Source organism: Trachemys scripta, chromosome 1 (assembly GCF_013100865.1).
Source record: "Trachemys scripta elegans isolate TJP31775 chromosome 1, CAS_Tse_1.0, whole genome shotgun sequence".
Taxonomy (NCBI): domain Eukaryota; kingdom Metazoa; phylum Chordata; order Testudines; family Emydidae; genus Trachemys; species Trachemys scripta.
The window spans coordinates 124398501-124509583 of NC_048298.1; the positions used below are offsets into that span (position 1 = coordinate 124398501).

Sequence of the window (111083 nt, forward strand, 5' to 3'; positions counted from 1 at the left end):
CCCCCCCGTTTCTTGACTGCCCCCTCCAGAACCTCCCTGCCCCTTCTCCTGCCCCCTGGCCCCCTTACCCTGCTGTTCAGAACAGGGTGTTGGGCTCTGTGCCAGCCGGACACGTCGCTGCGCTCCCCAGCACAACAAAACCCGGTCCCTGGCCCTGCATAGTGCTGCCGGACCGGGCTGCAGGGGAGAGCTGCCCTTGTATCAGCACAAAGCATTCTCGCTCCTGTTTTGCTACGCTGCATGGCAGAAACCGCTCCCAGTTGCAAAAGGGGAGGGCTGCACTTTGTGCTGATACACTTGCTCAGAATGCAGGGCGGAGCTCCTCTACAGCTGCTCCGGAGTCCAGCCCGGGACTTTCCTGCAGCCCTCCCAGCTGCTCGCTCTGCTCTGCCGGGGAGGGGGGAAATCCCGGACATTGTGAGTGCTTTACAAATTCCCCCCGGACGCTATTTTTAGCACAAAAAGGAGGACATGTCCGGGTAAATCCGGACGAATGGTAACCCTAACACTGTGCTCAGCCATCTGGCCTCAACCCAGCCAAGCACCAAGCACGTACTTAACCTTAAGTCCCATTCACTTGGATGGACTCAATGGATTTACTCATGTTCTTGAAGTTAAGCACGTGGGTAAGTGGTTTGCTGGAGAGCTTGGCATTTGGCAAGATTGAACTCTGACTGCACAGTTGTTGGGCCATGCTGTACCTTCCTGTTCTAGCAGAGATCTGTCTAATTCAGGCAAATACACTTCTAAAGATCTTATATATTATATGGAAAACTATTTAAACCACCCTACAAAATGTGGTTTACCACATGCATTTAACCCAGGCATTAATTAAGGCACCAATTAGTTGATATACAGGGCATTTTGTGCAATATTGCATCATTCCCCAGTGTGAGATTTCTAAAATCCAAATACGTTCAACGAGCGCTACCACAGAAGAGATTGTACTTACACAACAGAATGAGTGTTTGGGGGTTTCTGCCCATAATAGCTGTATGGGGCTGTTAGCCCACATAGTTGGCATTCAAAGTCTCCTTTCGGCTGGGCTTCTTTGCGGGAATCCATCTATAAAGCTACATACATGAAAACACATCCTTTTAGATTCAAAATGCAGTATTGGGAGCACCTATGAAAGGTAATTAAACTGAACTACTCCAGTAGTCCTATCTAGCCTCACCAATATCAGAGGAAGAATTTTGGATGGCAGCGCAAAGGGTCTGAAGAGTAAACATCAAAGGGAGATCCTGTTTTTACCTCTTCTCTTCTCACATTGAAAACTAATACCCTCTACCCCCTAAAATAATTTAAAAAAAACAATAAGTGCTTACAGCTAGGGTCCTCAAGCTGTATTTAGACTCCTATACAAGTGGCCTGATTTTTAAGTGCTGTGTCCCCCAGCAGCTCCCATTAAAGTAAGCAAGCTGCTCACTTAGGGCTTAGATTTCTCAAAACTCCCTGAGGATTTGAACAGCCTAGGTGTCTAAATCCCCCAGACAGCTTGGAAAATTTCAGCCAACATGCCTAAAAAGGGCTTTAGGGGCCTAACTTTATGCACGTGTTTTTCAAAATCTTGACTAATCAACAATAAGAACTGTGTTCTCTCTAGTTTCCGTTCACTTTCAACCCAGGCCACATCTTTCTGAGTTTTCAAAAAGCTTGGTTTGATGCATATTACAGATTGCATTGTGATATAATCAGACACATGCAACCAATTTTAACACAGGCACTGTATGTGTGTATGCACAAAATTAACACACATCCACACCTGGCTACTTGGTTGCACACCAGGTTGCCTGATTTGCATGTACAAATGCACAATTCCATGGGCACAACTATTGTGCTATATTTGAAAGTTATCAAAAATTAGTTCTATTTTTCCAGTTTTCTACTGCTAACCCCTAACCCTTTCAGGTCTAACAGCAGTACCATCTTGTACTGTGACCCTGAGAGATCTGGGCTGGGTCAGCACTGAACAAGACCCTGTCAAAGGGTAGCTGGTCTCTGTGGATAGACTTAGCCCAGCATCCCTGGACTGGAGCAGGTGAGCCTAGTCCAGCTAATTAAAGAGGGTTGGGCTCCATCTGGTCCTATAAAGGGCTGCTAGCCCCAGCTGTGTGGGGGAATAAATCACAGTGGAGTGGTATTAGCACCCGTGGTGGGTCCCCCAGTGCTAGGGGTTCAGGGAAGTAGCCCTGTAGATGCAGTCCTAGGGAGGAAGCAGAGCTGACTGAGGCTTAGGGTTACCATGTCTGGTTTTCAACCAAAAATTCTGGTCAAAAGGGGACATGTACCGTGTCTAATCAGAAGTACTGACTGGACACCAAATGTCTAGGTACTGCCTGCAGGAGTGCTGGAATAGGGGGTTACTTAGGGTGACCAGACACCAAATGTGAAAAATTGGGACAGGGGGTGGGCATAATAGGAGCCTACATAAGAAAAAGACCCAAAAATCAGGACATCTGGTCACCCTAGGGTTACTGCCTGTAAATACTACTGCCAACCTGTTCCCTGCTAGCTGGGTGTGGGGACTGGGAGGGGCCAGTGTGAGGTGCAGAACAGTGAGGGGGGTACTAGTTAATAAACCTGTATCAGTCCCTTCTCAGTCAGGGCTGCCTCCAACCTGCATCTCCTGGGCAGGTAGGCTCCATGTCTGCTCCCAGCCTGGCTCTGCAGGCAGCAGGTGAGTCCTGGGGGAGGGGGAGTGAGTAAGTGGGGAAGGGGCCTGTAGCATCTGGTTTTAAGAAATTGGAAAGTTGTTAAACCTACTGAGGCCAGGAGGCTGCTAGGAACTGGAGTGCAAGAGACCCCTGGAAGGCGTGGCCCTGAAACCTGAGCCAAGAATGAAGTTAGGACTGTGTTCTGGTCTTTTTTTGTTTTTCTTTTCCCCCCAACCTCTGTTTAAAGCACAAACCTCCTTGACTGAGACTGTGTGTTGCAGCATATGCTTTGGCTCCAGGGAAAAGTGGTGGCCCTGGTGACAGATTACTCCCTCACCCCCGGCACTCACCTTGGTGCTAGTGATTTGGACCCTTTTTTGGGGGTCAGTACTGTAGAAGTGTCCCAGCAAAGTGTGAGGGAGCTGTGGGCTGCTGGAGGTTCTATTTTTCAGATGAATTCAGAAGGGAATCCTGCCCACTTGTCATTAAATAGTGTGTGACACTTTCCAAAGGAGGAAGGGGGCTGAATCCTGTACTTGCAAGGATCACAATGGACTGAGGTCAAAGAGACTCCACACAGGTTCAGCACTCTTCCCACACAGATCACAATGCAAGCTTGGGGATTTAGGTGTGTTAATCTCAGTTTCCCAAACAGAGTTCACTTCAGGAGCAGACTCGTATTCCTCTGTAACTAAAATTCCTCAGCAGTATCAATTGTACAGCCTATTCCTCACTTCATACTCTAATGATGCTACTACCTGAGGTGACTTCATCTCTGTGAGAGCCCTCTACATCTTTTAGCTTCCTCATAGGGGCAGTGAGACACTTTAAATGCTTTGAGATTTTTGGATTAGATCTGGGCTGTGTATGGGCAATATATTGTTTCAAGCAGAGGTTCTTAAAGTCAGCTATGTACAAAATGCACTTCAAGGATCTGTTGTGAGGCCTTCATTTTAGATGACCAAAAAACTCCTCCATGTGTAATTAGTAGCAAAACAAATACCTTCCTGTATCCAAATGAGATTCTATGACCTCATTTGGAGTACTGTATGCAATCTGGGTCACCAAATTAAACAATCATTCAAATAGTGGTAAAGAATGCACAGTGGGACAATGAGGATCGTTTGAAGTAAGGCATTAAATAAAATCAAATTACAGTATCTATGGGGGGGGTCTCAGATTGTGGAGTGTGTGAGTTCAGATTAAAAGACAAGATAACTCAGGGTTCTGAATTGAAAAAGATTAGATACCGAAAGGAGTTGCTGGCATCTAGAATAGACATGGCTCAGGGACTACTAAAGAAGAAGGAATGATGTATATGTAGAAACATTTCTGGCTACGGCAATTGAAAAATCATGTGATCCTGCCTGTGAGGCAGTGACTGGATTAGTTGAACCTATACTGCTTCCATTGGAGTCAAAGCAATGAGCCACTTACATGAAACTTGATGTAGCTGGTGCAACTGGAACTGCATTTTTCCTGAGCCTCATACCCTGACCAAACGTCCTCCAGTATTTTCTCAGTGAGACGGACTGTAAAATGGCCATGCTAACAAATTCACTATCAGGGAATAGTATCTTCTCTCCACACAACACATGACGAATCAACCAGAAACTGCTCCTTTGCTGGGCAGGACACAGTGTCTCGACACTGCAGAGAGTTCCCAAGGAGGAACAACATTTTAAAAATAAACCCTCAGTAATCATTACAGCTGAAGCAGTGGCCTAAAGTGACTCAAAACCTTTCCAGGTGTTGGTATCTGTTTCCTCCTTTAAAATGCCCACATCATCTCAGACAATAGGGAATTTCTGAAGAAGCACCGTGTTCCAGTGATGTGTAATACTATCTGGCAAGCTTGTGGTTAATGGAAAACTTGTTAATATTGGTCATTTACAGCTTGATTCTGCAAGGCACGGAGCGTTTTGGTCCTAAGGTAAAGGACTTAAGCACCTACTAACTTTAGGCATGTGAGTACATACATTGAAATGAATGCAACTACTCATGTGCTTAATGTTCAACAGATGTTTATTTAAATGCTTTACTGGATTGGGGTCAGAGTGCCCAGCACCTTGTAGCATCAAGCTACAAGTGCAGTTAGAAACCTGGTGGGGGGAGGTGTCCCAATGCTGTTGTGGTGCAATATATATTTTAATTCAATTCCAAGAAAACACTTATAATTAAGACACAGTTTAGTCTAGTGGAGGGATAAGGGAATGTTTTCTTGACTGATGTATTGTGTGGATTTGGATGGATCTAAATGCAGTTCCCTCAGGGCTCCTAAAAACTTCTGAGCTGCTCTGCTTGGAGCGTTGTGCTGGTAAGATTGTAAAGCATGCCAGAAATAATAAATCACCATTAAATGGTCAGGGTCAGTGACCGTAAGGAATCTGACTTTCTAGACTTCTGCTCTCATTAGCACAGGTCTTTACAGTGTGTATTTTAAGCACTGACTCTTGATCCTTCAGAGGAGCCCTGAGTGACTGAAGAGCTAGAGAAACTATACGATACATATATTGTTCCCACACAGATAAACAATTTGATAGGGTGTCAAGAAAAACTTTGCACTGACACACCTTTATCCTTTCAAATTAAGTCTGTTTTGGGGACTTGGTTTTCCACGCAGGGTGTTCCCATATTATTTACAGATAGTGCTGACCTACCAGAAGAACATTCAGGGCCTAATCCTGCAAGGTGCTCAGTGTCCTCAATTCAAGAGTGCAGGAGCTGCTCAGTACCTTGTGGGAGCTGGTCCCCTGTCCCTAGCCCAGCTAATGAAGAATTACTCTGGAGTACTTTGTCTAACCCAGAAATCAGCACTGGGGATGCAATCACCTCCCTTAGACAGCTAATCTGTTGTTTAATAAATCTTATTATTAAAAGCCTTTTTCTCTTCCATCCATTATTTCTAGTTAATTCACTCAGAACAATTCCCTCCCTTCCTGCCCAGCTCCTTCCTGTTGATGCCATTCAGGTATTTGTAGGTCATTTCTTTGCTGTCTCCCTACTTCTCCTATATGAATACAGACCTTCCTTTCCCCTGCCCTACCTTGATTTAGGGTAACTAGTCAGGATTTGAGAATAATGGCCAACTGGAGTATAGCCATCATATGACTTTCAGTTATCCTTTCATTCCAGGAGATCATTTCACGGAATTAAATCCTCCTGTCTCCCTCTATCTGCAGTGTCTGACTCCCTGAGGACAGGAGGCTATTTCAGTGTTGCTATCCATTATTCACTTGCAATGCACAGCCTCCCTCTAGCTGTTGAGTGTATTACCACAGCATGCCCTAGCCCCACTACTTAGAGAGCCTGGGGCTAGCCTTACTATGTCTCCCAAGTGGCAACATGACATGCAATCCAGAACGCCATCAGACTAGCCCTGAAGACAGTTTTAAACATGAAAGCAAGCGAAGTAACTGAAAGGTCCTAAGAATCTTTGAATATGCAAAGCGAGTCAAGGGGGTTGGTAAAATATGCTATCAAATCCTTTCCTTGAGTAAAGAACTTTTAAAACACAAGCTACAGCTCAAAAATGTGTCTCCTTAGATGCTGCAGAGTCAATGTATATATTTCTTTAAGATTTAACAAGGGAAAGAGAACGTCAACATTTAAAAAGAAAATTGGATAAGGCAGGCATCTCCGAGTATATATACTGAGAAGAATTTCAGTGCATTGTGAGGAGGATTCCATGATGAGGCTAAATGCGGCAGCATACTGTAATTAAGTGGTGAGTGTGTATACAGTACACCTCTACCCCGATACAACGCTGTCCTTGGGAGCCAAAAAATCTTACCACATTATAGGTGAAACAGCGTTATATCGAACTTGCTTTGATCCGCCGGAGCGCGCAGCCCCGCCCCGCCGGAGCACTGCTTTACCGCGTTATATCGGAATTCGTGTTACATCGGGTTGCGTTATATCGGGGTAGAGGTGTATATGTACCTATGTCCTCTAGTGGTTAGAATCAGAATTGCTCAACTGTGTGTTATTGGCTCTATACTGTTAATAGGGATTCTCTGCTAGCTCAAGTGTTTGTCCCCTCCTCATTCCCTTCAAGGGTGAAAATTTTAGGGGAGGCACGTGGTAGGAATAAGAGATAGACTAAGCCCCTTAACTAAACCAGCTCAGAAGATTCTCAGCATGTTAGGGTGGTACAGCATCAGGCCACCTCCTTGCTTGAACTGATTTTGTCCCTATTGAAGTTAATTTATGACAGCTTTGTTAAAGCAATTTCCCTGGTGGAAAATAAGGTAGGAATGCTCTATCACAGTGCTTGTTCTCGCCTTCCTCCAGGTTACCATTTAAGAATAGCTACAGTGGGCCACACAAATGCAGATGAAAGTACCACTGGTCTTAAACACAATCTAAACTTAACACTTTCCAAACTGCAAAAATCATGGTGTGATTTTTTTAAAGCAGAAATATGCAACAAAAGAGAACCTAATGTGCTGAGAAATAAGATACTGGCATTGTTAAAATAATCTTGGCAAGCATAAATCATCGCTCCAGTGATGTAAAAGAGAACATGTGTGTGTATGTTATTAGGCGGTTGCTAAAAAATGCCAGAACTCCTCTGTAGCTAGAGAGAAGTTCAGAGTTACAATGCAGAAGAGATTGGCCCTTTCCACTAAAATCTAAATGAGATGTTCTCTGGTTTGCTTAACACCATCCACTAAGTAGCAAGGACTTAGGCCTGGTCCACACTAACCCCCCACTTCGAACTAAGGGCTTGTCTATACTTACACGCTGGTTCGGCGGCAGGCAATCGAACTTCTGGGTTCGATTTATTGCGTCTTGTCTGGACGCGATAAATCGAACCCAGAAGTGCTCCCCGTCGACTCCGGTAATCCTGCTCGGCGCGAGGAGTACGCGGAGTCGACGGGGGAACCTGCCTGCCGCGTCTGGACCGCAGTAAGTTCGAACTAAGGTACGTCGACTTCAGCTACGTTATTCACGTAGCTGAAGTTGCGTACCTTAGTTCGAATTGGGGGGTTAGTGTAGACCAGGCCTAAGATACGCAACTTCAGCTACGTGAATAACGTAGCTGAAGTCGAAGTACCTTAGTTCGAACTTACCGCAGGTCCAGACGCGGCAGGCAGGCTCCCCCGTCGACTCCGTGTACTCCTCTCGCGGAGCAGGAGTACTGGCGTCGATGGCGAGCACTTCCAGGATCGATCTGGGATCGATTTATTACATCTAGACAGGATGCGATAAATCGAACCCAGAAGATCGATTGCTTACCGCCGGACCCGGCGGTAAGTATAGACGTACCCTGAGTTACAGCTGAAAAGCTGCCTGGTTGGTTAAATACACATAAGTGTATATATAAAAAAAAAAAACTATGAAAAGTATTTAAGGGGCAATAGTGCCAAACTCAAAACACTGAAAGCCAGGAAATACATAGTGAAGTTATATCCCTACATATATAATTTTCCACATACACCCACCCTGACTAATATATTCCATCCATTTCCCTAGTAAATGAACCCTATTCTAGTATAGCCAAGCACTCTAGCATGTGAGCTAGAGAACATACTCATTCTAGCTGGGTCTCAAATAGCAGTGAACAATCCCATCAAGATAGGAATCTGGCCAAGTATGTTTGAGGAGAACACGGATGTTCTCTCCACTCTAACTTTTGAGTTTTAATTAATTAATGGAGCTATCCTATCTCCTAGAACTGGAAGGGACCTTGAAAGGTCATCAAGTCCAGCCCCCTGCTTTCACTAGCAGGACCAAGTACTGATTTTGCCCCAGATCCCTAAGTGGCCCCCTCAAGGATTGAACTCACAACCCTGGGTTTAGCAGGCCAATGCTCAAACCACTGGGCTATCCCTCTCCCTCCGTTTCCTGAAGAGACGTCTGGAAGTTTGGGGTTCTTGAACAAGCAGCTCAAAGCCTTCGTGGAAGAAGTCTACCAGAAGGATTTGTAAATAGGGTGAAAAAAGTTTGCAGCAAAACTTCAGTCATTCTTTCAGTATGGCTTACAAATGGAGTACTGTACATCCTTCAGTCATGGACTAGTTACTTCAACACCTGCTGAGCTAGGATATGTCTAGACTGCAGTCACTAGGTGTGATTGCAGCTTGAGCTACCCATGCTAGTCTTTATCCAGCTAGCTCAGGCCCTGGGACAGTAAAGCCAGGGCAGTGTGAGTTTCAGCATGGGTTAGCCCCAAGGGGCATTACCAAGGGTTCTGGGTTGGTTTGTACAACCCATGCTGAAGCTCATGCTGCCATGGCTTCACTGTACCAGTACCTGAGCTCACAAGATTGAGTGCCAATAGCACCCAGTAATGTAAGACAAATCTCTGTTTTCTGTAGCCACCCACATAATCCATATATGAATTAGTCTCACCCCGTAAATAAGCCCCCCATGTTGTGAATTTTTAAGGTGCTCTGGAGAAAGCACTTGAATGCCCTTATTCAGCCCTCTGTCAGTGTGCTTAGCCAGTCTGCTCATCTAGGGGAGGTTCTTCTCCCCAGCCCTCATTTTAGGGATCCTTTGAGCTGTTTGGCCTGGGACAGTACACCGGCATTAAGGTCCAACTGCTTGTTTCAACAACAGTTTCTTGGGTATTGCTGTCAAAAAAAGAACCAGGTCTGACAATTGTTTATTTCCATATTTTACTAGATATGGTGACCTAGATAAGATGTGACCTTAGTATAGGTTATCACCACTGTCTGAGGCAGAACACCTTTTACTGTAAACCTTAGGGATGTTTCACTCACCATTAGATCAGCACAACCTATTTTCTGAAGTAGAGGTGTCCAAATTCTTCCCTCTACCCTGTCCAAAAGTTATTTTGGCCCAATCCTCAGCTCTGCTTCATCTCCCTTGGTCACAGCCGAGGAGGAGGAGAGCAGATGGGGCCTTTTTATGGCTCTACATAGATGAAAATGTCACCTTTTGGCTTAAAACTGATTGTTGAGGCCCCTAATGGGCCAAGTACCACTAATGCTGCATGGCTGGAATGTTCCCATCTGCTAATGTATTGGAGAGGTGCTGAGCTAGCTCTGGTTAGCCTCCAGCAGGCTTGAGACCCAAGAGTGATAATTCTGCAATAATCTCAAAGAATCAGAGTTACAAGACAAGTAATTTTCCTTTCGCCTCAATTTCTCCCATCTGTAAAGTAAGTAAGGCTAAGGTTACACAGTGAATCAATGGCAAAGGTTACCATATAGAATCCATGTCTCCGGATTCTCACACTGTCTCCATTAATTAGTGCTTTTTTTTTTTTTCAGCAAAACCCTCTTCCACTTCCTAAAAAACACAAGACTGATGTGATGTGCCCCTATATAGTGGGGCATCCAGGGTCCTGCTTCATTGCATTGGTTTGAGGGAAGGAGCATTACAATTCTTCTCACTTTCGCACTTCAGTTCCTAGGCTGTGAAATGACAATGCTCAATGTGCCAACTGCTGGGGCTATCCTGGGAAACCACATCACATCCTCAGCCAGAGCAAAGGGAGAGCACCATTTTTCACTGCACTGTAGGATTGGGGACCCCGAGTGCAGATAAAAGCTTGTCTTAACTTAAAAATTGTACTGCTTTAATTATACCAGTATAGTTATGCTAGTATAATCCCCTAACATGGATGCAGTTATATCGGTATAAAGAAGCTTAGTGCAGTATAATTTATTCCCATTCAGGAGGAGGAATAAACTATACTGATATAAAGGACCTTTTTACTGGTATAACTGCGTCCGAGCTAGGGGTGTACCAGTATAATTATATCCATTTAAAAAACAAAATCACACTCCTAACTGAAATAGTTATACCACTGTCAATGCAAAACCTAGCAGCAGACCACACATAGTTTGCTGGCATTTTGTAATACATGTGTAAAGACTCCCCTACCAGCTTAATATGAACTGTTCCAATTCTTTCCATGGAGACAATTTCACAGAAATAAACTTGGTAAATAATGGGTCTCCATGGCCAGAAGAGAGAGAACTAAATAAATCAATAAAAATAACCAGAACTGTTCCCAGGACCAAGAGTTGGGAAAAGAGGGAGATATGTTGGGGCCCTTGTTTAGAAAATCCTGACATCTCTGTGGCCTTCTCCTATTCAAAGGTACCTTTTCATCACTTACAACAGCCTCCCATACTGACAGAGATCTACATCCTTCATAATGTTACCCACATCAGTATCTCTTACTAAAGGCACTGGAATGAGCATCAATGCCTAACTGTTGTCTAATTGCCCATTCACTTAGGAGACATGGATTCTAACTCCATTAGGCAGTGCCAGCTGCCTGTGCGTAAACTGTGAATGACACAAACAATATACGCAGTGTGTCAGAATCTACTTAGCATTAGGAACCCAAGGTGCTGCTGTGTATTCAGGCTGTAGCACTACAAGTTAAAAGGGATATTGTCCATATTGATAATGTTTTAAAAATAAAACTTACCTTTGTTACTAATAACCCAATGGAAACTTAACACTGAAATACGCCTGCAAAGTCAATAGACCGTCTTACAGGGATGCAACTTGCTGCTGTCGCGTTGCTGGCTGCAGCCAGTATCTGAGCTGCACACTTCCTGGTTCACGTGCATTACCCATGATGACATCATAGGCTTTTTAAAGGAGCAGTGTTCAGTCAACATCAACAGGGCGGATCAAACTGCTGCTGTGCCAAGCATAGCTAGGGCTTTGTAGCAGAGCAAGAGTCCTAAATTATATATGGAGATACCTGTCCAGGGCTTCAGGTTAGAATCCAAATAATCTGCATGGTGGTGTATTTTCAGTTCAAAGATTTAGAGAACTTTGGATCAGGTATGTGTGTGTTTAGAGGATACCAATCTGAATTAAACACGGGAGACAAAAGTACAAGATATAAGTCATTGGTTTCTGCCAGTTTTCTAGTATCATAGATCTTTTGCACAGACAAATGACTGAAATATCTGCCAGTCTGGTAAACTTCCAACATCCCAAACTTCTTAGTCACTTTGTGAATTAAATTCAACAGAAGTTTATATCCCCATGCTGCACTCAGCTGCTTTGGAATACACTGAGGAGCCAAACCTTTATTTATTCTGTAATATTTGGTGTTACATTGGCGAAATAACCAGCCTTTCCCTTACACAGGACCAGAATGCACCAGAACCACTATGACCCCTCCCTTCCCCTCCCCCCCATCATCAACGTTGCCAACAGCCCCATATTACAAGGGATGTCCCTTATTAAAATAGAAAATTACCTGTCCCGTGCTTCACCTCCGTACAACAAGATTGGGAGTTGCAAAAAGCAGCAAGAAATTCCCCTGGCAAATGTAGGTGAGTACTGCTTATTAATAATAATAATAATAATGATAGAGGTGCAGTCCCTTCATTTTTGAAGTACAACGTTGGAATCCCGCACGTGCACACACTCATACCGCCAACGCTGTCACGGCCACCGCCCCTGCACAGACAGGGGAACCAGCATATGCAGAACCCCATTGGGGTCTGTGCCGCCCCCAGCAGGCTGTAGAGCCCAGTGAGGGCTCCCTGTTCTTAATATGCTGGGGAGTGGATTTGGGATAGAGTGATTTGGAGCCCATGTATCTATGACTGCAGATTCATTGGACGTAGCAGCCCCTTTCCTCTCCATGTACATAGAGCAGCTGTGAAGTCTGCTACAGACCTGATGTTCCAGTAGCAGCTGCAGAGCTACACTGAAGCTGCTCTGTAGCCTGGAGGGAGGAATTTGAACTCTCCAAAGCGTATGGCCTCCTTAGCATGCAGCCCATTTACTCTGGGTGTGGGTATTGGTGGGATCAGGGTATGACCCATTATATTTGTAAAGTGCTCTCATGCTAGTGATCTTACAATAATCTTTCTACACTGTAATATGGAAAATATGAGATCATAATGCAAATGATTTCACTCCTAAAATGACTTATTAATCAAGATTTATGGGCACTATTTAAGGGTTAACTGTTAATAGTGTTAATGTGGAAAAAAATTATCTCCAGGAAATTATTGTTGAGTATTGAAAGAGATCATTCTTATCATAAACAACATTAATTGTCTAAAAGGAATAGCTGTGATTTCTGAAACGACTGCAGATCATAAGTGTACTAATATAACTGCCAATGAATATCCCATTTCAAATTGCAAATATTGAGGTCAAGAGATTTTTTTATGAATAAATATCAACGGATTAGGCTAGAAAAGTTAAACAAGGTTGTACATTTTAACCAAACAAGATCCCAAGAAGTAAAAGGTCACAATTTCAGCCTGAAATATGTTACAGTTTGAAGTTATTAAAAAGATCCTGGTCACTGAATTTTGTCAAATCATCAACAAATGATGAAATAATTATGGATGAAATCTCAGCAGACGGCATCTCTTATCCCTGGGCTATCATGTTTGAAGTTGGGATATGCAGCCCCAGCCACATCCCCGAGGCACAGAAACAGGCTGATGTAATATTCAACTCGAAGACAAAGTTGGGTATGCCATACATATTTATGAAAAAGTACTTTATTTCCAGAGCTCCGTAGGCCTAGTAGAAACATATCAGCTAACAGATTACCTAAAACGTCATATAATGATTACAGATGTGACTGATGTGCTGAATGATGTGCATGTGTCCCCAAAGGAGGGGAGGGGTGAATCACAGATGCAAGAGGCAACTCCTTGCTTGAGGAGGTTGTGAAGGCTAGGACTATAACAGGGTTTAAAAGAGAACTAGATAAATTCATGGTGGTTAAGTCCATTAATGGCTATTAGCCAGGATGGGTAAGGAATGGTGTCCCTAGCCTCTGTTTGTCAGAGAGTGGAGATGGATGGCAGCAGAGAGATCACTTGATCATTACCTGTTAGGTTCACTCCCTCTGGGGTACCTGGCATTGGCCACTGTCAGCGGACAGGATACTGGGCTAGATGGACCTTTGGTCTGACCCACTATGGCCATTCTTATGTTCTTTTAATTGACCAAAGACTTCTCTGTGATAGTTATTACTCTATTCATTATATTCCCTCAGTACTGATAGACTCTCTTATATTGTCAGAAATTTCCCAGTAATTTGTGACTTTGTGTTGTTATTTTGAACTTGAAGTACTGAAAGCAGAGTTCCTAATTTGAATACCAGGGCTTCATTCTGTTTCAGTTACAATGGTGTAACTCATGCTATACTCCAGAATAATGCAGCAGATTTTGGTCTCCAATGTCATAAGAGCTATACTGTTTGCAATTGTTAACCAAGTAAACCAAGTTAAAAAAATTCAATAAAACAAATAATCTCCCCTAGTTTTTAAGCTTGTGTGGTCATTGAGTCCTACTAACTAGAAAAACTGTACACGGGTGGAGAGAAACAGCCATGTATTAAATTGTACATTGTAGGGGCTTGCCCACACACAGAAGTTGTGCTGGTTTAACTTAAATCTATTAAAAAAAAAAAGAGTTAAACAAGTGCAAATCTCTGTGTGGACACACATATCCATTTAAAACTGGTTATATCAGCTTGGCTTGCACCTGTAAATTTACAGATACTCATTTATTAAGGGATTCTATAGGTATTTTACCCACCACTGACACACAGCCACCTCTGGGACAGAATGAAGCAGCTGTTTAACATTTCACAGGCAATACTACACAACAATTTAGGACAGCAAGGTTAGGACTCTCTGCTTTCCTGTATAATTATGGAGCTGCGTTTCCCTCTTCCATTACATCTGCCAGTCCCCACGAATCGGAACAGTTTAAATTAGCCTCTGTCTTAACCTCTAGAACACTGCTCCTTTTCAAAGTGCCCATACTTCTGTTACAGAAGGGAGTGGCAGGGAAACCCAGAGGAAATGATTTAGAGACTTAAAATGCAAGTATGAACTACATAACCTCCCTGGAACAGTACTATAGATTCAAATCCCAATAAGATTTACTCAGCTCTTTGTCTGTTTGAGGGAGATTACATTGACTACAAAGCAGTGCATAGTGTGGGATCTTTCAGACGAGACCTTGAACAACCAGGAGCCTTTTGCGCTACATGGACATGTAATGATCCCATGGCACTTTTCCTAAGAGAAACTGAGCAAGGTAAGCACCACCATGGAGGGAATAATGTGTGTCAGTGCTTTGCACAAGAGGCAAGAGATGATTATCCTGTGACAAGAATCTATTTCACTGGCATTCTCCTAATTAAAACCAGAGGCTAAAATAAAAACAAAACACAAGTAATAAAAGGAAAGAAAAATGGTTCACACTGAACATTTGGTACATGGACACTGAACAAACAGAACTGGAGCAAAGCTGAGGATGTCAACAATGGGAACGGGGAGTGACCACGTGGTATAAAAGATTTCCACAAATAAGAATAATAACCAAGTTGTTGGTCTTACTGATTCACCTCTGCCTCTCATGATCTTACAGGTAAACTCCTTAGCCGTGGTCTACTGGGGGAGGGATCGATTTAAGTTACGCAACTTCAGCTACATGAATAACGTAGCTGAAGTCAATGTACTTAGATCGACTTACCATGGTGTCTCACCACGGTGAGTCGACTGCTGCCACTCCCCCGTCGACTCTGCTTGCACCTCTTGCGGCGCTGGAGTACAGGAGTCGACGGGAGAGCGCTCAGGGGTCGATTTATCGCGTCTAAACTAGACGCGATAAATCGATCCCCGCTGGATCGATCACTACCCATGCCGATATGTCATCATGTGCCAGCAATGCCCCTCTGCCATGTACACTGGCCAAACCGGACAGTCTCTATGTAAAAGAATAAATGGACACAAATCGGACATCAGGAATGGTAACATACAAAAGCCAGTAGGAGAACACTTCAGCCTTCCTGGACATGCTATAACAGATTTAAAAGTAGCCATACTTAAACAAAAAACTTCAGAAACAGACTTCAAAGAGAAACTGCAGAACTAAAATTCATTTGCAAATTTAACATCATTAACTTGGGCTTGAGTAGGGACTGGGAGTGGCTGGTTCACTACAAAAGCAGCTTTGCCTTTCCTGGAATTGACACCTCCTCATCAATTTTTGGGAGTGGACTACATCCACCTGATCGAATTGGCCCTGTCAACACTGGTTCTCCACTTGTGAGGTAACTCCCTTCTCTTCATGTGTCCGTATATAATGCCTGTATCTGTAATTTTCACTCCATGCATCTGAAGAAGTGTTTTTTTTACCCACGAAAGCTTATGCCCAAATAAATCTGTTAGTCTTTAAGGTGCCACCAGACTTCTTGTTGTTTTTATGGATACAGACTAACATGGCTACCTACTGATATGTGAGTCCCATTTCAATATAACTCATGAAGGCAAGCAACTGAATATTTACAAAATGTACAAGTGCTATATACACATGCTAGAAATCTAAATACTAAGATGGGTGAACTAGAGTGCTTGGCATTTGTCAAGGCTCCTTTCCCACTTTGAACTTTAGGGTACAGATGTGGGGACCTGCATGAAAACTTCTAAGCTTAACTACCAGCTTAGATCTGGTCCGCTGCCACCACTCCCAATGTGCTAATTCCCTTCCCTGGGTAGCCTTGAGAGACTCTTCACCAATTCCCTGGTGAATACAGATCCAAACCCCTTGGATCTTAAAACAAGGAGAAATTAACCATCCCCCCTCCTTTCTCCCACCAACTCCTGGTGGATCAAGATCCAACCCCCTTGGATCTAAAAAACAAGGAAAATCAATCAGGTTCTTAAAAATTAAATTAAATTGAATTAAATTTTCTTTTTAATGACAGAAAAAGGTAAAAAATCATCTCTGTAAAATCAGGATGGAAAATAACTTTACAGGGTAATCAGATTCAAAGAGCCCAGAGGAACCCCCTCTAGCCTTAGGTTCAAAGTTACAGCAAACAGAGGTAAACACCTTAGTAAAAGGTACATTTACAAGTTGAGAAAACAAAGATAAAACTAACATGCCTTGCCTGGCTGTACTTACAAGTTTGAAATATGAGAGACTTGTTCAGAAAGATTTGGAGAGCATGGATTGATGTCTGGTTCCTCTTAGTCCCAAGAGCGAACAACCTCCAAAACAAAGAGCACAAACAAAAGCCCCCCCTTCCCCCCACCAAGATTTGAAAGTATCTTGTCCCCTTATTGGTCCATTGGGTCAGGTGTCAGCCAGGTTATCTGAGCTTCTTAACCCTTTACAGGTAAAAGGATTTTGGTGTCTCTGGCCGGGAGGGATTATAGTATGGTACACAGGAGGGCTGTTACCCTTCCCTTTATAGTTATGACAGCATTAAATGAGGATATTGATATAATAGGCATCACAGAAATTTGGTGAAATGAGGATAATCAAGGGGACATGGTACTACCAGGGTACAAAATATATAAGAATGACAGAGTAGGTCATGCCCATGGGGGAGCAGTACTATATGTGAAAGAAAGGATAGGGTCAAAGTGAAAAATCTTAAATGAATTAATTGTACCATGGAATCTCTATGGATAGAAATGCTTGAATAGTAAGAGTATAGCAGTAGGAATATACTTCTGACCACCTGACCAGGTGGTGATTGTGAAATGCTCAGGAAGATTAGACAGGCTACAAAGGCAGAGAACACAATAATAATTTCAACTATTCTCATATTAAACAGGTATATGTTACCTCAGAAAATGCTGCAGTGATAAAACTTCTAGACACCATAAATGACTGCTTCTTGAAGCAGCTTGTCCTGGAACCCACAAGGAGACAGGCAATTCTTGATTTAGTCCTAAGTGAAGCACAGGATCTGGTCCAAGAGGTGAATATAGCTGCACCGCTTGGTAATAGTAACCATAATATAATTAAATTTAGCATACTCATGGGAGGGGAATGCCAAAGAAACCCACAATGGTAGCATTTGACTTCAAAAAGGGGATTTCACAAAAATGAGGAAGCTAGTTAAATAGAAATTAAAAGGGACAGTCACAAGGGTGAAATGCCTGCAAACTGTGTGGAGACTATATTAAAACATGCATCAAAGGGGCTCAAACTAAATGTATATCCCAATTAAAAAAACAGTAAGAGGACCACAAATGCCACCATGGCTCAACAGCTGAGTAAAAGAGGTAAAGGCAAAAATACATCCTTTAAAAACTGAAAGCCAAATCCTAGTGACAAAAATAGAAAGGAGCAAAAACTCTGGTAAGTCAAATGTAAAAGCATAAGGCAGGCCAAGAAAGAATTTGAAGAGCAACTAGCTAAGGACACAAAAACCACCAAAAAAAGGTATTAAATACATCAAAAGCAGAAAGCCTACCAAACAGTCAATGGGGCCACAGGACGATTGAGGTGCTAAAGGACTACTTAAGGAAGACAAGGCTATTGTGGAGAAGCTAAATGAATTCTCTGCATCTGTCTTCATTGCCCTACCAAATTCACAGCCCATGTTGGTCAATTTCATGATTATACGATTTTTAAAATCGTAAAATTCATTATTTCAGCTATTTAATTCTGAAATTTCATGGTGTTGTAATTGTAGGGGTCCTGACCCAAAAAGGAGTTGTGGGGGGTTGCAAGGTTATTGTACGGAGGGTTGCAATAGTGCTGCTGGGTAGAGCCGGACAGCTGGATAGTGGTGGCTGCTGGCTGGGAGCCCAGCTCTGAAGGCAGAGCCCCCGTCAGCAGCACTGCAGAAATAAGGATGACATGGTATGGTATTGCCACACTTACTTCTGCGATGCTGCTGGCGGCGCTACCTTCAGAGCTGGGCAACTGGCCAACAGCCTCCACTCTCCATCCACCCAGCTCTGAAGGCAGTGTTGCCACCTGCAGCAGTGCAGAAGTAAGGGTGGCAATACCGCAACCCCCCTAAAATAACCTTGAGACCCCCCTGCACATTCCTTTTGGGTCAGGATCCCCAATTTGAGAAACGTTGGTCTCCTGTGTGAAATCTGTTTAGTATAGGGTAAAAGCACACACAAGACCAGATTTCCCAGTCCGTGAATTTCATAGCCGTGAATTTGGTAGGGCCCTAGATATGGGGGAAATTCTCACACCCAAGCCATTCTTTTTAGGTTACAGATCTGAGGCACTGTACAGATTGAAGTGTCAATAAGGGGGTTTTGGAACAAATTGATAAATTAAACAGTAATAAGTCACCAAGACCAGATGGTATTCACCCAGGAGTTCTGAAGGAACTCAAATGTGAAATTGTAGCCCTACAAACTGTGGTATGTAAACTAGCGCTTAAATCACTCACTGTACCACATGACTGGAAGGTAGCTGATGTGATGCCTATTTTTTAAAAAGGTTCCAGCCCGGCAATTACAGGCTGGTAAGCCTAACTTCAGAATCAGGCAAGTTGGTTGAAACTATAGTAAAGAACAAAATTATGAGACACATAGATAAACTAGATATGTTGGGGAAGAGTCAACACAGTTTTTCTAAAGTAAATGCATGCGTCTCCAATCCATTCAGATTCTTTGAGGGTGTCTACAAGCATGTGGACAAAGATGATCCAGTTGAGATAGTGGTGATGGGATCCCCTGGGTGCAGCCTGGGACTGTGGGACCGCTGTGCCCCCTTAACTCTCCAGCCTGGGCTGTCTCTCTCAATGCTTTGCCAGTGACAAGGAGCAAACCCCTCCAGGCACTGTTATCACTCAACACAACCGCATGTGGAGCCCCAGACCCAGCTAGATTGCATGAATGCTCCCAGAGCAACTCATGAAACCACACAGAGAGAGGCACCAGCCAAATCTCCCCAGCTCCCAGCCTTGTACCTCAGAAAAATACCATCTTGCACTGTTCAAGACCCTTTCTTGAGCAATGCAAGTTTATTAATTGGTTCACACTTCATCAATGGAAAGTGGATATACACCAGCCTTTGTAAACCTGAGCAGATTTACCAAGCACTTCAGGCAAACTCACTGGTAAAGGTAAACAGTAAAACAAGATTATTGATTACAAAAGATAGATTCATAGATTCTAGGACTGGAAGGGACCATGAGAGGTCATCGAGTCCAGTCCCCTGCCCTCATGGCAGGACCAAATACTGTCTAGACCATCCCTGACAGACATTTATCTAACCTACTCTTAAATATCTCCAGAGATGGAGATTCCACAACCTCCCTAGGCAATTTATTCCAGTGTTTAACCACCATGACAGTTAGGAACTTTTTCCTAATGTCCAACCTAAACCTCCCTTGCTACAGTTTAAGCCCATTGCTTCTTGTTCTATCCTTAGAGGCTAAGGTGGACAAGTTTTCTCCCTCCTCCTTATGACACCCTTTTAGATACCTGAAAACTGCTATCATGTCCTCTCTCAGTCTTCTCTTTTCCAAACTAAACAAACCCAATTCTTTCAGCCTTCCTTCATAGGTCATGTTCTCAAGACCGTTAATCATTCTTGTTGCTCTTCTCTGGACCCTCTCCAATTTCTCCACATCTTTCTTGAAATGCGGTGCCCAGAACTGGATACAATACTCCAGTTGAGGCCTAACCAGCACAGAGTAGAGCGGAAGAATGACTTCTCGTGTCTTGCTCACAATGCACCTGTTAATGCATCCCAGAATCATGTTTGCTTTTTTTGCAACAGCATCACACTGTTGACTCATATTTAGCTTGTGGTCCACTATAACCCCGAGATCCCTTTCTGCCGTACTCCTTCCTAGACAGTCTCTTCCCATTCTGTATGTGTGAAATTGATTGTTCCTTCCCAAGTGGAGCACTTTGCATTTGTCTTTGTTAAACTTCATCCTGTTTACCTCAGACCATTTCTCCAATTTGTCCAGATCATTTTGAATTATGACTCTATCCTCCAAAGCAGTTGCAATCCCTCCCAGTTTGGTATCATCTGCAAATTTAATAAGTGTACTTTCTATGCCAATATCTAAGTCTTTGATGAAGATATTGAACAAAGCCGGTCCCAAAACAGATCCCTGCGGAACCCCACTCGTTATGCCTTTCCAGCAGGATTGGGAACCATTAATAACAACTCTCTGAGTATGGTTATCCAGCCAGTTATGCACCCACCTTATAGTAGCCCCTCTAAGTTGTACTTGCCTAGTTTATTGATAAGAATAAACTTTTTAATTTTTTCATTTAAAGATTTTAAGTGATTATAAGTGACAGGCAAAAAGTCAGGGTGGTTACCAAAAGAAAAGAAAATATAAGCATGTAGTCTAAACCTTAACCCTTATCACACTAGACAGTATTTAGATCAAGTAATGTTCTCACCCCATTGGCACTTAAAGTCCTTAATATACAGGTTTGTCTCTTAAACCTGGGTCAGTCTCTTCTGTTGGAGTCTTCAGTTTTCTGAGCATTCTTGTTGCTTGCAATGTAGGTGGGGGGAGGAGAAAAGACCAGGCATGAGACCACTGTGTTCTGTTTTAAAAAAAAAAAATCTATGGAGATATACCTATCTCATAGAAATGGAAGGGACCCCAAAGTGTCATTGAGTCCAACCCCCTGCCTTCACTAGCAAGACCAAGTACTGATTTTGCCCCAGATCCCTAAGTGGCCCCTCAAGAATTGAGCTCTCAATCCTGGATTTAGCAGGCCAATGCTCAAACCACTGAGCTATCCCTCCCCCCTACCCCTATTATATTTTATACCCTTAGTCCATGTGCTTGGAGAAAATAAGTCTAGGCATGTCTGGTGGGCATTGCTGAGTCACCAGACAAGGTTGAGCAATTCCCCTGGTGTGGCCTTGTACAAGTGAGTCACTGAATTGTAACTCCCTTGCTACACAATGGCTGTTGATGGTTGTTCGACACCTGCCCAGATGTTGGTTAGCTCCCTTGTCCTTGTCTTTGGGGATCTAATATCTGGGCAATTCCCCAACTCACAGCATATTTTAGTGACAACCATACAACACAGTCTCATAACTTCATATGCACTAATGATATACATATTAGATAGAACAAAGGCTTTCCGCAGATCATATCCTTTCCCCTAATACCTCACGTGGCATGCTTTATGTGAAATATCACAATTATATATAAATGATGAATATGGGGGTTACAGGACACTCCCCCGAGGTATAGAGTGTCACAATAGTATACTTGGACCTTCAGAAAACCTTTGACAAGTTTCCTCACCAAAGGCTTTTAAGCAAACTAAGCATGGGAGAAGGAGGAAGGGCCTCTCATTAATCAGTAACTGTTGAAAGACAGGAAACAAAGGGTCAGTTTTCACAGTGGAGAGAGGTAAACAGTGGGGTCATCCAAGAATGTGTATTTGGATTTGTGCTGTCCAACGTATTTATAAATGATCTGGAAAAGGGGGTGAATAATGTCAAAATTTGCAGACAAAACAAAATTATTCAAGATGGTTGAGTCCAAAGCTGACTGCAAAGAGTTACAAAGGGATCTCGCTAAATTGGGTGATTGGGCGACAAAATGGCAGATGAAATTTAATGTTGAGTCCAAAACAATGCATACTGGAAAAAATAATCTCAACTATACATACAGAATGATGGAGTCTAAATTAGCTGTTGTCACGCAAGAAAGAGATCGGAGAGTCATTGTGGATAGTTCTCTAAAACATTCATTCAATGTGCAGTGGCAGTCAAAAAAGCCACTATATAAATCCATGGTATGCCCACACCTTGAATACTGTTCTGCATGCAGTTCTGGTTGCCCCATCTCAAAAAAGATATATTAGAGTTGGAAAAGGTGCAGAGAAGGACAACAAAAATGATGAGGAATATGGAACAGTTTCCATACGAGCAGAGATTAAAAAACTGGGACTGTTCAGTTTAGAAAAGAGATGAGTAAGGGGGGGGGTATGATAGATGAGTAAGGGGGGGGGTATGATAGAGAGTTTATAAAATCATGAATGATCTGGAGCACATAAATAAGGAAGTGTTATTTACCTCTTTACATAACACCAGACCTAAGGTGTCACCCAATAAAATTAATAGGCAGCAGGTTTGAAACAAACACACTGTCAACGTGGGATTTTGTTAAGGCCAAAAAATTATAACTGGGTTCAAAAAAGAATTAGATAAATACACAGAGGATAGGTCCATCAATGGCTATTAGCCAACATGGTCAGGGATGCAACCTCATGCTCTGGATGTTCCTAACCTTCCAACTGCTAGAAGCTGGGATTGGATGGCGGGGAATAGATCACTGCAAATTGCCCTGTTCTGTTCATTAGCCCTGAAATATCAACCACTGGCCACTGTCAGAGGCACAATACTGTGCTAGATGGACCATTGGTCTGACCGAGTATGGCTGTTCTTATGCTCTGATATGGCCAATGACATGATTTTATGTGACTTACATGCTGATATGCCATGATTTGACATGTCCCTAAAGTCAGCAACATTTAAAAATATTCTGATCAGAAAATGCAGCTTCCAATGTTTGAAAAATTTACTGATACCAAATGTCCTGGTTTTGAAATACAGCTACAGTCAAAGGTAATTTTTTCCAAATCTGAAAATCTAAATATGCAACTTTCATTCATATATTTTATGTCCAGCTCTCTGAGGGCTTGTACACACTACCACTTATGTCGGTATAACTTATGTTGCTCAGAGGTGTGAATAAGGCACCCCCTGATTGACGTAACTCCAACCTAAGTGCCTGTGTGGCCAGTACTCTGTTGGCATTAGAGCTTCTCCTGCCAATATAGCTACCCATCGCTTGCGTACATGGTTTTATTATGGTGATGTGAGAGCTCTCTTCCGTCATCATAGAGCGTCTTCACCTGACATGCTATAGCGTCACAACTGCATCAGCGCAGCTGCACTGCTGTATCGCTTCTAGTGTAGACTAGTCCATGGATATAGAAATCTCTAATTTTCAGGTAAAGGGTCTGATTTTCATTTACTCTAAGGCCACTGCTCAGACAGCATAAAGGGATCAGAAACTAGGCATAAATTACACTGCTCTACAGCCAAAATGCTTCTGAAATAAATGTAGTCAAACTTTACTAATTCTGGGTCACTGAGAACGAAAATGATGCTTAAAAGTGTTGATTGGCTCTAGTTTTCAAGATATGCTATTGGGTCAACATATATGACCCTTGACTTGGGAATGGCGGAGGCTAAGTGAGTTATAAAGGGAAGGGATCTCAATTTAAACCAGAAATGACTAAAATACATCTTTGACTGGATCTATGAATAAATTTATGACTGGGTTTGGACAATACTTGCTTTTTAGGCAAAACAATGAATGAATGATGCAATCTGAAGATGGTATTGCGTCATACATGATATGAATTGCATCATGTTATTCCTAGAAGTCATGGATGATGCAATCATAACGAAGCTTACATCACTCTGCTGAATAAATTGCCCTAGATCAGCTCTAGAAATCATACAGTGTCGTGCTCTCTTATTTGTCAGTGTTTGATTTTGCAAAGGGACACATTTCAGTTTAGCGAAAGTGAGCAGAGATGCCTCGTACTTGTGTGAACAGTGCAGATAACTTCTGCTATGTTTGTGGTGAAGTGACTTTTGCATCACAAAAGCGCAGTATAACCACTATGGTTAAGAAAGCCTATCACCTTTATTTTGGCTGCAAAATTGGAGATCAGGACAAGAGGTGGGCCCCACACATATGCTGCAACACTTGTGCAAAAAATCTTTGCCAGTGGTTGAACAGGAAAAGGAAAGCTATGCCTTTTGTAGTGCCAATGATTTGGAGAGAGCCAACAGATCATACCAGCAATTGTTACTTCTGCATGGTGCCTCCAGTTGGGAAAGGTGTGTCAAAGAAGAAAAAGTGGACTGTGCATTATCCAAACATTCCATCAGCTATACGCCCAGTACCCCACGGAGGAGGACTGCCGGTTCCTGATGCACCAGAATCATTCTCACTTGAGTCAGACGAGGAAGAGGATGAAACTTCTGGTCCTGAACCATCAATGTCACAGGACTCACATTTTCTCCAATCCTCCTCCTCTGAACCACACCTCATAACACAAGGTGAACTGAATAACCTTGTCAGGGATTTGGAACTACCCAAGAGTAAGGCAGAGCTGTTGGGCTCCAGACTACAGCAGTGGAATCTCCTGGCAGGTGATGTTAGGGTTTCCATGTTCCGTGACCATCAAAAGGATCTTGTCCCATTCTTCTTCATGGAAGGTGATCTTGTAGCCTGCAACAACATCGATGGTGTGATGGGAGCCCTCAACATCGTTCACGATCCAGATGAGTGGAGACTGTTCATTGATTCATCAAAGATGAGTCTTAAAGATGTTTTACTGCATAATGGCAATGTTTTGCCATCAATTCCAGTTGGTCATGCATCCATATGAAGGAAACCTATGACAACATGAAACAACTTTTGAGGTGCATAAACTATAACCAACATCAGTGGCAGCTCTGTGGCGATTTGAAGGTTGTTGCTCTCTTGCTTGGTCTGCAGACTGGATACACAAAGTACTGCTGTTTTCTCTGCAAATGGGATAGTCGTGCAAGAGATTCCCACTACATCAAGAAAGATTGGCCACTCCGACAGTCATTGGAGCCTGGGAGGAAAAAAGTGTTCAGCATCCACCACTTGTTGAATCAAGGAAGATTTTGTTACCACCCTTACACATCAAGCTGGGTCTGATGAAGAACTTTGTCAAGGCCATTGCCAAAACACAAGCAGCTTTCAAATACCTCCGTGGAAAATTTCCAAGGTTAAGTGAAGCTAAGATAAAGGAAGGTGTCTTTGTTGGTCCTGAGATTCGTGAACTTCTTCGAGATGATGCATTTGACCATGCACTGCGTGGCAAGGAAAAGACGGCATGGAAAGCCTTCCAGTTAGTGGCAATAAATTTTCTCGGAAACAACAAGGAAGACAACTACAGGTTGTTGGTGGAAAACCTCCTCAAGGTATACAAAAGCCTTGGTTGCAAAATGTCACTAAAGATACATTTTTTGCACTCTCATCTAGATTTTTTTCCACCAAATTGCGAAGCAGTGAGCGACGAGCACGGCGAGCGATTTCACCAGGACATTGCAACAATGGAGAAACGCTATCAGGGCAAATGGAGCCCATCAATGCTTGCAGACTATTGCTGGACAATGACAAGAGATGCTCCATTTAATGAATACAAGAGACAAGCCAAGAAGCGCCGAGTAGACAATGAATAGGACTAAACTATGTACATAATAGTTTTTTGCCTTTTGTTTCATAATAAATTTTATTTATATAAGCCTTTTGCTGATTTTTAAAGTGTTACATAAACAGGACAGGAGAAATATTATCATGTAAAGCAACCATAAACACATGAAAAGACCTAGGTTTACAATTTATGATTAAAACTCTACTATCTATACATAGACATAAAATGTAAAAACTTAAATATCTTAGAAACAGTAGCCAATCAGTTGTTTTAATTGTCATATTTGAATTCAGCACATCAAAATACATAATAAATAGCACATTTTATCTCTGAAGCAGACGACTTCTCAAAAATTGTAGACCAGTTATTTCCCTTACTGTGCTTCTCATCAGCACCCCAGCTCATCCCTTTTGGTATCGCTGATGTCCAGTGATGTATTCTGTGTAGAGGTCCCGTGACCATTTAATGGCATCCGACACCATGAGTTGCTGCATCAATATTAAAGCCTAATAAAGTCCAAAGAGGTGTTTGACTCAAAATTCAGAAATCAGGAAGATATTTTTAGGGATTTCATATGTATTAATGTCATAACAATTGGCCCATAGTTGAAAAGTGGAAGGAACACATAGTAGTAAAAACATGTAACCCCTTTGGAGGGGGTTGTGACAGGTTGGGTCACAGAAACTCCCTCAAGACTGTCATTAGATGTGCTGGGATACCACTGAGAACAAACCCCCCTGTCAGAGAAGGCATCACTCCACTCCCGTCTTGCTGAGTTAGACACTTCAGTCAGCTTCAGCACAGACCAAGGGGTTTGGCCATGCCCCCCTGCAGTTCACTGAAACTGAGATCCACTCAGCTCAGGGGCTTCCTAGTTAACAGAGACTTTCCCAGCTCCCAGTATTCAGTCTTTCTGGGAGCCTAAACCCCAAATAAATCAGTTTTAGTCTGTATAAAGCTTATACAGGGTAAACTCATAAATTGTCCGCCCTCTATAACACTGATAGAGAGATATGCACAGCTGTTTGCTCCCCTAGGTATTAATTGCTTACTCTGGGTTAATTAATAAGCAAAAGTGATTTTATTAAGTATAAAAAGTAGGATTTAAGTGGTTCCAAGTAATAACAGACAGAACAAAGTAAGATACCAAGCAAAATAAAACAAAACACGCAAGTCTAAGCCTAATACAGTAGGAAACTGAATCCAGGTAACTCTTGCGCTCAAAGATGTCCCAATAAGCTTCTTTCACAGACTAGACTTCTTCCTAGTCTGCGCCCAATCCTTTTTCAGACCAACGTTGTGGTTTATGGCCTGGGTCCAGCAATCACTCACACTGCCGTAGTTACAGTCCTTTGTCCCAGTTTCCTTCAGGCATCTCTTTGGGGTGGAAAGGCCATCTCTTGAGCCAGATGAAGACAAAATGGAGAGGCTTCCAGGGCCTTTTATCTTCTCAGCGGAAACCCCTTTGTTGTTCTGTGCAATATTACTGCAACAAGATGGAGTTTGTAGCCACCTAGGCAAGTCACATGTCCATGAATGGTTCAGCTTTTTACCGGTAGAGCAGCCATTGCTCACATGCTACCTTGAACGTTCCCAGGAAGGTTCCTCATATGTGGACTGGAGTCTCCTCAGGTCCATTGTCCATTTAGAAAATACAATCTTGATTGGGCACTTAATCTGAAGAGTCCCTTCACAATAAGCTGGCCAAATGCTTCACTGGTACTACTTAGAATCAAACACATTGAGATACAAGTACGTAGCCAATATTCATAACTTTAAATATAAAAATGGTACATACATACAAATAGGATGAATATATTCAGTAGATCATAACCTTTGCAAAGATATGGTACATGGCATATCTAGCATAAAACATATTCCAGTTATGTCATATTTAAACTCATAAGCATATTTCTATGAAGCATAATGGAGTGCCACAGGGGTGATCTGAAATACTACACCAAACCTCCAAGGGACTCACGCCAGAACTACAGCAGTAATGGTGGCAGAGGCCAAGGACTCTGTTTCCCAATTTGCCTCGGTCCAGGCCAGAGATAGAACTGACAGCTACTGGGAGCAATCATGAGCCGGGACTCAGAATAAAGGGTCTGACTTTACTTTCAGTGTGCTGTGTTTGGAGTGTAGCAGGGAAAGGAGTTATTCAGCTGGGGAGGACCCTTCTATCCTCTACATTCCTACCCAAGGGGAGACTTTGAGCTCTTATAGGATTTCTGGGACATTGAACAGGGTCATTGCAGCAGAGACCAGAAACCCATGAGACTGAGGAGAAAGTCATAGTGAGGCTACCAAGAGCTAGTCTAATTCATTTGAATCCAAAGAGTCAAATCCAAAGAGTCAAGGATGATCTGATCAACCTTGGTATGGATACGCTGTAAGAACACCCTTGTTTATTTAGTGATATTGTGTTTTAAACTGGCCCCTGATTTCAGCGTTTCTCCACCCATCACAGACTGTGTCTAAACTCATCATATGAGTAGATAAGTGCTGGGAGGGAGCAGTGTGGCTGTAAATGTTGGGGGTGGGTTAGAGTTTATGTATTGTTAATTTTGTCTTTTATTATCCTAATCTTTTTTTCCATTGTTCCCTATCCTGAGTTTCCCATACATAATAAATCCCCTGTTACTGTTTTATCACTCTAAGAATTGTGGTAGGTGTTTTATTTTTTGTGCTCTGACTGACACTCCTATGTACAAGATTGGATGATGAATATTTTCCTAAGGTTCAGGGCCTCTGTGTTCACTGAACTAGGGGGCGTTTCCTTGGGTGGAGGCACTGGATGCCCTTATAGCCAAACCCAGGACTCATATCCCTGAGGAGAAAAGGGAGAGGCTGCAGCCATGCCTCAGGATGGGGTTACAAAATGGAGGCACTGCTGGGATTCTAACTACAACAGGATTTTGATTGATAAGAAGAGTAGGGCTTGTCTACACGTACAGCGCTGTACCACTTAATGAAGATACTACCTATGCTGATGGGAGAGCTTCTTCTGTTGGCATAGAAAAGGTGGTATTTTGTATCAGGTGATCTTATCACCTGACGTAGGGCTTGTCTACACTGGCAATTTACAGCTCTGCAACTTTCTCGCTCAGGGGTGTGAAAAAAAACAAACCCTGAGTACAGCAAGTTTCAGCACTGTAAAGTGCCAGTGTAGACAGTGCACCAGCGCTGGCAGCCGCGCTCCCAGCGCTGGGAGCTATTCCCCTTGTGGAGGTGGTTTGCCGTAACTACACATGCCACGTTAAAACTGCCACGGCAGTGCTTTAATGTTGCCAGTGAAGACGTGCCCTTAGTAGTATCACAGCTACGTCCCAGGATGCCTCTCAGGAAGGAGAGAGATTAGTATCTTCACAGTGTTATTGTTTCTTCTTAAATGGCTCATTCAGGATGATTGCTTACTGTCTGGTGGGCGTTTTCCCAAGTACACACACAGTTGTAATTGTTACATAGTCAATATTCCTAACTTCAAATACAGAAATGATACATGCATACAGATTGGATAATCACATTCAATAAATCATAACCTTTCCAATGATAACTTACATGAGCCATCTTGCATAAAGTATATCTTAGTTATGCCATATTCATATCATAACCATATTTCTATGAAGAATATGGGGTGTAACGCCACAGACTTGTTAACATCAGCTAAGTTTGATGCTACAGGGCACGGATGGTTTTCAGCCTTGTCTGCTTAGGACTTCAGTCCTGACCCAATTTGAACACCACTGATGTAGATGCTCTGGCTCAGAACAGGACACACTAGATTCTTGCCCCTGGGGTAAAGGCTGTGTGACTAACTGGGAGCCTGTCCAGAAGTTATCCCTATCACTTATGCCCATTTCACCCATCTGGTCATGACTTCTTTACTGCAGCTAAGCACGTCCACCCTGAGAAAAGCTCAAAAAACAGACCACAGTTTAAGAGACTTTATTTATGCTCTAGAGAAGGGAAAACCAGAGATGTCAGTAATCTTCTCACCAAGATGCACCCTTTCTTTTAAGATAATGGAGTAGGCTTACCCCCATAAATGGGCTGTTACATTGCACAAGTCAATGTTCAACAGCCCTGAAGAAATAACTAGTGCTTCTGGTTAAGTTTAGGAGGCTTGTCCTACATTCGCTCCATGAAGAAATGGGACAGCTGGGAGTGGACAAGACACTTGATTTAGTGAAATCCCAGTTCTGTTGGGGTCATGTATAGCTAATTATGAGGGAAAGCATTGCAAGGCTTGTTTTAGATGTCTACAGAGGATGACATTGCCAAAGAAATCTGCCCCTTTGGTTAACGTCACCAGCAGTGAACCCCTAGATCTTTTATACATGGACTGTTTAAGTGTGGAAAGTGATACTAAGAACAAGGAAACATACTTGTGGTAATGGATCATTTCACCTGATACATGCAGGCTTTCACCACCAGGCACCAGAAATCCACTACTATTGCTAAGGTGTGGTGGGAAAAGTTGTTTGTACACTATAGATTACCTTGTAGAATCCATTCAGATCAAGGAACAGACTTCAAGAGTAGGTTTATTAAAGAACTATTGCAAATGGCAGCTGTGAGGAAATCCAGAACCACGCCATATCATCACCAAGCAGACCCTCAACTGGAGAGATTTAACAGAACACCATTAAACATGTTTGGGCACATTAAGACCTAATCAAAAACCCAAATGGAGTCAGCAAATCAGCTTTCTGGTGCATGCCTATAACTGTACAAAAATGAGTCTACAGGATATTGTCTGTTACTTAATATTTGGAAGAGAAGCCAGACTTCTGGTTGATTTGTGCTTCAAGGTGTCAGCTGAAGGAGTTTACTTTTAGACATGTCTTCAGTATGTCAATTGAATAAGAGTCGTTGAAGGAGGCCTATAAAACAGCGACAGATGCCATAAGAAAATGCAGAGAATCTAACAAGGCCTGCCATGATTCCCAAATAAGAGATCATGCCCTGCAACCAGGGAATCAGATCTTAATAAGGAATTTTGGACTCCTAGGAAAACATAAAATTGCAGATTGATGGAAGGCTGACACCTCTTTCATTGTACAAAAGTTACTGGACCTACCTGTTTATAAAGTTTGCTCTGAGGATGGGAGAGAATCTATCAAGACTCTGCACAGGAACCATCTGCTACCTGTTAGACAACTTACCCCAAGCAGTAACCCTGTACCAAAAACATCTGTCAAAAGAATTCCTGTCATTAGGAGAAGAAATAAAGACAAGAGAGTGTTACTGTATCATCTCCTGATATAGTGTATTCAGCTACAGCTGAAGAATCAGTTGTTTCATATACTGATAGTGGGTATCGTTTCCTGTGTGGGGAAATGGTTTATGAGCATATCAGCCTGATGATGTTCATAAGGGCCAAGTTTTATGATGAAACTAAAGTCCCAGTTTCAACAAAATCTCCATATCTGATCGGTCTAATCCTGCTACAACTATAGATTAGTTAAACCCTTTGGAAGAATTGTTCTTTCCACCACAAAATCCAGAAGATATGACTATGGTTATAGAGGAAGAGCCCCACTGAGGGAGAAGTTGCAGACCCATACATGGAACCTGAGATGAGGAATGCATGACTTACTGCTGCTGAAAATCCAGCTGTATCCAGACACTCTGGATGAAAGGTGAAACCTACTGTAAAGTTAACCTAGGATTCTGCTAGTGTCTCCTCCAAAGCGCTTCTTCAGATACTTCGTAAGTGGGTATCAAGAATGGACTGTCCAGTATTGGAAAGACCTCTATGTTGTCCTTGGGTTTTAGTAAGACATTGTGTTTGTCTGTATTGATGTTTTATTATGTATTATTTTAAATGTTTTTAATTAAGTTCTTGATGGGGACCTCAAGGGTACATCTTCACTACCCACGGTATCAGCGGGTAGCAATCGATTTATCCGGGATCGATATATCGCATCTCGTTAAGACGCAATATATCGATCCCCGAACGCGCTCACTGTCGACTCTGGAACTCCACCAGAGCAAGCGGCGGTAGTGCAGTCGACGGGGGAGCCGTGGCCGTCGATCCCGCGCCGTGTGGACCCCAGGTAATTCGATCCAAGATACTTCGACTTCAGCTACGCTATTCGCGTAGCTGAAGTTGCGTATCTTGGATCGATCCCCCCCGCCCCCCCAGTGTAGACCAGTCCCAAGTTTTCTGATGTAGGGGAGCGTATACTGTCTTTTGAGGGGTTGCTCCTGAAATACCACACTCAGCCTCTAAGGGACTCACCCCTGAACTACAGCAGTAATGATGGCAGAGGCTAAGGACTCTGTTTTCCAGATTGCCTCGGTCCAGAGCGGAACCAGAACACAGTTGGCAACACTACTGGGAGCAATCATGAGCCAGGACTCAGAATAAAGGGTCTGACTTCACTTTCAGTGCACTGTGTTTGGAGTAAGAAGCAACAGAGGGTCCTGTGGCACCTTTAAGATTAACATAAGTATTGGAGCATAAGCTTGCATCTGATGAAGTGGGCATTCACCCACGAAAGCTTATGCTCCAATACTTCTGTTACTCTTAAAGGTGCCACAGGACCCTCTGTTGCTTTTTACAGATTCAGACTAACACAGCTACCCCTTTGTTACTTGTGTTTGGAGTGTAGCAAGAAAAGGAGCTATTCACCTGGGGAGGACCCTTCTATCCTCCACATTCCTACCGAAGGGGAAACTCTGAGCTCTTATGGAATTTCTGGGACATTGAACAGTGTCATTGTAGCAGCGACCAGAAACCCAGGAGACTGAGGAGTCACAGTGAGGCTACCAAGAGCCAGCCTAACTGCACTTTTGAATCCGGAGAGTCACAAGGATGATCCAACCATCCTTGGTGTGGATACTTATAAGAACACCCTTGTTTATTTAGTTTGATATTGTCTTTTAAGATGGTTACTGATTTCAGTGCTACACCACCCAATCACAGACTGCGCCTAAAATCACTATTTGCCTAGGCACGTGCTGGGAGGGAGCAGTATAATATATATTGGCTGTAAATGTTGGATGGGGGGTAGAATTTATGTATTATTAATTTTGTCTTTTATTATCCCATTCTGTTTTTTCCATTGTCCCCTATCCTGAATTTCCAATACCTAATAAAGTCCCTGTTACTGTTTTATCACTCTGGGAATTGATAGGGGTTTTTTTGGTGCTCTAACACTCCTGTTTATGAGATTGGGTGATGAATATTTTACAAGGGGCAGGCCTTCTATGTTCTCTGCAATAGAAGGAGTTTCCTTTGGTGGAGGCACCAGGCGGCCTGATAGGTGAACCCAGAACCCACACTCCTGAGGAGGAAAGAGAGAATGCTGCAGTCATGCCTCTAAATTGAGTTATGTATATATGCATTTGCTGTAGATGCATCCAGAAGATCTATCAAACTATCAATTCAAAGGAAGACATTTGAAACTGTATTCAATGCCAATTACTGACAGAATTTGGTATATGTATGCAGTTATATTGGTAAGAAATAGCCACGTGTTCTAAGGAGGTGTTTAAAGGTTGGTTTATTCCTGAATGTTTATGATAAGATACACATTTAAAACACAAACTTGTATAAAATGTGTTCCCACAATACTGTATAATTGACTCTCATCAAAAATAGACTACGAATATACAATAATGTCAGAAGCTTAGTATAGTAAAACGCCACTTTTCTGAACAGAAGGGGGAACCTGGAGTTTATTAGCTAAACAGGGACTCAACTAAGGAGAATGTTTCCATGCAAAAGTTGAACATATAATGAAAACACATACAATTAGAATTGAGGGAGAGGAGATCTGTTGTACATCAGTTTTGTACAGCAAACAAGTTACAGGGATAGAAAATATATTTTTTCTAACAAAGGTCTATGTATTTAATAATGCTTGATGTGAGAAAACAAGTAATTTCTTCTCGCCTGTACCCATTTATCTGACATTCATTACTTAGTAAAACTTAACATATTGGCCAACATGCAAACAAAGTAGCAAAATATATCAGAATTCCACTAAATGCACAGTCTGAATACACAGCAAATTGTATAGGTCAAAGGTATTTGCTGATTCTTTTAAGACCCTTATAGTATTGTATTTAAATTGTCTTTGTTAGGGAAATGTAGTTTTGAAACAGTTTTTTTGCTTGCCAAATCAAATTATTATAAATTGTCCTCTTTTCTTTCAATGTAACATTTCTCATCCTTTAGGTTATGATTCATGAAGAAGATTTACCGGCAGTTTCTGGGCAGGGGTATACATGCCATGAACCTGCTCCCTGTCCATTTCTAGTTTTCCATTATAGTGGATTTATTCAGCCATTTTCAGGTGGCTTGTTGTCCGAGGCAAGGGTGACCCCATAAACTACTGAGTCCTGACCTGCTGCCTATGAAATGTTATAGGAACTGATGCCTAATTTAAAATACTATGGAAACTGTCTCAAAGGATTCTGAGGTAAATCTGAGGAGGACCAATAGTGAGTGGCTGTATGTTGAGAATTCCCTAATGTCACAAGTTAACTCAGAGTATTTATGAGCACTGATTTGGGAAATATTAGAGGATAAATTATTATTGTTATTATTATACTGTTTTTTAAAAAATCGTTCTTATTGCACATAAAAACCTGCATTACTCATATGACAAGATAAACCATTTTCTTGCCATTTATTTTTTTGGTCTTTAGCCCTAAGTGTCGGTGGCTATACCTCTGAGCTTGCCCATACAGTACACTATTTAAAAGATCTGGATCACTTGCTGATGGTGTCCTACAGGTGATAAAATACCATATCCTTCTGATCTTATGAACTAGAAAAGTAATCACCTCTGCTTCATCAGATGGTTCTTCATATACAGGTTGTTTCATATCCTCATAGGCAGACATAATCACAGCTTGAAATAAATTGATCAAGACACAGATCATCACCAGCATAAAGGAGGCTAGGAAAAGACCACCCAGCAACCGGTTGGATGTAAAAGCAGTGTCCTTAAAAGCTGAAACACAATAGGAGAAAACAGTCTGAGCTGAATGAATCATATTATTATAATTCCATTCATGTTGGCCAAACACTAGGTAGCCAAAAGCCATGTATACAAAAAAGTACACTGCCACCACAAGTGCCATAGAACAGATTCCAGGAAGAGCTGCCAAGATGGATCTTTGTGCCAGGCGCACATCGTAAAAGAATCTGGAATACCTGAGAGTTTTCAAAACTATGAGAAATGCCAAAAAGCCCATAATTATCCTCAAGGTCTGATCTACATGAGAAACTGTATGGAAAGGAATGAAATCATTTGGATTAAGTAAGTAAAACTTTACTATATCAGCCCCCATCTTAAATTTGATGACTTGCAGAAAAACAAAAAAGAAAAACACTGACTTTAGACCAAAATTGATTAAGTTGGAAACATTTTTAATATACTTTGTCCTTTCTTGGCGTATGATGTGAATTTCATCCATGATATAAATGAGGAGAAAAGCAAGAACAGTTATAAACACAAAAATTTGTGTTCTGCTTTGCTGCTGGAAAATTGGGAGCGTGAAAGAATGTACTGACAAGCTTGTGTTTATGAGCCCAAAATGAGAAACTTCAAATATGACCGAGATGCTGCAAAATAAATGTACATCTGGATTAAATGTAGTTAGTTCAATAATCACAGCCCATGTCTCTTCATCAAACCAATTGCTATTTTGTAAAACATCCAGCCTTTTTGTTGAATTAGGCCGCTGTTCCGCAGGGAAGAAGTAAAAAGTGTATCCCCCTGGTCCATATGTATATAATTCTCCATATGAGTAATACACCCACTGATTTCTGTTTGACTGGTATGTAAACCCTACATAGTTGCTGGTGTCACTAGTAACAGATCTGTTGGCAACCTTTGTCCAGGACCCAACATAGTCTCCTCTCTCTTCAGGGTCACTGCCATATTTATGAAGACAATGGCTTTTACTGATCACAAATTTATTTACAAAGCTGTGAGGATGGAAACATTTTTTCTCAGTACTTTTTGCCCTTACTTGCCTCATCCTTGGCAAACCTAGGATTTTGGACCAGCTGTCAGAAAGAAAAGTTGGTTGGTGATTATTGTGGATCAAAGGCAAAAAGACATTATTCACCCACAAGTAAATGTGTTCTAGTTTGTCCACGTTGGAGAGCTTGAGAGAAAATTGTTTATGAATAACTTGATTGTAGTAAAAGCTGTTGGTGTTTTCTGTGGAATAGGCAATATTTAATACTAGGGTTAAAAAGACAAAGTGACTGACAATGTCCTTTAGGAAGATGAAAACTTTGCTTTTAATTTTCTCTCTTTTCCTCATGATTGTCATTTCATCCTCTTCTAAGGGCTGATACTGCTTGGTGCCTCTGAGTCTGATAATTTCATAGTGCATCTCTCTCATCTCATCTGCATCCATAGTAACTTCATCCAACCTAATCTCAAGGAAATTTTCCCTTGTTGACCAAGGGATGTTTTCACAGTACTTTGGATAAATTGTACTCAGGGCTGAGAAAAGAATGATTTTTAGGGTTTGAAGAAGAAACACACTCTCAAAAAATGAGGTTGTTGATGCTAAAAGCCACTCTAATGAAGTTTTGTAGCCATAGGACAGACCATATAATACGATGAAAAATGATGACACCCCTGCTACAACTATGACCAATATCCAAGAGACATAGACACACCACCAACAAAAAGTTATCTGTGGCCTTTTGCGAAAGAGCATGAAGGGGATGTTTAGTGGTTTTCTTTCTTTCTGAATGCTGGCATCCTTTTCTTCTGCATAATTATTACTGAAATTGGAGTTTGGCGGTTGGGTCTGTTGCGTTTTAGCCTCTGCAGCTGAAGTATCAGCTGCATTTTCCTCCTCTGCTGCAATTGCATTTGCAGCACCCTCAGAGATTATGCAATTACTCCACATTTTTGGTGTTCTTTGTTTTCTTTTCTTACCAAAATATTGCAAACTATATGAATCATTAGCATTGGAACAGTTCTCTAGAGAATTGCTACTCACAGATTGTGTAGAAGCTTCTGCAAGGTACCATTTTTGCAGACGTTCCTTCCAGTTCCTAAGGTTTCCAGACATGAAGGGTGAACTTTCCTTTGGGTGATTCTGAGCTGCACTACGTGGAGAAGGCTCCTTCTGTGAATACTTAAACAAGGCAGTTATAATCATTTGCACAGGGATGGTAACCAAAGCACTTTCAATTCCTATTATTACTGATATCAAATATCGTAAGTGTATTGAAACAACTTCTTTATTCTTATCGGCATTAAAGAACATAATGTTAACAAGCAGGGTACACAATAGTACTGCTAAACAGCAAGATAATCTTTGGAGTCTGTTGAAAGAGCCAGTGACAACCTGAGCAAAAACAGATAACCATATGTGACTATCTACAAGGTCATTGGCAATATTTATAAAAAAATAGTCCATTTTGGCCAAAGGTACTCTTGGGTGTGTAACAACAAATGACCTTTCTAGTAAGCGATCGTCCTTATCGAGAGCAAGCCATTTCCTGCAAATAAACAGCCAGAATTCTTTAGTATACATATTTTCAACTTTTACTCTACTTAAGAACCAGTCAGGAGAAGAACCTCCGTTATTGTGCCAGACCCTAAGGGAATAAATGTCTCCTAAATCATTCTTGGTAGTTAGCAGAAAAGTATCAATGCCTCCTCGAATGAATGACGGATAATTCAGGTGCAGTAAGTGATGCACGTCACTGGTGCCATTTTGGCCTATGAGTTGGAGAAAAACATCTGCTGTGGTTCCAGCTCCCAAGCGACTGCCTGTGTATAAAGTGACCAAGTAGCACACTTTATCAAAGGGGTCATTGTCTTGCAGGACTATAACTTTGTCCCTGCTAACTCTATCAGTCCGGTCTTTTCTCAGGGCCCAGAGAGCCAGGAGAAAATAGACTAAAAAAATGAAAAGCACTGTTAAGAGGGTCACTGCGTTTTTGTGTATTTTTGCTAAAAGGGATTTTTCCAGATCCACTGGGTTGGGGATCACAAATACTTTGGAGGCCAAGAACTTGATATTGAATTTGGGGGAACTGGGTATGGTGCGGCTTGCTGTTCTCTTGGTGCGCTGCTTCACCTTGCAGATGCAATGTATCCTTTGCCAGCTAGTAAGAGGGCCAAGAACACATGTACCTTCTTTCCACTGACTCTGCACTCCATCTAGGTCTAAGCAGGCAGCATTAAAAAGGGATATGCTCACCAATCTGTTGTTTCTGTACCTTACAATAGATTGTGATTGCAAGATAATGGAGATGTTCCATTTATCTGTCCCGCTGCCTGGGGCTGTGGCCCTCAGCAGTGACTGTGGGAGACAGATAACATAAGGAGCCTTAATCGCACAATCTATGTTATTTGACTTATTCCCACTTGCAACTGCAGGCTCATTGTGAGAAGCAAAAAAAGAAACTATAGGAGAGGTGTGGGTGACATTAACACCTACGTATATAAATACCTTGAAAGAAACTTTTAATTTAGTCAAAATCTGGATAAATACATCCTTGGAGTTTCTGTCCACTGCAAAACTAAATCCTCCAGTTGTTTTTGGGAGGGTTTTATCAGGCCCTATTGTCAATTTAAAAGTGGCAGACTTCTTGTCTTTTCTAGCAATAATCACTTCTGCTATTGCAGGCATGATCCCTATTATGTCACCATTCACCTTGGTTCCTGTCATTTTGAACCCAGTGACTGTTGTTACAATATCTGACCTATATGCCAACCAAGGGAAGGGGTTCTCTTCAAACTCATAAAATACAGTAGAAATCACAGCATCTATTGGCAATTCCGAATGATCCCCCTGCTTCAGTGTTGGATAAAAGCAATTCTTGCAGTCTTTTTTGGCGGAGAAAGTATTTGTGACATCCCACTTTTCGTCTTTCTTTAAATTAATGTTCCAGCTTTTGGCCTCCATTACAGTTTCATTTTCTCCAGGGACTTTGCCTTGTAAAACTATTTCTGCTAAAGTCTCCATGACGGAGAAGGTTTGTTTAACTGCATGCACATTGACATTGCTGAGGTCTAAAAGAGAAGCTTTTAGGACATTGGACAGGCCTGTTAGTATACCAGTGCTCAGAAGCTCTGCTTGTTCAGACCCAAGGCTTTTATCCCTGAACACTTTTAGTGCTTCACTCACTTCTTTCAATTTTTGAATGGCAAGCTGTTGTGACGCTCTATTTACTTCAGTGACTTCCTGTGTTAATTCCGAAATACAAGCAACTACTTGATTTACTTCCATTACATTGGCAGTAGGAATACTCAAAGACTGATTAAGAAGGCTTTCCCTAAATTCAGCCTTAGACACCTGGATAGTTGGTGCAATTTTAATATCATTTAAAATTGAGGCAACCATATAAACCAAATATCCTACATTTAAATAATCTCTAATTTGAAGCAACGCTGTCATTGGTGCACTTGATCCACTGGTTAAAGCAAGCAGTTCGTTAAGCATAATATCTGTCGGTCTACTTTTGGCTGGATCCTGCACTGTTGTGTGTAAAGTTACTTGGGAAAATGCCCCAAGGGAATCATACACTTGAACATAGATTGTCAAAGTATACTTCTTAGATGGTACACCAATGGGGAGAAAAGATGGAGGAGTTTTAGGCTGATAGCCAAAATACACTATTGTCCCCAATGTATTCTCCTCTAAAGAAGTTATTCTACTGCTTTTCAATAAATCTGAGGCTGCTATTACTTTATATGTAAGAGGTAAATTTTTATCTGAAAATCCACTACACTGAACAATGAATTTTGTCAGGAATGCAACACCGCTGGTTGGACTGACAGTACACTTTCCAATCCTAGGTGGAGAATTTACATAAAATGAGTGCCTGGAGGTTGATGACCTACCACCCCAAGTGGTTATTTTTAGGAGAAGAGTGTATGACCGGTCTGCAATATTCATAAAAGTTAAAGCATGTATAGACAGGTATGCACTAGACTTCCCTGTTGAAGTTTTGGAAGCCCAATCAAATTTAACTTCAGTGAAACTTGCTGAAAAAAGTGACCAGTGATAGACTGGTCGACTAGTCATTCTACAGTTTAGGCATTTTCCAGACAATGTAAATCTATCTGTTGGAATTAGAATTTTACCACAATTTTCAATGCATATAACATTCAGAACAGGTGGAGATCCAGGCCTCACGCTTACGGTTTGGTCAGCATAACTCTTTCTGTTATCCTTTTGAATGACCAAACGAAAATGGTACACAGTATTTCCTTGAAGGGTTTCTGGCAAAACAGTCTGAGTAGGACCAGAAAACTTTATCCATTTCAAATCTACCTGGTTTGGATGACAGGTCCCATTTGTACTCACTGTCATGTTTGCATAATCTGATACACGTTTTGTACAGTACCAAGTAAATGTGAGCCCCTCTAATCGGTCCACTGAATCAGGATCAGAGGAAGTAGATCCATCCAGAGTCCAATGATCAGAAAACCCCACTGTCCGGAAGGTGCCTCCAGCAATGACTGCCACCAGGTCACTCTTCTCGACCTGAACAAAAACTGTATCTGAGCCTTCCAAAACACCCTCAGATGCAATTATTTTAACAGAGAAATTAAACAGATACAAGCCATAATCTAAACTAAAGCTGGGAATTGGTAAAATGAGCATCTGTCTTCTCCAGATGAGGGGTGGATTTAAAGGTTTTGTCCAGTCTGGAATAGTCGTGACATTTTGAACACCATAGATTTTCCAGATTGCTTCTGTACGTACAAGATCCGTGCAGTTAACTTGCAATTTGGCATACAGGATAAGTTGTAACCCTTTTTTAGTACGTATGATGGGGTAAACAAGATCAGGCTTCTGGATTCTCAAACGCTCTATGAAACAAGGTTTTTTCTGACAAGACACCAGTGACTCCATGACCTTTGAAGCATAAGTGTTGACTGTGACTTTTAAAACAGCAGGTGTAAGTCCACTTCTGGTACAATTCACTTTTGCCACAAACCCTGTGTATAGGGCAGGATTAAAAGGTAAAACAGAGCGACGGACAAAGCGGGCTGCATTTCTGACATGATCATCATAAGTATAAGTATTGTTCTGGATGACGTACTCTTTTCTTGACCCAAACAGCTGCAGGTTGAAGGTCCACTCACACTGCAGCATCGGATGTTGCACAGGAATAAACCACACAATGTAGATCAAACTCCGCAAAAAAGAAGGACCACTGTTGAAAATGTGGACTTCTATATCTCTGTTCACTAGAGACCTAAACAGGGCTCCTTTCCGGTTCAGATACAAGTGCATGTTGAACTTGTACCGTTGCAACCTCACAAACTCAATCGTGAGCAAGAAGGAAAGGCTCTGCTGCTGGAAGAATATATAATGGGTGTTGAAGCCATCATCAGGGGCACTGGCATTGTTTGCTTGGGTGGTGTAATAAAGTCCATGGTTGCGGCTAAAAATGTAAGTGCCAGTCTTGGTCTTCTGGGCATTAAGGGTGAGGTAGGTGGGAGTTTCACTGTTCACTGTCAGGCCCAGCGTAGCATTGGAGAAACTCAGCTCCCCTGCTAGATCCCCAAACCATTCTCCATCAACATGGAAGTAGATGCTGGCCAGTGCCATTTCACTAGCCTGCCGGGGCATGGAGTCAGCACAGAAGTTGCTCCGCAAGGCATAAGAATTATAGGAGGCTGACCAGCCCTCCGTCCCCTGCATGTCCAGCAGCCTATATGCCAGTGTCCTGGGGCCAAGGGGCTGTAGCTTCCAGGAGAGGCTGAGGGGTTGGTAAGGAAGGCTAAACAGCTTAGAGTGGGCACTGAGGACATGCAGCAGAGCCGGCTCCACCCTCAGGGTGAGGCTGAGGCTGATCTGAGGCCCCTGCTCCATGCTGATTGAAGCAATGTAGAGACCACGGCGGGTATAGTGCACAGTCAGGCGGTAGCTGTAGTAGGAGGCACAGACCTGGTGCAATTCAGCTCTTGGGTAGGCAGCGGGTGGGAGCAGCTTGTGGTGCTGGTTGCTAGGAATGAGGAGTGCAGCAGGGCTGCCCCCGCGGCTGCTGAAGCGGTAGCGCCAGGCTGAGCTCTTGAGGCGTGCACACCAGCCCAGCTGCACGGGCTGCCACTCCAGGATGGGGGGTTGCGGGGGCCAAAGCAGGAAGAGCCGCACATCCTGCCCGGAGACCTCGATGCTCAGGTTGCGGTGCAGACACGTAGGCACGGCACACGAGGCCGACTCACACTGCACCGTGATTCGGCTTGAGGCCCAGGGTGGAGCAGGGCCCCCCCTAGCCAGGCCCGGTCCCAGCACTGCCCTGCCTGACCAGCGAGACGTGTCCTGCACCCAGGCCGCGTCCCGGTACCAGCGGCAGCGCGGTGGGGGCGGCAGTTGTGTCTCTCCCTCCTGGGCGCCTGACACTGCTCCCGGGGCCCGCGCATAGCGCAGCTCGATGGGCCCATCCCACAGGCACGAGGCCCAGACCTCGCTGTCCTGGCGCCGATAGACGCGTCCGTGCGGGCCCGAGCAGGTGACCCGCAGTGGCGGGAGCTGGAAGCGCGGGGGGCCCGCAGCCGCCCGGCACGGGGGGCCGCAGCAGCCCAGGAGCTGCAGGAGGAGGCCGCGGAGCAGCAGCGGAGGCATGGCGGTGGCGGGCCCAGGGGTGGCCCCTGGCCCGGGAACAGACATCGCCCAACGGCTCCAACTGCCACGGAGCAGCCGCTGCGCAGCCCGGAATTCCCCGCGCCCCGGCACGGCCCGGAGCCCCCGATCTCCCCATTGCCCCCCGGTGCGGCCCTATCCCGCCCCGCGTCTTATGTGGCGCCCAAATTCCTCCCTTCCCTGGTCTGGGGCTCAGGGCCGGGCCGGGCCGGGCTCTCCCGCAGCCGGCTGGGGCGCAGCGCTGTGACCTCCAGGGGCCGCTACCCGCTCCGCGGAGCCCGATCCTCCCGTGCCCCGCCCCCCGGGGAGGTGTCTCCCTGCTGGGGGCGGGCCCGGCGCAGCCCGAGGGGCAGAGAAGGGGCCGGGGACATGGTGCCGCTGAGAGACTGCAAGGTGAGCGGGGAGCCGCCGCCGCCCTGGGGCCCGCGCGCTGCGATGGGCGGGGGGCGGGGGGGTCTCTTCCTACCAGGTGCAGTTCGTGGGGCAGGTTGGTTGGTCGCCGCCCCCCCAACAAACACAACAACCTGCCCCGCGCCCACAGTGACATGGGGCTGGACGGGACCTGGAGCGGCGGCTTCGTCCGGTTGCAGGCGCGGGCAGCGCCAAGTGACCCTTGAGCCTCCCGACAGGCGATTGTGCCGCCCGTTCTGAAATACCATGAATACAAGCGGCCGTTTGCTTTCCGCAATCACGGAGGGTTTTGTGGTGGTGACTTACCCCATGGCTCCTGGGTCCCAGCCCCAATTCTGCCCCAGCCTGCCTTTTGCAAGCCCTTCACTTCTCCCTGCCTCAGGCTCCCTGGCTTAAAGTGGGGGATAACATACAGTGCATCTGTCTCACAGGGATGCCAGACACGCAAGGGGGGTGAAGTAATATCTTTCAGTGGACAGACCTCTGGTGGTGAAAGAGGCAAGCTGTCTAGCTACATCAGGGGTGGACAAACTACAGTCCGCCAGCCAGATCCGGCCCGCAAGCTCCCACTGGAGAGCAGCGTCTGGGACTTGCCCCACTCTGGCGCTCCAGCTAGGGCGCAAGGTCGGGGGCCGCTCCACGCAGCTCCCAGAAGCTGTGGCATGGCCCCGCTCTGGCTCCTATGCACTCCAATGGCCCCATCCGGTGCTCCAATGGGAACTGCAGGGACGGTGCCTGCAGATGGGGCAGCGCGCAGAGCTGCCTAGCCGCGCTTCCGGGTAGGAGCCAGAGAAGGGACTTGCTGCTGCTTCTGGGAGCCGCTTGCGGTAAGCACCGCTCGGAGCCTGCACCCCTGAGCCTCTCCCCATGCCCCAACCCCCTGCCCCAGCCCTGATCCGCCTCCCACCCTCTGAACCCCTCAGCCCCAGCCCAGAGCACCCTCCTGCACCCCAAACTCCTAATCCCCAGCCCCATCCCAGAGCCTGCACCCCCTCCTGCACCTCAACCCCAATTTTGTGAGCATTCATGACCCACCGTACAATTTCTATTTTGTAGCTCAAAAGCTTGTATGTTTCATCAGTAGAAGTTGGTCCAATAAAAGATATTACCTCAGCCACCTTGTCTGGTTAATTTTCTGGGGCCAACATGGCTACAAAAGTGCAAACAATCACAGGGATGCTGTGTTGCTACTTGTGTGTGTGAAATGTTTTGAGACATTTGGGTGAAAAATTTTGTGTGTGTCCTGTTCAGCTGGCTTTGGGGTGTGCCAAGTTCTGGACCCCAGACCGGCAGTGGGCTGAGCGGGGCTGGTGGCTGGAACCCCAGACAAGGATCCCAGGCAAGGATCGCACTAAATTGATAAGATCTGCATTTTAATTTGATTTTAAATGAAGCTTCTTAAATATTTTAAAAACCTTATTTACTTTAAATACAACAATAGTTTATTTATATAATATAGACATAGAGAGAGACCTTCTACAAATGTTAAAATGTATTACTGGCATGGGAAACCTTAAATTACAGTGAACTTGGCACACCACTTCTGAAAGGTTGCCAACCCCTGGTATAGAGTGACCATATGTTGTACTAAGATTCTCTTGCTTTTTTTCCCAGTGAGTCAGTATAGCTTTTGCCAGCCCAGAGGTTGGGCAGCCAATGTCTTACATTTTCACAATGTTTTGTCCAACTTCCATAAAGTAAATACATGGTTAATACGAGTTAAAAAGGCCAGGGACACTTCCTTGTGAAGAATCTGTGTAGCAGATCATGCTAGAGCTGTGAAAATGTCAGTTTTTGATGGAACTTTAGAGGCAGTGATTTATCATGTATTTCTGGCAGTGCCCAAAATGTGCTGCTATTGCTAATGTCTTTCCAAACAAAAATGAGGCACAACAGGACTTCTGTAACATTTCTGTGCTACCTTAATCTAGATGAGATGATTCTGTGCTGACTTCATTTTGGTCACTTTGTGCTTTACCTACGAGTAAAACTAGGGGTTATATTTCCCCACTGCTTGGAAACCCAGCTTATTAAACTGGATAATGCCATTGATCTGTTTACAGTAGAAGGTTGATATAGAGTTGTAACTAACATTAAGACTGATGCCCACTATACATTTTAAACTAAAAAGTGGCTTTGTAAAAATGACATGGGTTTCCAACTCTATTGTGTCTCAGTCAGGGCGGAGCGCCTTGTGAGGTGTCTTCACACTAGCTCAAGGTCACAGCGCAAGAACCTAGAGAGCCTCCTGAAGCACGGTGATAGTTTTGATTTAAATGGACTTGAAGTGTACGAAGAATTGAGGACACTGTCACCAATGTTGCCACATGCAAAATCGGTGATGGACATTGTACAGTTTATTCATACCAGCAAACTTGTTGACATATATCCTAATGTGTACGTTGCCACTCGTATTCTACCGACAATTCCTGTAACAGTAGCATCAGGAGAACGGAGTTGCTCAAAACTAAAGCTCATTAAAAACTATCTCCGTTCTACAATGAGTCAGGAATGCTTGACTGGTCTTGCTATTCCTCCAATCGAACAAGACATCACTTTGTCTTTGTCATACAATGACATTATTACTGCTTTTGTAGCCAAAAAAAGCCAGAAAGATTGCTTTTAATTAAAAACAAATCCTTGTTTCAATACCTCTTCATATAAATTTCCAATAAAATGTTGACAAATTAAAAAAATTATATTATTTGCATCATTCTGTCAAATCAGAATTTTTTCTATAGCGCTACTTCTTTAGTGCTAGTCCATCAGCATTACAGTGTGCTTAATTAAGTTAAACTGGGTTTAATAACTTGCATGTGGCAAGTTTTCCAATACTGTAAGCTTATGTTTGTGTTGTTAAGAGCAAGTCAGGCACAGGGGCACCAGTTTAATAATCCCGCCTAGGGCACCGTAAATCCTAAGGACGGCCCTGATTAAGAGGACTCCTCAAATATAATTGTAGTGGAATAAAAGGCTCACATAGCTTCTCAAGTTGTCCTGTACACTTTTGTAAGTAGATGAAACGAAATTCCCGGTAACCTTCTTTCAATTCTTATACCTCAGCTTACATGACATCTGGAAAATCAGTGTATTCAGTAAACAGTCTCACATCTTGTTTAGAGAGGTAAGGTGGGTGAGGTGATATGTTTTTTGGACCAACTTCTGTTGGTGAGAGAGACAAGCTTTTGAACTACACAGAGCTCTTCTTCAGTCTGGAAAAGGTGCTATTATCCTGGGACCAACATAGCTATGACAACACTGCATACTCACATCTTGTTTTTTATATAGGCCTGGCAGGATGCTGGACTTGTCCTATCCACCACTAGTAATGAGGCCTGCAAAATGTTTGATGCTACGCTGACTCAGGTATGGAAGAGTTTTGATAAAACGTGCATTGAAGGGACTGACAAGCATAAAAATAGTGTTTGTGGCAGTTGGTTTTTGAATTGTTTACCCTTTTTATTAATTAAGTGGAGAGAGTCAGGTTAAACAATGTATTTTTAAGAAACAGATTCCCTCATTTATTGATGACATGTTAGATAATTACATCTGAAAAAACTTAGTCTCACCGTTACCATTTATCTTGTTACTTTTGAATTCACTCAGTTAGGACAATGAAAAGAAACTTAATTTCTCCTAATTTCTAGTCAATTTCACTCTTTATTATAGTATGTCACATGGACCAATGATAAGAGTCTAGGAGGCATTGAAGGATGTCTCTCCAAGTTACTAGCAGCAGATCCAACTTTTAGTAAGTATACCTTTTTAATTGTTATCACTGAGGCTGAACATACAGTACAGTAATTTTATATGGTTAACTTATTTCATATTACTCCTGGTGGAATTCTGTGCCAAAAATGCAAAATTCTGCATATCTTATTTGTCAAAATAATGCAATATAATCATGCCAGCTTCACTTATTTTGGTAATTTATTTAAACTACCATACAGAAAAAAAATCACAATAACTATTCAGCATTTCCTAAACACATGGAAGTTAAGTTACAAATGCTTGTTAACCATTACCCTGCATTCCAGTTATAATCCTGGATTTTCATTTAAATTACATTACTGGTGTTTGGTGTTCTGTAAAGTAGAATGTTGCTTTAAACTGCTCAGATTTTCACACATGAAAGCTGTACAGTTTTGCTAATCATTGTCCTGCATTTTTTTTTAATGGATAAATAAAATAGATCCTGATTTGTAATCTAACCCCATTGTGCCTCTCTGGCACAGGAGAAAAAGCAAGAAAGCACATAGCTCTTCCTAGCTGAGGATTCTGTTACTGTCATTTACAATAAGGCTCCTTTACACCCACTCTGTCAAGTGAAGGAGCCTTAATTGACTGAGAATGGGAACAATTAACTAACAATGGGAACATTAGCACCCTGCCTGCTTAGCTGTTACATTTCTGCTCTGCCTCAGGGACAGAGCCTGCTTCACACAGCCCTATGGCTCCAAGCTCGGGATGTAGCAACAGAAAAGAGAGGGACAGAGTGAGTCTCTCTCACTCCTTCCCACGCAGGCGTGTGCCCAGCACCACCCCCTTAACGTCTCTCCACAGCAGATGTGCCTGGGCTGCTATGGAAGGGGCATGTGTTCCCCACAGATTTCTTGGCTCCCCCATTTTTCTGCGGGGGAGCCAAGAAATCTGTGGAAGGTATGAATATGGCGCAGAATTCCCCCAGGAGTATCACACGCAGAAGCATAAGGGGTGGGTCCTGAAAATATACTGATTGTTTTTATTTATGTTCTACAAGATAGCCCTTTTCTTCCCTTTAGGACAATCTCTTTTAAAAGGCAAACATGAGAAATGGGCTGAAAAAATGTACTTCAAATGAACTATGAAATGTAATTACTAAAATGAATAGTAACTTGGGGGTACATGCTTGGATTTGGATCTCAGTCATATTGAGGATGCTGATGTGCTTAGGGACTGGAGGAGACAATGCTTGCTATGCAATCTCCTCCTGCTGGCTGATGAGTATGATAGGATTAATGAAAGAAAGTGACCACTTGACAGGGAAAAAATGAATGGTGGGGAAAGTGGTTAACCTCAAATTGATGTAATTGTGTTTGCATGCTAATTCCTAATTGTCCCTGATCATGTGTTTACCTTTATTGTTTTAAATACACATAGTATGATGTGATGCAGTGATAGCAATAAACTATATTGATTAAATAAAAAACTTTATTTATAAGCATGTATTAGAAAAGTACAACATTCGCCCATTGCCAGGCAGGCCAGCTGCCGTTACCACACCAAAACTCCAGTAACAAAACCTTACAGAAAAAATAAAAAAGGGCATGAACAAGTACAAAAAGTGAAACTATGTACAAGACTGAAGCCCCCTACCATTGCGTGTCCGCTACCCCCCCCATGCCGCCCATCCTCCTTTCCCTGTTTGCCATACTCTTTGTGCTGGGGGTGGGGAGTGCTGCATGGGAAAATATGGAGAGCTGCATGGGGCAAGTTTGCATGGGCCACCCAGCCATGGAGTTTTTCAAGCTCTTTTTGGACTGCATCACAGGGTACCATGCATGGGACTCATGCCATGGTGCAGGTATTGCAGCAGGACCCGATACTCTTGCAGCCATTAGCGATATAAGCTGTTCAGACAGTTTTTTCTGCTGAGCTCTATCCTCCTCCCTTAGCTGCTGTTTCTATTCCAGGAACTGTGAAGCAAGTGCTTGGTCTCATGCTGAAACCCTGTCCTCAAGATATGCAACAAGCCTGAGCCTTTCCTCTTGCTGCTCACCATACTTTTCCTCTAGCCATAAGTCCCTCTGTCTTTGGTACTGGACCTGCTTTTTGTCCCTGTTTAGAACTTTAACCATAAGTTCATCACAGAAATGCTTCCACTTGGAATGGTCTGTGAAGGTACGTCGGCCCAGGCTTCTGCTGCACTGTGGGCAAGCTATGGAGGTACTGCAGTGAATGGAGGTCAAGGGGTCTGGAACAGGACAAAACACAGAGGGTTATTGTCTCACATAGCTCAGTGCAGGCTTCTGTCCCTTCTGGGGCTGCTGCAGGCTCCACAGTGGACTGTTCCTCAGAGGTGCATCAAACAGGTCATCCAAATATGGCCCCAGGATGTGCTGCTGGTGCTCTGCCCAAAAGCCTCCTTTGGGAACAGTTTCAGCAACAGAGTCACTTTGCTGGTCTCACTCGGCGCTTGCTGCTGGCTCCCATCAGTCGCCATGCTGGATTCTGGGGTCAGCAGGGTGCCATCCCAGCTGATCACTTCATCATGCACCACTGCTGGCTCTGTGCTCAGCACAGTGCCCAGCACCTGGTCAAACTCCTCATAAAACAGGCACGTTGCCTGAGGTGTGATCCCTGGTTTTCCTGTACTCAGTCTTGAGCCACTTAATCTGCTCCCTGCAGTGATCACTGGTTTGGTAAATTTGCAACACTGCCAGCTTCTTCTCTATTTGCTGGTATGTATGGTCATTCCTTGTACTCTTACTAAAGTCCACTGTTTTGCTGGCCTCGCACCAGGGATTTACCAAAATCTGGCTGTGCTCCTGTGACCTGAAGCAGCGTACTTTGCAAAAGGCTTCTCCTGGTCAGCAAATACAGAAGGCTCTTTGATGGTGTTTGCAGCTTTGTGTTCAGAAGACAGTGGAAGTGTTAAAGGCTGACACCCAGCTGCTGCACTTAACTTAGAGGGGTTTCTTCCATTTCCCTGCAGTCAACTGGAGATTCTTGGGATAGAAAAGACAAAGGAAATTGGCCAAGAGGATTGTGGGATACTTTTGGTGGACTCACAGGACCCGAGTCAAGAGGCTGCATTTACATTACAAAGCAAGAGTTCGAATCCTGGGTCTTGGCTTGACTTGGGTTTGAACCCTTCACCCCTGCAGGCTCCTAGGATCCTAAGTACAAACTTGAGTCTGAGAGATTTGTGTGCAGATGGAAGGGGGGTTGGGCTCAATCCTGAGTCTGGGCTTACGTTGCAGTGAAGATGTACCTTAAGTTGCCTGGGCTTTCCATTGGGATCCTAACCAGTCTCTAGCACTACTGCCATCTACTGCCTCTGGCTCTCATTTAAACTTTTCTCTATAGTTTAGCCTAGAGCTTCTGCGCCTGTTAAATTACTTGCAATTCTTAGTGTCTAATGTTTATCCATGCTGCTTTCTTCAGCGATGGGACATGTGATTGCTAATGGCTTGGTTCTGATTGGCACTGGAACTTCAGTGAGGTTAGACAAAAAGCTGGACAGTGCGATGAAAAAGATGATGGCACTTTCAGAATCGCAACCACTGACTGAGAGGGAGAAGCTACACGTTTCTGCACTTGACATGTTTGCCAGTGGGTAAGCGGTTGGTTTTTAGAGAAGAGGTGGAGAGGGTTTTGTTATTCAAAATGTGTATAGTGTAGTTGCATGTTGCTATTTCATTTTCATTTTTATTGTTGTCTTGGCTTCTTTCAGTCCTCTTGAGTGACTGTATGCATCACTGTGCTAATTAACAAGCAATATCATAATAAAAATTATTGTTATGGTGCTAGCATACTAAACTTAATTAGTTTTAAGCATTCTGTATTTTAAAACCTACCATTATTCCAATAATGGACTAAATTATTTTTAAAACTAAAATCACTCAAGGGGGTAAATCTTTGGTTATGCTGAAACTTGAGCATAGCATCCCATGGAGCTGGGGCTGCAGGAGTCTTTTCCTATTCTTCTTTTTATAGCCCCCGTGCACCACAAGCTCTGTTTCCTCTAAAGTGGAGAGATGATACATAGTTGGAAGCACTCCCAGAAAATTAGGACTTTGGGGATTTGAGCATTTACAGAAATATATTGAATTTGCATATCCTGTCAAAAATATTGCACGCTATTAGTTTTGGTTATTTGCTTTCTGTCAATATGAAAATACTTTTATGCTAATATTTGATAACAAAGGTTAGGAATGAAATTACTAAAGCTCTGACCCCGCAAGTTCAGTTTGCATGGTGGGACCCCTGCACCTGTGAAGAACTAAATGAACTTCCGTGAGTCTCTCTGCAGGTGTGAGGATCTTCCCATGTGGCTCAACATGCAAGATCAGGGCCAAAAGGTAATTCATTTTCCCTTCTGCTACAGTGCATTACTAGTAACAAAGAATGCCATATACATGATTGTGTAGAAAGTACTCTGTGAAGACAGTATAACAATCGCGTATATTATAAATTAAGAAAAATTCCTGCAAGCTAGGAAATTGTCACTTCCTGTTAGGTTTTTCACTTACACCTGCTGGAGTAGTATAAGTTTAGAAATATTAGACTGAGACAGTTAGGTCTTGCTGACTCTGTCAATGATTAATATTTTTTCTTCTCTCTAGGTGTTTTCCCAAAGCTTGTGATGTATGGGATCAAATTCTACGGGACCATCCAACTGACATACTAGCGCTCAAATTTGCCCAGGCCACTTACTTTTACATGGGATGTCAAACACAGATGCGAGACTCTGTGGCCCGTGTTTATCCTTACTGGACACCTGATATTCCTCTTAGTAGGTATGCAAGAGTTGATCTTCAGATGTCTGTGGATCTCCACCTCTGCTTTGCATAAGTTCAGAAGCTTCTGGTCAGCAATGTGTGAGGCTGTTGCAAACTTTTCCTGATTAGTCCTGCAATCACTGCCTGAGGACAGATAAGGGAGTGCCAACTAACCACCTTTGTATGCTTTAAAAATATGCATATAAGAATGAACTTTTTTTTTTTTTGCATTCCTATTGACCCATTGGTCAGTTGTTTTTAACTGAGATTTTGTCTGAATGGGTCATTGATGATGTTGATTAATTTATAGTACTCAAAAATGTCACAAATGATATATGAAGACATGGGGTGAAATCCTGTCCTAATAAAGTCAATGGCAAAACTCCCATTGACTTCTGTTGGGCCAGTTTTGTATCCATGGTCTTTACTCAAAAGAATGTACAGCTAAGCTGCAAGACTTTACAAGAAGGAAGCAGAACTGGGAGAGGAAAATGCAGCCCTGGGACCCGGTTTTAATTTGGACTGCCAAACCATTGTTCTGAAATAAGAATTGGGATTTTCCTAAAAAGAGTTGTGCAATGAGGAAATCTAGTTCAGCCTGCTTGCTGCCTAACTTAAGAACTAAGTGTACATGCTGACTCAGCTCTCTCAGGAAGAGGGCTGCTGTGCTGCACCCATCTAAAACTTCTGGTGCGTCATGAAATGCTGCAGGATGATCCAGTTTGGTCTTCTGGAATTAATGCAAGATAATTTAAATATGTTGACATATCAGTTACTTATCAAACATGCATTAGAACAGGTTTTGGGTTTTTTTAAACAAAAAATTCAAACTCTTGAAAGGCAAAAAAAGCTACTAGCGTTAAACTCATGAAAGGATTTTAACTTTGAATTATAAAAGAAATTTAGAGCTGAGTGCAGAGATAAATTTATAAGTGGATACACAGGTTGACATACAGAGGTAGATGTACAAAGCATCCATATGCAACCAGCTCCTGCCCTGACACTATAAGCTGTATGAATACAACCTTGTGACCAGCATACTGTATCTCTTCCTCCAAAACAAACTTACTTTGTTACCTCAGCAATGCAGGAAGAAAGACAAGGTGCTATGGATGTGGTTTAATTAGGTCACAATTTTATTCGCTTTACATATCTGGGAATACATGGCAATAAATTGTTCAGGCCATTGTTAATTGTTTCTGCCTATTTGGGAAGGTAGCTGTCAGCCTTCTCCCTTCCCAGTCTATTGCTGGGACCCTACTACCTTCCTCTCATATGAGGGTTAAGAGGAGTTGGAAAAAAGGGTGTGTTGTCTCCCTTCTATTCCAGACCTTAGGAGCCCCAAGTACCCCTTACCCAGCTTCCTGAGCTATGCCTTCCCTTAGGTCCACTTCCAACTCCTGTTTACCAGGTATCCCCTCTGTAACAAGTACCTGCACTGGACTCCTGCCACATCTGCTACCTACTAAATTTGACATTTGACTCCTTCCTGTCCCACCGGGTCTTTGACCTGCTGTGAGGCAGGAGAAAAAACCCATCACGCCTCAGCCAATCTGGCAGTGAGGGTATAATTCCTTCCCAGCCCCAAAAGAGAAAAAGCGACAAGTTCAGTGTCCACAGCAAATCATAAAAAGTCTGCTCCCATAGATGGGAGTGCTGCTGGACAGTGACTGAGGAGAGAGAGAGATCCTTCTGGAATACACAGGGTATAAATACCTTCCCCTTCTCTGGTGGGTTCGTGCACCCCACTCCCCCAAATCTGGCCAGTTCCTGTTTCTCTGTTTGCTCCAGTCGGGTAAGTCTGTTCCTGTTTCCCCTTCCACATAACCCAAATACAGTAGGGACCTTAAAGGAGCCCTGTCCCCTTTTTCCTGCTGCCTGCACAAAGACCCACCGCATTTAGTTGCAGTGAGTACACTCCAGAAAGTGGACAAAGAGCTGACAAAACTTTGACAGTATTTGATGTATCTAGCATGGGAACCCAACAGTGTCATGTGGAGAACACACAACATAGTAGGCAGAGTTAGGATTCTCTGAAGAACAGCAAATTCTGACTTTTTGAGATGTCCAGTATAAACTTAAGAATTTCAAGCTTTTGCTCTGACTAACTACAGTATTCTGATATCATGAGTGCAAGTAATTAATTAAATGCATCTTAATGATTCCTTTTTGTCTGGGAATAAGCACTGGTATCTATTTTATTATACTTTGCAGAGCTTCAGTAGAACAGTGGGAAAGAAAACTGCTACAGTACCCAGACATAAAGTACCCTTTTTCGCCTCTCTGTAAAATCTTTTCTCTTCAAAATATATTAAATTGGGAAAATGATACAATATCTACAACATTATACTTTGGAAATATATGCACTGAATATTGTAAACATACTGTACTTGATTTCTTTAAAATACTCTGCATCTCACAAAGTTCTGTGTGATTTTTTTTTTGTAGTTAGCACAAAACATGAATACATATATCTTCCCATTCCAGGTATGTTGGGAAAGAAAAAGTTGGGCATTTCCTCAATATGCTAATTTTTTGTAGGAAAAAAATCAGATTCTGTGTACTTTCTCCTTTTCCCACTATTCGGTATTAATATGTGCAGTGGAAGAATTATTTTGTATTGAAATTTTTTAATGTGCTTTGCAATACTAGCTTTATCCTCCTACTTCTAAATGAGGTTTTCCTTTTGTTTAGCTATGTGAAAGGCATATACTCCTTTGGACTAATGGAAACTAATTATTTTGATCGTGCTGAAAAGCTCGCCAATGAGGTAAACAGGACACTATTGGTGCTAAAAGGTTTTTAAGTTTTTAATCTTATTTGGTATTCAGATGTTCCTTTGAGAGAGAAGATAAATGACAATTTAAAATAAATTAAACAAAAGTAAGCAACTGTTCTGAAATTCATAACCGTTCATGTGCCACATCCTTATGGTAAGTTATGGGCCTTTGAGACCTAAGAATAGGGGATTTCCCCCTTTTCCTTAGTTTTTGCTGGCTTTTTAAATTCATGATCGGAGGGGGAGGGAAGGATGAGAGTGAAGGACAGGCAGAATCTTGCTATGCAAGCTGGAGAGAATAAAATGGAAACTTGTCATTGAGAAATGCATTTGAGACTTGAGTCCGTTTGCCATCAAATCTTAGGAATGGTAACAGCCCCCTAGTAAAATATCAGACATGCAATAGGTTAATCTGATGAGCACTCTGCATAATGCCTTGGTAAATTAGGTATATGTCATTCATTCTTTATAAGTATGATCTCATTTGCAGTGGTAATGAAAAGCTGGCAACATAACCACATGACCAAGGATTCCAGTAAAATAGGAAAGTTACATGAATTATAGCACAAATGGAATCTATTGGCATCTTCGTATGTTTTTGCCAAACTGCTTAGATGTTGCCAGATTGCTGAAAGTAATAGAACTTAAATCTCTTATTTTACATTAAATTGACAGCAAATGAAATTTGTGGGCGATGTGGGAGGGATTTACAGATGAATGGAGAATTGTTGGAATAGTAAAGATGCAGCTGTCTGATATTCAGAACTTAGCAGAGCATGTTCTTGTTATAGGAAAGTAGTTAACTGCAAGGAACCGTATTATTATTTTCTTTTACAGCAAGTGATCAACTCATATGCTCCCCATATGGAGGGTATGAGATGGGCATAAATCATGGCTTTGCCCATGCCATATGACTCTTCTGAGCCTGAAGGATAAGGAAAGATTGTAAAATGAAGTGTAATTTGGTGGTCTTGGTTCAGGCCTTCATTCTGAAACTACTTTGCAACTGGTATCTGTTCAATAGATGCTAGCAAGTGAATTCATCCAGCAAACATTTTTTTCTTCTTTCTGTTGAAACCAGTCTCCCAGGATATGATTGAAGTTATAAGCAGAGATATACTTAATACCCATCATGTATGAGAAACATTCTTCAGTTTCTATACTCGCAATAGAATGTATAGTTATTTGTAATGTACCCAGTATGCATCATGCTATTTTCTCTTTTCCCACTACCAGGCCTTAGCTATAAACCAGTCAGATGCATGGTCTGTCCATACCATAGCACACATAAATGAAATGAAAGCAGACCTGAACAATGGGTTGACATTTATGAAGCAAACTGAAAACAACTGGAAGGTAAATTTCCTTAACAGTTCCTCTGATGTGGCTGACTGTGGGTTTTTTCCTCCTTCCACTAAATACTAGTGATTCCTCTTTATGTAGCATACTTTTAATCAGATCTGTTTCCTAATGAAATTTGTAGACTTTCATAAATAATAGGAAACTACTGCTTCAAGATGGAATCTCCATTCATGCCACTTTGGAAGCAACAGGCAGAAAATGTAACAACAGTTCCATATTTCAGAAATCCACCTTGGGTATTAGTCATCCAAAAATTCCCCTCAATGTTTATAGCTGAGATTAGTGATACACAATTAAAACAAAAAAACCCCAACAACTCCAAACTCATTCCCCGAAGTTTCTGTTTTAATGACCTAAATAAAAACTTTTAAAGCAAATGGGTGAAATACTGGTCCCACTGAAGTCAATAAAAGTTTTTCTATTGACTATAGTGTATCCAAGATTTCACCCAAAATTCTATGAGTTCTCATATTTTACCTCAAAATATTGAGGTAAGTTCTGAAGGCATCTTTAACTAGCATGTGATCTTACATATAAAAATATTTCACAATTCATAAGCACATCAGAGTTGTTAGACATTTTGAGTATGTCTACATTGCAATGTAAGCCCATGGTTAGTGGGGCTTTAGTCAGGTGACCCATGCTAGGGAACTCTGGGCTTGAGCATCTACATCAGTGGTTCCCAAACTTGTTCCGCCGCTTGTGCAGGGAAGTCCTTGGCGGGCCGGGATGGTTTGTTTACCTGCCGCGTCCGCAGGTTCGGCCGATTGCGGCTCCCAGTGGCTGCAGTTCGCTGCTCCAGGCCAATGGGAGCTACTGGAAGCAGTGGCCAGTACGTCCCTTGGCCCGCGCTGCTTCCAGCAGCTCTCATTGGCCTGGAGCAGCGAACTGCGGCCACTGGGGGCCACGATCGGCCAGACCCGCGGAAGGGGCAGGTAAACAAACCAGCCCGGCCCACCAGGGGCTTTCCTTGCACAAGCAGCGGAACAAGTTTGGGAACCTCTGATCTACATTATATTTTAACCCTAAGGCTCTGGCTTCCACACAGTAGAGTGCAGACCCGAGTCAAAGTAACCATGTCCAGAGTCCCTAATGCTGCCCCTCCCCACCCCAAAATGTGGCCCTCTAGCCCTAGGACGGTGCACTGTGGGGAAAGCTTTGTGTCCGTCCCCCCTACACACACACACACACATTACCAGGAAGCAGCTCATTTTGCAAAAGGCTTCATCAGTTTGCTCTCCATTGCAAACCCAGGAGGCTCTCTGATAGTGTGCTTGCAGATCAGTGATCCAAAGAGAATGGGTTAATGCTGACGTGAGCTGTTGCCATTTGCAAAGAGGGAGTGGTGGCTTCCATTTTCAATAGAGTGAATTGCAGGTTGTTGGGATAGAGGGGACTAAGGAAATTGTCCCATGAAATTGGGATACTTCTGGCTGACTCTTGGGACCTGAATCAAGCGGGGCTGTGTCTACACTGTGAGGGAATAGTGCTCAGACCCTGGTTACTGTCGGAACTCAAGCTTGGATCCTCCAGTCTTGCAGGGTCCTGGGACCCTGGGTTAGTGCAATTGCAGTGTAGGTGCAAGGATTGTTAGGCTTGAGCCCTGGCTCAAGCACGGGCTTGACATACCCAAAGGGAGGTGGCCAGTAGATAAAACATTTTACATGCCACTTGTGATTTGGATCATGAGCAATATATATGTGCATAGGATGCTTTTATTTGCTGTGGCTATGGGCCCTTTGCTCTGATATGCAGGCAATAAAGTGAAATTTATGAGCTTTCTACTAAGCCTAAGATCAGCAATTTAAGAATAAATTGAGGGACTTGACAAAACTACTTCATGAAAAGATTAGTGAACATAGAATGAATTGTAGGGAGACACAATCAAAGCAAGATTGTAAAAGACCTCAACTTGTGTTTGCTTTTGGGGAGGGGAGGATGTTAAAAGATTGACTGGAAAGGAAAGGAAAATGGTGCTTGTGCCCTTTTCTGTTCATGTTCTTATATCATATCCATCTGAGCATGGTCCAGTAATGCACTAAATCAGTGGTTCTCAACCAGGGGTATGTGTACCCTTGGGGGTACACAGAGGTCTTCCCGAGGATACATCAACTCATCTAGATGTTTGCCTGGTTTTACAACAGGCTACATAAAAAGCGCTAGAGAAGTCAGTACAAACTAAAATTTCATACAGACAATGACTTGTTTAAAGTGCTCTATATCCTATACACTGAAATTTAAGTAAAATATTTACAGGGACGGCTCTAGGATTTTTGCCGCCCAAAGCAAAAACAATTTTGGCCGCCCACCCCCCCCCATTTAATTACCCCACCCCTGGCCCCGCCTCAACTCCGCCCCTTCCCCAAATCCCCAGCCCTGCCTCCTCCCCCCAGGCTCTCAAGCCTAAGAGGGAGGGAGGGGGAGAAGCGGCGCTGCGCCGCGGCCACTCAGAGTCTCCTCCCCTCCCAGGTTTGAGAGCCTGGGAAGGAGGGGGAGACTCCGAGTGGCCGCGGCGTGGGCGCCGCTGCTCCCCCTCCCTCCCAGGCGCCCAAGCCTGGGAGGGAGGGGGAGCAGCGGCGCGCGAAACGGCCGCTTGGGATCTCCCCCTCCCTCCCAGGTTTGAGAGCCCCGAGCCGCCGCGGTGCGCAAAACAGCTGATTTGCGCGCCGCTGCTCCCCCTCTCTCCCAGGTTTGAGAGCCTGGGAGGGAGGGCGAGTAGCGGCGCACGAATCAGCTGTTTCGGGCGCTGTGGCAGCAGCAGCAGAGGTGAGCTAGGGCGGCCGGGGCACATTTTTAGGGGCAGCATTCTGGCGCCGGCCATGCCGCCCCTAAAAATGTGCCGCCCCAAGCACCAGCTTGTTTTGCTGGTGCCTAAAGCCAGCCCTGAATATTTATATTCCAATTGATTTTGATAATGATATGGTAAAAATGAGAAAGTAAGCAATTTTTCAGTAATAGCGTGCTGTGACACTTTTATATTTTTATGCCTGATTTTGTAAGCAAGTAGATTTTAACCTGGGGGTATGCAAGACCAATCAGACTCCTGAAAGGGGTACAGTAGTCTGAAAGATTGAGAACTAAATAACATAACCAGTATCTGTCATGTGGGTCTTTTCCTTCTTTCTTTCTCCTCAGGCAGAACATTGTGTGTAGATTTTTAACTTTTGTCTGCTGTATGCAATGTATTTAATAGTGAAGGAAAGGTATCAAAGAAATGCACCTTGCATTTGGAACAGAAGGTGGTGAAGTTTGTGGTGGTTCTTACAACCCACAGGAGTTTGCTCCAAGAAAGGTCTGTCTGCTGTAGGAATGAGCTTTATCCTTGCAATTGACAGTTCCACTACTCAGGGGGCAGAGCTGTATCAAGAAGGCCTAAAGAGGTTTGGGGTTGTTTTCTGCTTGTTTTTAAAAATTAGAAATCTTCAATATCAAGATCAGTATTATAGACGGAGAGCTTTCTGAGCACTACTTGAAGGTTCAGGCATATCACATTTCAGAGAGAGATCTTTTTTTCCCCTTTGCTGATCAACTTTGAGGACAACAGCAACAAAACAAACAAAAACACGGCACCAAAACTAACAAACAAAATTGTAATGAACTATAAATAGAAAATTTGGGTGAAATTTTCAAAAGCACCTGAGTGCTCTCTCAGCTGCCGCCTACCTTGTAAATACCTAAAGTCCCATGGTGCCTAAGTTTCTGCAGAAAATGTCCCCTAGGAACCTACATTTCTATTGTGGGCATAGTCACGGTCCACTGTGTTCCGATGACTGGACACCTAGCTCACACCTAAGCACCAGCAGGATCCTCAGGCTAGCGTTGCCCTACTTATCTCATCTGCAGGGCCCAATTCAGCAGGTTTGCTCAGAGCATGCCTACTGGATTGGGCTTTGCATAAAATGCAGCCTGTGCGGGAAGGTGCTGCCACCTTCTTACAGCCTTTACCCCAGTGGTGAGAGCATTCATCTAGGAGATTCCTTGGTTGGAATCCCCACTTTACCTGGAATTTGGATCCAGGTCTGCCACCTCCCAGGAATGGGTCCTAACTGCTGGGCTATGGGATATTATGGGGTGAGTCTCTCTCAGTCTCTCCTGTTGAAGCTGTTCCACGTTATATAAATAATTACTCATTAGAACGTAGGTCTTCCACATCCCAGGTGAGTGCCCTAACCACTGGGCTATAGAGTGAGAATGACTGTTTCTCTGGCCCAGTGACTTTAATTATTTGTACAAAGTAGAACAGCTTTTTGCAAGAAAGGACTTAGGCACTAACTCCAGGAAAGGGTTCATGCTTGTGATTCCCAAGCTGAAGGAGGCACCTTCCACTGGTCTCGATTTAGGTGCCTAAATCCCTTTGAGGGGTGCACTTAGGCCACACCCTTCCCCTAGGCATTTCTTATAGGTTAGCCTATGCAGCACTAAGAAGCTACATTTTATTCATAGGGAAGGGACCAATAATCTTATTTGCGTGACATTTGGAACAGATTACTGTATAGGCCAAACTTGCTAATGTCACTTTTATGTCTAACATTTAATCACCTGAGTCAGTAGAGTCCTTGTTGTAGTTTAATATTAAACAAGTTATGATAAACCACTGGCGTTATGTAAACAACATAAAATGCTGACATACGGAGAACTCTCCCACATCTCGGAGGTTTGTACTGAAGTAGTCACCACTAAAATGAGCACTTTGTTCCTTTAGAGATAAGATTAAATTTAACTTCTCCATTGGGCAGGAATAGGTAGTTTTAGAGTCTGTGATTATTGTACTTATCTGAGTTGCCACCAATATATTGTGGATTCAGATTCCTGTTTGTTACACTGGTGCAACCCTGTTGTCTTCAGTGGATTTGTGCCAGCGTAATCAAAGGCAGATTAAGGTTTCCTGAGCCCTGGGCCAGAGCAAGTGGGGGGTCTCTACCCATCCCTTCTGCCTGTGGCCTTGCCCACAGCTCCACCCCTTTCTGCCCCTTCCCTGGGGGTGGGACCTGCCCTTGTTCCACCAAGGGTCCCCCCCATTTCACCTCCCCACTGCAGCCCCACAACCCCTTTTGCTCCTTTCTCCCCTCTGCCCCTCACTGAGGCCCCAAGACTGGAGAAGCTCTGACTCCTTGCCACAGCCCTGGGCTGCAATGGGAAGTGAGAGCTCCTCCAGTCCCAGGGCCACAGCTGGGATCCAGGTGCTGGGGCTTCCCCTGCTGCCCTGCAGCTTCTGCGGGGGGGACGGGTGGGGCTTCCCCTATCCCGCAGCTTTGGCTGGGGATGAGGTCGGGGGGGGCTGTGGGTGGGGCTTCTCCCCACCTGGTGGGGAGAAGCCATGGAGTGGTGTTGGGGTGCGGGGACTTCCCCCGCCCCGTCTGCCCGGTGGCTGGGGCTCCGGGCTTCTGCTGCTGGGCAGCGGATTATTTCCAGGGGCCCCCCAGTTGGTGGGGACCCCTGAGCACGGGCCCCATGGGCCCAGTGGCTAATCTGCCATTGGTGTAACAGAGAGGAGTATTTGACCTTATGCTTTCAGCCTATGGCTGGAAAGGCAGGCGTGAAGTTAGTCCAGTCTGTGTAGAGGTTTTCCAATAAAGGTGCCATTGAATGAGGTAGAGTCTGATTCAAAATGCAGTTCTGCTTTGAAAAGTTGCTCTATAGAACTTGAATTGTGAGGTTCCATATTTGTCTCTCTCTACATATCCACAAAGAGCAAGTCTATTGAGTAAGAATGTGCTGTTGTCAGTTTTCAGACTGGAACAACAGTTTAAGCTTCTTGGCTCTAATATCTACTGATTTATTAGGCCCTCAGATTTGGATGCCCTGGATCTGTTTAGATCAGAATTTAAATTGGAAGTAAAATATTTTCTCTCTCTTCTCAGGACTGTGACATGCTTGCTTGCCATAATTACTGGCACTGGGCTTTGTATTTTATTGAAAAGGTATGAGCACACTTCTACATCTATATACTATCTGCTCCAGTTGGATTAATATTCTCATATTAACAGGCAGACCTGACAAAAAGGGTATGGTCTGCTTTCCTCCCTTCTTTCTATTTGGATGTTCTTATGAAATACTGCAGTATAATTTGTGGTGTTTGGTTATATCGGGTCACGTTATATCAGGGTAGAGGTGTACAGTTTTTTCCTACACATAGAATGTAAGAGTCTGGAGTTTGCAAAAATTACATGAGAGAGACTAATAGGGCCACTATGTTAAAGAAATGAGAGATTTTATGCTGTTAATTTCCCCCTAGTCTTAAAAATATTTAAGATCTATTTAAACTCTTTACAAATATGTGTATGTTATCCTGAACCTATTGGGCTGCAATATATATTTTCTTTGGATTTAATAATACTTAACACTTAACGTGTTGGGGCAAAAATTAGCAGGGAAATAAATGGTGGTATGTAAGTGGCAAAGCAGTATGAGTTGGTGAGGCAATACATGTTAATGACAAAGAGTGTAATTTGCCCCAATTTAGCAGTTAATTAATACAAAACTTCGTGTTACACCGTAACTGGAGAGGGTAAGATAAAGCAAACCCCTTCCTTACTTTATTGAAACCTTTTCCAAGTTACTTTTCTTCCTACGGCTCCCCTCCCAATACCCATGTGTTAACATGTACTATATGTTGCATTTGTTTTGCACATCCACTGAAATGAGATTTCCATGATAATTTTGCGTGGTAAATTTAATATTAATCCACGTTGAATTTTCCTTTAAATTTATTCAGAGCTCTTTGATTAAGTTCTGGATGAAAGCCACAAAATAACTTTAGAGTTTATTTTATTTTTATGTATAATTGCTTTTTATGTAATATGACTTGAGGTACTCTCTTCTTAGACTCTATAATACACATAATAAATAATAATCAGATAGCCCACTTGTTCTCCTCTCCCATATCTAATCTGGGTATGTTGCACATGGACATTTATTGATGGGATCACTGATATTCTTTTAAAAATTTGCTATTACTGAACTCTAGCAGTCACTTACGGACACTGTATCCTAAAGGTCATGACACAATCCTCCTTTGGTTTTACAGGGTGACTATGAGGCTGCTTTGACAATTTATGACAATCATGTGAGTATAAACCATTTCTGGTGTAGTGAAAATACATTGTTCAAATGAAATGGTGTGCACATGCCTCATTTTGTATTTGATGTAAAATATATAAAGGTGTGATACCATTTTCTGGTTTTATTTTGAAATGTTTAATTAGTATTTTAGAGTGACTATTCAACTCAACTGGCAAAATCACAAATGAAGTTACAGAGTCATCCTAAACCCGTGCCAAAAACCCCTTTATCTCACACCATCATATTTAATGTTGTTTATATCACTTTTTATTTAAATATTTTTAGTGTTTTCCAATTATTTTTATTGATACCACTTTCATATCCTGTTATCTTTAGTCAAGCTGCCATAGTTGCTATGTAGATGCCTTGGCGGGACAGGGGGAAAAAAAGATAATCTTTGAAAGTTTAACATTATGTAAAATAGTTTTTCTATAAATCTAAGATGTCATGATTAGTAATTAATCTACGAGATCTGATTTTAATCTAATTACTAGTTAGGCTTCTTCCTTAGTCATGTCTTTTCCTTTCTAGGTGACTTATAAAATTTTTTGCTATCTGAACTTTGGAAGAATCTTTCTAAAATAATCCACAGCAAATTAACCAGGAATCTGTATAACAGGTCACTTCATGCCTGTTTTGGTGTGAAACTTTACAAAAATATCTCGTTCTACCCTTGTGATTGTTGCAAAGTAATAGAGGTACTTATGGTCCATTTGGGGGAGATCAGAGATTATAGAAAAGGTAGTTTTCACACATACTATATTTGATTTTATAAATGGAAAAACACCACAGATAAAATAATATGAATAATATTTTTAGATTGCTGTATTTCTGAAAGTTGCAATTTGGGTTGTTAAAAAATAGTTATATGTGGAAGAGTAAGAGGATAGAATTAATTTTGTACTGTCAAAGTAAGTTTATCTTCAGGTTAACTTCCACTTAAATATGGGTAATGCAACATAAGAATGCTTTCTGATTATAGATTGCTCCTGCATGCCTGTCAAACAGAAGTATGTTAGCTGTGCTAGATAACTGCTCCATGCTGTACCGGCTTCAGTTGGAAGGTAAAAGAACTATTAGTTTCTGCTTCAGTCTACTCATTCTTCTTAAAAGAGTAAGGTAAAAGGCTCGTCCTCCAAAATGCAACAGGTGAAGGTTTAGGTAAATATACAGAGCGAGTCCGAGCAGTGGGTTATGCTAGAGAAGAGATCTTCAAAGAGAAGCTGTTCTTCAGAGGTGAATTTTAAGTATATACTAATGAACATTACCTTTATTTCTCCCTACAATTTATTATTTTCCTGCAACTACAATATTCCATTCAACCAAATTAATAAAGGTCACATTTTTCTTTTCAGAGATCTAATTTTTTCAACCTAATGTTAAAAGATCAAATGCATAAGCTGTTAAAAAGCCATTAACTTCTCTTTTAGTAAATATCAAGGGTGCTAGAGGGGGTACCTGTGGTGCGGGTGCTCACTGGAGATGGGGGGCAGTGTCACTCCCTGTCAGGGTGACTGGCGCAAGCCTAGGACCCAGTGACTGACAACCATCCAAGTTTGCAGATGACACTAAACTGGGAGGAGTGGTAGATACGCTGGAGGGTAGGGATAGGATACAGAGGTAGACAAATTAGAGGTTGGGCCAAAAGAAATCTGATGAGGTTCAACAAGGACAAGTGCAGAGTCCTGCACTTAGGATGGAAGAATCCCATGCACTGCTACAGACTAGGGACCGAATGGCTAGGCAGCAGTTCTGCAGAAAAGGACCTAGGGGTTACAGTGGACGAGAAGCTGGATATGAGTCAACAGTATGCCCTTGTTGCCAAGAAGGCTAACGGCATTTTGGGCTGTATAAGTAAGGGCATTGCCAGCAGATCGAGGGACGTGATCGTTCCCCTCTATTTGACATTGGTGAGGTCTCATCTGGAGTACTGTGTCCAGTTTTGGGCCCTACACTACAAGAAGAATGTGGAAAAATTGGAAAGAGTTCAGCAGAGGGCAACAAAAATGATTAGGGGGCTGGCGCACATGACTTGTGAGGAGAGGCTTAGGGAACTGAGATTGTTTAGTCTGCAGAAGAGAAGAATGAGGGGGGATTTGATAGCTGCTTTCAACTACCTGAAAGGGGGTGCCAAAGAGGATGGAGCTCGACTGTTCTCGGTGGTAGCAGATGACAGAACAAGGAGTAATGGTCTCAAGTTGCAGTGGGGGAGGTTTAGGTTGGATATTAGGAAAAACTTTTTCACTAGGAGGGTGCTGAAGCACTGGAATGGGTTACCTAGGGAGGCGGTGGAATCTCCTTCTTTAGAGGTTTTTAAGGTCAGGCTTGACAAAGCCCTGGCTGGGATGATTTAGTTGGGGATTGGTCCTGCTTTGAGCAGGGGGTTGGACTAGATGACCTCCTGAGGTCCCTTCCAACCCTGATATTCTATGATTCTGTGATCAGTCAGCACTTTCCTGCAGGACCTCCTCCCCAGGGCTGGGAACCGGGGTCTGGGTGGGCAGGATCCAGAAGCTGTGGCTGCAGGGGAATGGTCCAATCAGCGGCGGATACAGGGGAGGGACCAATCTGGAAGCGGATCAATCAGGGCGCTTTCTGAGCTGCAGTATCTGCTCTGCAAAAATCCCAGACATTTCCTGTTATTTGAAAAATCTGCCCAGACAGAAGACGGAGTCTCAAAATAGAAGCAATGTCCAGAATAACCTGGACATATGGTAACCCTATGCCTTAGTCCCCAGGACCAGTGCTGACCCCTTTTCCCCCCTGGTATCCCAGCAACCTACACACACCCAGTCCCAGAATCCTACCAAAGATAAGAGCCCTCTGGCTTACAGTTTAACTCTCTCAGGGTCAGGGCCTATGATGGTTGTAAAGCATGTAACACATACAGACCTTTCCATAGGTTACTAACACATTAAGAGTCTTTGTTTCATAGCATGAGAAATACACAGATCTGCTCATAGTAAACCCTACTTGCCCTTCCCTGCCCCATCAGGCTTCTGGGTTGCTGCTCCTCATTTCAGCCCAGCTTGCCTTCTGTGTTCTTGGTTGCTCCATTCCCTTCCTCTCTTACTACCCAACACCGCCTGATACTGTGTGTCTCACAGCAAACATTCCCTATTTATATGCCACCTTTCCAACACCTGGCTTCCTTTGTTCTGCTTTTTGGAAAATTTCCAGTGCTCCGATCTCCCCCACTCCCAAGAGAGAAATATCTTTTCTCACCTTGTGCAAACTACCTAGGCATATCTATTGCCTGCTCAAAGCACCTCAGTTAACATTAAGTATTTCCCATTGTCCTGGGTCTGGGGAAGACATAACACAACTCTGCCCGCTCATGGTGGATACACATACAGAGGTTTTCCTTGATACAGCAATTTAATGATACAACTTCATAATATCAACCAGAATTCATAAGACAGACTGTCCCCACATCATCACAGTTGTAAATAATAATTTTCACAGAGCTCTGCTGCAGCTAGTCATGGTGCACTCATCTGCCGTCTGCTTTAGTAATAATATGCCCCACACAGATCCAGAATAATGACTTTGGGCATTATCTTCCCTCATCTGTGTTCAGGAGGACGTCATTTATCCCAGTGGCGGATTAGCCACTGGGCCCACGGAGCCTGTGCCCAGGGGCCCTGGCAAATTGTGAGGCCCCCGAAAAAATGGGCGCTGCCCTGACCCACTCCGCCTGCCCGGCACTACTGCTGGGGAGCGGGGTTGGGGCGCGGGGGCTTGCCCTGCTCCCCCCACCTGCCTGGCGCTTCTGCTGGGGAGTGGGGGGAAGCCCCTGCATCCCGACCCCGCTCCCCGACCGGAGCGCCGGGCAGGTAGAGCTGGACAAGCCTCCACGCCCTGACCCTGTTCTCCAGCAGCAGCACCTGACCCAACTCCCCACAGGAGCGTTGGGGGTGGGAGCAGGGGGACTGTAGAAAGAAGGGGTGGGGATGGGCCCCCACTTTCTCTGGCCCAGGGCCCTACAAACCCATAATCTGCCTCTGATTTATCTTATTATTAGGCCTGATCCCTATCTAATGGGATCCAGGATATCAGTTACAGATGGTATATTTGGAGATACCCAATAAAGAGATTTGACACAGGTCCAGAAGTGGTTCCTTAAACTAGTAATCAAATCTTATGATGCTGAATTAAACTGGGCGTATATGCCAAGAGACATGGTTTTGTATGTGGAGTTTTTATTTGAAATCATGTATATTACTCCTAGGAGTAAAGGTGGGAGACAGATGGAATGAAGTTATCCCTCTTGCAAAGAAGCACACCAAAGATCATGTTTGGCTTTTCAATGATGTCCACATACTCATGTCTTTGCTTGGGGTCAAAGACCACAAAACCACCAATGAGCTCTTAACAACTCTTCAGGAACTTGCCAAGTAAGCAAGTGAATTCAAATGTTGTTCTGAATAAATATTTGTTTTCATCACAAGGCATATTAGTATAATAATTAATTTCTTCCAGTTTGCTAAGTACCATAATTTATTTTTCTCTGATTTAGGACGTCCTACCCAGAATTCTGGTTTCAGCAGGGTAGTGTTTCTGTAGTTAAGATTAGCAAATCTTATTACTTTTGATTTTAAGTGTATCTAAACTGGGCATTTAATGTCTAGATTGGGTATTTAATCTTGTCAGATAGCAGCATCATTGTCTGAGTATTGTAGGTCCTGTGAGTTTGAGTGCTTGTGTCACCTTACCCTGTAGACACTTTTTTCCCCCTACAGTGGGTGTACTTTAGAGATGTGACTCTTCATATCAAAAAGGTGGAATTTTTCTTTTACAGCGTTAAGAAAACTTCACAAAATAAGCCAACTACCTGTAAAGGCCCCTTTTGCTCTGATGCACCAATTTTAATCAATGTTCATTACAAGATATCTATAAAATGTCTATAAGCGTACAATGAATTATCATTTTAACATGAAATTGAGCTGAAAGCACTGTGAAAATAATTTTGGCACAACTTGGTTCATCTATACAAATTTGAATATTTTGGTATTTCAGCAAAATAGAATGTTTGTCACATCCTTGTTTATGTCTAAAATACAAATTTCTTGCTCTTATTTTTATATTGACCATCGTGACAGGCGGTATAAGAATGGCATTCCACTCTTACATTTTTCCTGCTTTTGTTTTATGTACACAACTTTTCTGTGGGTGAAACTGCTTTCCCTTCTTTCTTCAGAGTACAGTCTGAATCAGTCATTGCTTTCTCTTTCTGATCCGTTAGGGCTATATGTAAGACATTTGTGGCATAAAGGTGCCACAGAACATCCTGAAATAGACAGGTTGGGAAAGAGGTTTTTCGCCTTCCTCCGCAGCATGGGGCAGGGGTCGCTTGCTGGAGGATTCTTAGCGACTAGAAGTCTTTAAATAATGATTTGGGGAGTTCAACAGCTAAGTCAAGGGAGAGAATTCTTCCAGGAGTGGGTGGGTGAGGTTTTGTGGCCCGCATCATGCGGGAGGTCAGACTAGATGATCATAATGGTCCCTTCTGACCTTAGAGTCTATGAGTCTATGGGTACATCTACACTACAGGGGGGAGTCGATTTAAGATACGCAAATTCAGCTACGTGAATAGCGTAGCTGAATTCGACGTATCGCAGCCGACTTACCCCGTTGTGAGGACGGCGGCAAAATCGACTTCTGCGGCTTTCTGTCGGCGGCGCTTACTACCACCTCCGCTGGTGGAGTAAGAGCGCCGATTCGGGGATCGATTGTCGCGTCCCGATGGGACGCGATAAATCAATCCCCGAGAGGTCGATTTCTACCCGCCGATTCAGGCAGGTAGTATAGACCTAGCCTATGAGTCTATTAACAATTTTTAGAAACTATTTATAAATGGAATCTTAATATCAAGTGCGATGGATATTGTTTTGCATAAAAGAGCAGAACAGCACTGGTGCATGTGCAAATGATCCACTTAGGCTTTGAGAGATCAAGAAGAAAATGTGAAAAATGTAAAGCTACCAAACAGTAATCTCTGGTTTGCTTGCTACTATCAGATGGTAACAGCCTTTTTTTTCTTCTAGATACATACTATATGTGCTATAGAATTTCAACATTGATAGATGGAAACTTTGTGGAATATTTAATGAATTTATACTTCATATTGCCAACCTCTGCACAGTGCTTTCACCTACTCGTCCACACTTACCTTTACATTTTTATCGTAACGCCACCACCCAAACCTAGGCTACATGCAAGGCCAGGAGATGAGCTATGTGGGTTTTGATGGAGAGGGCTCTCTGTCTGTGTTCCTGTGTGTGAGAGAGAGAGAAAGAGACAGGCAGACAGAGAAGGCAACACAAATCCAAAGACATCCAAACCATCGCTTGTAGTGTGACCCTGACATTTGAGAGAGCTATTGGTTAGAGTGTTGGCTGAAAAAAGAGGCTTGGAATATTGAGCAATGCCTCCTGTTGTATGTTTGTTTCCTACTGTGTTTGTGGAAACAGGGCTTTCTGTACATTCTTGTTAATAAACAGATTTCCCTCAAAGAAATATCTGACTTTATCATCAGTTTCTCCTCCTAATGGAAACAACCTGCAAGGCTCCAATGATTGGCTAACTACTCAGGTCAGATGGGGTAACATTACTATGGAATGGATGTCTTCACTTGTCTAATTAAAATATGCGAGGTTTCAGGATTTTTTAAAGTTACAACAAATAAGGATTTGTTTAGCAAAATGTACCTAATGGGTGAGGTGTTTTGTTCCGTGTATCACTATTCCTTGCACTCAATGGAATTAAGTTGCTCCAACAGGAGGTGACAGAACAGCACTAAAAGGAGTACAAGTGCTGCAGTCTGATCTTCTGCTCATTTGCAGTTAACTCCTTTCCTGTTCTGCAGAGCACCTGGTGAAGACCATGAGCTTACTTTGGCTCCAAAATTGGGGTTGCCACTTTGCCAGGCTTTGGTAGAGTTTGACAATGGAAATTATGACAAGACAGTAGAATTACTTTATCCAGTTCGCTACGAACTCCTGCAGATAGGAGGCAGCAATGCTCAGGTAAGGGGCTTGAATGTTATTTTATTAAATTGCATTTGGGTAAGGCTTGTTTGTCTTTGAGTAGCATCTGCTAGGCTTTCGTGTTACCACTAACATTCAAATGTACAAATAAGAAGTACTATGTCTCAGCTGCTTAATAATGTTTGTAGAAGAAATTCTCTCCTGGATAATTTTAACCAATCAGAATCTAAGCAATTGTCACTTGCAGCATTTATTACCAAATATTAACTTATTTCATTTGTGACTCATATTTTCAGAGAGATGTTTTCAGCCAGCTATTGATTCATGCTGCTTTAAATTGTAAATCAAAAGCCTATCAAAAACTGGCCAGGTAAGTACCACTTGCTAAAAATCAGAACTTCTGGATTCCATGATATGTATTAAATAGAAATACAATTTATGAAAGCACAAATTGCAACTGTTTTTAAACATTGTAAATTACAAGTAAAATGATGTGCAAGTAAGTACATACAAAGCTGCAAAGTTTTAGATTTAATCTTAGGTCACAATTTACAGCAATTATCAAATATTTATTTTGTTCAGCTACACAAACTTGGCTGTTTGATTTGACCAATTTATTAGCAGTCTACAAGTTTAGCTATAAAAGACTTTCTCTTCCAGTATGGCACCATTGTATTTACATATGGAACAATATACTTTATAGATTATAAAATAAAACATATATGAGTAGCTGAAGACTATAATGATGCCACATGCAGTTTATTTGGGATCTAACTTACTGTAGTGCCATATTTCAGCTTTCCATTGTGCCAGGCTTGTGTTAGTAGAAATCACAAGAGTTGCTCACATGAGCAGGTGAGCAGACTCACGTGCCCATACCGAGGCCCATTCAAGTTTTTGGAGGAGTCTACCTGTGTAGGGCAGCTGAAAGGATTGAAGCTTAAGACCAAATTCTATTACACCAGAGTAGCTCCATTGACTTCACTGGAGTTAGTCCTGATTAACACAAGTGTAAATGAGTGGAGAATCAGACCCCTAGCTTCTAAGTAATGAAAATCATTCCAGCCTCCCAGATGTGACGAGATCCTTGCTCATTTTATTCATGTTCTTATTATATCTCCCTGTCAGAAAACTTTAAAATCACAATTAGACAAAATACAAATAACTGGGGAAAAAATATTTAAAGTAATGTGAGCGGGTAGTCTATGTATGAGACATCTTATTTAAAATGTTTGTTATGGTTAAGGATTATGATTATGAGGTGAGATATCAGAACAGAAGTGGATGGTTAGTGGTAGAGGATGAGCTGGAACAAGGGAGCTTTTAGGATCTTGAAGGGAGGAGAGCAAGATTATTTTCTCACAAAGTTCTTTTGCTGTGTGATTTTCAGAGCCATGTGGCTGTGAAAATAGGGAAAATTAGTTGGAGGGTTAGAAATGGGAAAGAGAACATCACTCTCTTATTTGTCCATGTCCTGCATTGCGATATTTGTGGTCAAGGCACACAATATGGGCATTTAAAAATGTAGCTGTGCTGTTTCCTATACTGATTTTCATTTTCAACTCTTTTAAATGCCAGGGACTGAAACGTGAGCATCTACCAGTCTTTTTGTTGCAGCAAGCTTTTTATTTTCAGACGACACATGACTTACTAAATCAGGAAACAGAAAAGCCTACTTGCTATAGTTTTAAGCACTGTATTTATGGCCTCTTTTTTTCACTTCCCCCATCTCTTACCTCCTTCAGATGCCTCCTGGCAGAACGTGATGGGTTGAGACCAAATTCACCATTGACTGAGCGACTTATTCGGAAAGCATCAGCTGTTCATGCGATGGGATGAATCTTAAATCTGTTATTCCAGTGGAAATAATAATTAGCACTGTAATGAGTCTCTTTCTATGGCATTAAAAGAATCAAAATAGGGAAAATCCTGCATCATCAGCCATACCAGATCTTCTAAATATCTGAGCTTTGGGAAGCTTCTTTTGGCGATTCAGCTTGCTTGAGCTTTTGGCATACCTCTAATTCTTGGAAGATTGTAGCCTAGCTGTGCCTAGCAGGGCGACAGTAGCAAATGAAATCGATATCAATATTTGTTTAAAAGCATGCTGAGCCTTTGCTTTTCAGGAGACCGCATCGGTCTTATGCTTATCAGATTGCAGGATAACACTATTATTGCAAGGTTGTGCACTGCCGAAGTAGGCAGTGGTGTTGCTATTCGAGTACATGAATACTAGATTGGGATGGATAGAGCTTTTATATGAACAGCTCAATAACCACAGCAGGCTCTGGCCCCACAGAACCACTGCTACAAATAGGGGAAGGATGTGGGAGCCCTGTGCCTCCATGAAGCTCCACTCCATATGGTCTCCTAATGCATGCAGTGGTGGGAGAGGAGATTGGGGTTTTGAACCAATGAATCAGGTGACAGTCTTCTATGGAGTGGCACTAGCCACATAGTGTGCTCCAGTCCTGGAATTGCAATAGAGGCCTGGGGGAAGGTAGGAGAACACTTCTACGTCACTCATACATAGTGATATCCCACACACACACTATGCAGTATGCAGCTCAGATCCTTGGGCTTGCCTCCAGGCTCTAGGTTCTTCAAAGGTATAATTTTGAATTGTTGGCTATTCAAGATCATGCCTGTATGACTTTATTTTGCAAGTTGACAACTTCACAGTTTAGTATGAACTTTTTACTGATTGAATTTAAGATCTTTATTAAATATACATAAGAAAAATATGTGATTTTTATCCTAAATGCTTACCTTGTTTATATGTAATGTGATTTATATATAATTAATACTATCTATGGTCCTTTGTTCAATTCAGTGATATGATCCTTTTTTTCTGAACTCAGGCAGTAGCAAGGAAGTGACTAGTTACGTGTATGAAACTACAGTTTATGAATATTTTATATATTCAATCTGGATCTCTTTTCAGCAGAATTCTGGGATGAGTCAGGCTATTCTATGCACCAAACGTGTGAGAGAAAGCCATGCTGTTTGAATTTAAAATTTAGGGTATCATGTTCAGCAACAATATTCATATTCATCCATCCATCCAAAACAAATCCCACAAAAAACAAAATCCCATTTTGGGAACTCATTTTCAGAGGTGGAATTGGCACCAAAAACTTCCATTACACTAGTGTTAGGCATATGTGTGGCCAGACTGCAAAAATTGTCATTTACACTTATCTTTCCCTACGCCCACCCAATCCTTTATTCCTTGAATGAGTCTGCACTGATTTTTCTTGTATTAAAAATGTTCTGGATTCATGGTGTCTTTGCTCAGATCTGTTTTGTTGGAATGAACTGTAACCACAGTAAAATGTAAGATATTTTTTATGCTGAAGAATCCCAAAGTGCTGTGCGAACTGTCTGCATACAACACCGATGAAATAAAGCCATAGTTGAGGTAGGGAGAACACAAGCACACTAAACAGGAGGGGGGAGGAGGGTGTTATATTTACTAACACAATACAGATAAGTGAAAACAACGCATGCAAAATCTCATTAATTTTATGAAGTTTAAACACCAAACACATTCACACGCATTTAACAGTCTTTTGATCTGCTACTACACAAATGAATTGACTTAACTTCCAACTGTGAGTTTGTCAGTTTTCAGTTGAGCCTATGGTTTTGATCAGAGCTGACATCAGCATCACAGAGGGAACTTGTCCAAGGACATAGGGCCAAACTCTACCCCCTTTTATAAAAAGTGTTAACTCTAATATATGTGCAACGCAGACAGTGATGTGATCATTTTCTGACTGTTACCAAGGTTACATACATAGAGCAAACTGCATGGTACTACCTTTATCTGTCACAGAAGAATACAGAATTAAGGACTAGATGCACAAGGGAGATTTAGATGTTGCAACACTTAGGTGCTGCTGTCCAAATGAATTCACAGCCCCAAGTTAGTTCCCCATCCAGGGTGCCTCAAAAGAGGGATTCACAGAAACTAGCATGCTGAGCAGCATGGACTAAACCCTGCCCCACAAAAGGGATTAGTCTCAGTCAGAGGGAGACAGCTTGCTCAGCTTGGTATTCACAGCTGTGAACCCCTTCCTGGCAGTAGGCACCTAAGCCAGGTCAGTCCTTCTTGCAAAATAAATAAATAACCAACAAAGAGGAGGCAGCAGTTCCCTTGAGCATTTGTACAGGCCATGGGAGACCCACGTTCTAATCCCCATTCTGCCTGATTTAGAGCAGGGACTTGAACCCAGGATTTCCAGCTTTGTGGAAAAGGCCTTAAGTGTTGGATATTCTGGATTGGATATTCTATTTAAAGTGTGTCTCAGTCGCTCCTCCTCAATCTGTGTGTATCTGGTTTCTGCCTCAATCAGTGGTTTGGATGGATATGCCACTGGTTGCCAACAATCCTCATGCTTCTGTAAAATCACTGCATCTAATCCAGACTGAAGTATCTGCTGAAATTTTAATAGGCCTTCCTGGGGCATAGAACTTCAACACTGGCTCTTGTATCAGTTGTTTTAAATTTTCCCATGATTCCTCCTGTTTGGCACCCCAATACCATTCATTTTTATTCGCTAGGAGTTTTCTCAAAGCTGCTGCTCTGATTGCATCCAGGACTTCCTAAATCTACAATCATGCTCCTCTTTTGTTGAGCCACAGATGATGATGCCATCCATTGAAGTGTCAACACCATTAATATGGTGCTGAAGCTATGCTGAAGGGTAAGCATAAAAATCAGTAAAAATCTTCCAAATGGGTATTACATTTGCATAGTTTGAGCTGTCTTCAGTTAATTTTAGTGGCCAAAACCCTGATGATGCATCAAATTTACAGAAATATTGAACATTTGCAAATTGAGCCATAATCTCTTATCTGCTTGGTAGTTTGAAATGTTCTCTTTTTATAGCCTTGTTGAGATCTCTGGGATCTAAGCATATCTGTAGCTGGTCATTACTTTTCTTCATGATGACTAGGGAGCTCACTCATTCTGTTGGCCCCTCAATTTTTTGTATTACTTGCAGTGCCTCCATCCTTGCAAGCTCAGCCTTGAGTTTATCATGGTGCAAATGGCACGTTTTTACATGGATGGATAACTGGAGAGACCTGCTTGTTTAGCTGGATTGTATGTTCACCCTGCAAGCAATCCAACCCTTGAAACCAGTCATGATATTCCCAAAAGAGTGCCTCCTAGCCAGGTTCAATATGATCTTCTTGTGAGAGCACCCATGTTACCAGACTGAGTTTTTCACACAAAGCCAGGTCTAAATTGGTGTCACCTCCTTTGACCCTACAATGAAAGGAAGCCTGTAAATGAAAGGAAGCCTGTAAATGGTATTTTTCTGGTTGATGCTAGCAGTGCATCTCCCTTTCATTGGTATATTTATTCCACAATAACCAGTTACTTTTTTGTTGTTGTTGTTGGTCCCAGTGTTGGTCTTATTTTCAGTGTTTTATAATCTTGTTCTGACGGAATATTAACCTGAGCTTCTGTGTCCAGTTTCAGTAGAAGAATTGTTCCATTCAATGTCATAGGCAGTATCCAGTCCCTCTCATCATGCTTGGTGGATCCCAGTACACTATGAAAAACTCCTCAAGCAGATTGTCTTTAACTGAATGTACTTGACTTTTCTACATTTGCAGCATTTTGAAAAATGATTATTTCCCCCACATTTATGACAGAGTTTCCCATAGGCAACACAGTTCAGGGCGATGTTGTGATCCACACCTTCCACATGCCCATCTGTACCCAGTCTTCCCCATAGCAGAGGTTTTCATAGAGAGTGGTTCAATTCTTTGATTTGACCTATTCTGCTATATTCTTTTGTATTTAATACATGGATAACCCCTTCTAGTGAATTCAGCTCTTTGGCTTGTGCTTTCCACAGTTTCTTCTGCCCTGCATATTTGGAGAGCTTTTTCTAAAGTTAAGTATCCTTCATGGAGCAATCTGTCTCTTAACACATTGTCTTTAATGCCACAAATGATTCTATCTCTGACCAGAGACTCTGTCAGCTCACCAAAATCACAGATTTTACTTTTCTTAATTCTGTTTTCTTAATTCTGTGATTAATTATTGCTCTATGGTGTTTTCATTTTTTTGCATGCATGTAAAAAAATTCTCTCTCTCAAAGATTTCATTCCTTTTTGGCATGAAATGTTCCTCAAATTTAGTCAGTATTTTACTTCATGCTTTCACCTTCAAACTTAAAAATTCTTATAAAGATCCAATGCTTCCTCCCTAACAACATGCAAAAAGATTGATTTTACTATATCATTTTTCTTTTCTGCCCCTATGGCTACTAAATACAATTAAAATCTCTGAATTTTTTCCAGTTCTCTGCAACATTGCCTGACAATTGCAGACTGGATGGAGGTTGCAACCAGTGTTCCCTCTCTTTTTTTACATCCATGTGAGGAATGAATTTTGTTATGTACACCAATATGGAGATGATGTGTGGTGGGGGTGGGGCCAAGGAGTTTGGAGTGTGGGAGGGGGCTCAGGGCTGGGGCAAAGGATTGAGGTGCAGGGGGGTGCAGGCTCTGGGATGAGGGGTTTGGGGTGCAGGCTGCTCTGGGGCTGCAAAGGGGAGAAAGGACTCCCCCCAGCCTCTCTCACTGGAGCTCAGGGCCAGGTGAAAGGTACCTCACCGAAGCTGTGGCAGCTCCGGCATGGCTGGGTGAGAGGCACCTCTCCTGGGCCGCGGCATTTCCGGCAGGGCTGGGCTGGTGGAGGAGCTCCTCTCCCTGCCTGCGCAGCCCTTGATAGCCTGCTGTGCGGCTGTGCAGCTTACAGGGAACTTACGTTACAACATATCCATTTTTGGCTTTTTTCCCCTCTTAAATTAGTCAAGTTACTATTGTGCTTACCACATATATGCAAAAGCCTCTGTGCCTGATAGTCTATGTGTTTCTCTGGTGCCTCGCTTTGTCTGCTTTCAGTTGCAAACACAGGAGTTAACTTCAAAATGACTGCTGTTTCCTTCTCATTCAGCACTTCTAACACCATGTAACGATCTTGAAGTTCATTAAATAACAAACCAGTAAATGAGAAAGGAATAAAACTTCAATAAAACAAACTGAGGAGCGTCTCTGGTGAAATGCTGCACACAGCCATGTGGTGTTCCCAGCTCCTGCCTCCAAATTCTCATACTCACAACACAGTCCACGAGGAAGCTTCTCCAAATTACAATCTTTCATAAACATATCTCTATCTGAGGGCTGCCTCTGAGCATGCCTACAGAAAGCAGAGAATGGGAGGCAGTGGGAATGAAGGTATATGCAGAGCCACTGGCATGTGGGGACTGAGGTGTGGCGGGAGAGAGGCAGGGCCAGCTCCAGGCACCAGCCAACCAAGCACGTGCTTGGGGCAGCACCTGGTAAGGGGCGGCCAATCTTGGGGTGGCGGGGGGCAGCACGGCGCAGCACTTGGCGGGGGGTGTTCGGCGGCACGGCGCTCCGCAGAGAAGGGTTCAGCAGCGCGGCGCTCTGCAGGGGGTGTTCGGCGCTGCTCCTTGCAAGGGGGGGGTGTTCGGCAGGGGTTTCGGCAGCGCGGCGCTCCGCGGGAGTTTCGGCAGCGCTCCGTGCAGGGGGGGGCTTCAGCAGTGTGACGCTCCATGGGGAGCGGGAGTGTTCGGCAGTGCTCCGTGCAGGGGGGTTCAGCAGCTTGGTGGGGGATGTTTAGCAGCGCGGCGGGGGCTGTTTGGCGGCGTGGCGCTCGGCGCTCGGTGGGGGGGTGTTTCGGCAGGGTGGGGTGGCGCTGGGTGGGGGGAGTGTTACGGCGGGGCAGCGCTTTTTTTTGCTGCTTGGGGCGGCAAAAAAGTTAGAGCAGGCTGCCCTGGAGAGAGGGGGGGCCTTGGGTTGGAGGGAGTTGCAGAGAGCTCCTCAAATAGAGGGTAATGGGAGGGGGCACTCGGGGAGCTTCTGTGAAGAAAAGTAGGCATACAGGGCCCCCCTAATTTGTGGCATAAAGTCAGTTTGCAGAAGCTACAAAATGTTCGAGTCCCCCTCCCCCGCCCAGTAGCAGTTCAAATTGCAGCCACCCTGTACTCCAATAACCAACATAAAACTCCTGTCCTTAGTGCACTTGAGCCACTGGTTGCAGCAAACGCAGGCCATTAAGGTGGTCGTCTACTCTGAGCTGGCCCTGCACTGTTGCGTGCAAAGTTACATGGGAAAATATCCCCAAAGGAATAACAAGATGTGAGCACAGCTTGTCAAAGTACACTGCCGCAGTGGCTGCCAGCGGCGAGATCCCTGACCCAGACACAGCTGGGGCCTCCCAATTACTACAGCCAAGGAGCCCGGAAACACCCCGCCTGCCCCCAGGGCAGCCCCCGCCAGCACCTGCAGCCCCCTGCGTGCATTTTACGTGGCGCCCAAATTCCTCCCTTCCCTGATCTGGGGCTAAAGGCCGGGGCCGGGCCGGGCCGCCTGGTTGCCGACAGGGTCTCGTCTTGGCCCGGCTGGCGGGGCTCATCCCATCGGGCTCCCCACAGGCGCTGTCCGGGTAGCAGCCGCAGGGATCGTTGCTAGGCCAGACCCCCCGAGTGGGGTGCGGGGAACCCGGGGGCAGCCCCCAACCCCGCCCGGGCTCTCCCGCAGCCGGCTGGGGGCGCGGCGCTCCGACCCCCGGCGTCCCCAGGGCCGCTGCCCGCTCAGCAGAGCCGCCCAGAGCCGCCCGGCCCCGCCCGGGGAGGCGTCTCCCTGCTGGGGGCGAGGAGACTGGCCCGACCCCGCAGCCCGAGGGGCAGAGAAGGGGCCGGGAACATGGTGCCGCTGAGAGACTGCAAGGTGAGGGGGGAGCCGTGCGATGGGCTGGGGGCTCTGCGGGTGCGGGTATGTGGTGGTGGTGGTGGTGGTGGTGGGCTCTTCTAGTTGGCGAAGCATCGCTCAGCCCGGCTCCCTGCAGAGCTTCGCCCTCCCCAGTCCCCGTTAGAAGCCCTCCCGTGCTGGTGTGACAGCCCCCCCCCGCCCAATACACACAGACTGTCACCACTGCCCCGCGCCCATGTTTGCCTGGTGCAAACCAGGGGTGGTGGTGACTCGGGGCTAAGGGTCAGGACTCCTGAGTCCCTTCCTCAGCTCTGTGTCATGCAAGCGCTTCCATGTGCTTCAAGCTCCCCGTCTGAAAGTGAGATCTGTCTCGCAGGGAGGCTGTAATTCTGACTTGTGCGTGTGAATGAAATGTTTTGAGATCTTGGGTGGGAAATGTGTGGAGCTGAACTTGGGGGGGGGAGAATTGTTGGTCAACGGGCACAACCTCGGGGGTTGGAGAGGAGAGTTCAACATGCAGCATACAGTGCAAAACTATTACTCTGATGTGATCTCAGAAAACATTATTGGCTGAAACTGCACTGCTCAGGGTTAACAAAGGAGTCCCTTGGTGCTGTTAGGCAAAGTGAACATGTCAGGGCACTCTTCTACATAAAGGAATAGAAACTCCCCATATTTCTCTCCTATGTTTCTATAAACACTTAATTGCACATGTCACATTCCTTCAGTACTAATCAGTCTCTGTTTCTTAAAAGCCAGTGGACATTTATTTCATTTTTAACCAGCTCTGATTCTGAAGGTTCAAAGGGCTAGGTGCAAATGCTAATTACCAATAGTGTTCACATTTTTGTTTATTTTGCTATTCTTTCATTGCATGTCTCAGATTTCACATTATTCTTCCAAATGCAAGTTTCACAAAGTTGTAGTTTGTTCAAGCAAGTATTTAACATTTATGAAAAGTATCCAGTTGTTTCATTAGAATCTGAGAGTCTGGCTGCTGCTTGTGTAATTCAAAGTAAACAGTAATCCTGTAATCAGTTACGATAGGGCAAATTAAACCTTTTTTGAAGCTTGAAAAAAATTCTGTTAGGGAGACCCCTTTCAGGAAATACAAAGGGGATCAGAAGCCTCCAGCATGATTTCCGCTGTCTCCACTACAGGCACAGCCTCATCAAGTTTTTCTCTATTATATTTGCTACCCTTGAATCGGGGCCTTGCTGAGTTTCTTTCGCATGCTTTGTCCCTCCAAATTCGTTACTTTCTGAGATGCTTGATTGTGGTGTAGGTCCCAATATCTTTATGCTGCTTTTAGGGCCCTGCAACTTTTATGCTGACTGAAAGAACAGGAGTACTTGTGGCACCTTAGAGACTAACAAATTTATTAGAGCATAAGCTTTCGTGGACTACAGCCCACTTCTTCGGATGCATATATGCGGATACAGACTAACACGGCTGCTACTCTTGACGCCTGTCATTATGCTGACTCTGGCTTAAAGTATTGCTATATCCTCGGTCATGGCTTTGTTTAAAAAAAGTGAGCTTCGGAGTCAGTTATAGCCCCAAGTGGGCTAATATAAAGGGGAAGGGAAGAAAAAGGTGTCATGCTGCTGCTGTCATGTATTAATGAACCCTGGAGGCAGTGGCTTCTCTGTCATTTTGGAGGCCTTTTGAAGCACATAGGAAAGGGAGAGAAAGCAGAGGATTCATTTGCCCAGATCCTGCCTGCATTCCCCCCCCCCCCCCCCCCCCCCCCCCCCCCCCCCCAACAAAGTTTGTGGCTAGCAACACTTGGTACCGGCTTCTCCCCATAGGTTCTGTCTAAACTAGCCTGCTCCCTGGAAAGTTTCCTGTCATTGCTAACACTGATGCAGGTCTCCCAGTGTTAGCAATGTTGGGAACACTAGGGCAGACACTATGTAACGCTCAGTGGTTATAATGCTGGCTGCTGGGGGCACCTTTTCTAAACTAGCTTTCTCATGCTTGCTACCGCTAATGGAGGTGTATTAGCATTAGCAACAGTGGAATATTTTTCTGAAATGAAGCTAGTGCAGGGAAAGCCTAAGGGCTTGTCTATGTGAACCTTGATTTTTGTGACACGCTGAGGTGTCAATCTACCCTACCTGTTGTGTACTATGTCTGTCACTGCTGTGCAATACCATTTCCTTGGTGTGCTTTGATCTGCTTCCTTTTCAAAGTTGGGTTAGTGTCTGTATACTGTAATATACAGCCTAATTGCTTTCCTGCTCCTTTTTGCCATAGACATAATACAAACACTAAACTAAAAGATATACATTTACATTCCAATTTAGCTTTTTTAGACTTGTAGTTTGAACACTCAAGTACTTAAGTACTTGCATGTGATCCTTTAATCCAGTCATGATGAGGAAATCCTGAGAATGCTAATAAAAATAGATGTTACTGCTACTTTGCTTCAGATTTTCACCCTTGAGTTTCACAGCTGAAATCAGAAAATAGTTTAAGCTGTAAAATGAAACTGGACAAACAATTGCAAAATATGGTTCATTCATAGAAAAATGGATTAAATGGCTCCAGGTCTTTCCATCTGTATTTTTTTGTAAATTCTATGTCATGGAAGAAAAATTGGTTTTGACTACTGTTATTTGTATAGCTCTTTAAGTTTGCCTAGCATTATACAGTGGATAAAATGTGTAAGACATGAATCTTTGCCCTGAGGAGCTTACAGTTTTAAAGGCATTAGTGAGATCATTCTAGAAACGGAGAGTGGGAAGTGGTCAGTGTATATAGATTACATACAAAAAACTAAGTTAGATGTTTAGGTTGCAAAATCAATCATTTGGCATATTTAAGGTTTCCTATGCAACCTTAATTCTACTCCCTTGTGCATGCATCCTGTGGAAAAGAAATAGTATGTGATGAAAGTAGGCATATGAACAAGGAAGCAGAGTTAAGGTTGCGCAGGTAGTCTGATGGCAGATGAGGGATTTTTGGAATGATCATTGGATTTTTCATCTGATTATTGGGATTCTTTTAGGAATATTCTTAAGGACAGTCAGGAAGCAGTTTGCACAGCCAAACACACCATTGTGTAAAGCATACATCACCTCATCCAGACAATAAGAGATGTTCTTTCTGTCTTCCTAGTAATAAATTGCCATGGTGGATCTAAAACTTCAGTTATCACAATGAGATGTTTACCATGCAGTTTATATAATGAGGCTGTTATATAATCTGTTTGCAAAACTGTGCATGGCCTAATTCTTTCTTCGTTTGTGTGTTGTATTTTAGCCTTATCAAATGTCCCTACTAGCTCCTATAAATTAATCCTTAGGTCAAATTCTCTGCTGGTGTAACTCAGTTGATATCAGTGGACTTAAACTAGCAAATAATTTGGCCCCAGGTGGCATTGCGGTTGTTGATTTTGACAAGTAGCAAAGCAAGAATTTTGTTTTACCACATATCCGTTTTGAAAGGGGTATATCTGAAGTGATGGGACTAGCATACTACTGCGGTTTATAGAGAGAATGGTACTAAAATTAAAAGAACTATAGCATATCTGGGTCCTTGGCAAATACACAGTATTGTGCAATTTCCTTTGTCTTTTTTCCACCACTACCATTCCAGCCTCTCTATCCCCATTAAGAGGATTCCTCAAACATAATTTTAGTGGAGTAAAAGATTTACATGCGTCTCAAAATTTCCTGTAAATTTTTTAGGTAGATGAAACACTTGCCAGAAATCTACTGTTCTGGTTCTTAGAGCTCAGCTAACATGACAGCTGGAAAATCAGTGTATTTATAAACAATCTCACTTTTTGTTTTTTATGTAGGCCTGGCAGGATGCTGGACTTGCCCTATCCACCACTAGTAATGAGGCCTGCAAAATGTTTGACGCCACACTGACTCAGGTAGGGGCTGATTTTTTTCTGGGGGCCCCCAGTTGGCCAGGGCCCTTGAACATGGGCCCCGTCGGCCCAGTGGCTAATCCGCCACTGGGTATGGCCGGGTTTTAACAAAATGTGATTTGAAGGGACTGTCAAGTATAAAAATAGTGTTTATTGCAGCTAATTTTTAATTTGCTTATCCTCTTTATGAATCAAAAGGAGAGTCTGGTTAAAAAAAATCCTATTTTAAAGAAACAGATTCCCTTATGTATTACTGATGACATCTTAGGCCCTGTCTACCCTACAAACTTGGTCGATGCAAGTTACGTTTCCAGAAAGCCACCATAGTTAGCATATCGCTCATGTGCATGCATATTTGGCTACTTGCGTTGGTACTGCGCATACTCACCTTGTATCGATGCACAGTGTGGTATGGTATCCCAATGTGCAACCAGCTACTGTCCAGCGCAGTGTCTTTTGGGAAATTTTCGCAATGCATGGTGGGGTAGAAACAAGTCATGCAGGGGTGACTGGGAACAAGGGGTCAAGTTCCCATCATGCAAATTTCTCCATCCCATAATGTTATCCATAGCCTATCATTTTCACACCATTTTTAAAATCTCAGAAACCCATGTGGCACTTTTTGGTATCTGCTGTCTCCGACAGAAGCATGGAGACCCCCAGAGCTCTGCACTATTGTTATGAACACTGCAGCCACAGGACAAACCATCCTCCAGTAATTGCAGTGCTGCAGGAAGAACCGTAACAGGAAGGGGTATGACAGTTTCTTTGAGGACAGACTGCTGAGATATATAGTGAAAAACAATTCAAGGTTGTTGGTGGCATTCATGGAGCATCTGCCTATTTTGGCACCAACCCACCTTGCCACAGACTACATCAATAGAAAGGGCTACTTTTCTATGGTTGTGCAATTGGTGGATCACTGGGGATGCTTTGCTGAGATCAATGTGGGCTGGTTCGGGAAGGTATGTGATGCTGGTATCTTTAAGAACATAGGACTGTTTAGAAAGGTGCAAGCAGGGACTTTCTTTCCCGATCAGCGGATTACGGTTGGCGATGTTGAAATGCCAGTAGTGATCTTGAGGGACCCAGCCCTAATCTTTGCTCCCCTGGCTCATGAAGCCACTCTCTCAACACCTTGATAGCACCAAGGAAAGATTCAACTACCAGTTCAGCAAGTTCAGAATGACAGTTGAAGATGCTTCGGGTAGATATAAGGGACAATGGTGGGGTTATTCAGAAGATTAGATTTCAGTGAGAAAAATATTCCAAAGATTATAGCTGCCTATTGCGGCTGCATAATATGTGCAAGGCAAAGGGGGAAATGTTGCAGCCAGGATGAGGTGTAGTGGCTGTCTGCTGGTGTGAACAGCCAGAAACAAGGGCCATTAGAACAGCTCAGTTCAGAGCTATGCAGCTGAGGAAGGCCTTGAAAGAGCTCTTTAATGGTCAACCACAGTAATATGGTGTGGTGGACTGTGCTTTACCTGGCCCTGAAGTTTTGGGAGGCTGTTGGGGATTGTGTAGTGCTTGGTGTACATTTATAATTATTTACATTGTGTTTTTTACTGATCCTGTGAGTTCTGTGGGTTTTATACAATTATAAGTAGTGAGTGCTCTGAGTAGTGCTAGGCATTCTGCAGTATATCTTCTGAAATAATAAAGATGAATTTATTCCAAAAAACAGAAATTTATTGCATACCAAAAACAGTGGAAAAATAATGTGCAATTAAAAAACAAATATAATACAAGCTTCTAAAATAAATTAATGGAACAGAACTTTAAAACTAGAAAGGTAGAAAACATTCCTGTCCATTTCAGTCCTTTTTGGCTACACCCCTCTTTTCCCCTCCTCCCCCCAAACATTACTAACCCTACATAGGAATGAAAAGCAAATAGCGATACAAACATGGAGCCTCTTCTCATACAAGTAAAACAGTGAAAAGTTGATATCTGTATCCTGCTAGCTGGGGTTGGGCCGGGTGCGATCTTCACATTTTAACATGTAAGGAAAAATGCATGCACACACTTACTTGAGTTCTTACCCATGCTCAGCTGGTAGGACTGGCTTGACTATGTATCAGAGGGGTAGCCGTGTCAAGTATCAGAGGGGTAGCCATGTTAGTCTGGATCTGTAAAAAGCGACAAAGAGTCCTGTGGCACTTTATAGACTGACAGAAGTATTGGAGCATAAGCTTTCGTGGGTGAATTTCGTGTGTCTGACGAAGTGGGTATTCACCCACGAAAGCTTATGCTCCGATACTTCTGTCAGTCTATAAAGTGCCACAGGACTCTTTGTTGCTCTTGACTATGGTGGAGTCTCAAAAAGATCCTAGCTCATGGCATAATTGGACCCCCTTCTCCTCCTCCCCCTCCTTGCTGTTCATGGCAGGGGTCTGTGTCTCAGGGTTCTCAGAAGTATCCACAGTGGTCTACTGGGTGCCGGTAGGGTGGCCACCAAGTATGGCATGCAGCTTATTGAAAAAGTGCCAGGTCTGCGGCTCAGCACCAGATAGAATGTTGGCCTCCTGGGTCTTGTCATACAGCTGCCACAATTCCTTCACTTTCACACAGCAGTGCTGCTGATCCTTGTCATACCTCTTCACTTTCCTCTCCTGTGCAATCTCTTCATAGATGTCCATGTTTCTACGATAGGTCCATAGTTGTGCCCACACAGCCTGCTCTTCCCTCAGGCCCAAGAGATCCATGCATGCAACAAGGGAGATATGCTAGATGTACTCACCAGCTGGGCAATCAGGAAAAGGCATTTCAAGAATACATGGAGGTTTTAAAGGGGAAGTGGGTGGCTTCCAGTCTCTGTGACTCCTGATCAGTGGTGTTCACAATTGTGACCAGAGCTGTCATTGTCGGACATTATGGGACAGCTGCTGAGGATTGTTAAGGTTGATGTAAGTCACACAGTGTCCACATTTGCACAGCATCAGCCTCAGTAGGTTGATCATGGCACAATACTGTTCAGGAGGTGGTGTCACTGTGCCACTGTAACAGGGATAAGCACCCTGCTTATGTTGGCTGGAGACAAATTTGAGTATAGACACATGCACAAATAGGTCGACACAAGATAGCTTACAACCTAACTTTGTAGTTTAGACCAGGCCAGAGATGATTACTTCTTGAAAAAAATTAAAGTCTCACTTTTTACCATTGATCTTGTTTACTTCTGAATTTCACTCAGCTGGGACCATGGGGGGTGGGAGGGAAATTTCATTTGGTTGCTAGTCAGTTTCACACTCTATTTTACAGTATGCTACATGGACCAATGATAAGAGTCTAGGGGGCATTGAAGGATCTCTCTCCAAGTTACATGCAGCAGATCCAACTTTTAGTAAGTATAACTTTTTAATTGCTGGATATGCAGTACAGTAGTTGTATATGGTTAACTTATTTCATACACACAACTGAAGGACTGGGTTAATGAAAGGAAAATTAATGCCAGGGAAAAAGCATATGGAGAGGAAAGTGGTGAATCTCAGATTGAAGGCACTGATGAAGGGATATCTTCTGGTGCTCACTATCTTCTGATGCTGAAGATGAGGGTTGAGACTTGCAGGCATTCATTTTATTTTAGCTAATTAAACAGAATACATTCAGTATTACAGTACACTTCATTTAAAGCTATCATTGTTTATTTTACACCTTCCTGCACTGTATCAAGATTTTTTGACATCTTTGTACATATACAAAACAAATATGGCTTCACTGTTGGGCTGTGTGTGTGAACATTACATCTGCGCAGAAATAACAAGGAAGGGAATGTACCAGAGGTAGAGTGCCTGCCAGTAGCAAAATAGCAACTTTAATTCTGCAGGTGTTTGCCTTTGCCAAATTTTAAAGACTTGTCCCCAGAAAGAAATGCTGAGGGGGAAAATTCCTGTATCAAGACAGCCCTACTCTGTGGAGAGATAGTTGGGCCTATGCAGCCCCAAAGGAATGTGCTTCTCTGTGGGCATGTGTACGCTGTAGTGGGGAGTATGCTTCCCAGTTTGAGTGGATAGGCATGTACTAGCTCTGCTCAACTTACCATGCTAAAAATAGCAGTGTAGCTGGGTGTAGCACGAGTGGCGGCTCAGGCTAGCTGCCCAGGTATGTACCCACAGGAATGTACTCACAGATAGGTTTGTATTCAGATGGCTAGCCCAAGCCATTGCCTGTGCTAGCTACACTGCTATTTTTAGGGCACTAGCTCACGCAGAACTAGTGTGTGTCTAACTACCTGAGCTGGGAAGCACTATTCCAGCTGTAATGTAAAGGCACCATGTGTTTTATACATCACAGCCAATGAAAGTAGCTTTATGGTCCACAAGTCCTGAGCCACCTTATGCCCATCTTCTTGCTCCACCTCTCTTAATCCTTTTGCAGATCTGCTTTTCCTCTTTTCATTGTAAAGTAACTCTTAGACGTGCCTTGCACTTAGGTAGGGTGTTCTCCACCCCCGCTATTCTGGTGTTGGGCAGACTGTTAATTCTCCTCTGTTGTTGCCTCTGGCCTGTCCTAAAATAGTTTCTGTGATCTTTATTCCATCCTGTTGTACATGGGTCATTATAGAGTACAGTGAGAAATAAGGATCACAAGCTCTGCTTAAGGAGGGGACAGAGGCAGCATTGGTTAACTGCTCCTAATAACAAGGTGATTGTTTGTGGGGAGGTTAGGGATGTTAAAGAAGAATTTGAAAGTAAAAGATTTGCTTAAAAGGAAAATTCTAGATTCCTGCTAGTAACTTAGACCTGGTCTGTGCTAGAAAATTAGATCAGTATAACTACATCACCCAGGGTTGTGAAAAATCCACACTGCCAGCAAACACAGTTAAATCTACCTAATCCTCGGTGTAGACGACTCTAGGTTGACGGGAGAATTCTCCCACCAACCTCGCTACCGCCTCTTGTGGAGGTGGATTACCAAAGCTGATGGGAAAACCCCTCCCATCGGCATAGGTAACGTCTTCATTGAAGTGCTACAAGCCCTTAATGTATGATTGTTCCTTAGCTGCCTGGGCCTTCTGTGGGATCCTAACCAGTCTCTAGCACTACTGCCATCTACTACCTGTGGCTCTCATTTAAACTTATCTCAATAGTTTAGCCTAGAGCTTCTGCACCTGCTAAATTACCTATAGTGTCTAAATTTTTCCATGCTGCTTTCTTCAGCAATGGGACACGTGATTGCCAATGGCTTGGTTCTGATTGGCACTGGGAGTTCAGTGAGGTTAGACAAAGAGCTGGACGGTGCGATGAAAAAGATGATGGCACTCTCAGAATCGCAACCACTGACTGAGAGGGAGAAGCTACATGTGTCTGCACTAGACATGTTTGCCAGTGGGTAAGTGGATGGTTTTTAGGGGAGGGCTGGAGAGGGTTTGGTTTTATCATTCAGACGATGTACAGCATGGTTACATGTTGCCCTTTCTGTTCACTGTTTTACTGTTATGTTGGCATCTTTCATTCCACTTAAATGATTGATTAAATGCTTAATCTAGAATAGAAAGCAGTGCCACTCAGTAGTACAGCTGGCAAGAGACATTGCCTCCTTTTATCTTGGAGATTCACCACAGGTTACTGTCACAGTGACACATAGAAACTGGTTCCTAAGTTTAGCTCTCCCAAACTATCTGCATCTAATTAGCCAACAATACCATAATGAAAAATATTTCTATCATGCCAGTATATTACATGTAATTAGTTTAAAGTCTTCTGTATTTTAAAACCTACCAATAATTCTACTATTGGAATAATGACTTAAAACTAAAACCACTCAAGAGGCTAAATCTTTGGCCATTCTAAACGTTGAGCCTAACTTTCCACAGACTTGGACTATAGAAGCAAAAATACAACAGTCTTGTCTTATTATTCTATTTATAGACTCTGTTTCCTCTAAAAAGGTGAGACGACATACAAGGTGTTGGAAGCCCTCCACAAAAATGTGGATGTTGGGGAATTGAATGTTTACAGGAATATATTGAGCTTGTGTATTCTCTAGACAATATCAAACACTATTAACTTTTGTTATTTGTTTATTATCCACATGGGAGATATTAGCAGTAAAAATATTTGATAACAAAGGTAAGAAATGAGATCACTAAAGTTCTGACCCATGGTGTTTGGTTTGCATGGCTGGACCCCAATACCTGTGTGGAGCCACATTGACTTTAGTGAAAAGAACAGGAGTACTTGTGGCACCTTAGAGACTAACAAATTTATTAGAGCATAAGCTTTCGTGGACTACAGCCCACTTCTTCGGATGCATATAGAATGGAACATATATTGAGGAGATATATGTATACACACATACAGAGAGCATGAACAGGTGGGAGTTGTCTTACCAACTCTGAGAGGCCAATTAAGTAAGAGGGAAAAAAAAAAAAAACCTTTGAAGTGATAATCAAGCTAGCCCAGTACAGACAGGTTGATAAGAAGTGTGAGAATACTTACAAGGGGAGATAGATTCAATGTTTGTAATGGTTCAGCCATTCCCAGTCCTTATTCAATCCTTTGTTGATTGTGTCTAGTTTGCATATCAATTCCAGCTCAGCAGTCTCTCGTTGGAGTCTGTTTTTGAAGTTTTTCTGTTGTAATATAGCCACCCGCAGGTCTGTCACTGAATGACCAGACAGGTTAAAGTGTTCTCCCACTGGTTTTTGAGTATTATGATTCCTGATGTCAGATTTGTGTCCATTAATTCAGAGGGGTAAAGGATCCTTTACTCTCACAGATCTTGGGAGACAGACCTGTCCTCGCTTACAGACAACCCCCCAACCTAAAGCAAATACTCACCAGCAACCACACATCACTGAACAAAACCACTAACCCAGGAACCTATCCTTGTAACAAACCCCGATGCCAACTCTGTCCACATATCTATTCAAGTGACATCATCATAGGACCTAATCACATCAGCCATACCATCAGGGGCTCGTTCACCTGCACATCTACCAATGTGATATATGCCATCATGTGCCAGCAATGCCCCTCTGCCATGTACATTGGCCAAACCGGACAGTCTCTACGCAAAAGAATTAATGGACACAAATCTGACATCAGGAATAATAATACTCAAAAACCAGTGGGAGAACACTTTAACCTGTCTGGTCATTCAGTGACAGACCTGCGGGTGGCTATATTACAACAGAAAAACTTCAAAAACAGACTCCCAACGAGAGACTGCTGAGCTGGAATTGATATGCAAACTAGACACAATCAACAAAGGATTGAATAAGGACTGGGAATGGCTGAGCCATTACAAACATTGAATCTATCTCCCCTTGTAAGTATTCTCACACTTCTTATCAACCTGTCTGTACTGGGCTAGCTTGATTATCACTTCAAAGGTTTTTTTTTTTTTTTTTTCCCCTCTTACTTAATTGGCCTCTCAGAGTTGGTAAGACAACTCCCACCTGTTCATGCTCTCTGTATGTGTGTATATATATATCTCCTCAATATATGTTCCATTCTATATGCATCCGAAGAAGTGGGCTGTAGTCCACGAAAGCTTATGCTCTAATAAATTTGTTAGTCTCTAAGGTGCCACAAGTACTCCTGTTCTTTTTGCGGATACAGACTAACACGGCTGCTACTCTGAAACCTGACTTTAGTGAGGCTCTCTGCAGAGGTAATGGTCTTTCCACATGGATCAACATGCTGGATCAGGGCCTAAAAGGAACTCCCTCCCCTCCCCCTGTTGCAGTGCATTACTAGTAACAAACAAAGAATACCATATACAGGTTGTCTAGAAAGTGTTCAACTGTCTTCATGGTGCAATCATGTATACTAAGAATTCAGAAGTATTCTTGCAAGCTAGGGAATTGTCAGTAGATTTCCCACTTGCCACAGTAGTATAAATTTAGAAATAATATTAGATTCAGGCAGTTTGGTCATGCCGGCCTTGTCAATGATTAATATGTGTTTTTTCTCTCTAGCCGTCTTCCTAAAGCTTGTGACATATGGGATAAGATTCTGCTGGACCATCCAACTGACATGCTAGCTCTAAAATTTGCCCATGACACTTATTTTTATCTGGGATATCAAACACAGATGCGAGACTCTGTTGCCCGTGTATATCCCCACTGGACACCTAATATTCCACTTAGTAGGTATGCAAGAGTTGATCTTCGGATGATGTCTGTGGATCTCTACTTCTGGTGTGCATGTGCTTTGTATGCATAAATTCAGATGTCTCTGGCCAGCAGTGTCTGTAGGGGCAGCACACAAACCCTGATTGTTCCTGTAATCTCTTATCTGAGGACAGATAAGGGAGTTGTAAATAACCAACCTGGCTTTAAAAATATGCACATAAGAATTAACATCTCTTCTTGCTTTCCTACTGACCCACTGTTCAATTGTTTTTAACTGAGCTGTTTCTTTGAATGTCCTCAATGTTTTTCCACTCATGGAATGTGCCAGCCGGTACAGCCTAGATGGTGAAACCTTCTCATAGCATTTCCAGATAGAACCACTCATGTGCCCTTCCTCTCCTTCCCCTCAGTGTTCCAGAACATTCTGAGGGGGAGGATATAAAAAGATGCATGGTGCTTTGTGCTGCCTCAGTTCCTTCCAACCGTAGCAACAGAAGGACATGAACCTCTTCAGATTCCTTGTATCCACAGCTCGCTAACTAGTTTCCTAGCTTAGTTTAGTTACTGTTTTTTAGGGAGTTAGTCTTAAATTAGGTTAGTTAGAGTAAATTTATACGTTTTCTGTAAATTGTTAGTATAATCCTAGATATGTCTTTGGTGCCATCTAGTAGTTCTGTAGCAGGTCAGAAGCTAAAGAGGCTTCCATTGACTTCACTGGGGTCAAGTAAATTGCAGGACTTCAGAAGAGAGAAGCAGAGCTGAGAGGGAAATGCAGCCCTGGGATACAGTTGTAATTGTTATCCAACAGAAAATCAATAGTACTCTATATCTTACAAAGGTCTGTGATTTTGTAGTTGGCACAACACATGAATACGTGTCTTTTCAGTGTTTGCTGGGAAAGATAAAGTTGGTCATTTCCTGCATATGCTAATTTTTGTAGGAGAAAACAATTCGATTCTGCGCTCTTTTTCCTTCTTCCACTATTTGATATTACTACTAACCGTGTAAGTGTTATTTTGTATCAAATTATTTTAATGTGTTTTGCAATATTAGCTTCATCTGCTTACTGCTAAATGGGTTTTTCTTGTTGTTTAGCTATGTGAAAGGCATTTTCTCTTTTGGACTGATGGAAACTAACCTTTTTGATCATGCTGAAAAGCTAGCCAGTGAGGTAAGCTGGACATCATTGGTACTAAAAGGTTTTAAATTATTAATCTTATTTAGTATGCAAATGTTTGTTTGCGAGAGATGGTTTATGACCATTTAAAATTAACTAAACAAAAGTAAGCAACTGTGCTGAAATTCATAACTATTCTTGTGCTACATCTTCATAATAATGACTTTGCCATTATAGGTGTTAGCTTTTAAAAACTCAGAAAAGGAGATTTCTCCTTTTTCTTCAGTTTTTGCTGGCTTTTTTAATTCAAGATTGGTGGGGGAGAGGAAGAATGAGAGTGGAGATCAGAAAGAATCTTGCTACGCAAGCTGGAGAGACTAAAATGGAAACTTCTCATTGAGAAATACAGCATATATGAGACCTGTGTCCACTTGCCATCAAATCTTGGTGAAGGTCACAGAATATCAGCAGTACAGTAGGTTAACCTGATGAGCAACTTGTATAATGCCTTGGTAAATTGGATATACCTCATTCACGCTTTATAAAGATGATCTCGTTATTTGCAGTGGGAATGAAAAGCTGGCAACATATCTGTATGACAAAGGGTCCCTGTAATTTGAGAAACCTATGTAAAGTATAGCACAATAAGAATCAGTTGACACCTTGGTGTATTTTCAAAGGTTCATTTTTTTGCCAAACTGCTTTTACATGTCAGATTGCTGAAAGTAATAACAAAAATTAAATCTTTTATTTTATATTAAATTGTCAATAATTGAAATTGGGGAAAATTTTACAGATGAGTGGGAATTGTTGGAATGGTAAAGATACATGTATCTGATATTCAGAAGCTAGCGGAGCCTTTGTTCTTCTTATAGGAAAAGTGGTTAACTGCAAGGAATTGTATTATTATTTTCTTTTAAAGCAAGTGATCAGCTCATATGCTCCCCATATGGATGGCGTGGGGATGGCTTTGTGCTGGCCACGTGACTCTTCTGAGGCTGAAGTGTAAGGAGAGTTTGTAGGATGAAGTGTAATTTGGTGGTCTTGATTAAGGCCTTCATTCTCTAAAACTACTGTGTAATTAATTCTTAATCATTGTTAAGCAGATGCCAACAAGTGAACTCCAGTAAACGTTTTTCCCATTTCTGCTGAAACCAGTCTCACAGGATATGATTGAAGTTATTAGCAAGGATATACTTAATACCTACCGTACCTGAGAAAATAGTCTTCAATTTCTGTACTAGTGACAGTATGTACAGCTATTTGTAATCTACCCAGTACACATCATGGTGTTTTCTCTTTTCCCACCATCAGGCTTTAGCTATAAACCAATCAGATGGATGGTCTGTCCATACCATAGCACACATAAATGAAATGAAAGCAGACCTGAAGAATGGGTTGACATTTATGAAGCAAACTGAAAACAACTGGAAGGTAAATTTCCTTAACAGTTCCTCTGAAATTGCTGGCTGTGGGGTTTTTCCCCTCCCACTGAATACTAGTGATTCCTCTTGATGTGCTTTTCATCAGATCTAGTACAAAATTCACAGGAATACTTTCACAAAGAAGAGGAAGCTGCTGCTTCAGTGTGGAACCTTTTTTCGTGGCACTTGGGAAACAGGCAGAAAATACAACCACAGTTCCACGTTTCAGAAATTCACTCTTGGTATTAATCATGAAAAAATTAGCCTCAGCACTTATGGCTGAGATTGGTAATGCACAATTAAAAAAAAAAAATTAGCTACCCCTCCTCCCTCGATATTTCTATTTTCTTGGCCCGGATAAAGACACTTAAAGGAAATAGATGAAATCCTGGCTTCATTGAAGTCAATACAAGTTTTGCCATTGACATCTATGGAAGTCAAGATTTCCAGCACGCCTAAGAGAATGGAAAATTATTTACCTGTAATTCTACTTCCCTGAAGGCACCATTCACAAAGGATTCTCACTTCTGATTTAGCCCTAACAGAAAACCAGGAGTAAGAATCCTGTGTAAGATGTTGCCAGAAAACAAAAACTGAGAACTGCTTTTTCATTGTAAAGACTTGATGTAGAATTCTAAGATTTCTAATTCAGCCATTCAGAATTTGTCCTGAGATGAAACATTGCAGACAAGGGGCCAAATTCTCCTCTTTCACACCCGTGTAAATCTGAGAGTTTGTCTGCATGGAGATCTCAGAAAAATTAATCTGCATTAACTAAAGGTGTGAATTAAAAATGGATTAGTTAAACTGCATTAAATGCCTGTATTGACACTCTCAAAGTGGTCTTAATTTGGTTCAGTTTAATTTACTTTTGAAGAGAATTAAGATCAACTGAATTTCTTTTGCCATTGACTTCAGTGGGGTCAGCATTTCTATCCTCTCCTAAATTCATCTTATTTTACCTAGAAATATTGTGGTAAATCCTGGTCTTCAACCAGTGTCTGATCTTGCATATAAAATGTTTTACAGTTCATAAGCACAAGAAGATTAGACATTTTAAGTCTTAAAGAGACATGGCCAATGTTGGTAGGTCAAACATTTTACATCCCACTTGTGATTTGGATCTTGAGCAACGACCGCCCTGCAGCTTTAAGCAGGGGGATGTTTGGCTGGCAGGCTGAGTGAGAGTGAAGGGAATAGTGCTTTATGGCTGGGGGTGGGGGAGGGGATAGATGAAAACTGCTGCAAAAGGGGCAGAGTGGTCACTGACCCATCCCCTGGGAATGCAGGGTTTGAAAAGGAGCAGCACGGTGCTGCGAGCCTTTTACACAGACCAAGGCTGAAGCAGGATCCACCCTCCCTCCCTTTTAGGTGAAAAATACCAGGTTTGGTCAGTGCCTGCTGTGGGCATTACGCTAACTGCCCCATTTTTAGAGGGGCTGAGAAGGAATTTTTCCCTTACCACCATATTGGCCTGGGTGCAGTTGGGTTTTTTTTCGCCTTCCCCGCAGTGGGTTCAGGAAGGGCTCTGTTCATGCATGACATGACGGGTGGTAGGCCGTATGTCGCAACTCATTATTTAAATGTAGGGCAGATGTCCAGTGCAGGTACTCCGTAGGGAAGGTATACACTGACCAGTTAAATGGCTTGGAAAAGGACTTAAAAAGAGGTGTTCAGTAAAGAAATTAACAGGGGGCGGTTGGGGACTCCTACGATTGGCATGGCAGGGCCTTATACCTTTTGCTGTTGTTTGATTCTTATACAGTATTCATCTGACACAGGTCTAGTCCAGTGCGCCTTTTGGACACTCAACAGATTGCTGTGGGAGAGGTCCAGACAGTGAATTCCCCCTCTTTGTTTAGCTTCCCTTGGTCTCAATAGGCTGCAGCAGTGTTTCCCCTCTTTGGACACATTTCCTGAGCACCAACTCTCAGTCTGTTACCTCTTTGTGGAAACGAAGCCCCAAAGGCCACTTGACTTATGCCCCCAAGACCACCACTGACCTCCAGAGTATCCCCCTAGCTTAAGCACACCCTTTCCCAGAACTCCTTCCGAAAATGGGAACCTTCAGGCCCCTCTTCAAGGGGCTATGTGGTAGGTGTAATCGCTTAACACACAAACAGGCAGACACTTTGCATACTGTCCCTCCAAGCACTAGAGAGTTCCACTATACACAAGGAGCAGAGTTGTATTAAAAACGGTCTAAAATGTTTTTGGGTTGTTTTTTTGAAGTTAGAAATATTAGGAATATCACGATTGGAACTATAAACAGAAATCTTTCTGAGTGCTCATTCAAAGTTCAGGGATGTCATTTTAGAAAGGGCTTTTTAAATTCCCCCTTGCAGAACGACTTTAACAGAACAACAACAAAAAAACCCAAACAAACAAGAACACCCTAAAAATGTAACAATAGACAATTTGAGGAACATTTTCAGAAGCACCTAAGTGACTTAGGGGCCTACGTGCTAGTTCACTTTTGGAAATAGGACGTAGGTGCCTACATCACTTAGGTGCTTTTGAAAATTTACCTTCTATCCTCCCCAGGAAGAGAGGTGTAGATTTTGCATGGACTTTCTTGCTGGTTAGTTTTATTTTGACCAATACATTCAGGAGCTGCGTGGCTCTGTATTTTATTGTTTTATTCTCTTCACCCAAACTGATCCACTAATGAAATAAAGCAGTTTGCCCTTTTTTTCCTTCCTCTGAATTAGAGCAGCCCACAGGACTGCACTGCCTTGGGCAATTACAGTTTAATTGTGTATGACACTCATAATTGGCAGCACTAAGCAGCTATGTTTTATTCATGGAGGGGGACCCAATAATCTTACCTGCATGACATTTGAGACAGATTATTGTATAGGCCGAATTTAGTAATGTCATTTTTATGTCAGACGCGTAACCATCTGACTCAGTAATCCTTTTGCAGCTTAATATTAAACAAGTGATGATAAACTACTGGCTTATGTAAATATCATAAAATGCTGACATCCTGAGAACACGGGTGCTTCTCAGAGGTTAATATTGCTGTGGTCACCTCTTAAATGAGCACATTGTCCTCCTTGTGATAAGATTAATTTTAACCGCCCTGCTGTGCAGGAATAGGGGGGGTTTAGAGTCTTTGTGATTTTTGTGCTTATTTGAGTTGTCATAGATGTATTGTTGACGCAGATTCTTGGCTGTTACACTGGTGGAAGCCTGCTGTTTCCAATGGGTTTGTGCCAGTGTGATGGAGAGGAGTATTTGACCTTATGCTGTCAGTTTGTGGCTGGACAGAAAGGTGTGAAATTAATCCTGTCAGTTTGGAGGTTTTCCAATAAAGATGTTGCAGAATGAGGTAGAGTCTGAGTCAAAATGCAGTTCTGCTCTGAAAAGTGGCTCTGTAGAACTTGTATTGTGAGATTCCATATTTGTGTGTCTCTACCCACAAGGAGCAAGTGTATTGAATAAGAGGGTTCCATAGTTAGTTTTCAGAATGGAACAATCGTGTATGCTCCTTGGTTCCAATATCCACTGATCTATTATGCCCTCTGATTTATTGCAGGAGAAGAGTGCCATATAAAATCAGCTGGAATATGAGTTTATATTGGAAGTAAAATATTTTTTCTCTCTTCTCAGGACTGTGACATGCTTGCTTGCCATAATTACTGGCACTGGGCTTTGTATTTCATTGAAAAGGTAGGAGCACACTTCTACATCTATATGCTGTATGCTCCAGGTGGATGAATAGTCTCATATTAGCAGGCAGTCCTGAGCAAAAGGGTATGGACTGCTTTATTCCCTTCTTAATATTTGGATGTATTTATGAATATACTGCAGTATAATTTGTGGTGTTTGATGCTTTACTAAAGTGTTTTCAAAAGTGATATTTTAGAAGGAAAAAATCTAAAATAATCTGTACGGGAATGTAGAGAAATTACTGAGCTGAGACAATTAAATATTACATTAAAAGCAAATTCACTAATTTTGTGATAGAAAGAAAACCCAGTTCTGTAGTCTTTGCATATGCAAAATTCCCATTGAATTCAATACAAAGTTTGCCAGCAAAAAGAACGTAAGGGGCTGGAGTTTGCAAAAATTACCTGAGACTGACCAATAGGGCCATTATGTTAAAGAATCAGAGATTTTATGTTGTTAAATTCTCCCTATTAAAAGTATTTCAGATGTATTGAAACCCTTTACAAACATTTTTCTATCGAGCGTATTGGATTGCAATACGTACTATATTTTTATGCAGGATGATTTCGGGAGCTCTTTTTTCAGATACTGAGATTAGATATTGGGAAGAAGAAGAAATAAGCCAGTCACTTATGGACACTGGGAAAAGTTTACAACTAGCAATAATCATGCCTCAGATTAACCTCATTGGCTATGATACTGTATCCTAAAGGTCATCACACAATCCTCCTTTGCTTTTACAGGGTGATTATGAAGCAGCTTTGACAATTTATGACAATCATGTGAGTATAAATCAATTTTGTTTTAATGAAAAGACATTCCAATGAGAGAGAGTGCACCTGCCTCATTCTTCATATGACACAAAATATATAAAAGTGTGATACCATTTTCTGGTTTTATTTTTAAGTGTTTAATTGGCATTTTAGAGAAATTGTTCAACTCAACTGGGAAAATTACATACAAGTTATACAGGTCATCCTAAACCAGTGCTAAAAAAACCCTTTATATCACACCATCATATTTTTATTTTGTTCAGACCACATTTTAGAAGCCACTAATTTTTTTAGTGTTTTCCAATTATTTTTATTGGTACCACTTTCATACCCTGTTATCTTTAATCATGTTGTCTTAGTTGCTATGAAGAGGCCTTAAGGGCACCAGAAGAAAATATAGATAATTTTTTAAAGTTTAACACTTTGTAAAATAGTTTTTGTATAGGTCTAAGGTATCATGACTAAGACTGGATCTCACAGATTAACTACCAAGCCAGTTACTAGTTTGGCTCCAACTTCCTTTGTCAGGTCTTTTCCTTTTTGGGTGACTTGTTAAAGTTCTCTCCTGCTTGAACTTTAGAGGAATTTTTCTAAAATAATTCACAGTAAATTAACTAGGAGTCAGCATAACAAGTCTGTTTTGGTGTTAAACTTTACAAAAATATCTTATCCTACCTAGTAACTGTTGCAAAGTATAGTAGAACTTATGGCTCCATTTTGGGAAAGCAGAGCTCATAGGGAAAAGCAGTTTTCACACTCACTGTATTTGATTTTATAAATGGGAAAACAGAGAGAAAATAATATGAATATTATGTGTGGATTGTTCTATTTCTGAAAGATGTGATTAGGTTTGTAACAAAATAGCTCTATCTGGAAGAGTAAAGAGACAGAATTAATTTTGAACTGTCATAGTAAGTTTGACTCTCAAATTAACTTCCCACCTAAATATATGTAATGCAGTTTAAGAATGCTTTCTGATTGCAGATTGCTCCCAAATGCATCTCCAGTGGAAGTATGCTAGATGTAGTAGATAACTGCTCCATGCTGTACCGGCTTCAGTTGGAAGGTAAAGAACTGTTAGTTTTTACTTCAGTTGTACTTGTGCTTCTTAAAATAGTAAGATAAAACTCCTCCTTGTGCTCCAACATGCAGAAGAAGATTTACAAAAATATATAGAGCAACTCTGAGCAGTGGGTTATTTTAGAGAATAAATACTTGAAAGAGCTGCTGTTCTTGGGAGCTGAGTTTTAAGTTTCTATTAACATGCATTACCATTATTTCTCCCTAGAGTTTATTACTTTCCTGTGAGTACAGAGTTCCATTCAACTAAGTTAACATAGATCACGTTTTTCTTTTTTGGCAAATTTCACTTTCTCTGTCCCCAGAGATCTGTTTTTCAGCCTCAGTTTAAAAGGTCATACATATAAACTGTTAAACGGCTATTGGCTGCTCTTATAGTCAATATCAAGGCAACACTAATATTTAGTTCTTAATTTTGATATTTGAAATAAGTAGTCCACTGTAGGTATTGCATCATTCGAACAGTTCCATGAGACTAAATGTACAGCCAGCAGAGTTTTTACTTTCTAAAGTGAAGATGAAGTTAGAGTTCCAGAAAAAAATACTAGTTCCTAAATTGTAAATAATAATTTTCACAGAACTCTGCTACAGCCAGTCATGCTGCACATATTTATATATGCAGTCCAGTATTAGTAATCAAATGCCACAGACAGATCCAGAATGACAACTGTGGGCATTATCCTCCTTCATCTGTGTTCGGGGGAAGTCATCTATCCCATGAACCTTATCTAAAGGGGTCCAGGACATCAGTGACCGAAGGTGGTTTTGGAGATAAGCAATAAAGTACTTGCTCAAAAGTGGGAGATACGACACTGAGTGCTAGTTACAAAGTCTGCTGCGTTGAGAGGTGGTTTTTAAAGCTTACAAGGCTGAATGAAACTGGAAATATATGCTAAAAAAATTGCTTTGCAGTGGAGTCTTATTTTAAATCACGTATTTTACTCCTAGGTGTAAAGGTAGGAGACAGGTGGAATGAAGTTATCCAACTCACAAAGAAACACTCCAAAGATCATGTTCTGTTTTTCAATGATGTCCACATTCTCATGTCTTCGCTAGGAGCCAAAGACCACAAAACCACCAATGAGCTCTTAACAACTCTTCAGGAACTTGCCAAGTAAGCAAGTGAATTAAAATGTTGTTCTGAATAAATATTTTCCCATTACAAGGTTGATTAGTATTATAATTAATTGCTTCCAGTTTGCTAGGTACCATAATATTTTTTTTTGGTTTAGGCTGTTATAACTTGAACTCTGGTTTCAGCAGGGTGTTGTCTCTGAAGTTATACAATAAGGATTTTCTAATGGTTACTTTTTACTGTGAGTGTGTGTAATTGTCTAGAGTGTGTATTTAATCTTGTCAGAGAACAGCATTCTCATCCCAGCACTGTAGGTTTTTTGCTTTGAATGGTTGTGGCATCTTAACCTGTAAACAGGGTTGTTTTCCTTACAGTGGTATATACTAGGGATGTAAGTGTTCATTGCTGAACAGAGGCATTTCTCTTGTAAAGTAGTGAACAAACTTTACAAAATAAGCCAACTACCTATAAGGGCCCTTTTTGCTCTGCTGCATCAATTTAAAACATTGTTCTGTATTCATTACCAGATATCTATAAAGTGTCCATATTGATAATCCTATATTTGCTATAGGTATACAACAAATTATCATTTTTACATGAAATGGAGTTTAAACTGCTGCCAAAATAATTTTGCTAAGATTTGGCAGTTTGATTCTTCAATACTAATTTTAATATTTTTGTATTTCATCAAAATAGAAAAATATTTATCACGTCCTTGTTTATGTATGGAAAAAAATATTTCTTATTTTGCTATTGATCACCATCACAGGCAGTATGAGAATGACAATCCACTCTTACATTTTTCCCGATTTTGTTTTATGTACACAAATTTTCGATGGGTGAAACTGATTTCCCTTCATTCTTCAGTGTACAATCTGAGCCAATTGGTGCTTTTTACTTCTTACCTTTTGGGGCCAGATGCAAGATATTTGTGGCATAAAGGTACCTCAGAACACTTTGAAATGGACAGGGCTAGCAAATAGGTAGCCACCTACAATGGCAGCTGTTTTCACTTACAAAAAAAAGAGAGAGCATGTGATTTGTCTTTCAGTTTGCAGAAGAGTAGAGTATTCTGGAGGGAGAAAAACAACAACCCTCCCCCACCCTACACACAGCTTACTAAAAATAGAGATGGTTTATACATAGCATTAGAAAAATGATAGGGCCTTTATATTATGGTTCCATTTATAAATGGTCTATAAAAGGTTACTATGTGATTAAATGATGTTAAAAGCATGTTACAGTTGTGTTAAAGATGATTATAAGCACAGTAGAAAGTGTTTTAGATAAGTCATGGTTATAAGCAACTTATTGAACTCTTGAAATCACTAACAATCTTCCAAAAAAAGAGTAATGCCTGCTACCCTTTTTAGAACTGGAACCTTAATATCAAGTGTGACGGATTTTTGTTTTGGACATAAAGTTGCAGAACAACTCTGATTCACATTTTGTGAATATGATCCACTGAGGCTTTAAGAGATCAAGAAGAAAATGTGAGAAATGTAGAGTTGAAAAACCGTGTAATCTGGTTTGCCTACTACTAGCAGATCATGATGGACTTTTTTTTCTTTTCTATAGCTACTGTCTGAACTGTAGAACTTAAACTTTAGTGGATGGCTATTTTGTAGAACATTTAATGAGTTTACACTTAGTACTGCTAACCCTTCACCCAGTGCTACAGTACTTTGCTCTGCTTGTCGGCCTCTCTTTACATCTTTTATTATAACATTGTCATTGTTGTAATTGCTGTGCATTGCAATAGTCTGAACCATTATAAAACTTATTTTTACTTTATTTACATTATAAAGCATATCTTGATATGAATAGGCATATTTGAAAAACTAAATATCCAGTTAAACTTGATGTTTACTAAGCCAAGATGTATTAAACTGGACTAGTTACTCATGTCAAGAATATAAGTTACATTACCTATTTTAGAAACTATTTGTATTTGTTTATTTTATCTAAATATAAAATTCTAAGCATCCAACAGCCTGCTGTATATTTTCAAGACTTTCTATTATAGACATGGGATGAATTTGAAGATTTTAAAGATATATTTGTATATTCTCTTTGCTTGCAGCTGTACATTGCATATACATTTTTACCTTGTGAGTTTTCATAAACTTAGTGTGCCTCTTTATCATTATTCATTTGTATTATAGTGCCTAGAATCCCTAGTCATGAAACAGGACCCTGCTGTACAAAAACAAAACAAAAAGACAGTCCTGGGCCAACTAGCTGACATTCCAAGTAGTTTAGGAGTACTGTCTTTCAGCTATTTGTGGTTAGCTCCTTCATCAAATTCAGTAGCATAAATTTAGCACTCCATTTCCACAGGGTTAAGCTGTTTTATGTTGTTATAAAGATTTCTAATGGTCATATACTAACAAATCTAGAGCTAAGAAAATGCTTCAACTGACAACAGATAACTATACAAATTAAATTTTAAACAGAAACCTATATTCCATAAGACAGACAGGCACAGCTTAATTTCGTTTCCCTTTGTTTTATACTGGGAATTGGTAATAAACTGGATTAATGAATAATCTGTTCTACTGGGTCATTAACCTGTTGACTCTTTCCCCTCTCTTGGGTGGATCAGTGTGCAAACAAAATTCTCCATTGTGTTGTGCTGGGGTGGGGTGAAATCTGTTGAAGTTGCTGGGTGTAAAACCTGCCTTTTATTTAGGATAATGTAAGAATCAGTTAGGCTCCTTTTGGAATAAGATAACTGAAACAACAGGAGCTATTGCCCAAATCACAGGCCATAAGCAAAGCTGGTCAGAAACTGAGCTTTGTGGATGCAAAGGTTTGCTGGATATTGGTGGGTGGGTGTGAGTGGCACTCTGACAGAGAAGGCAATCAAAAAGCCAAGGACATCCAGAAAAGCACTTGTAGCATGACTCTGAGAAAAATCTGAGAGCGCTTTCTGGGTCGAGTGCTGGGTTGGCTGGAAAAAGAGGTTGGGAATATGGAGCAAAAAAACTGGCTTCTGTTGTATGTTCGTTTCCTTTTGTGTTGAGGAAACAGGACTCTGTGTATGTTCTTGTTAATAAACAGGTTTGCATCAGGAAATATCTGACTTTATCATTAAGGCTGCAAGTCTGTCCTGCAGGTCACAGAAGTCACAGATTCCGTGACTTTCCAGGATCTCCATGACTTCTGCAGCTGCAGTGGCCAGCGTGGTTGACCCCTGCAGGGGTGGTCCCGGGGCTAGCTGCTGAGGCACCTCTGGGGCCAGCAACACTGGCTGCTGCTCGGGCGGTCCCGGGCAGCTAACTCCGGAGCAGGAGCGGTCCCTGGAGGCAGTGAGCCACCGGAGCAGGGGCCAGCCACCGGCCCCCCTGGAGCCACAGAGCAGCAGTGCCCAGGGGCCCCCAGAGCAGCTAAGATTCAGTCAGGGGTATTTATAGTAAAAGTCAGGGACAGGTAACGGGCCATGCTTTTTGTTTATTGCCTGTGCCCTATCCATGACTTTTACTAAAAATACCCCTGACTAAATCTTAGCCTTATTTATCATCAATATCTCCTCTGAGTGGAAACAACCTGCAAGGCCCCCGATGATTGGCTAACTACTCAGGTCAAAAGAGGTTATAGAAAGGATGTTTTCATTTGTCCAATTAAAATACTTAAGATTTCAGAATTTTTAAAGTTACAGCGAATAAGGTTCTTCTTTGAGTATATGTCCCCATGGATTTTCTGTAAAGGATATGTGTGCTCCCCGGCACTCTTGATCAGAGACTGCAAAGTAGCGTCTATGGGCCAGTGCGTGCACAGTGCAGCGTCTTGTGCTTTGAATGAGGGCAAATAAGGAGAGGTGAGGCCACTGCCACTTAGTTCCTTCTTAACCACCTGCAGCTCAAGATGGAGCATTCTGCTGTCCGCAGCATTCAGCTTCCTGCCTTTCACCTTGGGAATCCTTAATTTCTTATTTACTTCATTATTTTATAGTTTCTCTATTTAGTTTCATTTGGTTACTCTTTATTTTATTTAGCACTATTGTGCTTGCAGGGGCAAGGAGGGCTTCCTGACTTCTCCTCTCTTCATGGACCTTTCTTTTGTGCCAGAGCACAACTTGTTACGCCCAAACCCCCAGGTTTTAAGCCCTGTCAGACTGCCATCAGTCCTTTCCCCATAGTGACAGACACTCAAGTTGCCTGTGGTGTTTGGGGGACTCCCAGGATCCTTCTAAATGAAAGGTTTGTCTGGGTTTAAAGGGTAGAGTAAAAAAAGACAGGGAAATTAGATGTAAGCTCCTGTTAATAGAACATGATCTAACTCTGGAGAGGTCTGCTCCCCCCCACTCGTGCATTGATCTCTATGTCACAGGTCGCCTTGGTCTCCATTGTAGTCTTGGTTATGGCCCCAGAGAATAAAACTCGAAAGAAGAAACATACTCCTTTTCCCTGCCTGGAGAGGTATAAACCATTAAACCCGCTCTCGGGAGACCTCTTGTCTCTGTAAGGGTACAGTAGAGGCACCGACTGAGTCCGGAACGGAGGGATTGGTACTGTGGAAGAAGCCCCACTTGGACACATATCTACCACCAGAGTAACCACCACGGTTGCACCACTGACAGCCCTGTGTGTATAGCAGCACTGCAAGGTATCATCTATGCCCCAGCACCAGCAGCTCAGTGTACATCTGAGGTGGGAGATGATTGTACAACCACCTCCGTACTGCAACAGCCTCCGTCTCACCAGTCAGCATTTCCACCTCCAGTACCGACACACACTTTGTCTGAAGGCTATCAGAGACCTCCACCTCCTTCCAGGTTCCTTTCTTCAGAGGATTTCATAATCTCTGATGAGCCTGAGTCTCCAATACTGAGTTGATTTATTAGAGCCACCTCTCCAGTACCACCCTGACAGCTGCAAGTTGAGACTTGCTTAAGTCGCCAGCCTGGTTAGGACAATAGAGAGCCATCCCCCCCTTTAGCTCAGAGGAAGATTCGTGGGACTCAGAGATCTCAGTTCAGGATGTTATCCTGGTACTGTACTATCCTACTCACGTGAGTCCCTTTCATGAAGAGGATTCTAGGGTACTACCAAATACCATAGGCTCAGTGACTATGGTTTTCATTGGAGTCCCTTCCCTTATCCCCCTCCCCAGTGGGGTTGCTGTGACTCGGGGGATCCCTACAGTGACCAGTACTATTGGATACCTGAGAAAAAGTCATTGGTATTGTACCTGCAGACTGTCCTCTGGTACTGTACATCACGGTACTGTGCACTTCTCAGGTACCAGATGATGTACAGGAAGAGAAGAGTTTCAGGTCAAGTACATCTCACCTCCCTCTGTAAGGTCATCTCTGGATGAGGCAATAATGCCAGCACTGACCTCCTACACTGGTGATTTCAAAGCCTTTCAGGACTTCATGAAGAGGCTAGTGGATTCTCTTCAAATCCCATTTGAGGAAATCCAGGAGTTGAAATGTTCCTTGGTGGACATCCTGAATATTAACCCATCAATGAGGCATTGTTATCGCCCGCATACGCTCTATGGCAAACACCTGCCATAATGCTATTAACGTGTAAGTGGGCAGATAAGAAATTTTATTAAAGCTAATGCTAAAATTATGTAATACATAGGTTAAGAAAAGAGTGTCTGTACAGCTGGGTATAGTGCTTAAATTATCCAAAAGTACAAAGGTTGGTTTAAAAGTAATACAATACATATAGTACATAATCAGCAATAACCCAAATAAGATTAATACATTTAACGATACAATTTAGATATTAGCATCCAAATATTCGGGTACATCACTCATGAAAAGTTATACAGAGAGTTGGTTGTGGAAAGCAAATATAGCAATAAGTGAAGGTTGTCCCTCAATAATGAGAATTTAGGATAGGTTGTCAGTTAGAAGATGCAATCCATCAGGGAAATATTTCAGTTACTTTCCCGACTGCGCTTCTCATCGGCACTCCAGTTCATCTCTCCTGGTATTGCCGATGTCCGGTGATGTGTTCTAGATAGATGTCCCTTGACCACCTGATAGCATCTGACACCATGAGTTGCCACATCAGCTGAGCGTAGCGTTGACCGATTCTGTATTCTCTGAACACTCGCAAGTTGCTGGGGTCCCTTGCGTGCAGGACTCTGACGATCAGCGCATGAGTTTGAACCTTGTAGCCCCTAGCTCTCAAGGCACATCACCTCAAATTACATCCCACCGAAAGGAATGGAGTACTACTCCCACCCCAGCCCCAATTCTCTTGTAGTCAGCGCAGCCAACGAGAGAAGCAGTCAATCTTTCTCTAGGCCTTTTCCATATAACAAGAAATCCAAGCAGCTGGATTTGCTGGGAGGAAAGAGCTACTCAGCAGCTGCTCTCCAATTTTGTATTGCCAACTACCAAGCCTGAATGGCAAAACACAACTTTAACACATACTCCAAGTTTACACACTTTGTTGAGCACTTGTGACAAGACCAGAAAGATTCAGTTTATCCCCTGGTTGCAAAAGACTTCCTGCCAGCTGGTCTTCTGCGGCTGAGACAGCCTCCAGGGCTATGGTGGTGATCATAAGAAGAGCATCCTGTCTCCAGTCCTTGGGTCTTCCGAGAGAAGTACAGAATAACATGGAAGACCTGTTGTTTAAAGGGCCTAAGTGCTTCAGTGAACACACAGACTCCTCCCTCCATACACACACAGATTCCAGAGCAATGTTGCGGTCACTAGGGATTTATGTGCCTGTGATTAAAAGGCACTTTAGTAGATCCCAAACTGCTCAAAGATCAAGATCATTCCAGTACCATCAGCACACTTTCCCTAAGTCTCAGGAGCCCTTCTGGAGACTGCTGAAACCACAAAAACAGGGGCCACTCAACCAGACGCTCCCTATAAAAGGCATTTTTGACACCTCAGTTGAAGGCATCAAGCAGCCCACTCCATCGGATCAATTCTTGTATGACTACCCTGCCTTTTGGAGACCGACTGTCCCACTACTTACCAGCCTGGGAATCGCTCACCTCAGACAAGTGAATATTGAAGGTTGTCGAAGTGGGTTACTCTATTCACTTCCATTCCACTCCTCCCTCCCCATCCCCTTTAGGGATGCTTCTCATGAGGAAGTCCTAAGATAAGAGGTTCATTCTCTTCAGGTTCACTAGAGTTCATTGGAAGAAGGTTCTATTCCTGTTACTTCCTTGTTCCCAAGAAAGATGTAGTGTGGAGACCAATTCTTGACCTCAGGACCTTGAATAACTGTGTCCTAGCACAACACTTCAGAACGGTGATACTAGTTACCATAATCCCATCCTTAGATCCAGGAGACTGGTTCATTGCCCTCAACCTACCAGACACCTATTTTCATGTAGCCACCCACCCCTCACACAAGCACTTTCTGTGTTTTGTAATAGGGACAGATAGATCACTGTCAATATTGAGTTCTCTCTTTTGGACTGTCCACAGCCCTGAGGGCGTTCACAAGGATTCTTTCAGTGGCAGCCACTTGCCTCTGCCACTGGGGACTATGGGTATTCCCATACTTGGACAACTGGCTTCTCAGAGGCCGGTTGCCCAAGAGGTCCACTTGGCAATGTCCAGGGCATTAACACTATTCTCTGCGCCTTGTATAACTCTGTCCTTATAAAAGGTGGTGTATGGTAGGTCAGCCATCTGCGCTCTCAGCTCCCCCGTTCATCTTGCTGAGGTGATGGCAATTAGGAATGAAGTTTTGAGGGAGAGGTGGGGAAGGGAGCAGACAGCCGTTGGCTCAAAGAGAGCTCTACTTAGGGCATTTAGAACCAGGCTGAGGTTCCACTGTAGAACTGGGTGTCAAATCGAAGCAAACATGTTGTGTAGACCCTTCAGGAATCTGGCTGCGATAGGGTGGGCAAAGACTGAGACGCCCTGGATGGATGTGGGCCAGATGTACCCTGACAGAGGCTCATACGATGCCCCCCCTTACTTTCTCCCAAGGGTGTCCTTTGAATATAATGTTAACCAGGAGCTTCCCCTGTCAGTGTTCTGCCCAAAACCGTATGCCTCCATTCCTTGGACATCAAAAGAGCCCTTGCCTTATATCTAGACAGGACTAAAACCTTTGGGCCTCTCCAGGGTTATTTGTGTCATTCATAGAAATGAAGAAAGGTCAAACCAATTTCCACCTGAAAGCTGTCTAAGTGGGTTTTCAGTTGCATCTTGACCTGCTGGTGTGCAGCCTCCTTCCTGAGTAACAGCGCATTCCACTGGCACTCAGTCCACTTCTGGAGCTCTACTGAAGGATGTTCCCATAGCAGAAATCTGCAGGACTGCTATTTGGTCTTCTGTCCATACTTTTGCCAAGCATTATGCATCTTACCTCTGCCAAAGATGACACCTCCTTTGGTGATGCAGTCCTACAAACTGTACTGGACTTCAGTCACTGGTTGGGAGTTTTCAACCATGGAGCACCCACAGGGACATGTACTCGAAGAAGGAGCGGTTACTTACCTTACAGTAACTTGAGTTCTTAGAGAGGTTTTGTCCTGATGAGTGATCCACCCTCCTTCCACGCTGCTGTGGATCTTCTGGCTTCATGGTCAAGAAGGAACTGAGTGGCAGCCGGCTTGCACCTCCTTATATACCCTCATTCAAAACACAAGGCACTGCTCTGTGCAGGCCTGCAAACTACTTTGCAGTCTCTGATTGAGCGTGCACAAGCGCATGTACATCCTGCAGAACAGCATCCTTAGGGATAAAACATCTCTAAGAACACAGTTACTGTAATGTAAGTAACCTCCACATTTATTTAGCAAAATGTACAGAGTGTGTGTTTGATTTGATTCCGTGTAGCACAGTTCCTTAAACTCGGTGAAACTAACTTGCACCGACAGTATCATGCTGCAGGAGATGACAGAGCAGCACTAAAGAATACAAGTGCTGCAGTCTGACCTTCTGCTTAGTTGGCAGTTAACTCCTTTCTTGTTCTGCAGAGCACCTGGTGAAGACCATGAGCTGGATCTAGCTCCGAAGTTGGGGTTGCCACTTTGCCAGGCTTTGGTAGAGTTTGACAATGGAAATTATGACAAGACAGTAGAATTACTTTATCCAATTCGCTACCAGCTCTTACAGATCGGAGGCAGCAATGCTCAGGTAAAGGGGTTGAAGGGGTTTTTTTTAATTGCATTTGGGTAGGGCTTGTTTGTCTTTCAATAGCATGTGTTACACTTCCCTTTTAGTTTTCCTTTTCTACATTTGTGATAATTGAGACAAATTTACAAATAATAAATACTGTGTCTCAGCTGCTTAATGTTGTTGGGAGAAGTAGATCCCTCCTGGATGGGTTTACCCAGCCCCTAGAAACCAAGCAATTGTTACTTGCAGCATTTATTACTAAATATTAACTTATGTTCATTTTTGTGACTTCTCTTGTCAGAGGGATGTTTTCAACCAGCTATTGATCCATGCTGCTTTAAATTGCAAATCAAAAGCCCATCAGAACCTGGCCAGGTGAGTACCACTTGCTAAAATACGGACTTCTGGACTCCATGATATATATCAATAGAAATAGTATTTATGAAAGCAGAAATTGTCAATATTTTTAAACATTGTAAATTGTAAGTAAAATTATATGCTAGCAAAACTAAAGCCATATAGTATTACATTTAATCTTTTAGGGCACAATCTGCAGCAATTGTCAAATATTAACTTTGTTCAGCTGCTACAAACTGGGCTGGTCAATGTTGTCAGTTCATTGGCAGTCGATAGTTCAGCTACAAGAGACTCTGGTGAAGGCTGGGATCCTGGCAGGGCACAGTAGAGACCCCCAGCTCAGGCTGCGAGGAGGAGGATGCATCCCCGGCCACGGAGGAGGCTGCTCTGCTGCTGAATGGCTCCTACCTGGATATGGAGCTATTCAGCAACAGGGTGGTCTCCTCCTCCTCAGAGTGCTGACTGGAGGGTCTCTGCTCCACTGGGCCAGGACTGCAGCCTTTCCCGCACTTTGTGCCTGTGGGGATCAGGTGTCACTGCCCCATTCACACACCAGTCAGGAGTCTGGGAGCTGTCCCTGGGCAGGAGCTGCTCAGCAGTGGGGTGACCTCCCCTCCCACTGGGCCAACACGACCACAGCCTCCCCACCACCTTCTGTCTGTGGAGATTAGACTGAGTGTGTCACTGGCCCCACATAAATGCAGGGAGCCTTCTGCTACTCCACTCTCACAGCCCCACTCTCTCATACCTATGACAGTGGAGCTGCAGAGGGCTACCTGCATGGTCACAGGACCAGTGACACCTGATCCCTGCCGGCTCAAGGTGTGGGCAAGGCTGCTGTCCTGGTAGGGTAGAGCGGATGTGACAGTGGGGCCGCAAAAGACTTCCTGCATTTTAGCAGGAGCTATTCAGCTGTGGAGTGGCCTCCCCCATGGCCAGGGGCTCCTAGTCCTCCTCCTCGCAGTCCTGGCTGGGGGTCTCTGTTGGCCCCGCCAGGATAGCTGCCTCCCTCCACACTTTGTGCCTGCAGGGATTGGGTTTCACTGGCCCTGAGGCAGCCCTATACAGCCGCGCTGTTCTGGACCTGCTCCCTCACTCCCATGACGGCAGAGCTACAGAGGCCTCCCTGCGTTGCCACTGGGCCAGTGGCACCCGATCCCTGCAGGCACCGACTGATACCAATTGATTCTTCCTCCCCCACGCCCCCGATTTCAGTGTGTCAGCTGAAATCGATGTTTGCCAACAGTTATCAGTTAAAGTGGGATGCTGCCAAGCCTAGTTATTGTCGAGCCATATTTCAGCTCTCCGTTGTGCAGTCTGACACAAATCACAAGAGCTGCTCACGTGAGCAGAGTAGCAGATGCGTTTCCCCATATTGAGGCCTATTGAAGGAGGCTACCTGTGCTGACCAGCAGAAAGAATTGCAGCCTTAAGACCAGATTCTCTTACTCTAGTCTGGCACCAGAGTAGCTCCACTGACTTCACTGGAGTTAGTCCTGATTAACACAAGTGTAAATGAGTGGAGAATCAGACTCCTAGCTTCTAAGTAATGAAAATCATTCCAGCCTCCCAGATATGACGAGATCCTTGCTCATTTTATTCTTCTATCTCCCTGTCAGAAAGCCCTTATGATCAAAACTAGACAACATGCAGACATTAGTTGGGGATGGACCATTAAAAGTACAGTAACTCCTCACTTAACGTTGTAGTTATGTTCCTGAAAAATGCAACTTTAAGTGAAACGATGCTAAACGAATCCAATTTTCCCATAAGTTTTAATGTAAATGTGGGGGGTTAGGTTCCAAGGAAATTTTTTTGGGGTAGACAAAAGGCATTCTATTCTGTACAGTACTGTACTGTGGTGGGGAGGTGCCCCTGGCTTACCCCTGGGGCTCAAGGCTGGGGGTGCAGGGTCCGGGAGGGAGTTAGGGTGCAGGAGGGCACTCAGGGGTGGGGCAGGCAGGAGATGCAGAGCACTTACCTGGGGCAGCTCCTGTTTGGTGCAGGGGGTGTGCAGGTGGTGCTGTGCCGCACCACCCCCATGGCCATGATTCTGGGAGCTGTCCCGTCCCGTCCCGTCCCCCGGCAGGCAGGGCCACCCGGAACGCAGGGGCTTTAAGGGCTGCAGAGCCCTGGGCTAAGGGGGCCCTGGCCTGCAGCTCTAAAGCCCCTTTTGGAATGCGGCCCTGTGAGCATGGGCCAGAAGACCCAGGAGGAGCAAGGGCAGCCGCGCAGCCAGCAGCTGGAGAGAAGCAGCGCTTCCCCCTTCAAAGCCGGCCGGAGAGAAGCGGTGCTTTGAAGGGGAAAGCGCCGCTTCTCTCCAGCCGCTGGTTGCGCGGCTGCCCCTGCTCCTCCTGTGTCCTCCGGCCCATGCTTGCAGGGCTGCATTCCAAAAGGGGCTTTAGAGCTGCAGGCCAGGGCCCCGGGCCCCCCTTAGCCCAGGGCCCTGCAGCCCTTAAAGCCCCTGCGTTCTGGGGGGGGGGGGGGGC

General features: G+C 43.0%; 3 protein-coding genes, 2 long non-coding RNA genes and 1 pseudogene across 7 annotated transcripts in view; 2 read left to right on the plus strand and 4 right to left on the minus strand.

Annotated features, from left to right (window-relative positions):
* Positions 1–954: 954 nt before the first annotated feature.
* LOC117884108 lies at positions 955–11927 on the minus strand. The gene is made up of 3 exons (XR_004647495.1): positions 11863–11927; positions 11074–11465; positions 955–1073 (listed from the first exon to the last, which is right to left on the minus strand). It is a non-coding gene; the product is annotated as an uncharacterized LOC117884108 (long non-coding RNA).
* A 5278-nt stretch (positions 11928–17205) lies between these two features.
* LOC117884138 lies at positions 17206–42802 on the minus strand. The gene is made up of 3 exons (XR_004647501.1): positions 42684–42802; positions 20780–20876; positions 17206–17292 (listed from the first exon to the last, which is right to left on the minus strand). It is a non-coding gene; the product is annotated as an uncharacterized LOC117884138 (long non-coding RNA).
* Positions 33115–42396, minus strand: PKDREJ (polycystin family receptor for egg jelly). Of its 2 annotated transcripts, XM_034784249.1 has the most exons (2): positions 39764–42396; positions 33115–36742 (listed from the first exon to the last, which is right to left on the minus strand). In XM_034784249.1, exons 1-2 carry the CDS (start codon positions 42242–42244, stop codon positions 34229–34231), a joined length of 4995 nt encoding a protein of 1664 aa, XP_034640140.1. In that variant the 5' UTR covers positions 42245–42396; the 3' UTR covers positions 33115–34228. The 2 variants fall into 2 exon arrangements, with proteins under 2 accessions (XP_034640140.1, XP_034640131.1); XM_034784240.1 differs by having other exon boundaries at positions 33115–42394.
* LOC117884127 (tetratricopeptide repeat protein 38-like) lies at positions 42491–72585 on the plus strand. Of its 2 annotated transcripts, none has more exons than XM_034784273.1 (14): positions 42491–42610; positions 45917–45994; positions 46298–46379; positions 49775–49946; positions 50956–51129; positions 53806–53881; positions 55127–55246; positions 61114–61173; positions 62280–62318; positions 63297–63378; positions 66546–66711; positions 69183–69342; positions 69600–69673; positions 71049–72585. In XM_034784273.1, the coding sequence occupies exons 1-14, from the start codon at positions 42587–42589 to the stop codon at positions 71140–71142; spliced, it is 1401 nt and encodes a 466-aa protein (XP_034640164.1). In that variant the 5' UTR covers positions 42491–42586; the 3' UTR covers positions 71143–72585. The 2 variants fall into 2 exon arrangements, with proteins under 2 accessions (XP_034640164.1, XP_034640172.1); XM_034784281.1 differs by lacking the exon at positions 42491–42610 and adding an exon at positions 48301–48508 and having other exon boundaries at positions 45980–45994.
* A 5047-nt stretch (positions 72586–77632) lies between these two features.
* TTC38 (tetratricopeptide repeat domain 38) overlaps positions 77633–111083 on the plus strand; it is a 35199-nt gene continuing 1748 nt past the window's right edge. Inside the window, exons 1-13 of the mRNA XM_034784257.1 lie at positions 77633–78081; positions 81872–81949; positions 85211–85292; positions 87109–87280; positions 89874–90047; positions 91125–91200; positions 92461–92580; positions 96186–96245; positions 96989–97027; positions 98003–98084; positions 99047–99212; positions 108096–108255; positions 108539–108612. Coding sequence (XP_034640148.1) covers positions 78058–78081; positions 81872–81949; positions 85211–85292; positions 87109–87280; positions 89874–90047; positions 91125–91200; positions 92461–92580; positions 96186–96245; positions 96989–97027; positions 98003–98084; positions 99047–99212; positions 108096–108255; positions 108539–108612 — 1307 coding nt within the window. The 5' untranslated portion in view covers positions 77633–78057. The remainder of the gene's footprint in view (positions 78082–81871; positions 81950–85210; positions 85293–87108; positions 87281–89873; positions 90048–91124; positions 91201–92460; positions 92581–96185; positions 96246–96988; positions 97028–98002; positions 98085–99046; positions 99213–108095; positions 108256–108538; positions 108613–111083) is intronic.
* LOC117871435 lies at positions 96884–96946 on the minus strand (annotated as a pseudogene).

Coding starts and splice junctions, on each gene's coding strand:
- PKDREJ (XM_034784240.1), bottom strand. CDS start 42,244: ATGTCTGTTCCCGGGCCAGGGGCCACCCCTGGGCCCGCCACCGCCATG.
- LOC117884127 (XM_034784273.1), top strand. CDS start 42,587: ATGGTGCCGCTGAGAGACTGCAAG. Junction 49,947..50,955: donor CTTGACATGTTTGCCAGTGG/GTAAGCGGTTGG, acceptor TCTTCTCTCTAG/GTGTTTTCCCAAAGCTTGTG. Junction 66,712..69,182: donor ACTCTTCAGGAACTTGCCAA/GTAAGCAAGTGA, acceptor CCTGTTCTGCAG/AGCACCTGGTGAAGACCATG.